This window comes from Salvia splendens, chromosome 13 (assembly GCF_004379255.2).
Source record: "Salvia splendens isolate huo1 chromosome 13, SspV2, whole genome shotgun sequence".
Lineage (NCBI taxonomy): Eukaryota > Viridiplantae > Streptophyta > Magnoliopsida > Lamiales > Lamiaceae > Salvia > Salvia splendens.
Genome location: NC_056044.1, coordinates 20,210,607 through 20,354,785, shown reverse-complemented (window position 1 = coordinate 20,354,785; position 144,179 = coordinate 20,210,607). Strand labels below are relative to the sequence as shown.

The following is a 144,179-nucleotide window of genomic DNA, read 5'->3' as shown; positions in this document are numbered from 1 at the left end:
TTTGGATAAAAAATAAAAAAAAATTGAATAAAATGGTAAAAAAATGGCTATATTTTTGGGAACCCGATTTTTTTTTTCTTTTTTCCGGATTATTTTTTATTTTTTATGAATTTTAAAAAAAATTAAATTTAACGGAATAAAAACGAGCCAATCAGGAGGCGCCACGTAGGCGTGCTCTTCGGCACGGAGGTGCTCTTGCTATCGAGCAGGGCCATGCTGTCGGTAAGAGCACAGCAGCTCACAGTGGTAAGCACGGACGTGCTCTTGCCGTCGGCAAGAGCACCGATACACGTGCTCTTACCGACAATTAAATTATCCTCGCCTCCAGTATCTTCTAGTATTATATACCTATAACTATAAGATAGTATTTGATGTATTCTATTTTAGTTTTTTACACTGCAATTTTATCTTGTGACAATATCTATGTTTGGCTAGTGATCCTTTTATTTATTCAATGATAAAGAGTAAATATATAAATGTAGAAGTGCTCCTAATAGCTACATGGCTTGCACCCATTGCCAAATAAACTAATAATAATAATAATAATAATAATAATAATAATAATAATAATAATAATAATAATAATAATAATGTTAACTATTGAATGATAGAGTGAATAAAATTTATAAGTTCTCCTAATTGCTACGTGGCTTACACCAATTGCCAAATAAAATAATAATAATAATAATAATAATAATAATAATAATAATAATAATAATAATAATAATAATAATAATAATAATAATAATAATAAAAATGTATTATTGTAAATACTAGTACTATTTATTTTCTACTGTTAATATTAAATAATGAGAGGGGATGTCAATCAGTCAATATCCTTGCACCAAAAGCAAGTGAAACGGGAAAAAAGAAGTTTGAACAACTTTTCTAAACCTTTTTGCACCTTCGTCATTTGATTGTATTGGTCAAATTAAGGAAAGAATGAGTCAAATGAGACGAAAAGTGTTATCTCGAATAGTAATATGAAATGAATGATGCAAGGGCTAACAATGATGGGATTTAATATGGGATATTTGCTTTTACAAGCTACAAATATAAATTGTTTATTGTTATTCTGACGGTCGGTTTTGAACTTTAAGAGCATTAGGCCATCCACGTCCATGTCTCAATACTGTCTCATCCCTTAACTATTCGTGGGTCTTACTGCACTTTTTAGTTTTACCTCATCTCTTAACTAAGAGACAGCACCTGCAACCCTCCATCTCTTAATCATCTCATCCCTTAACTATTCATTCAATTTCATTTTTTATTTTTATTTCCAACAAATTCAATTAATATTTCATTGAAATATTAAATTAATACTAATAATTCATAAAATGATTAAAAACCACGAAAATTACAACATCCGAAAATACGAAAAATACATAATGGAAATCCTAATATTACAATTTATTGAAATCAACATAATCAAGGAAAGTGATGCGGTGATTGTCTAACGGTTGCCAAATTTTGCCCAAATGTGCTCCATTAGATCCTCCTGGAGTTGGGCGTAGGCGATAGATACTAGAATTTTTGGGGGAAATTTTTTTTTTTCGATTTTTTTCGGAATTAAAAAAAAAAAATTTTCAACGGATGTAAACGACGCCCACTCGCGGGCCGGCGAGTGGGCGTCACGCCGCACGGGAGCTCGCCAGCCTCCTCTCGGCACCGGGCTACGCGACGCGACAGATGTTTGCGGCGCTGGCTCGATGTTGGCTCATCTCGGCGAGACGAGATCGAGCTGGCAACGAGCCAGCGCTGCAGATGCTCTTAGCAACGGGCGATCGGTCCTCCATTGGCTCTCATTGTGGAGAGGGAGCGGATGGCCACTCCCTTCCGCCTCCACCCCAAGGCCGATAAATCGGCCCAGCCGATCTCCCGTCTTTATTTTTTTAAAATCTAATTCATCTTTTATCCACTATATATATCTAATTCTCCATCAATTCACTTTCATCCCTATCCCTCAATCTCAAATTTACTTCTCTCCTGTTTTTTTTGTTTTTTTAATGTAGGGTGTTTTATTTTGTCTTTTTAATTTTATTGAAATTTGCTGCTCGTTGTATTCTTTTTCCCAATATTGTAATACGATGAAGAATTAATTTATTATGTATATTTCAATTTAAAATATTTAGACATTGATATTAAAATTAAAATAAAATAGTGATGATGTGGAAAATGAGATGGACTATGAGATAGGCTCTGAGAGATGAGTTCTCATTGCAGGGAGATAGGCTCTTAGATGAGCCTGTTGATGTGGCAAGAGAAAATGGAGATAGATCCTGAGATGGACTCCGGAGATAGGCCACCATTGTTAATGTCCTAATAGTAGGAATTACGGTATTTAAATGTCTTTTTGGATAATTAATAATCTATATAGACTTTATGCAATTATTTATTAATTTTATAAACAAAAATTTATCATGTTAATTGAATAATTTCTCTTAGACCATCCACAATGCCGCCCAGCCGAGCGCCGGCGCTGGGCGGTTCGCTGGCGCTGGGCGGTCCGCTCGGCACTATTGCAGCGCCCGGATCGCCCAGCGCACCGCCTAGCGCGAAATTTAATTTTTTTTTTCCGAAACACTATATATACGCGCTTTGCTAATCATTTTCATTCGCACCACTTGTTTTAACGAGTACTCTCTCTATCTTAATTTATGTACAAGATCAACAAGGGAAATGGATCTCAACAACGAGCCTAGTTCCGGGAGTAGCGGGTCACAAACTCCGTCGATCCCCATGGGAAGTGAATGGGGTCAGATGTCCGGGTACTACAACATGTACCCGTGGCAGCAGATGTATTCCGGGATGCCAACGGGGGGGAGTCCGCCGGGGGGGGTTTCCGGCGGTACCGGGGTGGGCACCACCGGGATGGGCACCCGGGATGCAGATGATGCCCGGGGGGGTACCGCCGACACAGGGGACTCCGGGGGTAGTACCGGCTACACAGTGGACTTATGGGGGGTCCCCAGCGACGGCGGGGGATGTCTATCGCCCCAGTTTAGATTTTTCGACTGGTTCATCGCACACATCGACCCAAACGCCCTTGAGATTTGATAGTTTCTCCTTAGATGACTTGGTGTTTGATACTCCCGGAGCTCCGAAAACTCTCGTTGAAGGGGGGGCAGAGCGGGTGCGTGGCGCCCCCGCGAAGAAGGGCAAGAAGAAGGTCGGCGAGTCGTCGCAGCCGGGTGAGGAGGAGGTACGGAGGAGGTGGACGGACGAGGAGAACGTCGCGCTCTGCAAGGCGTGAGTGAGTGTTTGCGACAATCCTCTCGTTTCGAACGAGCAGAGGATCGTCAACATGTGGGGCAAGATAGCAGCAGCCTACATGAGATTTTGCCCGGAGGGGAGGCCACGCAAAGGGGAGGATTGCCGGAAGGCCTGGAACCGAATCAGGGGTGCGGTCTCCCGATTTTCGGGTTCCGAGTAGGTGTCGACTCTGGCTGGCCGAAGAAGCAACGACTGAACTACACCGGCGATTTCAGCGGCAGCATCGGTGGTTCCCACGACCTCCCCGAGACGACGCAGGAGTTCCCCATGCTGCGTTCGTTCGGTGGCCGACCTCGCCCGATGGGGTGCAAGCGCGCTTAGCGGGAGGCGAGGGGGAACACCGGGGCTTCCCAGGAGGTCCAGTCGGCATCCCCCCTTGGCCAATCCACCAAGGATCTCAAATTCTTCGCTCGCGCCCAAACGCGCGCTCAGTTGATCAAGACGATGGCCGAATGGCGGGTGGCGACGGATCCCGTGGAGAAGAGCGTGCTTCAAACCTTGCTCATGAGCCAGCAGGACGAGTTGGAGGCGGCACGGAGGGAGACTGGCGGCGGCGGCGGCGGTGGTGGCGACAGCGACGGAGGCGGCGACGACGGAGACGAGGAGTGAATTGGATATTATTGTACTTTTTTTAAATTTTAATATTATTATTAAACTTTTCCCGTATATGTCTCGTAAATTAAATTTCGTATATTGTGTGATTGTTAATTATTTCATTTTGTATATATTTGTTAATAGTGATGTGGATATTATGTGGCTAGGCTATGGCTGGGCTATTGCTGGGCTATTTGCTTGTTTTGATGATGTGACAGGAGGATTTTTAGTGCTGATGATGTGGCAGTGGCTAGGCTATGGCTGGGCTATTGCTTGGCTATTCCTATTGTGGATGGTCTTAAGGCATTTTACAGATATAAAAACACGCCTGAATTTTATACTGTACTATAAAATAGTACTCCTATTAACAATACTTCCTCATCCGTATAAATATTTAATTTAACATGAGTTTTAATATATAATTAGTAAAATAAGAGAAATTGAGATAAAATGTAGTGTAAATAGTATTAATGAAGAGTGAGCACCACCTCATTAAGAGTGTAGTGTAATGGTATAATTTGTAAATAAAATTATGTGTATGAGTAATGTGTTTTTTACTATTTCAAAATTAAAAAGTTCATACTTTTCGAGGACGGACTAATAAGGTAGTTCATACTTTTCAAGGACGGAGGAAGTACTTTCGAGCATGAGAACCATCGGGCACTAGCCAATCCTCCCCACACCCGGTGTCAACTTCTCTGCCCCACCCGACACGCAACCTCCAGCAATGCAAGGTTGCCTTGCACGTCACCGGAACTCGTGGTGCAACACCTCCTCATCCAATCACACACCCGTTACCGATGATCTTATGACCTGAGTTTTGCTTAATCATAAAATTGTTCCTATATTTATAACTTGCAAAATAATAATTCTTCTGTCCCACTATAAGCGACTCGTATTACTTTTTGGGACTCTCACCTAAAACGAGTTATTTCTTTTTTTACCAAAATATAACACAATTAATATATTCCCTCCGTCCCAACTAAGTTGATACAAAACTTTTGGGCACGGAGATTAAGAAATTGTGTTGAATAGAAAGTAAAATAAATAGGAGAGGGAAAAAAATGAGAGATGAAAAGAGAATAAAATAGATGATATAAACTAAAAGTGATTAAATGTTTTGTTTTTTGTCAAAAAAAAAAGAAATTACTCAACTTTGATTGGAACAGGGGGAGTATTTTACTTTTTTTTAACACCATTGTTGTGGAGGGTTCGTGGGTCCCTCATCCCTTCATATCATAAAAGACCATTTACACGCTTTATGCCCAAAAGTGACATAGAGCCCACGTAGGGAGTAATTTGTTGTCCCCTCCGCACACATGTGAGTGACACCAAATTACTCACCTCAAAAATTACAGTAAGATCAGCCTATGTTCACCCAACTTCACCATCCTACTAGTGCCTTAGGAATTGGAAATTCAGCATGTTGAGTTCATCCATTCTTGCCAACGCTTTGATCATCGTCGGGGCTGTGTCACGGTCAAATTCCTGCTGGCCATTCTCGGGACTCCCTAGCTTCGCTGCATATTCCGCTGCTTTGTTTCCGACGTTATAGCAGTGGGAATACTTGGCAACAACCTCCTTCAATTTGTTTCGGATGAATGTCGTTTGATGTCGTAGATGTGCCGGCCCGGGTTTGTTGTGTTGAATTAAGGAGATCACTTCTTTAGAGTCCGATTCAATCCACACTTTTCTACCCCTACCTGTAACCATCTCAAGGCCGAAGGAAAGTGCTTGCAGCTCCGCATCAAGAGCCGACGCTGCTGTCACTTTCCGAAAAAAGCCTCGGACAATGTTGCTGCTAGCGTCTCGAAAAATTCCTCCCGCCCCTGCGCCTGACCGGTTCCACACTCCCTTGACTTTACCACTCATTAACTTTATTTTCTCTACTTAATTATTTAAGCATCATTTCCTTCAATCTCATTTAAAAAAAAAACTTTTTATTTATAGCGAAACGGAGATTGAAATTTTGTAGTATTTTACTTTCTCCTACTTTACCACTCATTAACTTTATTTTCTCTACTTAGTTATTTAAGCATCATTTCCTTCAATCTCATTTTCAAAAAAAAAGTTTTATTTATAGTGGAACGGAGATTGAAATTTTGTCATATGCCATATCCATATATCTCACATTCTCAACCAGAAATCAATCTATGAAACTAATCCACTATGAAATATAAGTAATCCTTGAAAAGGGAGTAAAAAATAAAGGTTTCCTTTTCTGAAACCAATATTGGCGAAATAATAGGTTGATTATAATTTAAGACATGAAATGAAATAGATGTATCGATGAGAAAATCTACAAAGGTCAAAGCAAGATTCTTTAGCAGTGGTACCACACACTCCGTTGGTGCAGTAGTATGGCAGCGTTATCTTGTGGAAAATAGAAAGCGCGTTGCGTTTTCTACATTTAAAACAGACTTGCGTTTAATGCGGGATGGGATCCCCTGCTGTGGAGAGGTGCAATAGGGGTGTTGTCCCTCATATTCAATATTTTATTCATTTAATAAAATTTATAAAAAAAAAATTAATAAAATAATGATTGTGAGGGACATCACCCCTGTTGTGCACCCCTCCACAGCAGGGGATCCCGGCCCCTTTAATGCACGCTCGTGCTCTCCAGCTGTCGGTTTCCCACTCCACTTATTCTCTTATATTGAAATAGTCAAATAACAAAAATGAAAAGAGAATAAAGTAAGAGACAAGTTATTTTTTGCCTAAAAACAAAAATAACTCAATTAGCTTGAAACTTCCTAAAATAGTAAAAAAAAAACTCTTTTGACATAGAAAATGACTCAATTAACTATGTGTCATATTCCACTCCCTTCCTAGATCACAAACATTAAATTACACTATTCACTACTATATCATTCCTATTCCTATAAGAATAAGGACACTTTTCTTTTTCGTCAATCCCATAAAAATATCTCATTTTCATTTAAGGAAAATTCTCCCAAACTCATTAGTCATATACATTAATTTATTTACAACTTATACTACTAGGGCTCACTATTAAACACTAATAATAATGTGGGTCCAATATCCACTAATACTATTTTAATTCTCGTGTCGTCTCAAATGTCTTTACTTTTTTTTGGGTACAAAGGAGTACTCCCTCTGTCCCCTTGTAGTAGGGGCATAAGTTTTCGGCACGGAGATTAAGAAATGAGTGTTTAGTGATTAAGTGAGATTTGTAATAAAGTAGATAAAGTGATGTGATGTTTTTCTTTCTTTTTCTTTTTCTTTTTCTTTTATTGTAATAATTTGATTCCAATTAACTGTCATTTATTTAACTTGATTTCTTTAGGACTTAATTAAATTATTAATGCATTCTAATTCATATTTTTTTATATATTCTGGTAAAGTCTATGTAATAAAGGAATAATTACAATCTGATTTTACACAACAAAATTAGAAAATCCGAAAAGAGTAACTTAAATTAAATGCAATAAATTTAATGGACAATATATAAAATTTAACACGTTGTATTCAACTAAAATTAATTGAAATAAATACAGTGGAGAACTCTTGTTTAGTTACATTACCATCTACAACTAGAAATTTAAAATGATGCCTGCCGCTAAAAATTTAAAGTGGCGACAAATGAAATTCTGCCAAAAGATACATCTGCCGCCAATACAAAATGCATTAACTAAGTCTATAAATATCGATTCATACTCCCATTTCTTCAACTCCAGTCCAACATTCAAAATATGAGAAAACATATTGAATATTCACTAGAGAAGAAAAACTTGATAGTTAAATTCATCCTCCAAAAGTGCGTGAATGGGAAACCTCCTCGTGGCACTCTCAAAGAAGCTCAATAGAAATTCGGCGTGTCGAGACAGACAACCACAAGATATTGGAATGCTGGAAAACAAGAACAACAAAAAGGTGAATCCATAAGGTTAGTAAATTCTAAAAAGTCTAGATACCACAGAAAATTTATTCAGCTAGATATGACTGTTCTGCAAGGTTTGCATTTATCTCAAAGATGTAATATTAGAAGTTCAGCTGTTGCATTAGGATGTGGTAAAACCACAGTTTGGAGATGGGTGAATGCTGGGCTAATTAGGTCACATACTTCATCAATACGGCCTGCCTTAACAGCCCCGAATAAGCTTCTACGCTTGATATTCACTCTACAAGCCATAGAACTAGACAGAATCTTAAACAAGATTGTGTTTAAGAACACGCGTAATACCATCCACATAGATGAGAAGTGGCTCTACATCACTCAAAGTTCCCAACGTGTATATTTGGCACCAGGAGAAAGTGAGCCACATCGAACATGTAAAAACAAAAAATACATCTCCAAGATCATGTTTATGTGTGCAGTTACAAGGCCAATATTTGGGGACAATGGACATGTTTTGTTTGATGGAAAAATGGAATTTTCCCCTTCACAAAACTGGCCCCAGCTCAAAGGAACAACAAAAATACACCAGCAGGTACAATGGAGACTAAGTGATGCGAATCAAATTGTACATTTTTATTCCCCTAACTTTACATGATTTATATAGTTTGATACTTGCAAAAGTATGTTTTATGGTGTAGGAAAAAGAATGAATGGTGAAACAATGAATGAAGCTGGGATGGTGAAAAAGTTGTACAAAAATTCCAGCAAGTCCTAGAAATTGGTCACCCGGCCGGGTGATATTTTCAGTCGCAAAAATCCACCCGGCCGGGTCTCTCATTGTTAACTGCAAGAGCAGTTTCTTCGTCAGTTGAGGCGGTGGAAAAGAAAAAGGGGAACAAATATGAGGATGAAATTGGACAATGGAGGGAGCCAATCACGTGGCAGTTTAAAAAGTAGTACAGGAAAGTTTAATTGGATATTTTAATGCCCAAATATTGGGCATTCCGAGACAGACGACTGGGACGAGAGAGAGAGAGAAGGAATGAGAGAAAGAGAGGAGGAAAAAGAGAAGGAAGAAATTCCGACCAACATTCCGACAATCCGTCTCCATATCTCCATTCCACTCAACAAGAGCATGCTTCCTACGGTTTTAATTGTTATTATTACCATGTGTTTAGGCTAAGCTCTTACGTTGCTCCTAATTTGTGAAAGATGTGAATTACTTTTGGATTCTATGAATTAATATTAATATATGATCTTTTCTACGGTGCTTTTTACATTGAATTATAATTCCGGCCTGATTTATGATTCAATCTTGTCTTTTAGCCAATGTCTCTTTAACTTGGTTAAAAGGTGGAAACGTAGATAAAGAGTTTAAGATTCGTACCGTGTTCAACGTATGAATCTTAGATAAGTTAATTTACATGTCGTTACAATAATTGTTGGATATTTACTATGCTTCTGTAGGAATGTTTAATTGATTTTGTAAATGAATCATGTACGTTGGAACGTAGAAGTTGGATTAGAGCTTACTATGCGTCTGTAGGAGTGATAGCCCGACGAATACGAATTTGATCTTAGTGTTCAGCAAGGTTAAATTCAAGCATTTATGAACATGTTCGGTGTGAGTAGAATGAACGAGATTATTACAACTTTCATTAGATTAATCTTTAATCCATAGATTATCTCTTGAGTTTCTCTATTTTCATTCTTTAGTGTTCAATTTGTTTTTTTTAATCTTATCAATCTCGAATTAAATAGCCTACGCCTCCCTGTGGATCGACACTCGAAGTACTACAATCGGCTCTGTATTCTTGCAGATTCGTTGTAATATTAGAGTCAATTTATTAAACTTGTGTGAACTGTACCATTAATATTTGAACTCGAAAATTACACATCAAGCTTTGGCGTCGTTGCCGGGGAGGCAACTGGTTATTTAATTTAGGATTCTTTTTGTTTTTTATTTTTGTATAGTTTTCTAACATTTTATTTTTTGTTTCAGAGTTGTAGCTAGAAGACTAAGTCGAGCCAACGACTTTAAACAAAAGGCGCTAGTTGGGAGGCAACCCAATGAGTTTTTAGTTTTCTTTATTTTCTCTTAATAAATCGAGGGTTTTGTTCGCTCAATTCTTTCCTTCGATGTATTTTTATGAATTGAGTATTTTGTTTTCTTTTTGTGGTTTTAATTTTTCTTTTTGTAGGAGCAACGTGGAGATAGGATTCACATTCGAGCTTATGAGGAAGCACACCTACAAAGGAAAATACACCCACCCACACACCCGAATGCACTTTGGATATCAGACCAAGTTTGGGGGAGTCTTCTTTCCCTTTACTTTATATGTTCTTCTTTGCATACATTGAGGACAATGTAGCATTCAAGTGTGGGGGGGATTGTGAATGATTTTTATGCTTTATGCATGTTTCTTGGGTGTATTGTATGATAAAGATGTGTTGAATCATGTAATTGACGAGTGCTTGCTTTATCTTCGGCTTTCTAGTTAGGAAATCTTGCTTGATTTTACTTGATCTTTGAAGCTTAGGATGGATGGAATTTGTGCATGAATTTATTTGAAAGAGTATTTTGTGATTACAACCGATTTCTTGAGTTGAGGAGAGTATGAATGTCACATGTCTTGTGGAAATTATCTTGGATCGATTTGCTTTATCGAGTTGTGTGCTTGCATTCATTTGTGTTAATGATATGGGAGGATAAGGCACTAGGATGAACTTCATGGCCAAATGATCACATGCCTAGTCCAACATATGATCCCCTAGAAGCCACTTTGAGCTTTTCCCTATTGTTTGTGTAAACACTTAGCCAATCACTTAGCTACTTAAATAAGCCTCATTTTAGCCTCATCAATAAACCTTGCTACTATTTGGGTGTTAAAAACAAGTTTGAGCTTTGTTGGTTGAGTTTTGAGTGTTGGGTGGTGTATTACAAAAGTGTAAACATTTTTAGACTTGATGTAATGCATAGGTGAAAAGAATGAAGTTCTTAGAAAAAAAAAAGAAGAAAAAGACGACCTCCAAATTTGCAAAAGTCGAGGTCTTATCTAAAAAAACAGAAAATGAAAATGAAAAATAAAGTTTGATGAAATAAATAGAGCTTCTATTTTTTTGATGTTTTCTTGTCTAGGATGATCTTAAGTTTGGGGGAGTGAGAGTTGGTTGTAAAATCTTGTTGTTTGATCTTTGGAAGGAAGTTGTAGGAGGAAAGAATTTGGCACTCAAATGTGTAGCATTTGAGCTCACTATCCATATTTATCCTACCTCATCCCTAGCCACATTACAACCTTGAATTAAGACCTTGGACCTTATTGTTGATGCTTGTGGATGTTTGGTAAATAGCTTGGTAGAGTTAAAGAAATTTGATTTGAAATCCGTGAGTCTATGCGATTAGTAATGCTTGACGAGTCAATGATGACGGTTTGAGTTGTATGATCTTATGCTTGGACTTACTTTAACATGCACCTTGACTTGAAGTTCTAGGTTGATGAGTGATTGTTCTCGAGAGTGGGAGATTTTGATTGGAAATGTTGGGGGTTTAGATTTTGTCATTCACCTCCTTACGTGATTCGCTCTTATGAAAACGTTTGAAAAACTTTTGTGAGTTGAGCTTTAAAGTTTTGTGTTTTATGTGATCTTGCTCGAGGACGAGCAAGCAAATAAGTTTGGGGGTATTTGATGCGAATCAAATTGTACATTTTTATTCCCCTAACTTTACATGATTTATATAGTTTGATGCTTGCAAAAGTATGTTTTATGGTGTAGGAAAAAGAATGAATGGTGAAACAAGGAATGAAGCTGGGATGGTGAAAAAGTTGTACGAAAATTCCAGCAAGTCCTAGAAATTGGTCACCCGGCCGGGAGATATTTTCAGTTGCAAAAATCCACCCGGCCGGGTCTCTCATTGTTAACTGCAAGAGCAGTTTCTTCATCAGTTGAGGCGGTGGAAAAGAAAAAGGGGAACAAATATGAGGATGAAATTGGACAATGGAGAGAGCCAATCACGTGGCAGTTTAAAAAGTAGTAGAGGAAAGTTTAATTGGATATTTTAAGGCCCAAATATTGGGCATTCTGAGACAGACGACTGGTACGAGAGAGAGAGAAGGAAGGAGAGAAAGAGAGGAGGAAGAAGAGAAGGAAGAAATTCCAACCAACATTCCGACAATCCGTCTCCATATCTCCATTCCACTCAACAAGAGCATGCTTCCTACGGTTTTAATTGTTATTATTACCATGTGTTTAGGCTAAGCTCTTACGTTGCTCCTAATTTGTGAAAGATGTGAATTACTTTTGGATTCTATGGATTAATATTAATATATGATCTTTTCTACGGTGCTTTTTACATTGAATTATAATTCCGGCCTGATTTATGATTCAATCTTGTCTTTTAGCCAATGTCTCTTTAACTTGGTTAAAAGGTGGAAACGTAGATAAAGAGTTTAAGATTCGTACCGTGTTCAACGTATGAATCTTGGATAAGTTAATTTACATGTCGTTACAATAATTGTTGGATATTTACTGTGCTTCTGTAGGAATGTTTAATTGATTTTGTAAATGAATCATGTACGTTGGAACGTAGAAGTTGGATTAGAGCTTACTATGCGTCTGTAGGAGTGATAACCCGACGAATACGAATTTGATCTTAATGTTCAGCAAGGTTAAATTCAAGTATTTATGAACATGTTCAGTGTGAGTAGAATGAACGAGATTATTACAACTTTCATTAGATTAATCTTTAATCCATAGGTTAATTGGTCTGTTAAGTTAATTCACATCTGGAGCATATTAGGAACGATGTTCTTTATCTCTTGAGTTTCTCTATTTTCATTCTTTAGTGTTCAATTTGTTTTTTTAATCTTATCAATCTCGAATTAAATAGCCTACGCCTCCCTGTGGATCGACACTCGAAGTACTACAATCGGCTCTGTATTCTTGCAGATTCGTTGTAATATTAGAGTCAATTTATTAAACTTGTGTGAACTGTACCATTAATATTTGAACTCGAAAATTACACATCAAGTTTTGGCACCGTTGCCGGGGAGGCAACTGGTTATTTAATTTAGGATTCTTTTTGTTTTTTATTTTTGTATAGTTTTCTAACATTTTATTTTTTGTTTCAGAGTTGTAGCTAGAAGACTAAGTCGAGCCAACGACTTTAAACAAAGGCGCTAGTTGGGAGGCAACCCAATGAGTTTTTAGTTTTCTTTATTTTCTCTTAATAAATCGAGGGTTTTGTTCGCTCAATTCTTTCCTTCGATGTATTTTTATGAATTGAGTATTTTGTTTCTTTTTGTGGTTTTAATTTTTCTTTTTGTAGGAGCAACGTGGAGATAGGATTCACATTCGAGCTTATGAGGAAGCACACCTACAAAGGAAAATACACCCACCCTTCCACCCGAATGCACTTTGGATATCAGACCAAGTTTGGGGGAGTCTTCTTTCCCTTTACTTTATATGTTCTTCTTTGCATACATTGAGGACAATGTAGCATTCAAGTGTGGGGGGGATTGTGAATGCATTTCTTATCTGGTGGAAGAAGGTTGTGGTGAAGGAATGGATAGGATTGTCCGTGGTATAGGTATGTGAAGACAGGAGTTGATGCATGCATTGTGTTTTTGGAAATGGTTTTTGTAAAGCATAAGTTAGCTACGATATAAGTTTTTGTACTACATACGTAGATGCAAAAGCAGCATATGCAAATGGTTTTTGTAATGCAAAGGTAAATGCTATAACAACTTCTGTACTAATGCATAAGTAGATGCAATCAACCTTTTGTAATGCATAAATATATTCAATATCAGCCTTTTTAATGCATAAGTAGATGCAAAATCATTTTTTGTTAATGATTTTTGTAATGCACAAAATTAGTCTAAACAATGAACAAAATTAGCAACAAACATAGAACAAAATCAGCCATAAACATATGCTAGATCTATACAACAAATCAAGTCATCCATATATGCAAAATCATTTTTTAAAAAGGTTTTTGTAACTCACAATCTCAGTCACAAATAATGCACAAAACCATCAACAAACATTGCACAAAATCAGACATAAACATATGCTAGATCCACACAATAGATAAAGTCACTCACATATGCAAAATCATTTTTTAAATGAACAAAATCAACCTCAAACAATGCACAAATTCAACCAACAACATCTGCTAGGTCCACACAACAACAGATCAAGTCACACATGTATTATCCACACAACCCATCTGTCAGACGACTTGTCGCCTTCCTCTCCAAGCTTTACAGCACGATGCCTCCAATCGACCCACCGCTCCTCTTTGTCATCACGGTGGGGGTGAAATCGCCGGAAGTGTGAGATCGGGGTGGGGGGTGGTGTTGCGGTAAGCTCCGGGTTGGGTTGGCGTAGTGGTATTTTTAGCGACATTTGATGGGTCAGATCGCGGTGAGGGCGGCGTCGGTGTGAGGGGGCGGCCTCAACCCGACTTTCCTCATTAAGGTCGTTCTCGAGCCAATTATAAACAGAGTGTTGCGTTGTGAGAATCAATACATAAGATGAACCAAAGTGGAAGGAGAGAAGGGGTAAACGTTGGGGGCAGAGGAGAAGGAGAGGCGGCGGAAGATTGAAAGTGAGAACTAGGGTTTTTCAATTCTCCTTCAATGCCGAGAAAAAAAGGATAGAAAGAGATGGTAAAGATGAGAGAGAAAGACGTTTAGTTGAAATGATTTGTTTTTGGATGGGGTAGGTGGGCAGCTGACTCATTTAATTAAAATGGGATTAATTAGATTTAAATGGTAATAAGGGGATCATTAATTAAGTAGTTAAAATCCCTAATTTTTACCCTAAATGGAAATGACTCAGCTACAGTGGGACAACCAAAAAAGGAATACGACTCAGCTACAAAGGGACGGAGGGAGTACTATTTAACTACTAGTCCCTCCGTCCCATAGAAATAGGTTATTTGGAATTGACACGGGTTTTAATGTGTAATTGTTAAGGTATGAAAGAAGGAGAAAAATTAGTTGAAATATAGTAGTGGCTGGTGGGGTCCATAAATAATAAAGTAAAAGAGAAGGAGAAAATTGTTGTCGTAAATGGATATGGACTATTTCTATGAGACGAACGAAAACGAAAATAAGACCTATTTCTATGGGACAAAGGAAGTATTTTAGCTGTGAAATTGAGCTGTGAAATTGAAAACGATGAACAATTATAACACATTAAATTCATTCATTCATCACAGAAATCAAAAATTACAAATTCTAAAAAATTTAAAACCAAAAAAGGAAACTTCTTCTTTTGGTTTCTGATATAATAGTAAATGACGTCAACCATCTCCGACATTGCCGCCTTATCAACGCTTGAAACTCCCTCAGTTGGTTGTTTAACATGAAATACTCTCATTGAGTCAGACATCTTATCCAGCTAAGGGTTTGGTGGCGGCACTGGCATACTAAACTCACTAAAGCGGCCTTTCCCTTTGCTTTTCGCTTTACACCCCATTGAACGGCTATGAGTGTCGGGAGATGGCAGGTTTGTCGTCAGGCAAGTTGAGGTCGATAGTAGGACTGCCTGCATTGCTCGTGGAGAAGTTTTCGCTAGCAGAGTTTGGTACTCTTCGGTGCACCACTTCCCACCCCAGTAGAACTGATGAATTTGGTACTCTTCGAACACCTTACCCTCCAGCTTGCAAGTTAAGGTTGACAACCAACTTTGCTAAATCATGTGTATATAGTATTTTGTTCTATTAATAGTACATAATAAAAATGAAATTTTTTTGTAGGCTCCAAGGACCCCTATGACTCCACATAGGTCTGCCCCTGTCCTCGGGGCTATACTTCTTAGGCCTGTTACCATCAGTCGCTTTCTTCTTGCCCTTGCCCTTGCCCTTTTATCCGTCGATGGCCTAAATTTCACTGTTGTCGTAATCATCAATGCTAACCAGTGACTGGTCATTCTCCTCGCCCTTGTTGTTAATGGATCCCGTGTTAGAGTTTGTATACTAGAAATCACCTTCGAGTGATTGAATACTGTAAAAACTCCTATTTTATTTTCTAAAGAATAAAACAGATTATTTTTTGTCGTAATGTTGTATGTTTTACATTTAATGGATGTTTATTGCATATTTAAATGTCTAAGCAACTTAACAAAGTCCAAGTCTCTGTTTTAGTAGACCAGTTGTGGGCGACGTCTACTTTAAGGTAACACGGTCAGTTCTGAACAAAGAAAAAAAAAGAATTTCACGACCCAGATAGGCCTAGACTACCTATAGTGAAAGGTTGCAATGTCAGTCCGCATATTTCTAAGCCTTACTGAAATAAGATGACATTGGTGTGGTAGAGTACTGAACGGATCTAACAGCGAGATGAGTCTTTATGCTATCTACTGAAAGACGAGGTCTTGATAAATGTTTATTTCTTAATCAATGTACGTTAGCATTGAGCATGCGGTATTGATTATGCACTACTTTGACTTATAAAATGGTGCGCGGGTTTTTCGTAACCCAATAATCTTGATATATTGGGTAGTGATGATTAATATCTAGCGGTGCTAGGATTACTATTTAATTGAATCGCGCGCGAGGTGGGTCTCGTTTGATAATGTCCTCAAGAGGAGCGCGAAACAAGGTTTTATTGTTCGGAACCTAGCTAGTTGGAGTTTGATTACTCTATGAATAATAAATAAGTGTTTCATGCTAAGTCCACTCTTGGAATTAATAAGATGTTAATTGATTAAGTCTATAACAAGCATTAATTAATTAATGGACATTTATATCTTAAGCGCGGGAAATGAACAATAAACAACGGAAACTCGGATTACTTGTTATTTCAGATTTGGATAGGCAGTGCAATATTATTTCCGTAGTGGCTGCTAATAATATTCTAATATAAGCTCGTATTAAATTGTATAAGCTCGTATTAAATTGTGGATTCAATTTAATTAGTAAAAACCTAATTGGAGGAGGCCATACCCAAAACCTTTCATAGATCCATGACTGGGCCTAATATGAACTTAATATATATAGGAGAATAAATGAGACATAATATAATTTTTTTCTATCAAAATTTTCGTCCCCCTCTCTAATTAGTAGAGGACGATTTTTCAGCTCTCCCCCGTGAGAAATTTCTGTCTAATTTATTCAAGTCCTAGTATCTCGATGAGATCATCCCACACTGATATCAGAATACAGTTCGGGAACCAGTCAGAAGATCCATGGTCTAGTACTCGACGACTTCACGTGGAAAAGTAGCGAGCTATCATCGATTCTTTAGAGAATCAAGAAGGTATAATTCCTACTCCGTAGAAAAGCATGTTTTAGGTTTCAATTATACTTAAAGCATGTTTTAATTCAAGTTATGAGCATGATACATGTGATAATTGCGTGAATAGATGTAGTCTAAATAATCTTCTAAACAGATCAAAATTATTATATGATTTATTTGTACGCGCTTCCGCTGCCAACCCCTTTACCCCATAGCCGGACTAGGAGCTACATAGGTCACCGATACGATCCAATTTCGAGTCCGCATGAATTCATCTATCTCCTCTCTTGGATCCATATTGAAGAAATTCAATTTAGACGAAGGAAAGTTTAGGAGTGATAAGAATGTGTAGAATAAAAATAGAGTGAAAGGGATATAAAATAAAAAAAATGTGTTGCGGTACCAAAGCTCACAACGCGTGCGGCCTGCCCCGCTGTGCCGCAACCAAGCCCGTCGCCCTCCCCCATTTGCATTAACGCACCCGTCCCCCACCCGACTAACAACCCTCCATCCATGTCCCCCCAGCCGCACCCCATTTTTGGCACGATATCCACAACCCAACCATGGTTGTGGTCTTGTGGAGACCTAACTACTAGTTAGATGTATCTAAACTCTCACTACTTCAATTTTCATAAACGGAGTACGGTAGTACTATCAATGTACATTTAAAACACATAAATTATTGCAAATATGTACATACTCCCTCCGTTCCGCGGTAGTTGAGTCATTTTGTCATTTTGGTATGTTCAATAATAGTAGAGTCATTTCCTTTTATAGTAAAGTCAACACATTTCTTCTCTCTTACTTCACTTTATTTTCTTTTCATCTCTCTGCCTTTTTCATTTCCTACCTCATTCTTCATTTACTTAACTCACTTAACATAATTTTTTTAAAATCACGTGCCCAAAAAGCCCGTCTCCTCTACTAAAACGGAGGGGGTATGTAGGTTCCTCATGTGGAAATATTATGTAAAAATTACACATAGGCTACTATTTCTATTCTTTTTTTTTCCTTAAAAAATATGTAGTCCATCTTTTTAATTATGAATTTCTGTTTAGAAATTTTTTCCTCCATAATAACTGAGAGCTCTGAAGTATCTCTGTGTTGTATTTGTTTTCTGAGTTCTCCTGTCGTTGTGAACTGATTAAGTCGGAGTATCAAACTGATCCAGCTGACCAATGTGTGCCCTTTACTGGCGAATGCCTGCGAACGGACCCAATGAAAATTCAAACTGATCAACTTGACTAAATCCAACTCACTCTTGTTAAATGCGCAAGCGGAGGAACTCGGGGCTTTCAAAACCTTAACCCACAATACTATTAACTAGTAAATGGAAGTAAGGATCGATCCCACAGAGACGATGTATTCTACATTTATTGAGGACAAAATGGGATGGTTGTTGCCACGCTTCATAGGGTGAGTTAAGTTAAACTACTTGAATAAATGAGCTGAGAGACTAAACTAACTAACTGGTCCATTCACTAAAAATAGCTAAATTCTAATTGATCTACTCATACTGTAATTTTCGGAAGTGGCCAAACAAAGTAACAGTGACCGAGTGTCAGTCTCCTGCAAAATGTACGATAAAGTAAACTTTTTCTAACAACTTCATATTCTTCACAGAATCAAAAGGAAAACAGAGTATAATCAGATCTCGAACATTTCCTTCATAATGAACAACTTGCGACCAAACAAACTTAACATAATAAACTTGTAATTTAAAATCTGCCCTAAGAAATCAACTGCATCTACGTAAATAGCTAACTAAGCCATAATCATGCAAAAATCACAAAGCGACTATCAGATCTACAACTTCCGAAGCTAATTCAGACATGATCACACCTTCAATCAACATAAACATACTTAGATCTACTCTACCATACTACAAACGACCAGATCTAAACATCCTAGAACACTTCATCCAAGATTTCTTCGCAACCAAGCAAAATTCGTAAGTTAGCAGCTCAAATTCAACAGATTAAACATTATCAAAATCACTTAGCTAAGAGATGCTCACAAATCAGGAACCAAAGGTTAATCAGAGAACTCATGCATGGGAAACAGAACAATCCAAGGTAAGCTGAAATCATATCATCAAATTCACTTTGCAAAAACATTCAGATTTGATAACAGCAAGGAAACGTAAAACCCAAACGTAGCCAAACTAAAAAAAATAACCGATTGTGTCTTCGCCCCTTCTCGGAGCGGTGTTACACAGCTTCAAAATTTGAAATAAACTACCACCAAACAAAAACTAGAACCCAAGTGTGTGCGACATAAATCAGGAATATGAAGTGTAGTGAGCTACCATTTCAGCCCTATAAGGGAGCTGAATTTCTAAGTGTGCCTCTATGTGTGTATATATCTGTATATCCCCCTATTCGCACTTGGCTTCCTATTTATAGAGAGGCGTAGGGCTCTGATCCCTAGGGTACCGTCCTCTCGAAATGTCGTTCCTGCCCTGGGCTTTTGGGGGTCTTTAGCTCCATCTTCTATGTGGGTACTCCTGCTGGCTCCATTTAATTCTGACTTGGTCCGTTTGTGCAGCAAAATGGCTCTTTCTCCTTGATCCATTCGTCCGCCCAACTGATCCGTTCATTCTCTGAATACAACGGACTTCACACACACCTGGCTCACATTTGCACGTTAGATTACAGAATTGGGTGTAGTTTTATCACAGAACCAATGCATGAAACGAGTCTCATTAATGAGATGTGATTTATTCTTTTTAATAATACTTTAATCGTTTTATTTTTTTATCTCTTTGTTACTTTATTAATTATGTATTAAAACTCACACTTATTATTTATAGGGGACGGAGGGTGTATGTTTTATGTACACTAAATTAGAATGTGTGTAGGATATAATTAGTTAAAGTGAATAGTTTAAATTGGATTAAAGATATTTAACCGATTCAATAAAATATGTAAAGGCGTGCATGTATGAATATGATGAATCTCCAAAGTCCACGCGAGTAATGCAAGATAGAGTTGTCTAAGCATGGAGAATGTGGTAATGAAACTTGGAGATCTATTAGTGGCTGAAGAAACCTGTACGGCGTGTCGTACGCCCCATTGGAGATCGAGATCAAATCGGACACAGTTGTACGTGACAATGTGTTCATACAAACACAATAATTCTCGCCATAAATTAAAATTTGTAAACTGTTTATGGGCATAGTATTAATAAAATACTCTCATGGATCAAGTTACATGTGATTGTTCATTTGTTTGTGGATTTCAATTAATTACTGCATGTGATTTGTGTATTTTAATTATAGATTTTGCATCAGTGATATTTTATTGCTTTTGGATTCTTGTTTTTCGAAAAGATTATAAAACAAATTTACATCTGATTCTTTTAGATTATTATTGTTGGGTTGTGATCAATGTCGAACCAATTTTAAAGACCGAACTAGAGACCAAATCTGGGCCATTAGATCTAGTTTTTTTGATAAGATGTGCTGCTGTGTAAATTTTTCGGTCTTCATTACAAGCCCATTTTACTTCATTGTATAGGTTTATTACTTCATTCCGTACGTAATACCTTGAAACTACAACATGTTTTTACTTTCTTCCAGTAGGTTTTGAAATGATTCAACATATGTTTCATTTGAATTCATTGACCTGAGTTTTTACTTTATTTACATTAAAAAATGCAATTTATTCAAGTGCGTTTATTACTTCATTCAGAAACGTTATTACTTCATTGGATAAGGTTTTTACTTCATTCCAGTAGGACTTCACATACTTCATTCCAATAATTTATTGCATCATTTCATGTGTTTATTACATCATATCAGCGTTGTGGCGGTGGTGATAGATATTGTAGAGAGAAAGAACGGCACGCGACGGCGAAACCGCATTTACGTACTGGAATGAAGTAATAATCCTACTGGAATGAAGTAAAAACCTACTGGAATGAAGTAAAAACCTACTGAAATGAAGTTAAATCTTTGTAACATGTTTGTATGACTTATTTACCTTCGGATGAATTAAAATAGGCTCGTGATGAAGGCGAAAATAAATGATAAATTTGTGCCTCTCATCCATAAAAAACTAGATCAAAAAACCCTAATTTGGTATGGTTCGGTGGTTCGGTCTTTAAGAGTGGATTTGTGAATAATGGGACTCTATTATCGTTTTAGTTTCTTTTTTATATAATTCACAATTTAAAATGTGGCAAAAAAGTTGTGTTGGAATTGCAACTTAATTTTATTCCGATCCGGTGCCCTAAATATTCATTATATTAAAGTTGTTTGATAAATGTAGGTGACAAAATAATTCCCTTGAAATAATTAATAATGATTGTGACACAAATTCAGTAGAATTTGTAATTTTAAAGAAAATAACTTTATCCTGGAAAAAGTAAAAGGAAGTGTTTTTATTGAATAATAAAATCCCAGCGTCGGAGCAAAAAGATCACTATCCAATAAAATATAATTTTATAAATTTTTAAAAATCAAGTAAGATCGTGTATGTCAAAAATATGCTAAGATAGTATTTAGTACTCCCTCTGTTTCACTCAAGTACGAGATTTTAAGAGGAATTGTTATGTGAAATAAATAGAGATAGTACAATATTTTAATGAGGAAAAATGAAAGAGTAGTGATTTATTTCAATGGACATTAAGTGAGACAAATAAAAAAAGAAAGATTGACATTGAATCAGACGGAGGGAGTAGGGATGTCAATATAGTCAGTAACCCGTTGGCTGATCCGAATAGCCTGCCAAATTTATAGTGTTAGGGCTGGAAATTTCTAGCCCGATAAAATCAAAATCCGATTAGCCCGCAACCCGTTAGGGCCAGACCTGAAAACCCGATGGGCTGGCCCGAAAACCTGATAAAATTTCTATTATTTTATTTTTTTTACTCTTAATTCGACACTTCATTAATTAATTTTAACTAAAAAAATAGTAACTTTCAATTTTATAATTAAATATATAAATTATATATTGAATTTTTATTAATACAATAATTAATAAATTAATTAAAAACTTCAAATTCACTAAAAAAATATTTAAATTTCTAAAACATGCATTAAAATTCCATGAAATATCTCAAATATTAGTATTTGATCATGTTTATGATTGAGTTTAAACATATATCTCAAATATATCATAACTGAATGTTTTACACTGTATCAATATTAGTAATTTTAATAATTATTTATTGGATTGATCGCATGTTAATAGTATTGGCAGCAACCCGATTAACCAGTTGGGCTAGCCCGAAACCCGAGCTTTTAGGGTTAGGGTTGAACTTTTATAACCCGAAAGAAATCACAACTCGATTATCTCGTACCCGATTGGCCCGCAACCCGAGTAGGATTGGCCCGAAACCCGACGGGCCGACCCGATTGACATCCCTAGGAGGGAGTACTTAGCTAATGCTAGAAAATATTTCTCCATTTCATTAATAGCGTTCCGTATGAAATTATTTAAGTTGAACAAAAATATTATCTACGGGTAAGGTATATTTTATAAATTTAATCTATCCAAAATAAACTCATAAATAATTATGCCGCAAATATTTTTAAAAATGGGGAAATTGATTGGAAATACAACAACCCTGGCTGGGAAAGTGGGAATTTCAAATTTCCACCATTTAATTAAATTTTTGGTTCTTAGTATCTGTTAGGAACATAGTAGTGTCATCCACAGTTTTAAAAAATACTTATAATTAATAAAATATTTCTAATGTAGTTTGTTAAGGGTTTTATAAAGCTGGCAGCCACAAAAAATCGTTATGTCATATTTTAATAAGGTTTGCTGATTTAATCAGTGGGTGACATATGTGCATATAAATGCCACCGCAAAAAAAAACCCTTTTAAATTAAATAACAAATGTATGAGAGGGACAACCCGCCACGCGTCACGAGGGTGGCACGTATTCCGTCACGAAGGGACGAGACGGCAGCGTGACGCATTGCAGCGCCCCATCTTGTCCCCAGCCCGTTTCGCGTCCCGTCCCGCCGTGACGAATGGCGAGACGTCTCGCCACGAGCCGAGGCGACGTGGCGCTCTCCGGCGCCATGCGTGACGCCCACTCGCCAACCCGCGAGTGGGCATCGTCACGCTGACGCAATAATTCATTTTTTTAAAAAAATTCGAATTAAATAAAAAAAATTAAAAAATGAAAAAAGGTAATATTACCATTATATTACCGTTTTTTCAAATTTTTTATTTTTTATATTTTTTTACTCTATAAATACTCCTAATTCATCCTCATTTCACACACAAATACAAATCTATTCTTCCCAAATCATCTCCAATTTTCATCTAACCTCTCATCACAAAATGTCCGGCGACTGAAACTCTGGCGGTGGCAGCTCCGGCGGGTTCAACATCAACGCGTTCGGCGACTGGGGGGGCATGTACAATGTCCTCGGTGGTGGTTCCGGTTCGTGGACGCCGGGCATCCAGGGTTCGTCGACGCTGGGGGGTACCAACCACCCCATTTTGATGTGGATGCATATGTCCGTCCTTCCGCCCCGTGGTATTCGCAGGGATTATCCCAGATTCGGGAGGATTATTCCGTTGATCCCACTCCGGAAGAAGGCCGAGGCGGTGGAAGCTCCAAGGCGGAGGCGAAGGCGGACGAGGAAGAGGAGGAGGATCTAGGCCGACATCCGTACGGCCCCAAAGAAACGCTTGCGGTGTACAACGCCTGGATCAGCGTCCCGTACGATCCCATCGTCGGGAATCAACAACCCCGGAAGTGCTTCTGGGAAAAGGTCACCGAGGCCTACCACGAGATTAAGCCGAAGGGGTCCCGCCGCCGCACATATAAGATGCTTCGCGCTCACTTTGACCGAGTCGACAAAGAGGTCAAAAGATTCTGCGCCATCCACAAGAATGAAGCGGCTCATTACCAAAGCGGAGCCACGGGGGCCGACATTCTGAGGTCGGCTTTGCGAGTCTACTTCGACGACACCGGCAAGCAATTCAAATAAGTCGATGTTTGGGAGGTCGTCAAAGACGAGGAAAGGTGGGCCGGCGGTGTCCGGTCCAGCTCGGGCTCGACCTCGAAGTGCACGAAGCACACGGCTGGTGGCCAGTACTCGTCTAGTGAGTGCGGTTCGGGCAGCGCCCCACAAGAGTTTGCCTCGCAGGAGGTTGAGGCCATGGAAGACGATGCCGGGGGGTCCTCTCGTGGGTGCCGTCAGCCGCAAGGGAGAAATGCGGCGAAGGCGGCTAGAGGGAGGGGCCGAGCCGAATCAAGCCAGGCAGGCTACGGCTCGGGGGAACCTCGAACTCCCTTATGTCCGCCACAATGGCGGACACTTCCCGCATGACGCCTCCCCAATACCAAGCCTATCTTAACGGAATTGCGTTTATAGCAGCACAACTTGGCATTCCGCCTCCTCACGACTTCAGTGCACCTCCACCGCCTTCGGGGGATGATTCGCCAGCGGAGTAGTTTTTTTATATTCTTTAAAATTGTATTTTAAATTATGTCATTTTTATTTTTTAAGATTTTAATTAAGTATTTTTTTATTATTTTAAATTTTAAGTTGTATTTTTATTTTATGTTGTAATTTTATTTTATTTATAATGAAGTGTGTTTTTTTTAATTGAATTTGGTTGGAAATAAAAATAAAAAATGAAATTGAATGAATAGTAATTTAAAGGACGGTTAAGGGACGGAGGGTTGTAGGTTCCGTCCCTTTGTTAAGAGATGAAGTAAAAAAGTACAGTGATGCCTATGAATAATAAGTTAAGAGACGATTATGGGACAAATAAGTGATAGCATTGCGGATGCTCTTATGATACCTTTGTTTTGCATTGATTCGTGGGTAATTTAATAATACATTTATGTGACACTTACAATTAAAAAATATTAAGCGACACCTAGGACTTGTATAAAAATATAGGTACACTTTGTTTTTATTACCTCAGCAAACCCCTTTATATAATAGATTATCTGATTTCAGTCAACTTGTGGGCCATTCTTCACAAATGCACCGAAGTTTCAATTGGTCTCATCATATACATACATAATTAAATGTATAAAATCACTTGTATTATTATTTTGAAAATCACATTTTTGAAGAATTTGAGAGCATTGCATGCATAATTAAATGTATAAAATCACTCTATTTACAGTGAAATTAAATGTGTTATGAAAACTAGATTTTTTGCACCTTAAATTATGGGGTTTAATTTCCATAATCCATTTATTCAAAAATAAAATTATTCCACCTAACATTTTCGCGATCTACACCGATAAATATAATTTCCCTCACAATATTTTAAAAAAACTAATTTGAACCCTCCCTTCAAGTCATATATGAGTCTTGATAATCTGCAGGTAGAGAATTTGGTTATTTTTAAAGTATAATTTAGAAGTAATTTATATTGCTCGATTTGTCAAGGTCAAATGATGTATTATGTATTATCAATACTATATGGAGTAGAAATTAAACATCTTGTTCATAAGCCTACACGTAAATATGTGTCATATGTGCCGACGCAATCGTATAATATGAAATTAAACTTTATTAATTACACCTAACAAAAAAATTTTGTATAATTATTGGAATAAATGTTGATCAACGTACAAACATCCACACCAAACCTATTATATACAAGTACATCACTATCAGACTACTAAGTCAATGCTATAGGTGCACAAAATTCACTTTGAAAAATATTAATTATGTTTGTTTGAGAGATTCGTGCAAGTTGAGCTATGCTATTGTTTTTATTTGAAGACTAGGAAAAGTAATGAAGAGTATTCTACACGGTCTACTAAAAAATTTTAAATCAATTAGGAAGAAAAAAAAACTAGTAAGGGTACTCCATTAGTCGCTTAAAAATAGTTTGTTTTTATTTTTATAACTTATGTTTTATTTTTAATAAAGTAGATCTCTTTTTTCATTAACAATATTACTTCAATTACTTTTTCTTTTTGTCTCTCCTATTTTACCAAATTGTGTATTAAAACTCGTGTTATTAAAAAAATTTCTATTTTAATGAGATGGAGGGAGTACTTCCTCTGTCTGCAAATAGGAGTCATGTTTTTCCATTTTAATCCGTCCGCGAATAGGAGTCCCAGTTCACTTTTACCATAACTAGTAATAGGGTCTCACATTCCACTAACTCATTCCACTCAAATTTCATTTAAAACCCGTGCCGCCAAGGAATTAGACTCCTAATGGTGAACGAGGGAGTATATAATACACAATTTTCAAATGGTGAAACACAATATTTAGTTACAAAAGAATTTTATACTCCATATGTCCTATAAAGATAGTCTTCTTTTTCCATTTTGATCAATTTCACACAAATAGTCCACTCTTATGTGTGCCCTATTTTCCAATAATAATATTGCAATCACTTTTTTCTTTTTATGTTTTATTACCTCCGTTCCACATTAAGTGTCACAATTAGTGTGGGCACGAGTTTTAAGAAATGTAAAGAAAAGTGTGTTGAATAAGTTAGTGAATTATGAGTCCCACTTATATATTAGTTTTGTAATAAAATGTGAGCAGAATTGATTGGTGAAATGTGGGCCTACTTACTATTTATGGTAAAAGTGAAATGTGACTCTTATTGTGGGACGAACCGAAATGGCAAAACGTGACACTTATTGTAGGACGGAGGTAGTATATTTTATTAATTTAATATTAAAACCTAGACTTGTCAAAAATTTCTATTTTTATTTTTACGAGATAGATAGAAATAAAATACATTGTATAGTTAAAAAGGAAAAGTCTTGGGTAACTTTTTTCAGGTCGGATACACTTGGAAAATGACACGGAATTTTAGAAAGTGTTGTTTTGTATATTGAGTGAGAGAGAAAATAATATATTTATATTGATATGAGAGAAAACTTTTTTCAAAAAAATGAAATGTGACATCTTTTGTAAGACAAACTAAAAAGGAAAGTGTGAAATCTATTATGAGACGGGGAGGGAGTACTTACTATACTACCATTTCTCACAGCCACAAATTGTTTGTTGGTAAATTTTATTTTGTTTCCTTGGAATAGAACCCCGTGTATTTTGAAATATTTGAAAAACGAGAAAAAATAATAAGACTTGGTCGGAAACCATAAAAACAAAATATATTGAAGAAGAATACCGCTACTTTCGTTTGTTGAAAATAATCTTTAGTTCTTTATTGTGGTCTGTGGATAATGCAAAATAATAAAATGATAGAAATAGTGAAAGAATGTAATTGAACTTTATTTAAGGAAAATAAGACCCTTCTTATAAAAGTGATAAATTTGCCGTAAAGACTCATTTTAAATATTTAATAAATGACAAAAATTTGGAAAATACTCCTTCCGTCCGCGAATAGAAGTCCCGTTTTTTCATTTTAGTCCATCTGCGAATAGGTTCACTTTTACCATAAATGTAATAGACTCCCGCCTTCCACTAACTCATTCTACTCACATTTCATTTAAAGCTAATATATACAAGTGAGATCCCTATTCCACTAACTTTTTTTCTACTCATTCCTTAACATTTTTTAAAACTCGTGCCGCCAAAAAATGGGACTTTAACGAGGACGGAGTAAGAGTGAGGATAGTGAAAAAATAAAAAAAATATGGTCCAAGGAAAACTACACTACACAGTATTTGAAGGTGTATGCCACGTGCTCCTCTACACGGCTACACCCACCACTGTACAGCTCTGCTTCGTCGATATATATATACACTCGCATTCGCCGAAGCCCAAGAAGGCAAGAACACAACTACATTTAGCGTGTAACAAATCAGATACCAATAAAAACCCGCTGAATTAGAGACCCTTTTTACTGTTTCTTGATTGAATCTATTTCTAGATCCACATCTACCTTCACAGTCATTCAGGTACAAAGATTTCTCATTTCTCTTCAAAACTTGAAATTTTGGATTTTCTTCTTTGCACTTTTTGTTCTTACATCTGTTAAGCTGATTCAATGGGTTGACATGGAGTTTAGTTTTGCATTTGGCTCTCTTTTTTGCGAATGGGCTTTGTGTTAATCATTTTAACTTGATTGAATATATCTCTTTCAATTCAAAGTGTGTTTGGCAATTGGAATAATGAATATGGTGGAGTCCCATTGTGTGTATCCTGGTTTGTATATGCAAATTTGCACCATATCATTTTCTCAAGGGACTGCTGGTTGTGTGTGTGTGTGTATCTGATTCACCAGCCAAATCCAAGACAATATATTGCTCCTGATTCTGTTTTTGTGTTTTGATGTTATAACTATGCAATGATAAATCTTGATATGGACCATATGGTTTTGTTTTGTTTCAAAAATTTTGAATTGTTATTTAACTGAAGAGATTGTTGGTTTTATTTTGATTTTGAACTGAAAGAATTGCTCCTCAACAGGTCACATAAAGCTATCTTTTTTCCATTCATCCAAATTGCATGGGGGTAGCTTGTTCATGTCCACTTAGTTTCTTCTTTGATTTGGAGAATGGATATGAGTCATTGGTTGCAAATTCATTCAAACTAGAATGTGATGAGAGGAACGTCCCGGTTCGGTCTTCAAGCTTTAAAGGGAAGCTTATTGAGCCTGCAAAACTGCAGTCATTAGGCTCAGGGAAGCTCTTGAGAGAAGGATCTCTTAGGTTTAGAGCCAAGAAAGCTCAAACCATTGAGGCTCAAGCTGATGATAGTTCCACGGGCCTAGAATCGGTTGGTTTCTTGTCTAGATCGGGTAGCTTGGTGAGGAGTACCACTCCACATTCCCCGATCTTGGACCCAAGCAGCCCCAAACACGAGGCTGCTATAAAGTTGCAGAAGGTTTACAAGAGCTTCCGCACTAGGCGAAAGCTTGCTGATTGTGCTGTCCTGATTGAGCAGAGCTGGTGGAAGGTGTTGGATTTTGCAGAGCTCAAGAGGAGCTCCATTTCCTTTTTCGATATTGAGAAGCACGAGACAGCAATCTCTCGTTGGTCAAGAGCAAGAACAAGGGCTGCCAAGGTATATTTTGCTTGCTTCTCTGTCACATGTTCTACACCAAGGATTTTGGTAATCACATTTGATTTGATTTTGTTTCTTGTTCATTTCAGGTGGGAAAAGGCTTATCGCAGAACAGCAAAGCTCAGAAACTCGCGTTGCAACACTGGCTTGAAGCTGTAAGTATGCTTGCTAGTTGTTGCTATGGTTTTATATGCATTAGCAATGAGGAGTAGATGCTGATTTCTATTTTTTGCTGTTTACTAGATTGATCCACGACACCGTTATGGCCACAATCTGCATTTCTATTATACAAAATGGTTGAATTCTCAAAGCAAAGAGCCCTTCTTCTACTGGTAAATAATCTCTAGAATCTGAAATGCTCGATGACCTTTTCGCAATGTGGTGAAGCTAATGAAATGGCTGCAATCGTGCAGGCTAGATATAGGAGAGGGGAAGGAAGTTAATATTATGGAGAAGTGCGCTCGCTCTAAGCTTCAACAACAGTGCATCAAGTACCTTGGACCGGTGCGTTTAAACATATTTGAAGCTTGATTTTTATTAACATGTTCGTTGAGGATTGTGTAGTGACCTGTCATTTGTTGTTTGCAGAGGGAGAGAGAGGATTATGAAGTTTCAGTGGAGGATGGGAAGCTCCTCTACAATAAAACCGGGGAGCTTGTCGACACCATTGACGAACCAAAAGGTTGCAAGTGGATCTTTGTCCTTAGCACATCCAGGACCTTATACGTGGGGAAGAAAAAGAAAGGCTCGTTTCAGCACTCTAGCTTCTTGGCCGGAGGAGCCACGCTGGCTGCTGGAAGGATAGTAGCTGATAAGGGTGTCTTAAAGGTATATCTTTGTATCTGCTAGCACTGCATTCTTCTTTCGCATTGATTATTGAACAATGCTAATTTTCGGATATCAACAGGCAGTCTGGCCTCACAGTGGACATTACCGGCCTACAGCTGAAAATTTTCAAAATTTGTTGTCATTTCTCACGGATAACGATGTGGATCTCGATAAAGTTGAGGTAAAGACATGACAACCAAGCCTGATTGTTCGTTAAGTTGCAGATTTGGTTACATGAGTTTTGTGCTGAATAGTATTGATTTCACTGTTTACAGTTTGATTCTGTGGATGATGAAGATAAAGATAGAGTAGGGAAGCATATGAGAAACATCTCCTCCGGAGACGACTTGACTGAACGAGAGCAACTGGATATGGAAGAACACATTGTGGAGCACTCCAGCTTCCTGAAGGTTAGCTCAGGAGGGGGAGAAGAAGGCGTTAACTTGACTAAGTTAGATGCACGAAATAGCTCCAGTAACCTTACTCTCGAGATACCAAGTAGAGACAAAAGGCTAAAGGTTGAAGTAAAAAGCTTCATCCTAGCTGAAGAGGAGATGGACATCTGCGAGGAAGAAGATGAGACGATCCCGGAGGAATCCATTCTGAAACGAATCAACTCACACAAGGGAATGAAGTCGTACCAATTGGGAAAGCAACTGTCTTGCAAGTGGAGCACGGGAGCTGGACCTCGGATTGGGTGCCTTAGAGACTATCCGGCGGGGCTCCAGACTCATGTGTTGGAACAACTGAACCTATCTCCAAGAAGCAGACGACGCCTCAGATTTGACTTCCCTTCCCGCGCAACGACACCAACCGGGAGCAATCTTTCTCGGGCAGGCAGTTCTAGCCTCTGAAGCCAGTTTTTTGAGCACTAGTTCGATTCTTTTATTCTTTTTCAGTGAATGCAAAGGAAAGAAATAGGTGGTATAATATTCAATTATTCATTCATAATCTTGCATACAGGAACGTAATTATTTTCTTCTTTCCATCCCAAGGGGTGAATAATTCCATATGAAAAGATCCGATTTTTATTCCCTTTTCAATTTTCTTCTTCAAGATTGCAAATCATCAGAGCTTAATGCATTGGCCAGAGTTAGATAATTTGAAAAGTAGCCGATTCCCACCAAAAACCGATAATAGATTAAAAAAAATGAATATCCCCTTACAGCCTTTGACTGCTACAACTAATCTGTGCTGTGCTGTGCTGTGCTGGTGCAAGTTTACGCGTTTCTTGAGAAACCACAGCAACTAATGGTTTTAAAAAATGAATCTTCTTTATGAGTTTTGGACATTTCCCAATCTCATTGACTTAAATATTTGTGATGGAATACTTAAATATATATACCACGCTTAACAAGACTTAAAATTAAAATACTGATACTTTTTTAATTAGCACAATCCGCAAATTTCTACTCCCCCGTCTCCTAAAGTTTGTCCCAATTTGATCCCGCACAGGTTTTAAGAAATTGTTTAACTTTATATTAAATGAAGGTGTCTAGTGAAATAAGGGTCCCACATTAAGGAGATTGAGAGTGTACTTAACGTCTATTTTTGATAAGATTTCAAATGGGACGAACGAAAATGATAAAATGAGATAAACTTTGAGGGGCGGCAGAGTAGTTGTTTAAAATACTGACATCTTACATGGGACAGATAAAGTATTCACTTTTTTATTAATATGCCATTCTAGACATTCCAAGAGATTCAGTTTTAATAATATTATAACATTTGTTTCAAATAAATTGCGTAAATTTTGAGATCTCCACATAATAATGTATTTCTTTAATTTTCTTTTATGGAAATAATGTACCTCATTTTGCATACCTATTTATTATATTATTCATCATTATCTACGTTAACAGAGTACAAAAATTAATAAATAGAGCTATTTTTCTCAACTAACAAAACACATTACCCTTTTTTTCATTTAAGCATATCTCACACTGAGGAGTGCACTATTTTTAGGACATGAGCATTTTTTTATTATAAAAACAAACTTTATTAGTGCTTTGAATTTCTAATAAATTATACTCCCTCTGTTCCATAGTAGTTTCCATTTTGGGCGTTCTATAATAGTAGAGTCTTTTCATTTTTTAAGTAAACATTTTCTCACTCTTACTTTTCACTCTCTCATACTTTACTAGAGTCTTTTCATTTAATATATTACACACTTCTTAATATCCGTGCTGGAAAAAAATGTCACAACTGCTATGAAACGGGGAGAGTAGTAGTAATTAATATATCATCCTTTTTAATTAATCTTATAATTAATATTTTTTTTGGAACGATTAAATTTTTTAAATATTTTATATTGTGCTTTTGAATTTATCAACCTTTCAAATTACTACTTTTTATCTTATAAAGAGCCATTAAATTTTAAAAAATAATTATATAAAATGAACCTTTGAGACAGTAAGAACAAATTAAATCAAAACATGCATAACTGAAACTAATACTCTAGTAGTATATCGAATGTAAATGATAAGAAGTCTAAAATAAAACGAGACACAAAAATGAACTTAGAATCAGAGGTCCACATGCAGCTTCTACATCATAAATTTTGAAACCAAAGATTACGGGCCAAACTCCAATGTCTGGGCCACATTTGCTTGGGCCAATGATGTAGCTACAAATGTATCAGCAATATAAACGGATTAACTATTTAAATTAGTTAAGAATTAATATAAATTATTGACTACACATTTAAGTACAGAAGAATAATAGTAATTGAATTAGTGAATTTATTGGTTGAACATTATTTAGTTTTATGTAATAAGTATACTAGTTTAATTACTTGGTTTTAAAACAATAATATTTATTGACCACTTTATGTTTGTATAGACGACACACAATAAATGTAGTTCTATCTAAGTGATATTATTATGGTCATCAACCAATGCGGATGTTATAATAAAATATAATTAAATATCGGACCAGTAATTTGATATAATTTCATATTTTATGGTTGGGAGTCTTGGGACATAATTGATGCGAGAATTACATTTGCATGGTGTTTTTTTCCTTGGTTTTATGCACTTTTAATTGTTTTATAGACTCATGCAGTGGCGGATCCAGGATCCGAAAATGGAGGGGGCGGAATATATAGTATTAGCTTGGTTTAGTGCGGACATGACTATTTTTTTTGTTATTCGGGGCGACGCCGGAGGCAAACGGAGGGGGCGGACATGGTAAAATTACATCCCGATAAGGGAAAAATAGTCGCACGGAGGGGGCGACCGCCCCCTCCTGCCCCCCCTAGATCCGCCACTGGACTCATGGTGTTGTAAGTTTGCCAGTATAGAAAGTAACTCAAGACAAAGTGGACAAAAGAAGGTCATGATGTAAACAGTAATGGCCTATTTAGATAATCTCCAATAGCTCTTATAAGACCACAGTGTTTTCATTTTCGAAAGAGCTTCGCGTGGATATCTTGCACGCCTCAATCGGAGATCAATAGCGAAAGTTATGGTCGTTTCACATATGTTGCATATTGTAGCGAAAAATTTGGAATTTAGAGATACTCAAATTCTTTCCTACTTCAGATAGACTTCAAGTCTTCAACCATTCAAATTCTATTAGATATCAGTCCTCTCCACATTTATAAAAAAAGGTCTAGTGGGTTCATAATTCACATATTTTACTCTATCTTTTAGTTTATCTTTCATTTCATCTTTTCTTTCATCTTTTCCCTCTTCTTTTATTCTTCCATCTTTTATGCCGCCAGCGGAGAACCCTAGGGATCCACACAAGAAAGGTTTAAAAGAGTCTTTATCTTCTTTTATTCTTCCATCTTTTATGCCGCCAGCGGAGAACCCTAGGGATCCACACAAGAAAGGTTTAAAAGAGTCTTTATCTTATCCATTGGGATACTTTTCCACCGTGGCTTATGTATTTAATTTTCTATATCAAGTCATGTGTGAATAATTTTTTGGACTACTCCTAGCTTAAGTAATATTCTCTCCGTCCCATAAAGTTTGTCTCACTTTGACTCAGTGCAAGTTTTAAAAAATTATTTGACTTTGTATTAAATGAAGGTGTGTAGTGGAATAGGGGTCTCACATTGAAAAGATTGAGAGGTGTATTTAATGTCTATTTTTGGAAAGATTCCAATTGTGACAAACTTTGTGGGACGAACAAAAATGGTAAAATGAGACAAACTTTGTGCGACAGAGGGAGTAATTGTTTTAAACTCTATTTCTTCAAACGATGAATTTCCTATTTCTAATAGTTTAATTCTTTTATGTGGTGTTTGTTTTTATTTGTATGATTTAGCACGCGACTTTTGAATATAATAGTTGTCTTACTTCCGATGTCTCTTCAACTCGGAGTAAGGAGTACACATAGTTAAAAAAAACTTTAGGGCCAAAACTGTTTAGGGGATAGATTAAGGTTTAAGGGTGTTTACCTGTTTTAGAAATTAATCCGGCCTACTGCCCTAACTAGCTGGGGCGAAATGTTAGTGAGTAGAGACTTTAAGACGTGTTCTTATCTTAGTCCTACAATTCTCTTACAAGGGTTTAGCTAAGGGTAAGTGCATAAACACAATCCTTATCTGGCTAGAATGCCGTAGGAAAGAATTTGGTTAGATTAAATCCAAATCAAGTTAGAAGTAGCTCTTGTCACATTTGGTGATCTATTTATTTATCTTAGTTTTAATGCTTTTATTTTGATTTAGTTTCTATCCTCAACTTATCACAATTTTTTTTTTCGTTTTTAGTGTATTTTCTAAAGCTTTTCATCCAAATCACCTATTTCTTATACTGTTCTCTTACAGTTTAGAAGTTTTAGGATATGAGAGTGATCAATTGCTAACTCATCATTTAATTGCTAACTACAATTAAATTTTTTTTTAATCAAAAACACCCGTTGTGGGCGGGGGGTTTATGCAGACCCCCAACCTGTGAAAATAATCGAAATATAATGTTCCAAAAACATGATCTTAGCCCAAAGTGACTAAGATCCAAAAAAGGAGCATGAAGAAGTAAATCGGAGTTCCCACAAGTCGGGATCCTCCATCCTATCATCAAAAAGTTATGAACTAAATAATCAAACAGGAAGATCGAAAAAAAAACATAAGGTAACCCAACATGTGAACCGAATCAATCCACATCTCTGCGGCGGAAGAGGAAGTTAGGATATCCCAGCTGGTCCATCCTAACCAGCGCCTTCAGATACCGAGGCGCAGAGGTTGGATCGTAGTAAGTAAGGGCTGGGGTCTGAACCCCCCTACCTGCAAGAAAATCAGCTGCCCGGTTCCCTTCTCTGTAGATGTGTGAGAACCGGACATGCCGTTGAGAAGTCATACTCCGGATCAAAGCCATGTGATGTCTAAGATCCGCAGCGCCAAGCTGTCCAGATGACAGCAAGGAAACCAGGGCCGCTGAGTCCAGCTCAATCCATATGTGTGTAGAAAGTTCCATAGCCATCTCGAGACCCCGAATCAGAGCCAACAACTCCGCCTCAAAGCTCGATGATGCGGCTATCGGAGTGCAGAAGGCGGGCAGAAGTCCTCCATCCGAACCTCGAACCAATCCTCCCTCCCCTGCCTCTAGAGTCGATGAAGAGAAGGCACCGTCAGTGTTTAGATTCACCCAAGGGGCATCAGGTGGATGCCATAGGACCATGAGTGACCGCAGAACCCGCTGTCTGGGGGAGAAAGGCATGAAATCAACTGACGGCGAACATCCCATCCAGTGGGTCTGGGTGATCTTGCTGGCCAAAACAAGCACATGCAGATGGTGAGTGACCTGCCAAATAACATGAGATTGACAAAAAGGACGACCGCCATGCTTGCAGCCATTCCTCTCCGTCTAAAGAAACCAATCAATCAAACAGGGTATAAGAAAACTAATATGCAAGGAGGGAGCCCTATGGAAAGAGGACCTTCGCCAGTGACCTAGTCTAAGTGCAATATCAGTGATCGTGTGAATCGGAGTGTGCAAAGAAGGAAACCAGGCATCGAAATACTCCCATGCAGAAATCGCCGATTGACTCGAAAAAAAGACATGACTAAGAGATTCAACTGAAGGAGACCAACAACACTGACACCCAGGCGCTAACTCAATCCCCCTCCTCTGCAACTTTTCATCCACCGGCAACCTACCAAACAACAGTCTCCAAATGAACACCGAGATGGTGGGGGTCAACCCTTGATTCCAGATAAGCCCAAAAATCTCCCTCTTCGGGAGTCTAGTCCGGATGCTCTCCCAGGCCGAGGTCACAGAGAACTCGCCATGGCTAGTCAGACTCCATCGCCTCACATCCTTCGCCCCCAACTTGATCGGCGTGGCGCTGATCTGGTCTATCACATCTGGAGGTACGCCAAACCTGAAAGATAAACTATGCAACATATCCTCATCCCATGTATGATCATGCCAATATGATGCAACGGCCTGAGATTGAGGGTGATCATATGATTTAAGACCATATAATTTTAGAAAACTTGTGGTCTACAATTTGCCACGTGTAATTTTTGTTTTTATTAATGTCAATATAGTGTTTCGAAAATATCAAATTAGGGTTTTGGATAAAAATGTCAATATAGTGTTTCGAAAATATCAACACAATGCTTTGAGAATGTCAACACAATGCTTTGAGAATGTTAACACCTTGCTTATATTGACATTCTACATGTATTATATTGACACATTTTATATATCATGTTAACATTTATTGCTGTACGAAAAAATTGAAAATTTTTGAAATTTTTTCAAATTTTGACATTGGAACATATGCAAGTGATATCTCGTTAGAATCCTTATGAAATTATCTTTAATTTGATATATGTTGTGACAAAAAATAATTTAAATCGAGAAAGTTATATGCGTTTTAAAATTATGGGATATTTTTAAAAGTTAGTTACAACTAATTTGTTGTAAATTGACGTTAATACCCTTATTGACGTTTTTTGTTGATCGTATTGACATTTCGGGGGCTAATGATCTAGACTCTTAATTTGAATATCCAATTATTATTATTTAGTTGTAGTTAGCAATTAAATATTAAGTTAGCAATATAACACTCCCCTGTTTATTATTTGTTTGTGATTATTTGTGTTATATCCTAAAATTCACAACAATGAGATATGTTAACATTATTGTGAGTTAATCAATAAAAGTAACTTTTATTTGAGATACAAATGTGATCTTTGCGTCATTTTTTAAAAAAAGTTTAATATTTAATTTTATACTATGTTCAGATAAAATGTTGAATTTAAGTAATAAATATTTGATGGAACCAATGTTAGGGTTTGTATACTAGAAATCACCTTTCGAGTGATTGAATACTGTAAAACTCTAATAATTATTTTCCAATGAATGCAATAGATTAATTTTGTCACAATGTTGTTATGTTTTACATTTAATGGATGTTTATTGCATATTTAAATGTATACGCGAACATAACATAAGTCTAAGTCTTTGTTCTAGTAGACCGGTTGTGGGCTGCACTCAATTTAAGGTACACGGTCAGTTCTGAACAAAGAAAAATAAGAATTTCACAACCCAGATAGACCTAGACTACCTATCGTGAAAGGTTGCAATGTCAGTCCGATTATTTCTAAACCTTATTGAAATATGATGACGTTGGTGTGGTATAGCACTGAATGGATCTAACAGAAAGACGAGTCTTTATGCTATCTACTGAAAGACGAGGTCTTGATAATTAATCTCTTAATCAATGTACATTAGCATTGAGCATACGATATTGAGTACCTACTACTTTGACTTACCAAAGGTGCGGGTTTTTCGTCACCCAACGATCCAGGTATATTGGGTAGTGGTGATCATTGTCTAGCGGTGCTAGGATTGCTATTATGTTGAATCGTGCGCGAGGAGAGTCTCGTTTGATAACATCCACAAGAGGAGCTCGAAATGAGGTTTTATTATTCGAAACCTAGCTAGTTGGAGTTTAATTACTCTATGAATAATAAATAAGAGTTTCTTGCTAAGTCCACTTTTGGAGAATAAAATATGTTAATTAATTAAGTCCATTGCAGACATTAATTAATTAATGGATGTTTCTATCTTAAGCGCGGAAAATGAATTAAACAAATAAAAGGAAACCCGGAATACTTGTAATTTCGGATTTGGAAAGGCAGTGCAATATTACTTCTGTAGTGGCTGGGCCCAATATGTGATTTTATAAATAGGAGAATAAAGGAGACAGAAAACATAATTATTATTGCTCAGAATTTTCGTCCCCCTCAGAGAAAGAGAGAGTTCGAAATTTTGCCTCATCCGTGAGCTGAGTTCTGTCTTCGTTATTCAAGTCCTAGTATTCTGGTGAGATTTGCCCACACAAATATCAGTATACAGTCCGGGACACCAATCAGAAGATCAAAGGTCGAGTACTAAAGATCATCACGTGGAGATGGAGCAAGCCATCATCGATTCTTGATTGAATCAACGAGGTAAATTGGCTAATTCCGTAGTGAGCATGTTTTAGGGCTTTTATATGCTAAAGCATGTTTTAAATCAAGTTATGAGCATGATACATGTGATAATTACGCGAATAGATTTTGTCTAGATAATCTGCTAAATAGATCAAATTATGTGATCGAATCTCATGCACGCTTCCGCTGCCAACCCCTTCAATTGGTATCAGAGCCAGTCTTTGGTTCTGATTATTTGGATTTAAATTTCACGAAATTCATGTATGCATGTATTATTTGATTGCGAAGCATGTTCTTGGTGTTTTGTTTAATTTATTATGCATGATGAACTCAAGAACTATCGAATCAAAGAACTTGAATTGCTCGATCGTACGAGACGTGCAATCCGTCGGCGCTCGCGCCGAGACTGATCGCACCACGCGCGATCGAGGTAGGGTAGTCGAGACAGTTGGAGCCAGGGAACCACGATCACGGGGCGACGTGCAGACGAGTATGGGCTCGTGCACGCCGCTGGCCAAGACCGCACGCCCCAGACGGAGCTCGCGTCGAGATCGACACGGCGGAAGGCGTGGAACGGTAGTTCGACCGAGAACATGCCGATGTGCTGAGCCACCAGGCCGAGAACCCTAGGCGGAAGGGTCGAGACGGATGGCGGCGCTGGCCGAGAGCAGCTGCACTGTCGCGCGAGCCGCTGGCCGAGAGCAGGCGCGCCACCGTGCACTCTGCTGGCCGAGAGCTCGAGCCGCCCGATGGAACGCTGGGCCGAGACGCATCGGCACCTGACGGTCGACACGACCGAAACGGGTGCTCGCCGCTGGCCGAGACAGAGGCGACACCCGATTGCTCGACGGGCCGAGACGCAGGCGCGCCACCTGCGCGCCGGTGGCCGAGACGCTGCGTGCGTCGTGGTCCGACGAAGAACTCGTCGGATTTTCATCGTTCATCGTTCGTGCGAACCTCGTATGATGAGATAACGAAGAAGGATTATTTTAATGATTATTTAATTATTTTATTAAAAGATATCATTAAAATATTATTATTTAATGGAAATAAAATCTTTTTGGAAGATTTATCTAGATTTAAGGAATATTTTTATTATTTTCTATATCTATGGAAATAAATAATACTCCCTCCGTCCCGCTATAGCAGTCCCGGTCGATCAATTTTGGGTGTCCCACTTTAGGAGTCCCGGTTGAACTCGGTCCATAAAAAATGATGTCATTAAATTAAAAATCAGGAAGCAAATTCTCTCCCCTCATTTCTCTCTCTCATTTCATTCACGTTTCAACAAGACTCCTCATTTCTCTCTCTCTGAAAGTAGATGTTGTACAATGTTGTTCTTCATGTTGGTGGTCAAGTATTGATTCACCCGCTGCTCCGCCATTCCCGATGATGAAATTTTTCTGAGGGATTCCTATTTTGAAACTAATGCAGTGTGTGTTTTTATTGTTTTTGATAGTAGTGGATAGTAGTGGTAGATGGAAGGAGCAAATGTAGGTGATGGATGTATTTATAGTGTGTTTACTGTACTTAAGATTTCAATGTAGAACTTCAAAAATTTCCCTCCCAAAATTTAGGGTGGTTAATTTTGCAAATTGTATTCCCTCCATTTTGGTAATGAAAAATTAATTGTGGATTTCACGTAAATCTTCTTTTCCCACTGTTTTGGCAGATTGTATTCCCTCCATTTTGGTACCAACTAAAGTAATAAATGTGTTGCATGGAATTAAAAAATTAATGCAAGTGAACATTCACTTTGGGTGACGAAAATTAAAGCAAAAAAGTTGTTTAAAAGTGGGATAGATGTGTATGAATACATTAAATAATAAAATATCTCTTCCTAATCTTGAACAAGGAAATAATCTGAATTTATTTTTCATGTCTTATTAAGGATTAAATAATTTGTTTATTTTATATATACCTTATAGTAGACATGAATAAGAACTAAATTCTAGAATAATAGTTTCCTAAAGGAAGATAACAACATAAAACTAAAGATTTAATTATCCAGTAAATTAAATACCAACAGAATTTAATTAAGCTTTTATCTGGCTAAAGGCTAAGGATAATTAAAGAAAAATCATAACCCAAATATCTAAGCTATAATTACAAACTCAACGTTTGTATATGGTCTCCATCAATTGGTCTGCAATTTATGAAGCCTTTTTCTAATATTATCGCCACCTGCTCTGTGGGGACGATAATCCTAAGAAAATAGCAAGTTCATGAGGGCAGACTTATCAAATATAAATAGTATGAATTAGAATGTGGTTTCCAATATTATCGCCACCTGCTCTGTGGGGACAATAATCCTAAGAAACTGCGAGATTCAGAAGTTCACACAGGATTTATGGAATAGCTTGATCTTGTTAGCAGCACATAAGCATTGTTATGGAGTGTGTTGTAGAAATGAGACTCTGTAACCGTCTTTTTTTTTCACACACACACACAACAGAGTTCGAGATACATTGGCAAGCGAACCAGCTAACGCTGCGGCAGGAGTCAGAGATGCACACAGACGGTGGCATAAGGCGAATGAGATGGCTAAGTGCTATATGTTGGCATCTATATCATCAGTACTCAAGCATCAGCATTCAACCATGGAAACTGCCGCCGAGATCATGCAGAATCTCAAGAATCTTTTTGGTACTCAAAATCGAACGGCTAAGTCTCAAGCCTTTCGGAGTATCATGTCGAAGACTATGAAGGAAGGCTCGTCTGTGAGGGACCATGTCCTCGAGATGATGGGCCACCTCAACCAAATTGAGGTCTTGGGAGGGACGATCGATCCCGAGTCCCAGGTGACTATTAACCTTCAAAGTCTTCCCCCTAGCTTCCAGCAGTTCAAGCTCAACTTCGAGATGAACAAAAGGAACTACACCTTGGCAGAGCTGTTGACTGAACTTCAGTCGGCAGAGGACCTTATGGTCCAGGCTAAGGCGGCCATGATGACTTCGGCGCCTCGTTCCTCTGGCTTCAACCCTAGCGCGGGAAAAATGAAGGCACCGAACTCAGGACCGGCCAAGATAGCTAAGGGAAAGAAGAAGAAGAGGGCAAACAATAAGTCCACGAGGAAGTGTTTCAAGTGCGGAGAGAAGGGGCATTGGAAGCTAGATTGTCCTAAAAAGGGCAAGGCTACAGGTATGCACCAAGCTTTAGTAGTCGAGTCATGTTTGGCTTCGAAGTCTACTTGCACTTGGGTTATTGACACTGGAGCCGCTGATCATATTTGTTTTGATCCTGACTTAATGCAGGTGACAAGATGGCTACGTGATCGTGAGATCGAGGTCCAGTTGGGCGACGCTACAAAAGTGGCGGCCGTAGCAGTGGGAGACATTTATTTACGTTTTAGTAGTAATAGATTTTTGATTTTGAAGAATGTTTTGCTGATACCTTCTTTTAGAAGAAATTTTATTTCATTTTCTAAATTAGTTTTTTATGGATATTCGATTTATTTTAATGACAATTGCGTTATTAAGAAAGATGGTTCTTATATCTGTCGTGGTATCATGGAAAACAATCTGTACACAATCACATCTATACAGTTTAATAATCGCAAATCAGAACTCATTACAACATCGAAAATTTCAAAGAAACGAAAGGAACCTTCAAGTTCAATGAACGAAACGTACTTATGGCACCTTAGACTTGGTCATGCCAATGAAAGGAGGATCCATTCTCTTGTCCAACAGGATCTTATTAAAGATCTAGAGGAGGAACCTTTTCATAAGTGTGAGTCATGCTTAGAAGGTAAGATGACCAAGAGGCCTTTTCAGGCTAAGGGCAATAGGTCCAAGGAAATACTTGAACTCCTTCATTCCGATGTATGTGGACCAATGTCTACTGAGGCAAGAGGTGGTTTTCGATACTTCATCACATATATTGATGACTTCTCGAAAATTGGATATGTCTATTTGATGCGCCACAAGTTAGAGTCTTTTGATAAGTTCAAGGACTTTAAGACTCTTGTGGAGAAGTATCATGGTAAGAGTATCAAAAGCCTACGATCTGATCGTGGAGGCGAGTACCTTAGTGCTGAGTTTTTGGACTACTTGTCGGAGTCGGAAATTGAATCCCAACTGACTGCGCCGGGTACGCCCCAACAGAACGGCGTGGCTGAAAGAAGGAACATGACCTTATTGAACATGGTCCGATCGATGATGAGTTATGCACGACTACCTACTTATTGAACATGAGTTATTGAACAGGGATATAGTGCAGAGAGGAGACATACAAGTGGTCAAGATTGCGTCAGAGAATAACCTGGAAGATCCTTATACAAAAGCACTGGCGGTAAAACCGTTCGAGGGCCACGTTAAAGGGATGGGAGTTCGACTCATTCAAGACCTCAACTCGCTTTCAGTATAAGTGGGAGCAATTTGACGTGTGCACACTATTTTGTATACTCGAAAGTTGTTTTGAGTATAAGTGGGAGATTGTTAGGGTTTGTATTGTTAGGGTTTTGTATACTAGAAATCACCTTTTGAGTGATTGCATACTGTAAAACTCTAATGGTAATTTTCCAATAAATGCAACAGATTATTTTTATCATAATGTTGTTATATTTTACATTTAATGGTTGTTTATTGCATATTTAAATGTATAAGCAAACGTAACAAAGTCTAAGTCTTTCTTTTAGTAGACCGGTTGTGGGCGTCGTCCAATTTAAGGTAACACGGTCCGTTCTAAACAAAGAAAAATAAGAATTTCACAATCTAGATAGGCCTAGACTACCTATCGCGAAAGGTTGCAATGTCAGTCTGATTATTTCTAAGCCTTATTGAAATAAGATGACGTTGGTGTGGTATAGCACTGATTGGATCTAACAGCAAGACGAGTCTTTATGCTATCTACTGAAAGACGAGGTCTTGATAATTAATTTCTTAATCAATGTACGTTAGCATTGAGCATATGATATTGAGTATCCACTACTTTGACTTACCAAAGGTGCGGGTTTTTCGTAACCCAACGATCCAGGTATATTGGGTAGTGGTGATCATTATCTAGAGGTGCTAGGATTGCTATTATGTTGAAACGTGCGCGAGGAGAGTCTCGTTTGATAACATCCACAAGAGGAGCTCGAAACAAGGTTTTATTATTCGGAACCTAGCTAGTTGGAGTTTAATTACTCTATGAATAATAAATAAGAGTTTCTTGCTAAGTCCACTCTTGGAGAATAAAATATGTTAATTAATTAAGTCCATAGCAGACAATAATTAATTAATGGATGTTTCTATCTTAAGCACTGGGAAATAAATTGAACGCGAATAAAGGAAACCAGGAATACTTGTAATTTCGGATTTGGAAAGACAGTGCAATATTACTTCTGTAGTGACTGCTTGTAATATTCCAATATAAGCTTATATTAAATTGTGGGTTCAATTTAATTAGTAAAAAGCTAATTGGGTGAGGCCTGATCCAAATTCTTCCTTATATCCCTGACTGGACCCAATATGTGACTTATATAAATAGGAGAATAAAGGAGACAGAAAACACACCTTTTTCCACTCACAAATTTTCGTCCACTCCTTTGAGAGAGAGAAATCGAAAATTACCTTCCTCCGTGAGCTGAGTTCTGTCTTCGTTATTCAAGTCCTAATACGTTGGTGAGATTTGCCCACACAAATATCAGCGTATAGTATGAGACACCAGTCATAAGATATGAGGTCTTGTATTGAAGATCTTCACATCGAGACGGAGCGAGCCATCATCGATTCTTGATTGAAACAACGAGCTATATTGGTTAATTCCGTAGTAAGCACGTTTTAGGGATTTTATATGCTAAAGCATGTTTTAATTCAAGTTATGAGCATGATACATGTGAAAATTGCGCGAATAGAATTTGTCTAAATAATCTGCTAAATAGATCAAATTCATGTGATCGGATATTGAACGCACGCTTCCGCTGCCAACCCCTTCAATTGGTATCAGAGCCAGTCTTTGGCTCTGATTATTTGGATTTAAATATCGCGAAATTCATGTATGCATGTGTTATTTGATTGCGAAGCATGTTCTTGGTGTTTTTGTTTAATTTTATGCAAGATGAACTCAAGAACTATCGAATCAAAGAACTTGAATTGCTCGAACGCACCACGTGCAATCGAGGTAGGGATGTCGAGACAGTGGGAGCCGGGAGCCGTGATCACGGGGCGACGCGTAGACGAGTGGGGGCTCGTGCGCGCCGCCGGCCGAGACCACACGCAACAGATGGTACTCGGGTCGAGGTCGACGTGGCGGTGACTGGCGCGGAGTGGTGGTTCGTCCGTGAACTACCGAGACACCGCGAGACACCAGGCCAACCCTAGGCTGAAGGCTTCCCGAGACGAAGCTCCAGTCGTGGCTGAGACGTGTGTGCCATAAGGCGCGATGTGTGCCGAGACGAGAGGAGAATCCAGGCTCGGGAGGGACGAGACGGGCGATAGCAACTGGCCGAGAGCAGCGCCGCAGTCGTGCGCGCTGCTGGCCGAGAGTCGCGGGACTCGACGAGCCAGGACACCGAGACAGACTTAGCGGCTGACCGAGAGCTGAGGCGCCTGTGCGCATCTCGCTGGCTGAGAGCTGCCGAGACAGCGACGAGCCGGTGGTCTAGCCAGGCGGCCGAGAGCATGTGAGCACTCGTGCGCTGCTGGCCGAGATGCTTCATGCGTCGTGATCCGACGACGAACTCGTCGGATTTTCGTCGTTCATCGTTCGTGCGAACCTCGTGCGATGAGATAACGATGAGGATTATTTTAATGATTATTTTATTATTTTATTAAAAGATATCATTAAAATATTATTATTTAATGAAAATAAAATCTTTTTGGAAGATTTGTCTAGATTTTAGAAATATTTTTATTATTATCTATATCTATGGAAATAAATAATATTATTTTATTCCTAGATGATATAGATGATAATAATTTAATAGTTTCCTAATATTTATCTAGATTTAAGGAATATTATCGCCACCTGCTAAGTGGGGACAATAATCCTAAGAAACTGCGAGATTCAGAAGTTCACACAGGATTTATGAGATAACTTGATCTTGTTAGCAGCACATGAGCATTGTTATGGGAGTGTGTTGTAGAAATGAGACTCTGTAATGCTAAAGAGATGGTCTTGCTTACGCAACATTAGGCGGCCATGCCACTCTGTGGTCTCTGGACTATTCGTCGGTGTTGTGACCGGTAAAATTATAAGATTTTAATGCGTATTGACTTCCTCTAGAGGGTACAAAATTTTAATTTTACAGTTGTAAGATTTTGAAAAGTTTTATGGTTAATCTAATCAAACTTCTTACATAAGTTTATGACAATAGTAAAAAACTCTGTTTTGCAGTGCAAATCAAATCATCAATATGTCGTTTAATCCTCTTTCCACAATTCTCAAAGAAAATAAACTCGAAGGCCAAAATTACATAGAAAGGAAACAAAATTTGGACATCGTTCTCACAGCAGATGAGTACATCTTTGTGCTCACCACCCCGCGACCTCCAGTGCCGCCGGCTAACGCTGTGGCAGGAGTCAGAGATACACACAGACGGTGGCATAAGGCGAATGAGATGGCTAAGTGCTACATGTTGGCTTCTATGTCTTCGGTACTCAAGCATCAGCATTCAGCCATGGAAACAGCCGCCGAGATTATGCAGAATCTCAAAAATCTTTTTGGTACTCTTAATCAAACGGCTAAATCTCAAGCCTTTCGGAGTATCATGTCGAAGACAATGAAGGAAGGCTCATCTGTGAGGGATCACGTCCTCGAGATGATGGGCTACCTCAACCAAATTGAGGTCTTGGGAGGGACCATCAATCCCGAGTCCCAGGTGACTATCATCCTTCAAAGTCTTCCCCCTAGCTTCTAACAGTTCAAGCTCAACTTCGAGATGAACAAAAGGAATTACACCTTGGCAGAGCTGTTGACTGAACTTCAGTCGGCAGAGGACCTTATGGTCCAGGCTAAGGCGGCCATGATGATTTCGGCGCCTCGTTCCTCTGGCTTAAAGCCTTGCAAAGGAAAAAGGCAGGCACCGAACTCAGGACCGGCCAAGATAGCTAAGGGAAAGAAGAAGAAGAGGGCTAACAAGAAGCCCACGGGGAAGTGTTTCAAGTGTGGAGAGAAGGGGCATTGGAAGCCAGACTGTCCTAAACAGGGCAAGGCTACAGGTATGCACCAAGCTCTAGTAGTCTAGTCTTGTTTGACTTCGGCATCAATCTGCACTTGGGTTATGACACAGGAGCCACTGATCATATTTGTTTTGATCCTGATTTAATGTAGGTGACAAGACGGCTACATGATCGCGAGATCGAAGTCCAGCTTGGCGACACTACCAAAGTGGGAGCCCTTGCAGTGGGAGACATTTATTTGCGTTTTAGTAGTGATAGATTTTTGATTTTGAAGAATGTTTTGTTGATACATTCTTTTAGAAGAAATTTAATTTCAGTTTCTAAATTGGTTTATGATGGATATTCGATTTCTTTTAATGACCACTGCGTTATTAAGAAAGATGGTTCTTATATCTGTCGTGGTATCATGGAAAATAATCTGTACACAATCACTTCTATACAGTTTAATAATCGCAAATCAGAACTCAATACAACATCGAAAATTTCAAAGAAACGAAAGGAACATTCAAGTTCAATGAACGAAACGTACTTGTGGCACCTTATACTTGATCATGCCAATGAAAGGAGGATCCATTCTCTTGTTCAACAAGATCTTATCAAAAGTCTAGAGGAGGAACCTTTTCATAAGTGTGAGTCATGCTTAGAAGGCAAGATGACCAAGAGGCCTTTTAAGGCTAAGGGCAATAGGTCCAAGGAAATACTTGAGCTCGTTCATTCCGATGTATGTGGACCAATGTCTACTGAGGCAAGAGGTGGTTTTCTATACTTCATCACATATATTAATGACTTCTCGAAAATTGGATATGTCTATTTGATGCGTCACAAGTCAGAGCCTTTTGACAAGTTTAAAGACTTTAAGACTCTTGTGGAGAAGTATCATGGAAAGAATATCAAATGCCTACGATCTGATCGTGGAGGTGAATACCCCAGTGCCAAATTTTTGGACTACTTATCGGAGTCGGGAATTGAATCCCAACTGACTGCGCCGGGAACGCCCCAGCAGAACGGCGTGGCTGAAAGAAGGAATATGACCTTGTTAAACATGGTCCGTTCGATGATGAGTTTTGCACGGTTACCTATTTCATTTTGGGGACATGCCTTGCTTTTTGCAAGTCACATTTTAGACAATTTACCATCAAAATCCGTACCTAAAACTCCATATGAGTTGTGGACTGGGCGTAAGCCCTATCTAGCACATCTCAAGGTTTGGGGTTGCCCGGCTCATGTATTGGAAAATGATCCAACTAAGCTAGGATCAAGGACGGAGGTATGTTTGTTTATTGGGTACCCTAGAGGGACGAAAGGCTATGAATTCTTTAGCCTCCGAGACAAGAAAGTCATTGTGAGTACACACGCGGCATTCTTAGAGGAATACTATCTAATGAATCATAAACCCAGTAGTGAAGTGGCTCTTGATGAGCTAACTTCTGTCACAAGTTCCATTAACCAAGAACGAGTACCAAGTGTACAAACAATTCCTGAAACTTCAACTTCTACTCAAAATATTGTAGTGCCGCGCCGCAGTGGGAGGGTCTCGCAAGAGCCCGACAGATACATTGGTTTGGGAGAATCTATGGATCACTCCTCGGACAGCAATGTATTAGATCCCTGGAACTTTGGGGAGGCGCAGGGAGATGTCGATCATTGCGAATGGGTGAAAGCAATGGATTCGGAACTACAATCTATGATAGAGAAAGACGTCTACGATTTGTCCGTCCTACCCGAAGGCTGTACTGCCATTGGGAGCACGTGGATATATAAACGTAAACGTGGACCCGATGGACAAGTTAAATTCTTCAAAGCAAGACTAGTGGCCAAGGGGTATACCCAAAAGGAAGGCATCGATTATGATGAGACCTTCTCCCCAGTGGCCATGCTCAAATCCATCCGGATACTGTTGTCTATTGTAGCTTATATGGATTGGGATGTATGGCAGATGGACGTTAAGACTGCGTTTCTAAACGGCAGTCTTGAGGAGACCATCTACATGGAACAACCCGAAGGATATGCCATAAAGGGCAAAGAACACATGGTTTGGAAGCTTAAGAAGACCATTTATGGCCTCAAGCAAGCATCTAGATCGTGGAACCAATGTTTCGATCAAACTGTTTGCAAGTTTGGATTCGAAAAGTGTCCAAGTGAAAGCTGCGTGTATAAGAAAGTTGATAAGAGGAATGTAGTGTTCTTAGTTTTATATATAGATGACATTCTTCTAATTGGAAACAATAAAAAGATGTTGTCATCAGTTCGAACATGGTTATCAAACCAGTTCGAGATAAAGGATATGGGAGACGCGGGACACATCCTCGGGATCAAGGTTCTTCGGAATCGAGAGAAGAAGATGTTGTGCTTATCTCAAGAATCTTACATCGAAACAGTACTTAGTCGTTTTAGCATGCAGGATGTCAAGAAAGGTTTCTTACCTTTTAGACATGGCATCCATTTATCTCAAGAGATGTGCCCTAAAACGCCGTCTGAGATACAGGAAATGAGAAGGATTCCATATGCTTCGGCAGTTGGAAGTCTCATGTATGCTATGCTTTGTACTAGACCTGATATTTGCTTTGCTGTTGGCATGGTGGCAAGATATCAGTCGAATCCGGGCCAAGGACATTGGACTGCCGTAAAGAACTTACTCAAGTACCTTAAACGGACTAAGGACTATGCTCTAGTTTACAATGCAGTCGAGCTCTGTCCTTTGGGATATACTGACTCAGACTTTCAAGCTGATCAGGACTCGAGAAAATCTACTTCAGGATATGTGTTCACCTTAGGAGGTGGAGCCGTAATTTGGAAGAGTGAGAAGCAGAAATGCATTGCGGACTCAACCATGGAAGCCGAGTATGTGGCCGCTTCGGAGGATGCAAAAGAGGATGTATGGTTCAAGAACTTCCTTATGGATTTAGGTGTGGTTTCGAATCTGCCCAAGAGCATCACCATTTATTGTGACAATTCTGGTGCTGTGGCAAACTCGAAAGAACCAAGAGCTCACAAAGCGAGAAAACACATAGAGCGGAAGTATCATATCATTAGAGATATAGTGCAGAGAGGAGACATAAAAGTGGTTAAGATTGCCTCAGAGAACAACCATGCAGATCCTTTTACAAAGGCTTTGGCGGTGAAACCGTTCGACTGCCACGTTGAAGGGATGAGAGTTCGACTCATTCAAGACCTCAACTCGCTTTCAGTATAAGTGGGAGATTGTTAGGGTTTTGTATACTAGAAATCACCTTTCTATTGATTGCATACTGTAAAACTCTAATGGTTATTTTCCAATAAATGCAACAGATTATTTTTGTCATAATGTTGTTATGTTTTACATTTAATGGTTGTTTATTGCATATTTAAATATATAAGCAAACGTAACAAACTCTAAGTCTTTGTTTTAGTAGACCGGGTGTGGGCGTCGTCCAATTTAAGGTAACACTGTCCGTTCTAAACAAAGAAAAATAAGAATTTCACAATCTAGATAGGCCTAGACTACCTATCGCGAAAGGTTGCAATGTCAGTCCGATTATTTCTAAGCCTTATTGAAATAAGATGACGTTGGTGTGGTATAGCACTAAATGGATCTAACAGCAAGACGAGGTCTTGATAATTAATTTCTTAATCAATGTACGTTAGCATTGAGCATACGATATTGAGTATCCACTACTTTGACTTACCAAAGGTGCGGGTTTTTCGTAACCCAACGATCCAGGTATATTGGGTAGTGGTGATCATTATCTAGAGGTGCTAGGATTGCTATTATGTTGAAACGTGCGCGAGGAGAGTCTCGTTTGATAACATCCACAAGAGGAGCTCGAAACAAGGTTTTATTATTCGGAACCTAGCTAGTTGGAGTTTAATTACTCTATGAATAATAAATAAGAGTTTCTTGCCAAGTCCACTCTTGGAGAATAAAATATGTTAATTAATTAAGTCCATAGCAGACAATAATTAATTAATGGATGTTTCTATCTTAAGCACGGGAAATAAATTGAACGCGAATAAAGGAAACCCGGAATACTTGTAATTTCGGATTTGGAAAGGCAGTGCAATATTACATCTGTAGTGGCTGCTTGTAATATTCCAATATAAGCTTATATTATGTTGTGGGTTCAATTTAATTAGTAAAAAGCTAATTGGGTGAGGCCTGATCCAAATTCTTCCTTAGATCCCTGACTGGACCCAATATGTGACTTATATAAATAGGAGAATAAAGGAGACAGAAAACACACCTTTTTCCACTAACAAATTTTCGTCCACTCCTTTGAGAGAGAGAAATCGAAAATTGCCTTCCTCCGTAAGCTGAGTTCTGTCTTCGTTATTCAAGTCCTAATACGTTGGTGAGATTTGCCCACACAAATATCGGCGTATAGTCCGGGATACCAGTCAGAAGATCTGACGTCTTGTATTGAAGATCTTCACTTGGAGACGGAGCGAGCCATCATCGATTCTTGATTGAATCAACGAGGTAAATTGGTTAATTCCGTAGTAAACATGTTTTAGGGATTTTATATGGTAAAGCATGTTTTAATTCAAGTTATGAGCAAGATACATGTGAAAATTGCGCGAATAGAATTTGTCTAAATAATCTGCTAAATAGATCAAATTTATGTGATCGGATATTGAACGCACGCTTCCGCTGCCAACCCCTTCATGTATACTAGAAATCACCTTTCGAGTGATTGAATACTGTAAAACTCTAATAATTATTTTCCAATGAATGCAACAGATTAATTTTATCATAATGTTGTTATGTTTTACCTTTAATGGATGTTTATTACATATTTAAATGTATAAGCGAACATAACATGAGTCTAAGTCTTGGTTCTAGTAGAACGGTTGTGGACTGCGCTCAATTTAAGGTACACGGTCGGTTCTGAACAAAGAAAAATAAGAATTTCACAACCCAGATAGACCTAGACTACCTATCGTGAAAGGTTGCAATGTCAGTCCGATTATTTCTAAGCCTTATTGAAATATGATGACGTTGGTGTGGTATAGCACTGAATGGATCTAACAGCAAGACGAGTCTTTATGCTATCTACTGAAAGACGAGGTCTTGATAATTAATTTCTTAATCAATGTACATTAGCATTGAGCATACGATATTGAGTACCTACTACTTTGACTTACTAAAGGTGCGGGTTTTTCGTCACCCAACGATCCAGGTATATTGGGTAGTGGTGATCATTGTCTAGCGGTGCTAGGATTGCTATTATGTTGAATTGTGCGCGAGGAGAGTCTCGTTTGATAACATCCACAAGAGGAGCTCGAAATGAGGTTTTATTATTCGAAACCTAGCTAGTTGGAGTTTAATTACTCTATGAATAATAAATAAGAGTTTCTTGCTAAGTCCACTATTGGAGAATAAAATATGTTAATTAATTAAGTCCATAACAGACATTAAGTAATTAATGGCTGTTTCTATCTTAAGCGCGGGAAATGAATTAAACAAATAAAAGGAAACCCGGAATACTTGTAATTTCGAATTTGGAAAGGCAGTGCAATATTACTTCTGTAGTGGCTGCTTGTAATATTCCAATATAAGCTTATATTAAATTGTGGGTTCAATTTAATTAGTAAAAAGCTAATTGGGTGAGGCCATGTCCAAATTCTTCCTTAGATCCCTGACTGGGCCCAATATATGATTTTATAAATAGGAGAATAAAGGAGACAGAAAACATAATTATTATTGCTCAAAATTTTCGTCCCCCTCAAAGAAAGAGAGAGTTCGAAATTTTGCCTCCTCCGTGAGCTGAGTTCTGTCTTCGTTATTCAAGTCCTAGTATTCTGGTGAGATTTGCTCACACAAATATCAGTATACAGTTCGGGACACCAATAAGAAGATCAGAGGTCGAGTACTGAAGATCTTCACGTGGAGACGGAGCAAGCCATCATCGATTCTTGATTGAATCAACGAGGTAAATTGGCTAATTCCGTAGTGAGCATGTTTTAGGGCTTTTATATGCTAAAGCATGTTTTAAACAAGTTATGAGCATGATACATGTGATAATTACGCGAATAGATTTTGTCTAGATAATCTGCTAAATAGATCAAATTATGTGATCGAATCTCATGCACGCTTCCGTTGCCAACCCCTTCAATTGGTATCAGAGCTAGTCTGTAGCTCTGATTATTTGGATTTAAATTTCGCAAAATTCATGTATGCATGTATTATTTGATTGCGAAGCATGTTCTTGGTGTTTTGTTTTTATTATGTATGATGAACTCAAGAACTATCGAATCAAAGAACTTGAATTGCTCGATCGTACGAGACGTGCAATCCGTCGGCGTTCGCGCTGAGACGGAAAGCACCACGCGCGATCGAGGTAGGGTAGTCGAGACAGTGGGAGCTAGGGAACCGTGATCACGGGGCGACGTGCAGACGAGTATGGGCTCGTGCACGCCGCTGGCCGAGACCGCACGCCCCAGACGGAGCTCGCGTCGAGATCGACATGGCGGAAGGCGTGGCACAGCAGTTCGACCGAGAACATGCCGAGGTGCTGAGCCACCAGGCCGAGAACCCTAGGCGGAAGGGTCGAGACGGATGGCGGCACTGGCCGAGAGCAGCTGCGCTGTCGCGCGAGCCGCTGGCCGGGAGCGCGCGCCACCCGGCACATCAAAGATGCCGAGACAGGCGGTCGGAGCTGGCCGAGAGCAGGCGCGCCACCGTGCGCTCTGCTGGCCGAGAGCTCGAGCTGCCCGATGGAACGCTGGGCCGAGACGCGTCGGCACCTGATGGTCGACACGACCGAAACGGGTGCTCGCCGCTGGCCGAGACAGTGGCGACACCCGATTGCTCGACGGGCCGAGACGCAGGCGCGCCACCTGCGCGCCGGTGGCCGAGACGCTGCGTGCGTCGTGGTCCGACGAAGAACTTGTCGAATTTTCGTCGTTCATCGTTCGTGCAAACCTCGTACGATGAGATTACGATGATGGATTATTTTAATGATTATTTAATTATTTTATTAATAGATATCATTAAAATATTATTATTTAATGGAAATAAAATCTTTTTGGAAGATTTATCTAGATTTAAGGAATATTTTTATTATTTTCTATATCTATGGAAATAAATAATATTATTTTGATTCCTAGATGATATGGATGAGAATAATTTAATAGTTTCCTATTATTTATCTAGATTTAAGAATATTTTTATTATTTTCTATATCTATGGAAATAAATAATATTATTTTGATTCCTAGATGATGTGGATGAGAATAATTTAATAGTTTCCTAATATTTATGTATATCTAAGATCCTAATAAGGATAGATATGTATGAATACATTAAATAATAAAATATCTCTTCCTAATCTTGAACAAGGAAATAATCTGAATTTATTTTTCATGTCTTATTAAGGATTAAATAATTTGTTTATTTTAGATATACCTTATAGTAGACATGAATAAGAACTAAATTCTAGAATAATAGTTTCCTAAAGGAAGATAACAACATAAAACTAAAGATTTAATTATCCAGTAAATTAAATACCAACAGAATTTAATTAAGCTTTTATCCGCCTAAAGGCTAAGGATAATTAAAGAAAAATCATAATCCAAATATCTAAGCTATAATTACAAACTCAACGTTTGTATATGGTCTCCATCAATTGGTCTGCAATTTATGAAGCCTTTTTCTAATATTATCGCCACCTGCTCTGTGGGGACGATAATCCTAAGAAAATAGCAAGTTCATGAGGGCGGACTTCTCAAATATAAATAGTATGAACTAGAATGTGGTTTCCAATATTATCGCCACCTGCTCTGTGGGGACAATAATCCTAAGAAACTGCGAGATTCAGAAGTTCACACAGGATTTATGGGATAGCTTGATCTTGTTAGCAGCACATAAGCATTGTTATGGGAGTGTGTTGTAGATATGAGACTCCGTAATACTAAAGAGGTGGTCTTGCTTAGGCAACATTTGGCGGCCATGCCACTCTGTGGTCTCTGGACTATTCGTCGGTGTTGTGACCAGTAAAAATTGTAGGATTTTAACGCGTATTAACTTCCTCTGGAGGATACAAAATTTTAATTTTACTATTGTAAGATTTTGAAAAGTTTTATGGTTAATCTAATCAAACTTCGTACATAAGTTTATGAGAAATGGTAAATATTCTGTGTTGCAGTGCAAATCAAATTGTCAATATGTCGTTCAATCCGCTTTCTGCAATACTTAAAGAAAACAAACTCGAGGGCCAAAATTACATAGAATGGAAACAAAATTTGGACATCGTTCTCACAGCAGATGAGTACATCTTTGTACTCACAACCCCGCGACCTCCAGTGCCACCAGCTAACGCTGCGGCAGGAGTCAGAGATGCACACAGACGGTGGCATAAGGCGAATGAGATGGCTAAGTGCTATATGTTGGCATCTATGTCATCAGTACTCAAGCATCAGCATTCAGCCATGGAAACTGCCGCCGAGATCATGCAGAATCTCAAGAATCTTTTTGGTACTCAAAATCGAACGGCTAAGTCTCAAGCCTTTCGGCGTATCATGTCGAAGACTATGAAGGAAGGCTCGTCTGTGAGGGACCATGTCCTCGAGATGATGGGCCACCTCAACCAAATTGAGGTCTTGGGAGGGACGATCGATCCCGAGTCCCAGGTGACTATTAACCTTCAAAGTCTTCCCCCTAGCTTCCAGCAGTTCAAGCTCAACTTCGAGATGAACAAAAGGAACTACACCTTGGCAGAGCTGTTGACTGAACTTCAGTCGGCAGAGGACCTTATGGTCCAGGCTAAGGCGGCCATGATGACTTCGGCGCCTCGTTCCTCTGGCTTCAACCCTAGCGCGGGAAAAATGAAGGCACCGAACTCAGGACCGGCCAAGATAGCTAAGGGAAAGAAGAAGAAGAAGAGGGCAAACAAGAAGCCCACGGGGAAGTGTTTCAAGTGTGGAGAGAAGGGGCATTGGAAGCCAGATTGTCCTAAAAAGGGAAAGGCTACAGGTATGCACCAAGCTTTAGTAGTCGAGTCATGTTTGGCTTCGAAGTCTACTTGCACTTGGGTTATTGACACTGGAGCCGCTGATCAAATTTGTTTTGATCCTGACTTAATGCAAGTGACAAGACGACTACATGATCGTGAGATCGAGGTCCAGCTGGGCGACGCTACAAAAGTGGCCACCGTAGCAGTGGGAGACATTTATTTGCGTTTTAGTAGTGATAGATTTTTTATTTTGAAGAATGTTTTGTTGATACCTTCTTTTAGAAGAAATTTTATTTTAGTTTCTAAATTAGTTTTTGATGGATATTCGATTTCTTTTAATGACAATTGCATTTTTAAGAAAGATGGTTCTTATATCTGTCGTGGTATCATGGAAAACAATCTGTACACAATCACATCTACACAGTTTAATAATCGCAAATCAGAACTCAATACAACATCGAAAATTTCAAAGAAACGAAAAGAACCTTCAAGTTCAACGAACGAAACGTACTTATGGCACCTTAGACTTGGTCATGCCAATGAAAGGAGGATCCATTCTCTTGTCCAACAAGATCTTATTAAAGATCTAGAGGAGGAACCTTTTCATAAGTGTGAGTCATGCTTAGAAGATAAGATGACCAAGAGGCCTTTTCAGGCTAAGGGCAATAGAGCCAAGGAAGTACTTGAGCTCTTTCATTCCGATGTATGTGGCCCAATGTATACTGACGCAAGAGGTGGTTTTCGATACTTCATCACATTTATTGATGACTTCTCGAAAATTGGATATGTCTATTTGATGCGCCACAAGTTAGAGTCTTTTGATAAGTTCAAGGACTTTAAGACTCTTGTGGAGAAGTATCATGGTAAGAATATCAAAAGCCTACGATCTGATCATGGAGGCGAGTACCTCAGTGCTGAGTTTTTGGACTACTTGTCGGAGTCGGGAATTGAATCCCAACTGACTGCGCCGGGCACGCCCCAGCAGAACGGCATGGCTGATAGAAGGAACATGACCTTATTGAACATGGTCCGATCGATGATGAGTTATGCACGGCTACCTACTTCATTTTGGGGACATGCCTTGCTTTCAGCAAGCCATATTTTAGACAATTTACCGTCAAAATCCGTACCTACTACTCCTTATGAGTTGTGGACTAGGCGCAAGCCCAATCTAGCACATCTCAAGATTTGGGGTTGTCCGGCTCATGTATTGGAAAAGGATCCAACTAAACTAGGATCAAGGACGGAGGTATGTTTGTTTATAGGGTACCCCAGAGGAACGAAGCCTTATGAATTCTTTAGTCTCCGAGATAAGAAAGTTATTGTGAGCACTCACGCCACATTCTTAGAGGAAGACTATGTAATGAATCATAAACCCAGCAGTGAAGTGGCTCTTGATGAGCTAACTTCTGTCACAAATTCCATTAACCAAGAAAGAGTACCAAGTGTACAAACAATTCCAGAAACTTCAACTTCTATTCCAAGAATTGTAGTGCTGCGCCGCAGTGGGATGGTCTCATATGAGCCCAAAAGATACATTGGTTTGGGGGAATCTATGGATCACTTCTCAGACAGCAATGTATTAGATCCCTGGAACTTTGCGGAAGCACAGGCAGATGTCGATCATTGCGAATGGGTGAAAGCAATGGATTCTGAACTACAATCTATGATAGACAAAGACGTCTACGATTTTTCCGTCCTACCCGAAGGATGTACTGCCATTGGGAGCAAGTGGATATATAAACGTAAACGTGGACCCGATGAACGAGTTAAAGTCTTCAAGGCAAGATAGTGGCTAAGGGGTATACCCAAAATGAAGGTGTTGATTACGACGTGACTTTCTCCCCAGTAGCCATGCTCAAATCGATCCGGATACTATTGTCTGTAGCAGCTTATATGGATTGGGATGTATGGCAGGTGGACGTTAAGACTGCGTTTCTAAATGGCGGTCTTTAGGAAACCATCTATATGGAACAACCCGAAGGTTATGCCATAAAGGGCAAGGAACACATGGTTTGGAAGCTTAAGAATGCCATTTATGGCCTTAAGCAAGCATCTAGATCTTGGAACTAGTGTTTTGATCAAACTGTTTGCAAGTTTGGATTCGAAAAATGCCCAAGTGAAAGTTGTGGGTATAAGAAGGTTGAAAAGGGGAATGTAGTGTTCTTAGTTTTATATGTAGAAGGCATTCTTCTAATTGGAAACAATAAAAAGACGTTGTCATCAGTAGGAACATGGTTGTCAAATGCTAAAGCATGTTTTAATTCAAGTTATGAGCATGATACATGTGAAAATTGCGCGAATAGAATTTGTCTAAATAATCTGCTAAATAGATCAAATTCATATGATCGGATATTGAACGCACGCTTCCGCTGCCAACCCCTTCATGTATACTAGAAATCACCTTTCGAGTGATTGAATACTGTAAAACTCTAATAATTATTTTCCAATGAATGCAAAAGATTAATTTTGTCATAATGTTGTTATGTTTTACATTTAATGGATGTTTATTGCATATTTAAATGTATAAGCGAACATAACATAAGTCTAACTCTTTGTTCTAGTAGACCGGTTGTGGGCTGCGCTCAATTTAAGGTACACGGTCAGTTCTGAACAAAGAAAAATAAGAATTTCACAACCCAGATAGACCTAGACTACCTATCCTGAAAGGTTGCAATGTCAGTCCGATTATTTCTAAGCCTTATTGAAATATGATGACGTTGGTGTGGTATAGCACTGAATGGATCTAACAGCAAGACGAGTCTGTATGCTATCTACTGAAATACGAGGTCTTGATAATTAATTTCTTAATCAATGTACATTAGCATTGAGCATACGATATTGAGTACCTACTACTTTGACTTACTAAAGGTGCGGGTTTTTCGTCACCCAACGATCCAGGTATATTGGGTAGTGGTGATCATTGTCTAGCGGTGCTAGGATTGCTATTATGTTGAATCGTGCGCGAGGAGAGTCTCGTTTGATAACATCCACAAGAGGAGCTCGAAACGAGGTTTTATTATTCGTAACCTAGCAAGTTGGAGTTTAATTACTCTATGAATAATAAATAAGAGTTTCTTGCTAAGTCCACTCTTGGAGAATAAAATATGTTAATTAATTAAGTCCATAGTAGGCATTAATTAATTAATGGATGTTTCTATCTTAAGCGCGGGAAATGAATTAAACAAATAAAAGGAAACCCGGAATACTTGTAATTTCAGATTTGGAAAGGCAGTGCAATATTACTTCTGTAGTGGCTGCTTGTAATATTCCAATATAAGCTTATATTAAATTGTGGGTTCAATTTAATTAGTAAAAAGCTAATTGGGTGAGGCCATCTCCAAATTCTTCCTTAGATCCCTGCATGGGCCCAATATGTGACTTTATAAATAGGAGAATAAAGGAGACAGAAAACATTATTATTATTGCTCAGAATTTTCGTCCCCCTCAGAGAAAGAGAGAGTTCGAAATTTTGCCTCCTCCGTGAGCTGAGTTCTGTCTTCGTTATTCAAGTCCTAGTATTCTGGTGAGATTTGCCCACACAAATATCAGTATACAGTTCGGGACACCAGTCAGAAGATCAGAGGTCGAGTACTGAAGATCTTCACGTGGAGACGGAGCAAGCCATCATCGATTCTTGATTGAATCAACGAGGTAAATTGGCTAATTCCGTAGTGAGCATGTTTTAGGGCTTTTATATGCTAAAGCATGTTTTAATTCAAGTTATGAGCATTATACATGTGATAATTACGCGAATAGATTTTGTCTAGATAATCTGCTAAGTAGATCAAATTATGTGATCGGATCTCAAGCACGCTTCCGCTGCCAACCCCTTCAACCAACATGTTGGTTAGGTCAAATTTCAATGATTGACTATGTTGCATATGTTTGGTGTTAAGGCTGGATTGGGTTGAGTACGTTTTAGACACACATCTTCTTAATACAAAAATATAATTTATTAATTATTAATTGTTAATTGTTAAGGAAGATGAAGTTAGAAGAGTAAGAATTTTATTTATATAAAGTACACAAACGTCAAGTGAGAAAGAGCAAAAATGCCTTCAAAAATTCAAAAATCCTTCTAACTATATTATATCAAAGTTTGGAGACGTATGTAGATATTTTATGTAGATATTTTTAAAGAATAGACACCTCATTTGATATCATGGCAAATTTTAGGGACTAAAAATATAGTTCACGCTTTATATTTATGAATAGGGAAAATAACAAAAATCACCAAGTTTGATCCAATTACGATCAACTCGTAAAAAATGACCAATCAAATACTTTGACAATTTCTTAATTGTCCCATGAAGTTGAATTTCGAAAGAATTGAGCATGATAAAGACGCGGGAATTGGGCATACCTTTTGAGCTTTTGGAATATTGATGTATTACGTTCACGTCATACTCAATTCATGTGTCCCCGTCATACATTCCTAGCGTCCGTGTTATATTCAATTCCCCCAAATTTAATTCCATGTGACAATTTAAAACTAGTCAAAATTATAATTTAATTCAACATTTAAAAAATTTACGCGATAGATCAGATTTTTTTGACCAAACTTTATAATTTTTTTTAGCTATTTGCCCTTATGAATATAATCATAGTTGTATTTGCCAACTAATAAAATTAACAAAAATATAATATATTAAGTACTAAAAGTACTCCCCCGTCTCATTCTAAATGACACATTTTCATTTTTGGGACGTCCCACTCTAAATGACACATTTCTAAATATGGTAACGTCATTCGCTCTACTTTTTCCATCTCTTTTACTTTATTCTCTCCACTTAACTCACAAAATAACACTACATAAAATCCCGTACCGAAAAGTAAATGTTCCACTTAGAATGGGACAGGGGGAGTATTAAACTACTTCTTCTATATCACTCAAGATGTCCACGTTTTCTTCTTAGTTTGTCCAATTCAAGATGTCTATTTTTATACTCCCTCTGTCCCCATAATTATAGGGACTTTGTAGACAGAACATGTTTTAATGCAAAACTGAAAATATAAGAGAGAGAAAAAAAAACTGATTGGAGTATTGTTAGTGGAAATGAGATTCTTTTTATAAGAAAGAAAAAACATGCCAAAAGTAGAAAGTAACTAAATTTGTGGTTGTGGGACACCCCAAAATGGAAAATGAAGACTATTTTCATGAAGAGCGTATAAAAAAATAATTTTCTCCCTTTTGTGTCTTCATTAAAATTTTTAATACTAATATTTTTTATTCTACTTTATCATATTTTACTATTCCACCTATATAACGAGAGAATAAAGCAGAAAAGTGAAAAAAAATTAAAGAAGGGAAATAATAAAATTCTTCCAAAAATGAAAATAGAGCAAATAGCTTGTGGCAATAGTACGAAATACATATAGCAAGTAACATAGGACAGATGAAATATATGAGAAGTTTAAGTCACTCTAATTCTAGGATGTTATCAATTGCTAACTATTTACTAATTGCTAACTATGTTAGGTTTAGTATACTGAAAAGCATGTTTCGAGCAAATTCGCACGAATAGGACTCTTGCTTGTATACGGAAAAACTCTACAATCCACTTTTAACCCGATTCAGTATTATTCGAGCAGTTTGCACGAATAGAATCGGTATATTATTATATTGTATTTACTTGTGCGTTTATAAGATGTTTTATAAACATTTAAACGCATAAGAAGTAAACAAAGTCTAAGTCTTTTGCTTAGTAGACTGGTCGTGGGCTGCGCTCACTTTAAGGTACTACAGTCGGTTCTAAGCAATGCTTTGCAAAAGAAAAAGAAGAATTTCACAACCTAGATAGGCTTTGACTACCTATCGTAAAAGGTTGCAATGTCAGTCCGATTATTTCTAAGCCTTATTGAAATAAGATGACGTTGGTGTGGTATAGCACTGAATGAATCTAACAGCAAGACGTGTCTTTATGCTATCTACTGAAAGACTAGGGCTTGATAAATATCTATTTCTTAATCTACATACGTTAGCATTGAGCATACGATATTGAGTATCTACTACTTTGACTTACCAAAGGTGCGGGTTTTTCGTCACCCAATGATCCAGGTATATTGGGTAGTGGTGATCATTATCTAGCGGTGCTAGGATTGCTATTATGTTGAATCGTGCGCGAGGTGAGTCTCGTTTGATAATGTCCTCAAGAGGAGCTTGAACAAGATTTTATTATTCGAAAACTGGCCAGTTGGAATTTAATTATTCCATGAATAATAAATAAGTGTTTCTTGCTAAGTCCACTCTTGGAATTAATAAGATGTTAATTAATTAAGTCCAAGCAGACTTTAATTAATTAATGGACATTTATATCTTAAGCGCGGGAAATAAATAATAATAAACAAAATGGAAACCAGGATTACTTGTAATTTCGGATTTGGATGGGGAGTTCAATATTACGTCTGTAGTGGCTGCTCGTAATATTCCAATATAAGCTTGTATTATATTGTGGGTTCAATTTAATTAGTAAAAAGCTAATTGGGGGAGCCCATATCCAAAACCTTCCATAGATCCCTGACTGTGCCCAATATGTAACTATTATAAATAGGAGAATAAAAGAGACAGAAAAAAAAAACAATTAATTAGATGAAAATTTCGCCCACTCTAAATTATGAGAGAGGGACGATTTTTTCAAGAATTTCCCCTCCGTGTGATCTTCAGCTCCTCCTCCGTGAGAAAATTCTGTCTTCTTTATTCGAGTCCTAGTGTTTCGATAAGATCAGCCCACCCTGATGTCGGAATACAGTTCGGGACACCAGTCAGAAGATCCGTGGTCTAGTATTGAAGATCATCGTGGAGAAGGCGCGAGCAATCGACGATTCTTTGGAGAATCAAATCGGTAACTCTAAACCGTAGAATTCATGTTTAGGATTTATATTCTATGAGCATGAATTATTTGCGTTCTAGCATGCAATTCTGTGTTAACATGTGAATTGATTATTCCCATAATCACTCAAATAGATTCTATGTCTGATTTATTTGTTTTGTACAAGTCTTCCGCTGTGCAAGTGGCTTTAAACCCCAACAATTGGTACCCGAGCCAATTTTTGGCTCTGATTATGTGGATTAATTTCATGTTATGTGAATTGCTTGAATGCATGTTTTTCTTTATTGCGTGGTTGTTAATTTTCGAATGAATGACCATTACATGTGAACAAAGAATTTAAAAATCGTGACGTGTCAGCGGCAAAAACTATGAATGAATTAGTGCGCCGCACTTTTTGGGAATTGAATTCCTTGTTCAAATTGATCCAGCGTATATATATAATGATTGCTGTAATAATCGGTTTGAATTGCATGAAGCATTGCCTTACGTGAATTAACATTCCAAGTCGGCGATTCATGAGTTGCGCTGCGAAAACGGTGCCGGCAGCGTTGGAGTTTTTGCGTTGGGCAGCAGCTGCTACAAAGTCGACGTCACAGTTTTGACGACGACGCAGCGGCAGCGCTGGGAACAACGCAGCAGCGTCACTAACGTGCGAGCGGTCTTGCCCAGCTGCAGAGACGACGTTGCAGTCACAGCAACGACGCAGCAGCAGGAGCGGCGGACTGACAGCAACGACGCAGAACAGCGGCGTCAACTCGAGTGGGAGCCCGTGGGGATTCCCGGACTCGTGACGCGGCAGCAGCGGCTGCGGTAAAGCAGCTGCGAGGGCACGCCGGCGGTTACACGGACAGCGCAGCAGCGATGGTTTGGGACGAGCAGCAGCGGCTGCAGGCTCAGTGGGAGTGCAGCGGCGCTGAATTTGGGGTTTCCCTATGTGCGACCCCACCAGCGCGACGTCGCATCGCCTCGTTTCTTGATTTCGCTTTCCAAATTGATTAGGGTTTCCAAATCCTTGGATTCAATTTTGAAAATAATTTAAGATAAACATGGAAATAAGATTTGAATATATCTTGTGGATTTTATATATTAAATAAAATTTGATTTGATATCAAATCATGGATTAATTAGATTCTTTCCTTATTTAATGGATTTATATGGATTTTATTCCTAGATTAATCCTAGTTATATTTGGAAAATAATAATCTAATATTTATCTATATCCTATGGATTTATATGGATTTATTCCTAGATATATCCTAGTTGGATTTAGATAATGATAATATTATTTTATTCTTATCCTATGAATTTATATGAATTTATTCATAGATAAATTCTAGTTGGATTTGGATAGTGATAATATAATATTTTATTCTTATCTTATGGATTTATTCCTAGATAAATCTTAGATAGATTTGAATAAATATAATATAATATAATATAATATAATTCTTTGGATTTATATGGATTTACTCCAAGAATAAATCCTAGATGGATTATGATGAATATTTATATTAATTTAATTTTATCCTATGGATTTGAATAGATTTAATTCTATTAAGACAAATCCTAGATGGATTAAAATAAACATTAATCCATGTTATCCTTATCTTTTGGATTTATATCCTAGATAGATTAGGATAAAGATAATATATAAGAAAATCCTTATTTGATTGGATTTAGATAATTTAATTTATCGAAGAAATCCTAAGTAATAAATGATATATTCTAGATGTCTATTCTAAATAGAATTAAGATTTGTATAAATCTTGGTTGGTTGGATTTTATTTATCGTATGGATTATGATGGAATCGTTTCTATCTAGTAATATCCTAGAACGATTTAAATAATGATAATCCTAGATCAACGTTATCTTGAATTGAAGGATTTGATTTTATCGAAATAAAATCTAGAATGATCCTAAATGGATTTAGATAGCAAACACTATCTTGATAAATCCTAAATGAATTTGGATAATCATTATCCAAGATAAAATTAATTATTTAATTTTAAATAATTGTTGTTAATTATCCAGTGTGTTTAAATGCCATGCATTAAATGGATTTATCTGTTTATTTGGTGTTTATCTTTGTAAGTGGATTATCTGCTTTATCTGCTTATGTGATAATTATGCAAAAACCATATAAAATATCTAAATGATAATTACAACAAGTGCGTTGTATATGGTCTCCATCAATTGGTCAGCAATTTACGAAGCTTTTTTCTAATATTATCGCCACCTGCACTGTGGGGACAATAATCCTAAGAAATAGCGAGTTCATAAGGCGGACTTCTCAAATATAAATAGTATGAACTAGAAGGTGGTTTCCAATATTATCGCCGCCTGCTCTGTGGGGACAATAATCCTAAGAAACTGAGAGATTCAGAAGTTCACACAGAATTTATGAGATAGCTTGATCTTGTTAGCAGCACATGAGCATTGTTATGGGAGTGTGTTGTAGAAATGAGACTCTGTAATGCTAAATTCGGTGGTCTTGCTTAGGCAACATTAGGCAGCCATGCCACACTTGTGGTCTCTGGACTATTCGTCGATGATTGTGACAAGTAAAATTGTAAGATTTTAATGCGTATTGACTTCCTCTGGAGGGTACAAAATTTTAATTTTACAGATGCAAGATACATAATTATTTTGTGGTTATTTGCGATTATGTATTGAGCATAAGTATGTGATAATAAGTTTATTTGCCAAATTTTCATTATGTCATTCATATTTTGTCTGCGATCTTAAAGAAATAAACTCGAATGCCAAAATTATGTAGACTGGAAATGAAAATGGATAAGGTTCTCATCGCTAAAACTTGGAGTTTATACTCAATGATTCATGTCCTCCATTTCCTCGACATAATTCCACGAAGATTGTTCGAGAATACATTTTGCATGTACTTGACAAGTTCTTTGAGGAATAAGGTCAAGCTATTTTCTTTTAAATAGTAGGACAAGTCTTGGTTAGTGACGATGAAAGATGGATATCAATAGAATCTGTCAAGATGATTCGATTAGAATATCCTAGAGAGACAGAATGTTTTGAGGAATCTTTTGATCACTCAAATAGTTTTCTGACTCAAGTCATCGCCCAAAGTAATTAGAAATGACTACAAGAAGGTTTAACTGAAAAGTAGAAAAAACCTTCAGAATATTAGTCGTTATATTACTGTTAGAGGAAAGTAACATGATGGATGACGAATTCATGAAGGCTGCATTTTTCCTAAGTCCTAGTTCATTTGAACAAAAGACTAGATATGGAAATGGAAGAGCCTGAATTGTCATCAAAGTTTGTCTAAAGCGAGTGAAGATGTTTTGTAAGTTGGATTGACCTCTTTTAAAGAAGGACAATGACTTACATGACAATGCAACTTCTAAGTAAGAGATCTTGATCCAGTTAGGTTTTTGTTGTAGTGGGAGCTATTAATGCTCAATTATTGTTTTATGGTTGATGTTTAAGGCATCATAATATTGAAACAATATAGATGCAACTAGATTGAGTATTAAACAACACATCAACTTCTTAAATAATGAATGATAAAGTATTTAGGCTCTTAGTCTTAAGGCCAAGAAAATACTTAGTTATTGTTCAAACTGATCTAGACTATCAAGATTTTAACAATATGTTAAATAGCTTGAAAGTCGAGAATGTCTATTCGATGCACTATGAGTTAGAATCATTTGATTCAGAATAATTATAGAAGTGCAACGTAGAAAGACTAGCAAGTCTCAATGGTTTACACCAATAAGGAGACGAGCAAAGCTTTATGATCAGTAGTGGGAGTCTAATCTCCATTAACGAATCAAAGCATTCTTTCAAAGAATGAGATAGTTATGTAAGAAGGAATCGAAGTCTTTCTAAGACAAGTTTGATCAAGTGATTAGTTGTACTCATGAAAATCTTATCATTGATGGGATAAGCGTTAGATATAACGAGATACACCTTAAAGAAACTACCATCATCAGTACCTTCTACAAAACACGAGTTGTGGACTAGAGTGACTCTAGTCTAGCACATCTCAAGGTGTAATATTGTTCCAACGCATGTTGGAAAGGTATCCAAGTGGAGTTGAGTACTGAGGTATGTTTTAAGGTCGTCCCAAATGATGTAAGATTATAAGTTCTATAATCTTCAAAGATATAATTCTTGTATGAAGATCAAGAATGGAACTAAAAGCCTAACAGCGTGATAACTCTCTGGACAAAGAGATATCAGATTTTCCATATTACCAAAGAGTCATACCATTAGAAACTTTTGCACTAATAAAATCAACTTCAACACCTAAGATTGTTAGAACCATGTAGTAGTGGGAGCGTTCCCAGGAACATGACAAGTTCATGGGTCTAAGAGTGTCGAAAGACTCGGTCTTAGATTAACTTGAACATAATCCCTTTTAACTACAATGTAGAATTGGTTCATTTGGATATTCATCCTTGAAAAGGTGATAGATTCCAAACTACAATCTTAGATAGACAACATGTTTTACAAGACTTGCAATACTACCTATAGGCTGTGTCAGTCAGTGGGAGCTAGTACATTTGCAAGTGTAAATGTGGATCTCAAATGGCTAGACAATGACAATGGGCTATGCCCAAAGAGAAATATCATCTTCTCGCTGTCGTTGTGCCAAGATTTGTTCGATCCTATTGTCTATCAGCACTTACATAATTAGAATGTATGTATCATGATTGTCAAGACAACTTTCTATTAATAGAAGTCTTGAAGAAATCATCTACATGGAACATCCTAATAGGTATCTAATAGAGGGCAAGAAACACATGATTGGAAGCTTATGAAGACCTTTGTGGTCTTAGGCAAGCATCTAAATCAAAGATAAGTGTTTTGTCGAGATTGTCAAATGTTTGGAATTTGACATGTGCTCTTTAAGTGTGTAGTAAGCACAAGGAAGTTGAAAGTGCATTAAATATGGTATTGTTGGTACTCTGCGATGATGAAATCTACAAAAGTTGCAAACAACTAAGATTGGCATCTAGCGTAGGAAACTGGTTGTCTACCCAGTTTAAGATAAAGGATTATAGAGAAACTAATTACATTCTAAGCATCTAAAGTCTTTAAGATTGCTAGAAAGAATGTTGAGATTCTCTTAGGAATCCTATATCTATACATAGCTTGGAACATATTAGCATTAGAAATTCCATGAAAAGGTTGTTACCATTCAAGATGGAATTGTCTTGTCTCAAGTCAAGTGTCGTTTGACACTTAGTGAGAACAAGAATTATGAGACTAGTTCTGCAGATAGATGTCTAATGTACGCTATGATGTGTACTAAGTTTGATATTAGTTGTGCTTTTGCATAGCAAGTATATATCATTTTAACCATGGCAAAGGACTTTGATTGAGGTAATGGATATACCATAGTACTTGAGAAAGACTAATCGCTATATTCTAGTTTACCAGTCATTCATGTAATGTCCTTGGGGTTACACTGACTAAGTCTCATGACTAATCAGTGATCGAGTAAGTCATCCTCATTATATGTGTTTACATTAGGAGTATACTCCTAGTAGCTTTGATCGTAAGTTTTGAGTATGCCTATGAGTAATTTTACTCTAGCAAAGGCTAACTCAAGGGACAAACAAGATCATAAGCTAAGAATTCACATAGAGAGATGAAATTATTAAAGATCTAGTACGCAGCAAAGACATAGTAGTGGAAAAGATATTATCAGAGAACAACCAAGCAGATTTTTCACAGAAAATGCCTTTGTGGCAACATGTTTCAAACATGATGTGAAATGAATGGTAGTTCGATATATCTAGCTCCAATACCTGCTTTGTGTATAAGTAGGAGAGTTTTTGGCAGTGGATATACTCGAAAGCATGTTTTGAGTATAAGTGAGAGATTGTTAGGTTTAGTATACTGAAAAGCATGTTTCGAGCAAATTCGCACGAATAGGAATCTTGCTTGTATACGGAAAAACTCTACAATCCACTTTTAACCCGATTCAGTATTATTCGAGCAGTTTGCACGAATAGAATCAGTATATTATTACATTGTGTTTACTTGTGCGTTTATAAGATGTTTTATAAACATTTAAATGCATAAGAAGTAAACAAAGCCTAAGTCTTTTGCTTAGTAGACTGGTCGTGGGCTGCACTCACTTTAAGGTACTACAGTCGGTTCTAAGCAATGCTTTGCAAAAGAAAAAGAAGAATTTCACAAACTAGATAGGCTTTGGCTACCTATCGTGAAAGGTTGCAATGTCAGTCCGATTATTTCTAAGCCTTATTGAAATAAGATGACGTTGGTGTGGTATAACACTGAATGGATCTAACAGCAAGACGTGTCTTTATGCTATCTACTGAAAGACTAGAGCTTGATAAATATCTATTTCTTAATCTACATACGTTAGCATTGAGCATACGATATTGAGTATCTACTACTTTGACTTACCAAAGGTGCGGGTTTTTTGTCACCCAACGATCCAGGTATATTGGGTAGTGGTGATCATTATCTAGCGGTGCTAGGATTGCTATTATGTTGAATCGTGCGCGAGGTGAGTCTCGTTTGATAATGTCCTCAAGAGGAGCTTGAATAAGGTTTTATTATTCGGAAACTGACCAGTTGGAATTTAATTATTCCATGAATAATAAATAAGTGTTTCTTTCTAAGTCCACTCTTGGAATTAATAAGATGTTAATTAATTAAGTCCATAGCAGACTTTAATTAATTAATGAACATTTATATCTTAAGCGCGGGAAATAAATAATAAACAAAATGGAAACCCGGATTACTTGTAATTTCGGATTTGGATGGGGAGTTCAATATTACGTCTGTAGTGGCTGCTCGTAATATTCCAATATAAGCTTGTATTATATTGTGGGTTCAATTTAATTAGTAAAAAGCTAATTGGGGGAGCTCATACCCAAAACCTTCCATAGATCCCTGACTGTGCCCAATATGTAACTATTATAAATAGGAGAATAAAAGAGAAAAAAAAACAATTAATTGGATGAAAATTTCGCCTACTCTAAATTATGAGAGAGGGACGATTTTTTCAAGAATTTCTCCTCCGTGAGATCTTCAGCTCCTCCTCCGTGAGAAAGTTCTGTCTTCTTTATTCGAGTCTTAGTGTTTCGATAAGATCAGCCCACCCTGATGTCAGAATACAGTTCGGGACACCAGTCAGAAGATCCGCGATCTAGTATTGAAGATCATCGTGGAGAAGGCGCGAGCAATCGAAGATTCTTTGGAGAATCAAATTGGTAACTCTAAACCGTAGAATTCATGTTTAGGATTTATATTCTGTGAGCATGAATTATTTGCGTTCTATCATGCAATTCTGTGTTAACATGTGAATTGATTAATCCCATAATCGCTCAAATAGATCCTATGTCTGATTTATTTGTTTTGTACAAGTCTTCCGCTGTGCAAGGGGCTCTAAACCCCAACAAACTACTACTGCTTATTCCTAGCCATTATATCTAGTGGTGTCATGTGTAAATTCATTTTGTATTAATTAATTCGAAAAGGCATTTATGTCATTCCTTATGCATGACGGTTTTTATCATTCTAGCAATGTTAACACGTAACAATAATAATGCCAACTAAATTTGATTGACATTGAACATGCATATGATTGATATTATATGTACTATGTGTTGACATGAGTTTGAAAGTCGAAAACATTGAAATTCAAATAAAATCATCAAATTTTATCATCGAAACATATACAATTAGGATCTTGTTTGAATCCTTATAAAATTACATTTAATTTGATTCTACATGTTTTATAAAAAAAATAGTTTAAATTGAAATAATTATATGAGTTTGAATCTTTGAGATATTTTCTAAAAATTAATTATAACTAACAAAATTCATTTTTTTTAATACCCCTAATTGACATTGTTAAGCAGTTAATTGACATCTAGTATATACTTAAGACGTGTTTGATACTCATATCAAGAAACTCATCTGGAGTTTGACCGAGAAAATAATAGGTGAAACATATTTTTACCTGTGTTTGATACATGTTGGAAATTGAAGGCAGTTTGTAGTTTGATGTTTGATGTTTGATAGAGAGGTTAGTGGCACAACCTTAAACACTCATTGACACTTTTAACCCCAAGGGCATTAGCAATGGAAGGACCCTTCTATTCCACGTGAGCATTTTACCCAAGACCTATCTCTCTGTAATGGAAGGGTCTATCTCACGGCCTATCCTACTTCCTATTTCATTTTCACATCGTTACTATTTTATTTTAATATGTTTACACTTTATATTTAATATTTTATCAAATTAAATAAATTAAAATGCAAAATATTAATACACAAATCTTCGTTGTATTACAATATTGGAGTAAAAAGAGTACACAAAGATGTTGGTGTGAGAAATGGAATAATGAGATGTGGGTTTTATAGTAGAAAATAATGAGAAAAAAAAATGTAAGGGCTGATGATCAGCTATATCCCCACAATGGGTTGTCGATGATCGACCAATGTGAATCGGCCATATGGGAGGTGCCTTTGATTGGCTCATTCTGTGCAATGGAGGGGGAATCTCAAGGCATCTCGATCGGCCCTTTTATTGCTAATGCTCTAATGTAATTGTTGATATCCGAACTGTCCCCGAGAAACCTCAACCCTCATTTCTTCTTAATCTTTTATTTTACGATCGGATGAACTAGATTTATTATTAGTTATCAATTTAAGGTGTACTGACCTCTCTAACTCCATACATAAATAAAAAATAATTCTAACTTCCCGTTATATTTGTCTAAAACCATGTAGTATTTCACATTTGAGTACACTCAAAGACAAAGACGAAAGGATTAAAAATAGAAAAATAAATGGCAAATACTCCTATTTGTGCATTCAATAATCATTGTGGAGTTTTTCATATTTGGGATGCCACCAGCGAAGCATAATTCAAACATACCTTGCCGTAATTAGCCCCACCGTTATCATCATCAGACCGCTTTATTTTCCCTCCAGTTCGATACCTTGTACTCCGCGCATTGACTAGTTGTACATTCCCTTCCTCGTTTGGCATAAAAAACGGATAGCAGACTTATCCTCCCTCACAGATACACCTCCACTGCGTGGTCTCTGTGTGTGAGATTCCTCGATCCACTTGCCGGCCTCCGTTAGAGAGATAGAGAGAGACACATATCGCGAATAAATTGAAAAAAAAAACCCTAATTACTGAATCGCCGGGACTCAGTGCGATGGATGCCGAGTCGACTCAGCTCCAGCAAGCGCAGCTGATGGCGGTTCTCGGTCCCGACCCGGCCCCCTTCGAGACCTTGATCTTCCATTTGATGTCCTCCGCCAACGAGCAGCGCTCCCAAGCTGAGTCGATCTTCAATTTGCTGAAGCAGAACGATCCTAACTCGCTCGCGCTCAAGCTCGCTCACCTGCTCTCCTCCTCCGCCCACCTCGAGTCGCGCGCCATGGCGACAATCCTCCTCCGTAAGCAGTTGACTCGGGATGAATCCTTCATCTGGCCGCACCTCACCGAGTCGACTCGCTCCGCCGTGAAGAACATCCTCCTCTCTGCTATCCAGAGGGAGGAATCGAAATCGATTATTAAGAAGCTCTGCGATACCATTTCCGAGCTTGCCTCCTCGCTTATACCCGATAACCAGTGGCCGGAGATTCTGCCCTTCATGTTCCAATGCGTGACTGCTACTTCCCCCAAATTGCAGGAATCGTCGTTCCTGATGTTCTCGCAATTGGCTCAATTAATCGGAGAAACGCTCATTCCGTACATCACTGATTTGCACACGGTGTTCCTGAATGTGCTGAATAACTCCCCCAATCCGGATGTGAAGATTGCTGCTCTGAGCGCTGTTATCAATTTCATCCAGTGCTTATCGAGCTCCAATGATCGAGATAGGTTCCAGGATTTGCTTCCGGCCATGATGAGGACGTTGACTGAGGCTCTGAACTCGGGGCAGGAAGCCACAGCGCAGGAGGCTTTGGAGCTGCTAATAGAATTGGCAGGAACGGAGCCGCGGTTCTTACGCCGGCAGATTGTCGACGTGGTGGGGTCGATGCTGCAGATAGCGGAGGCCGAGAGCTTGGAAGAAGGGACGCAGCATTTGGCTATTGAATTCGTGATCACGCTTGCTGAAGCGCGGGAGAGAGCGCCTGGAATGATGCGGAAGATGCCGCAATTCATTAGCAGGTTGTTTGCTATCTTGATGAAGATGCTTACGGATGTGGAGGATGATCCAGCGTGGCACAGTGCAGAGACTAAGGATGAGGATGCAGGCGAGACGAGTAACTACAGTGTTGGGCAGGAGTGTTTGGATAGGCTGGCAATCTCACTTGGTGGGAACACTATTGTTCCTGTGGCGTCTGATCAGTTGCAGGCTTATCTATCTGCTCCTGAGTGGCAGAAGCATCATGCCGCTCTCATTGCGCTTGCACAGATTGCTGAGGGTTGTTCCAAGGTATAAATATGATGAGCATTTCATATTTGTGGCCAAATTTTGCTGTGGCATTTGAACTCAGTGGTGTTTGACTTATGTTCATATCTGTACAACACTTGTTACGTGGTAGGGTGCTATAGTTAATGTAGTATTTGACATAGCAGTTTAGGGTATTAGTTTTTACTTCATGTTTTATCTTCCATCACAAATTTTGGTGGGAAAGAAGAGCATGTTTAGACTGTCTTGTTCATTGATGGTCATGGTGATAATTGCTTGTCTTCGTTTTTTCATTCGTCAATTAGGAAAAGAGTTACTGTATTTGTTATAAACTGATTTCATTAAGGCTGTGATTTTGTTGGCCTAGCTTTGTAACTTTTTTTGTTGACTGATTTCCATTTGTAATCTATTTATGTAGGTAATGATTAAGAATTTGGAGCAAGTCGTGAACATGGTCTTGAATTCTTTTCAACATCCTCATCCTCGTGTGAGATGGGCTGCCATTAATGCAATTGGCCAGCTGTCAACTGATTTGGGTCCAGACTTGCAAGTTCAGTACCATCAACGGGTGCTGCCAGCACTGGCTGCATCTATGGACGATTTCCAAAATCCTCGAGTGCAGGCACATGCAGCCTCAGCTGTTCTCAACTTCAGCGAAAATTGTACTCCAGAAATTTTGACACCTTACTTGGACGGGATAGTTCACAAGTTACTTATATTGCTGCAGGTCCAAACAGTTGACAAATTATATATAATAAACAAGTTACATGAATTTTAGCTATTGGAGTGCATATGTGATAATAATCTAAAGTAGATATGTGCTCTAAATTGCAGAATTCCCAACAAATGGTACAGGAGGGTGCCTTAACTGCATTGGCATCAGTTGCAGATTCATCTCAGGTACGCCAATGAATATTGGTTCTGTGACTTAGTAATAATTGCTCTACTTAGTTGCTTAATCGCTGGATGTTCTGGCAGGAACTCTTCAAGAAATACTATGATGCAGTTATGCCTTACCTGAAAACTATATTGGTGAATGCAACAGACAAGTCTAACCGCATGCTTCGTGCGAAAGCAATGGAGTGCATCAGCTTGGTAGGGATGGCTGTTGGAAAGGATATATTTAAGGAGGATGCTAAGAAGGTGAAGAACCAGTGACATAGTTCTCACATTTTGTTTTTGCATGATGCTTTACTTCTTGTCTTTTTACTTATGTAATATAATCTATACAATTTATCATGTCGTGCTTCCTTTTAACACCTCTCCCTCTTCCAATTGAAGGTCATGGATGTGCTTTGTTCATTGCAAGGATCACAAATGGAGACGGATGATCCCACTACTAGTTACATGTTACAAGTATGCTATGTTTCCGTGAATGCTGAGGAGCTTGAATATCTTTATATTGCTTATTTATATTTGCTGTAACTATTACCTTATTTTCTGCTTTAGGCATGGGCCAGACTTTGCAAGTGCTTGGGGCAGGATTTCTTACCTTACATGAGCATAGTCATGCCTCCTTTGATTCAATCTGCCCAGCTAAAGCCTGACGTGACCATCACATCTGCTGATTCTGACAATGAAATTGATGAATCGGATGATGAAAGGTCTCCTTCATTCATTTTACTTGATATGGATGCTTAGTGACACTTTAAGTGCAATGGGGAACTCCCAAATCCAACCACTTTAATATATTTGATCATATTTGTGTTATTGTTTCTTGCTATTACTCTACACTCGTGAATTGACTGTCTAAACTTATCCTGCTTAATTTTGTCTTTTTTGCCTAGCTCCAATTTCTAATTCAATTTTTTACTATATTCCAGCATGGAAACCATCACACTCGGTGATAAAAGAATAGGAATTAAAACCAGTGTCCTCGAAGAGAAGGCCACTGCTTGTAATATGCTGTGTTGCTATGCTGATGAGTTAAAAGATGGTTTCTACCCATGGATTGATCAGGTTGGTGAATGTACATTGGTGTTTACTTTGTATATGATAGTTGGAACTGTTTTAGATTGTCACTCTCTGTCATAATTGGTATAGATTGTGCCAATTTTGGTTCCCCTTTTGAAATTTTATTTCCATGAAGAAGTCAGGAAAGCTGCTGTTTCAGGTATTATAGACTTGCTAAATTTTGTGCTTCTTGCTGTATAACATTGCCATACGTGTTAAAGATTATTTGCTGTTGATTTCTAGCAATGCCGGAGCTATTACGATCTGCAAAATTGGCTGTGGAGAAAGGTATCGCTCAGGGCCGCAATGAGCAATATGTTAAGCAGTTGTCTGACTACATTATTCCTGCCTTAATAGAAGCTCTACATAAGGTGCTGGCTAACCTTCTTTTGTGAAGAAGCTTATTTTGGTTGCAATCCTTGATATGTGCACTGTTACATAAGCTATTTTATTTTGTCATGCAGGAGCCTGATACAGAGATATGTGCAAATATGCTGGGTGCACTGAATGAATGTGTCCAGGTGGGTACTTATAACCAATATGGGCCACCTTAACTAGTTGGTTCATATTTGATGTTTATTGTTTCTGCCCCTTCATCTTGTATGCTTGCTAAAAGCTCTAATAGATGCAAGACAAAGACTAATCCATCTTCTCGGAAATTCTATGTTTGTTTCACAATTACAAAGGAGACTGTGAGTGCGAGAGTTAATTGTAGCTAGGTTTTACATCTTCAGTTGATTTTGTTTATGCTGCAGACTTCTTGTTTTTGTGTTATAGCTGATGCCTGGGTTTATCAAAGTGATTAGTTTCCAGAGAGATGTTCTTCAATAATTAATGACAGCCAATGTTATGGATGGCGTATGGCGGCTTACGGCGGTGAGCCCAAAAACCGCCACAGGGATATGGCGTATCAGTATGGCGGGATATGGCGGTCGATAAATAAATTAATAAAATATTAGTAATATATGTAAATATAAATTCAAAAAATTAGAAAATAATAAAAATTGTAATATATCAAGTTATCAACTATTAAAACAATAAATAAAGCATAAAGTCATAAGCAATTATATAATATGCCTACCATAATAAGTCTTAGTTCAACAATCAAAATATAAAGTCATCATCACAAATTCATAATACATATCAAATCTAAATTAAAACCATCCTCAATCATCACCATCCCCAACATAGTCATCCTCCACAAGATAGTTATCCTCATCCTCATCGATATCATCGTCCTCCAACGAAGTAGATCCTTCTTCTTCATCCCCAACTTCTTCATCTTCCAATTAAAAGGGCATGCAAATTAGAAAATCTGGTACAATTTCGGTTACCTTCAAAATCTGGGCAGTGGGCTGCTCTAGACGGACCGGCAGGCGGCGGCGACGTGACTAGGGCAGTGGGACTGGGGGCGCAGCAGGTTGGGTTTGTTTGAGAGGGAAAGAGATATTATGAAAAAAAACCCTAGATTTTGACTTAATTGGCATTTTATTTCATTATTTGGGCCGGGTTTGGGCCGGGTTAAGGGTTAAAAATCATTTGGGCCGTGTTATTTGGTAATTGGGCTGAGGTTTGGGGCAGCCCAACCAAAAGTGACGCCATAACTGCCATGGCACCGCCATGGCGCCTCACTCATGGCGGCAAATGGCGGTCGCCATAAAAAAGTTTTGTGGCAGCTCGTGGCGATGGCGTTTTTTCCGAAACCCGCCACGCAATGGCGCCACGGCGGCGCCATGGCCGCTTTTTAATAACATTGATGACAGCTAGATTTTACATCTTGAACAACTCTAGTTTAGCTGAGGCCTGGGCTCCTCAAAATATTTAGTTTTACGTCTCAATCATTTAGATATCATCAGCTGTAGCAGTAGATTTTCCACTTAAGCAACTCGAATTTATATTTATATTGACTGCTAGATTTCTGCTTTGGCACATATAGCGATAATCCTCAGTGCAGTTCGGGGCTTTGATTTAGATGAGATATTTAGAAATCTTTTCACTCCTTATCTATGAGAGCTATTTGCTTATTTTATTTTTCCTCATTGATTTGATATGATATGGGCTTCATGCACGAAGGGCTATCCTTATTTTTATAACCATTCACTCTGCCTTCTTCCTCTCAGATTTCTGGACTGCTTTTAGACGAGGGTCAGGTTAGAAGCATTGTTGAAGAGATAAAACATGTGCTTACTGCTAGCTCAAGTAGAAAAGGAGAGAGATCTGAGAGAGCCAAAGCTGAAGATTTTGATGCAGAGGAAGGAGAATTGCTAAAAGAGGAAAACGAGCAAGAAGAAGAAGTGTTTGACCAAGTTAGTCATCATTTCTGTGCTCCTCATAGCTGTTTTCTTTTTTTAAAATTATGTTAAAATTTTTAACTGAGATTACAATTCTGTATGCTTGTTCAGGTTGGAGAAATTTTGGGAACCTTGATTAAAACATTTAAGGCCTCCTTCTTGCCTTTCTTCGAAGAATTGTCATCATATCTGATGCCGATGTGGGTACGTCTCATTTGTGACTTGTGTCACTATGGCCTCCATTTTTATGGCTATGGCTTACTTCTGTTGAAGATGATCCCTAAGGAATTGCGGAAGATGATTTAACAGTACCAGAAGTTCATATATATATATTTTTTGTTTGTGTTTCTTTTTGTCTAAGAGTGTATTCCCCCCATTCTTGGCAGGGTAATGATAAGACTGCTGAAGAGAGAAGAATTGCTATTTGCATTTTTGATGACGTGGCTGAACAGTGCCGTGAAGCAGCTCTCAAGTATACATGGATGCCATAGATTTTGATTTGGTTGAAGTTTTGTAATTTCTTATGCCTTTCTTTTTATGTAAATCAGGTATTACGACACATACCTTCCTTTCCTCTTTGAAGCATGCAATGATGAAAATGCAGATGTTCGGCAGGTTTGCTTACATCTTAAATAGTCAGTTCGATTATCACCCGATGCCAATTATGTTATGTGTGCATCTGAGTTGCCTCAATTTTGTTCTCAGGCTGCTGTATATGGACTTGGCGTGTGTGCCGAGTTTGGTGGTTCTGCATTTAAACCACTTGTTGGAGGTAAGATGTGATTGCACACATGCATGGAGAATACACTTTTTCTTCTTGATATCTTATGCTGCATTTGGCTATTACTTTGTACAGAGGCTCTTTCAAGGCTAAATGTTGTTATCAGGCATCCCAATGCTTCACAGCCGGAAAATGTGATGGCATATGATAATGCTGTCTCCGCTCTGGGAAAGATATGCCAATTCCATCGTGACAGCATTGATTCAGCTCAGGTATTCAGTTTGTTATCAGTTTCATAAATTTAGAATGAAACTTTTGTATAACTGTAAAGAGTAATTATATAGAGATCCTATCTTGACTATGAAGTGCTTGTGCGTCTGCTCAGTTGGTTCAGCTCTGTGTAGTGTTATCACTTATCAGGATATTCGATTAATGCCTCGCATATAATGGTTGGTTATGTCATAGGTAATTCCTGCCTGGCTGAATTGCTTGCCAATTAAAAATGATATTATTGAAGCAAAAGTTGTTCACGACCAGCTTTGCTCAATGGTTGAGAGGTGAGCGCCTTACATTACTCCGCCTCCAAATATTTTTAATCATAACTTTTAACTTCACTTTAAACATTTGACAATCTTGTCTGCTGCGACAGGTCTGATACAGACGTTTTGGGACCCAACAACCAGTATCTCCCTAAAATTGTTTCTGTATTTGCTGAGGTTAGTTTTGTATCCCCTTTTTCTCGCTTTCTGTGTCGCCAAAACTTTTCTGTACGCATAACTCAGCTACTGGACTTCGTTATTTCAGTATTGTGACATCTCCATTGCAGGTTATCTGTGCAGGAAAAGATCTTGCGACAGAGCAAACAGCTAATCGAATGATTAATTTGTTGAGACAGTTACAACATACACTGCCTCCATCAACCCTTGCCTCGACATGGTCGTCCTTACAGCCTCAACAACAGCTTGCATTGCAGTCGATTCTGCCATCGTAGAGTCATGGCTGAGAAAGGGCAGCAGTCTTCTCCTCCGTATTTATCTCATTCGTATATTGTTTGTTAATTCTTTCAGATGAGAGATGATGCAGTGTTCACCTGCAAATGGTTTGTGCATCAACCTGTTTGGTTGTTTGGCTGAGCTTGGATGCATATGTAGAGTCTCTTGTATAAAGCAGTTTTCAATCACCAAAAGGAAAATGAGTTTTGTTGTCTTTCCTCTTTCTGCAGTGAGATCGGGGATGATGGAGATTCCCCAACCAAAGAGGTCTGTTGTGGTTCGTGAGATATTTTTGTTTGGTTCATTTGTGCAGTCGGGGTTTTGTCTGAGAGGCAAAATCTGTCGCAGTTTTGGTCTCATCATGTTGTTTATAACACAGATTTTTTAATACACGGATTCAGATATACATGCGTTTTTGGCTTTGTTATTTTGGTTCAAAATGTATTTATGTTGTCTTTTGAGTTTCAAATTTCTGTGTATTTCCTCGAGCCGACATATGAGTTGTGTTAATCTAGAATTGTGTATTTTGTTTGTCATAACTACTCCTGTCTAAATTATAAACCTTAATCTTATCAAATCTCAATTATTTTCCCTCAAACAAAACGGAAATAAGCAGGATTGTGCATTAAGGATAAACTCTATCATGCCTTAAGGACTAATGTGGTTGGGCACATTCGACGCAGCTGAAGTGGCTGCTCGCGAGGCAGCATGCCTCCTTCGCGCCTCAAATGCTAGGACTACTTAGCATCACTTGCAACCCGGTGCTCTTTTTGAAGATACGAAACATTGTCAACCAGAAGAGAGGTCTGAACAGACCCTCTCCAATAAAAAACGCACTCTGTTTCTCATAGTCTTTCCCAGACAAGTACCAATCTCACTTCTAATATACTCCACAACATACTTTGAGGACAATAACAAGCCACTTTCGAGCTTCTTCGTGAGAGGATTGCAGCTACTTAGATAAGGTTTCTGCATATGTAATGGCTCACGGGGTAATTCTTTTGTAGTTCTAAGGTATAATTAACATTCCATAAGTGTACTGGACTTTTTTTTTTTGTTCTGGTTTTGGGAGAGTCTCCCGTTAATGAAACGCATGACGGAGATGCGTTTTACATAAAGACGCATGACTCTCATGCGTCTTTCAATTTTTCATTTTTTTAAAGACGCATTAGAGACGCATCTCCATCATGCGTCTTAGAAGGAGACGCATCTCCATCATGCGTCGCTTGTTTTTTTTTTATTTTAGACGACGCATGACCCTCATGCGTCTTAGGGACTCTAATTTGCACAATTCAGACGCGAGAGAGGCAGAAAGGGCAGACGCGAGAGAGGAAGATAGCAGACGCGAGAGAGAAAGATAGCAGACGCGATTTTAGCGATTTCTTGGCGATTTCCCGTCATATTCCGGTCAGTTTCCTTCAATCTTTTAACATTCCTCCCTTATTTGTAGCTTATTTGCATATTTTGTGTATGTTTCTCTCAATTTTGTAAATTAGGGTTTATAACAAATTGTTCAAATTTGACCGATGTTTTGTTGTTTTGTTAATTGTAATGGATTTTATTGGTGAAATTCATTCTATTGTATAGATTTTGATATGTTTGAGATGCTTGGTGTTGTGATTTTTGTTGTTATTGGAGAAGAGAGTGGGGGTTGAAATGTATCTTGTAATTTAACCTTCTAATTTAGTAGTTATATGTAAATTAGGCCTTATAAATAATGAATTGTGATGAATTGGAGTTTCTAATATATAGTATTCAATGGATTAGGAGTGAATCATTTGGTTTATAATGTTTTATTGTTTGATGATGAATTTGAATTTATATGTTATTTGTATTTTAAATGTGAGTTTGTAATTGTTGTTTTGTGAATATGTTATTAGATTAGATGGAAACTTCAAGTTCTAGCGGACAATTATTATATGGACATGAAGATCCGTCAGTGCTATATCTTCAGAAAAAGCACATTTCAAATAAACTACTGAAAGATGGCACAACACAAGTTTTCAAAGTTCATGAACATTCCTATGAGTCCGGGGTATATGGCGTGGTATAACAAGATAACAGTGACGTACCTGACTCAACCTGGGGTACGGTCAACTGCTGGGATGAACGAGTCGGCTTCTTCGATGAGATTACTTGTAAGTTTGTTATATTAAACTATATGCTTTCATGTGTTATAGATTGTTTCGTATTTATATTTGTATGATTTTTTTATCTAGGTTGAGGGTGTTGGCAATTGAAACTAAAAATATAACATATAACTGTCCCACATCGGTGTCAAGAGAAAATTGAAACTAGTATATAAGTCTCATGGGCCCCTCCTCCTATAACCAATTGGTTTTAGGATGGAACCCATGGATTTCTATCATGGTATCAGAGCGGGTCGCCGACTGTGGGTCATATTTAACTGACCTTGCAGTATATCTGGGCCGAAACTGAAAAAATGACTGACCCAGCAGTATATCTGGACTTAAAAATTTGGGCCAAGTGGTTCAACCGATCGAAGAAAAATTGGGCCGATTGTCCAATCGATTAGAAAAAAGTCCAACCCCTCAAAGGTTCACCTTGAAGGGTTTGAGGGAGGGTGTTGGCAATTGAAACTAAAAATATAACATATAACTGTCCCACATCGGTGTCAAGAGAAAACTGAAACTAGTATATAAGCCTCATGGGCCCCTCCTCCTATAACCAATTGGTTTTAGGATGAAACCCATGGATTTCTATCAGAGGGTTTTCAGCAGGTTTGACATTTAACTACTGAAGAAGAAATAGACCCAAGAATGCGACAGATTCGAGAAATTGCTAGGCATGTCCTTCAGTCTACAAACCACGCTGATGTCATGGAGTACTCGGCTTCCCAACACCAAGATGTGGTCATGCCTTATGAACCACAAGTAATTCCACCACGTCGTGGAGTGACTGGTGTTAGGACTGGTGGACATGGTTTCACAAAACAGTTTAGGATGTCGCAGCCGCATCCCGATTATGTAGTACCAGAGCCGATGAATCCAGAGCATGACCCACCTCAGTGGTCTTTATATCCGACGCATGAGTCTCAATCACACTGGGACCGTCCCCTGTATTCTCCAAGCCAGCCTGAGCTTGATTGGAATCGTCGCCCCTATTCACAAAGCCAAGATGTGCCGCAATGGAGTGGAGCCTGAGCATCAGTCGATTCATTCTTCCAAAATTATCAGTTTGTGCCTCCTGTACAAGTTGAAGAAGAAGATGATGATGAAGGAGAAGAAGAAAATGATGAAAGAGAAGAGGAAAATGAGGAAGAAGATGTTGTTCATAACATCCATGTCCAACCTCGACCAGTTGCGGAGGGTTCATCACGCGGCGGGGTTGAGAAGATCATGAGCAAAGTGTACAAGAGATTGTCAACCAGTAAAAATAAGGGGATTGAATTATCGAAATACACTTCATTGTCGTATAAGTAGCAACTGTCATCTTTTGTTGCTATTCTGCGTTATCCTGGTTTCATAAAATTTGGAGATAAAAGTGATAGGTTATAGACATGGCAAGGGTGATGCACTTTTGTTGAAAATGCAAATTTTTTTGGCAGTGAATGTATTTTGCTAAGTACAATTAATGAGGACACCTGAACTTTTTTTCATCTTGAAGCGGAATCTTCTATTTGTTCACTTTGTCGTATTAGTTAGTTGGAATTTTTGTATGGTTTGACGAATTTTGAAATGGCCCAAAAAATTGCACTTGTTAACTGAAATCAATCATATAACTATGGAAAGATATGTACATAACAGAATCCTGCAAATACACTACAAGTGTCCAAAGCAAACTTGAATCATGGCAACATTCACCATTTTATTTAAGTTCCAAATAAGTTTGTAATTACTTAAATTACTATAATATACACTATTGTAAACGAATATATAAAATTGGCATAACATATCACAACCGAATATCTTCCCCCTAATTAATTAGTTTTATGATTCATTTTTTTATGAACTGAGCAATCATATTTAATAAATCAAAAATAAAAAAATAAACGTAATAATTATTGATGCATGGATTAAAGCTCCTGATCCATCCTATCTAATGTGATAATCTAGTATTAGACAAAATAATAGTGTACTTCAATTAAGATTAAGAAAATGTAGGTACGCCCAATTAGACAAAATAATAGTGTACTCAAAGCTCAATTATTCAATCAATCCATCCACAAAATGAGAAAACCATTACATAAAAAAGGTGCAGCAAGACCACAACTTGCTTTTTATCCTACCGCAGTAAAAACACTGTCTTCACCAACAAGTCCTGTTACAACAGAAAGAGTATGATTTCTCATAACACGAACCAACAAATAAAGGTAAATTAAATATATGAAAATCAAAAATTGAGAAGAAAAAAATACCTGCACTGCAAATGTCAACAACTCCTACATAACACGACCGACTGAGCAATTTCTTCGGTCATGCCCCTCTACGCCGCAATTCTTGTACTTGCGGGGAGCTCTCGGTTCATCTTCCTCGCGGGCATCCATTTGATTAGGAATCCTCCTTGTTCTGCCTCGTCCGCGCTTTCGAGGAAGTAACTGCTCAGGGGTGATACGCAATTTCCATCCAGGTTTAGCACAATAGTCTTCGTGTCTTGGTGCGTGAAATGGGCCACCAGAGTACTCTGCTTCTCATGTAGCTTTGTGGTTGTGTTTATCAATGAGTTCAAACATAGCGTTACCTCTATATCTAGCAACGGCGTACGCATGTGAACAAGGAACTCTCCACATCTTCCACTTCCCACAAGTGCACTTTGAATCCAAAAACTCGACCTCTTGTCTGTTATTGCCCTTTGCCTGTCCATTTTCTAAACGTGGACGACTTAGAATTTGGTAATGACCTAGTTCTCGGTCAAGTACTGAACAGGAATGTAGTTGCCCCTTCGCATCATTCGCAGCAAGTTTGTCCCTCGCCCACGGGGTTAATCGACCTTCGATATGTTGTATTTCTGTTTTTCTATCTGCCCACCATTGCACTGTTCTCCAAAATGTCAGATCAACCAAAGATCTAATTGGCAACTCTCTTATACCTTTCAACACTTTGTTGTAGTTCTCTGGCATGTTTGTTGAGGTCACTCCCATCTCAGTTCATCATCGTAACAAAGAGACCAATTTTCTTTTTTGACTTTGTTGAGCAGTTGAGCTCGTGTATCGCAACAAGACTTTCCTCCCATAGTGCACGCCGCCTTCGCATGTATTTACGTACTTGAGTTGTGACACCCAATGCCCATACCATGCCTTTCACATTAGAGCCCTTACCCTTAAGTTTCGTCAAGATATTTTTCCTCAAATGGATCAAACAAAATTTGTGGTGACATATCAGCGGCTTTTTCCATTCATCAGAACGCATTATGCCTATCCGAAATGATGCACACCTCCCTTTAGTATTTCACCACATGAATTCTTACATGATCCAAAAACCACTCCCAACTGTCGCCAGTTTCTTCATCAACAACAGCATATGCAATCGGCAGACATTTCTTGTTAGCATCAACACCACAAGCAACTTAACTTAAATCTTCCTCGAAGGTGAGTCCCGTCTATTATTAAAACTGGTTGGCACTCTTGGAAAGCATGTATAGTAGTCCCAAGTGCCCAGAAAACGTAATAGAAGACTTTATTACGTCCCTGGCTCAACAACTCATTGTGCCTCCACTCAACAATTGTGCCTGGATTCCTTGACTGCAGTTCAAGCATGTAGCTTGGCAAATCCCTAAATGACTCCTCCCATCCACCAAATACAATCTCTATAGCCCTTCTCCGTGCATACCATGCCTTCTTATAACTGACTACCACATGAAATCTGTCATGAACAAAATTTCTTACGGCTGCGGCTTTGTACTCTGCATTTTTTTAGCAATTGATGGAGAATACACAAAGCAATCATTGATGATGAAAAGTTAGCATGTCCTCTATCATTATGATGACCTTCACAACTATGGCGTCCCACCCACTTCCTAATTTCCCACATCATCATGGGCCCTTTGTGTAAAAGAAACTTCCTAATTTCCCACATCATCATGGGCCTCTATTCATTCGCTTTTTCAGCGTCGGTCTTGCTGATAATAGCTACCCCATCTTCTGTCCTCCCTGCTGGATATTTGCATACGGCATGCCACCTTCTTAATTTACTCTCAACCACCCTAAATTGTCGGTGTTGCCTCAGACTCTACATAGTAATAGCAGTCTTCACATGCAGCTTGCTATCAAATTTTATTCCCGCATTAATCCGATACGGGTGTGCTTCATCCCAGTACATAGTACTGTGTTCATTACCAACATCAGGTACCTCAGAAGGACCACTCGGTAGTCTGCGAAAATATTTCAATCTACTGTGAACGTATTCTGGATGTGGTTGTTCCCCTTGCACGACAGGTTTATACACTATCTCCTCATCACTAGAAACATCACCTGGAGAATCATCACTTAAAATGACATCAGATGATGATGAGGACAATGGTGGATCAAGGTCTCTTCGTACAACATGAACATCAACATTATCTTGAACATCCACTTGAGTATTCAATCCAACATCTGCAACATCTGCTTGCTCATTCATACCACAATCAAAGCTCATATGTTCAACCCTCGTAGATGATCCAACACCATAATTAACAACTGGTGGGATTTCTAAATTTCCAACAGACAAATACTCAACAAATAATTCAATATGACGAGTAGAATTTAGAGCCACATTGAACATAAACATCACACTTTCATCACTGTCAACCCCAGTACATATATAACTCGTACCGGTACCAAAGAGACAATGCCTCCATGATATTTCGATGGAGTGTTGATATGAATCTATTCTTTTCTTAGCACATATCATTGCAACTAATTCAGAGAATGAAACACACGAATTCAATACGATGGAGGCTCTCGCATGAGGAGGATCATAACAAATACCCACTTGAGGAAGTTGAACTATTCTACCACCCCAATATAAATTCACAAATACTTGCATGATTTATGCAAAAATATCTATACAAACCAACAACAATTAGAGATAATTTTTTTCTATAAACCCTAATTTAGTAAATTTAAGATAAATTTATTAGAAACCCTAATATTATGCAAATAAACAATAAATAAGGGAGAAATGTTGAAAGATTGAAGAAAACTTACCGGAATATGACGGGATATCGCCAATTTCACCAAGAAATCGCTTCAGTTTCGCATCCCTCTATTTCTCTCGCGCAGAAATAGGAGCTACTGCCTCTAGTCCGTCTGTTTTATGCAAATTAGAGACGCATGAGCCTTATGCGTCTCTCCCTAAGACGCATGACGGTCATGCGTCGTCTAAAAAAATAAAAAAAATAGTGACGCATGACGCTCATGCGTTTTACTGAAAGATGCATGACGCTCATGCGTCTTCTAAAATAAATAAAAAAATTGACGACGCATGTCTCTCATGCATATTTATGTTAAACGCATCTCCGTCATGCGTTTCATTAACGGGAGACGCATGACCCTCATGCGTCTCTCCCAAAGCTGGAATAAAAAAGAGTCCAGTACACTTATGGAATGTTAAATATAGCCTAGAAAAACAAAAGAATTACCCCAACGGCTCACCTATGTCCAAAAGGGGAAAAAGGAGGCACAGTTTTCTGTTTTCGAGCTCATGAATCGACACAATGACACCCTTCCTGGATTTTCCTACAATGTGCCAAATGTTGTGTTAAATTTAAATCTTTCAAGAATTCCATTTTAGGTCCATAGCTTGGAAGTTCTTGTTTGAATCCTACTAGTACTCATTAGCAAACACAAAAGCTTAATGTTCCTATTTTTAAGTACTTGCATTAACTTATTGATTTGGCCTCTTCTTGGCAATCATTCATTACAGAATCACACGTTAGATTTGATTGGTTATGTATGATTAAGAAACATTTGCAACATAAAAACAAGAGTATTTGCAATAACAAAATAAGACTGCTAAGCAAGATCAACACATATCCTTCTTCTTGAAGTCATTCATTTTGTGTCATGTGAAGTTTCCATGTGAACTAGGAAGCACAAACTATACTACTAGTAAAAAGGAAAACAAGGTGGCAAGTGTCTTGTTTCACTAATTGTGGACAATAAATATCTTTAGCCTTTTGTAATCGTGGATTTTCATTTAGATCTTTTGGTATGTTTCGTGTTTCAGTATTCCATTTGCGCACTTCCTACGTGTTGAATGATATCATAGTACATTATATGATATGAAAACATATATGAGAGATAATTCAATTCTAGCTGGTCGAGTGCAAACTCTAATCTCAATTTAGAAAGCCCTAATTTCCATGTATGTAACATATTACCTCTTTCTCTTAAAAATATAAACTATTTCTATTTAGGTTCATCCCTTAAATATAAAAACTATATAAACTTTCTAATTTAGGAAATGGATCCCACAATCCACTAACACTACTCCCCTATTTTTTTCTCTCATTCTCTTACTATGCTCATTTGTACTATGAGTTATGACCCTCGGAAACAAAAAGGAAAACTATATGATAAATGTAGAGTAACATCAATAAACAATTTATATTAAAAGTTGATTATCACTAATTATTGATCAACAAAACCTCATTTGAGCTGTTAAACACATTTTCAATTTTTTTTTCAATTAATTTAGTTTTGCTCAAATTTAATTACCCCTTTTTTTCAATAAGTTTAGTTTTGCTCAAATTTAATTACCCCGAAAAGCCTAGTGTAAATTCGCATATCAAGAAATCACATTAATGAAGAGAGTGGAATTACACGAAGGAAGAGCACAAAGAAGGGATGTAATGGGTGTGTAGCCACGTCATCTCCATAGCTTTCCCTTTCTACAATAAAATGACCAAATATTTGAATCAAAATACGCTTAATACAAACAACTATCCTCACACAATCCTTCCTGTTCTTGTACAAATTATTCACTTCTTTTCTACAAAAAACAAGAGTGTTTATTTTTACTCATATCTGCTTTTCTTTTCCCTTTTCCTTCTTTCACTTCAGGTATAATTAATTTATTGCTTACTTAATTTCGGAAAGATGTAGCCCAGTTCATTTATTACCAAGATTTTACTCAATTTCACTCTTTTATTATGAATTTGTGCTTAATTGATACCTGCTGTGCTGCTTACATTAAATAGGGTTTGTGGTTCGTGTCTTTCCTTGCTTTTTCTAAGTCATCTTCTCTCTGAATCATCGTCAAATTAGCTGCCTTTTTCTGTTAGATTCTTTCATTTTCTGTGTTTTGTGTTGGAGTTTGGATAGTTCTTTGTTTAAATGATACTCTCTCTAGGAACCCTTTTCTTGTAAGAATGTAAAAATTATTGATAGGTGATAAAAATCAAGTCTTGTATGAATGGGATTTTCTGATTTGGTTAAATGTTGAGTTGCTTCTGTTGTTTCCAAATTTGTATCTTTCTGGTCGAATTCTGGAACTGACAAACCAAAAATAGTAAAGGAAAGGGAGAAGTAGAGAGGCAGAATAAAGAACTTTTTTTGATTTATATTGTTTTCTGAACCCTAGAATAGTAGTAGGAATGTTCGAGGTTTCCTTTTTCATTCTTCTTTTGTGATGAATGTACTGTATTTTAAGTGATGATTACTATTCTACCTTGTCTGATGCTTAAAAGCAGTTCTGTTTGAGTTTTATGACTTATAGCTGATTCCGTTTCTTTGTGCCATGTACTCTGCTTCTTTTGCCAAATATGGCCACTCTGACGCCTAAAGATTCGGGAGTGTAGGTGTCGCGGAAAGACTATCTTTTTATTCATACTCTGATTGCATTGAAGGCCACTATCTGCAATAATGTCTGGCGGGGAGGGGAGAAAACTATCGAATCAAGATATACAACTGGTGAGATTTGAAATTGAATTAGTTTGAACGGTTGGTTTAAATATTCTATAAGATAGAAAGTAATAAGGAAGCATATTCATCAATGCTGTGCAACTGTATTTATGTAGCTTCAATTCGATTCAGTTTTGACTTCAATGAAGACTCCTGCGGATAGAATAATGAACACTAGTGGATTTATCTGATGGATTGTACTTTCTCATTTATTTCCGTCTCAGGTGAAAAATCGTATTGAACAGTGTCTTCAGCAATACATGAATAAAAAGGAAGTCATTAACGACCTCATCGTTCAGGGCAACGTTGAGCCGTGTATTACTGAATTGGGTATAGTTATCTGGCTCCATCTCATCTATGCTTACGTGTATCTTGTAGCACCTAACTGTGTATTTTATAATTCTGTATAGAGTTGTTAGTTATAATGTTGATTTCTAATTTATGAATATTTGAGAGAGCAAGAACTTACTTCTATATGTGTAAACATCCACCTGAATGAATTTGGGCATGCATCCATCATTTACTTTCTACCTAGCTAGTAGCTTGTGTCCATGCTCGTGCTTAATTTGGAGGCGGACAGAAGGAAATGCATATCTCCTTTATCTGGTTTTTATAGTGGACTTTAAAGGTTTAGAGAATAAAATTGTAGGGAGATGATTTCGGAACATTCTACAATTAAGTGATTTTTTATGATGTTTAGTTTTCAGTTTTCGAAGTACTTTTGGCTTTTTATGATGTGTTAATGCAAACGAATGAGTCAGCTCATTATTAGAGGGAGAAATAGAACATTATCCTGATCGAATATCATGCACCTGTTAAACCATGGCTTCAGAGATGTGGCCTTCATTGGTGCTTTTGATTTTTGTTCCTGTTGCAGTTTAACCTAAAAAAGAGATCGATGATAGCTTTTAAATCCTTGGAACATGGAGATATGGAAGTTATCTTTTAGATTACCACGGCCGTTATTAATGGTTGGAATATGAAGAGATGGAAATTTCCGACAACCCTTGTCTCATCTATATTATGATCTTATTTTTTAAACCTTATTGGACTCTCGACTGGAAAGAAGCATCAATTAGTGTATCCGTGGATAAGATATAATGTGCCATAATCCCTCTCCATTGCAGAAGTGACTAGTTGGGGCTACAAAACTTATATTTGGTACGCCTAGATATCGCATCATATTAGCGATGATGCGGAGAAGATTACAAGATATGAAAGATACCTTTGTTGATTTATTATTCTAATGATTAATTTAGTTTTGTTATTTTATTAAGTTAAGATTTGATTTCCTATTTGATTTGTTTAGGTTTAATATTCGTAGGGACGATCAAGAGGTAGAAGTATTCTAGGGATCAATTAGTTTGTTCCGGCAAGTGCCGTGAGGGTTAGGGTTTTGTTCCTTTCTTTGTTAGGGTTCGTCCCTTTCTTTTCTATATCAATTCCAGTTTCAGTATTTATTTTCATAATTCTGTATCCATGGTTTAATATGTTTCTTATGCATACATATTATTGTGCGCATTCGGTGGTTCCGCATTTCACTCTGTATCAAATGGTGTGGTGAATGTACTTTGCGCAATGGAGAACGTTCCTCGCACAAGGGATCGAAGAAGGCGGTTGAGGATCCGCATGCAAGCGTGCGGGCACTCCTCCAAATGGCGCTCACTATATGCAGCCGTCGCCTTGCGACATGGTCCCACTGATCTGGCCCCACCAGTTACTCCGTCTTTGCCCTCACCCGTTGAGATTTCAACTGATCAGACAGCAAGCGCCCCAGTACCCGCGTTGCATCCATGCCCTCCACCATCGCCACCACCTCATCGTCGGGACTTTCCGTACTTGTGGGTCCACCTTCTGCTGTTGCGCCAGCACCCCTGCTGCACTCCACCATCTCCGCCACGGCCACAACCACAGTTTGCTACAACTCCTAAGTTGACATCCGCCCCTATACCAACGCCCCTGCCTCAGCAACAGTTATTTCCAGCACAATAGAGCTTCGATGTTCCGCATCCACCACCACCACAAGAAATGCTTCCTTTGCTGCCACGACCACTCTCCTCCAGCCAACAGCCCAGGCTCACTGCGTTTTGGCTCCTCGTAGATCTTTGGGAATATGAGATTCCTGTTCCGTGTTGTTTGCCCAAGTTTTCGCTCCTTGCACCTTTCCCTTTTCAATGGTTCTACAAATTTTGTCGTGTTTACAAGCTTTGAGTTTGAGCCCCACCCGATCTTTAATGCACAAATTCGATTGCAGCCTTGAGGGCAAGGCTGTTTCGACAGTGGGGCAATTGATACGTCGAGATATCGCAATATGCATCATATCAGTGAAAGATATCTTTGTTCATTATTGTTCTAATGATTACCTTTAGTTTTGTTATTTTTATTTCAGTTGGATTTGGTTTCCTATTTAAATTGTTTAGATTTAATATTCATAGCAGGTGGATTTGATTTAGTTATGTAGTGATTATTTTATTGCTTTTAGAATTGTATTGAAATAGAACTCTTGATATATTCATCTATAGATTGAGGGGCGATCACGGGGTAGAAGTATTTAAGGGATCAATTAGTTTGTTCTGGCAAGTGCCGCGAGGGTTAGGATTTTGTTCCTTTCTTGGTTAGGGTTCACCCCTTTCTTTTCTATATCAGTTTCAGTTTCAATATTTTGGTTTCAGGATTATCTATCCATGGTTCAATATGTTTCATATGCATCCATATTATCAAACGCATTCGGTGGTTCCACCTTTCACTTTTTTATCAATATAGTTCTGTCATTGTTGTATCGGGCATCTTGAATTGAATGTACTCAAATGCATATACATGTCCCTCCAGTTAATCCTGCTTGCTGCTTGTTTCCAGTTTGGCAGAGACTTGAAGATGAAAATCAAGATTTTTTCAAGGCTTATTATCTCAAGTTGTTGGTGAAGGAGCAAATAATGGAATTCAACCGGTTGCTTTCTGAACAGGTGGATCTGATGCGTAGAACTGGTTTAAATGGGATTGCTCCTTACCTTCCATCTAATGGATCACATGTTTCACCAAGTAAGACACCTTTTCCACGTAATACCTTATTCCGTGCTAGTACTTCTACTTTCGTTTATCTCTAAAATTTACTGGACTTTGGTGCTGCTGCCATCACCTTTTTGGAAGAAGTTTAACATTTTTTTCTTGCAGCACAGCATATCTCGACTACCTGCCCTACACAAAATGTCCGACCCGTGAAAACAGAGAACATGCAGCAGGAAAATGTGTTTAACAACTGTGTATCAGCAATTCAACCATGTCTGCAAGGAGCTATTAACGGGCCTGGTCAGAGTAGAAAGATTGATGTTTCTCCAAACTTACTACTGTCTCAAAACTTAGATATGGGGCTGTCTCAGATGCTAAACGGGAAAAGTGTGAAGACAGGAGCCGGTTATGCTGGTAGCTCGCCTTTTGCTTTTAGTCCACCTAGCAATTTTCTGGAATCACGTCCTCTGATGGGTGATGCATCTGTGTCATCTTTCAGTAGTGTAGATTCTAACGCACAGCATCTTAATGAGACTCTCATGGATGGTGACACTTCCTCCTTCGAATTTTTGGCACAAATCCCGCAAAGTTTCTCTGAGTTGCCAGCTGATTTCACCACCAACTCGGGTCTGATATCTCTCTCTCTCTCCACACACAGAGACACACTCACACTAACATCAAAATCTTGAGTTCTTAGAGCTAAAACTGAGTTGGTATTGAAGCTTTTCTTGTGACATAATGAGATTTTATTCTCTTATTTGGTGTATATAATCGAATAGTTATAGTTCAAACATCTGTATCAGATTTACTGGAGAGTTACTGTGGTCCTCCCTTCCTACCATCAGATGCCAACAACTTTGCGAATCCCCACGGTAGGTGCATCACTGAACTTAAGAGTCATGCATCGGTTTATCACTGATATACATGCGTAACTGATCTACTCTCTTCTTCAGGGGATGCTGAGAATTTGGACCCTGAATCCGATAGTCTGAGATTTCACTGCTTTGGTAGTGAGTGACTGGATATTCCAATGGTAATTTTGCTTCGTGATCTTGTATCTTTTCGCTGCCTCCGAATTGTGTGATAGTTTGTGCTGAATTTCGTTTCCATGGCACTGCAGGTTGGATTGATAAGAACAAATTGCTGCACTTTGAATCATCCCAACACAACTTCTTTGATTTTGGAGTCAGATTTAATTACTTATTCTCCATTTTGGGTGTTTTAGTTGTATGCTTTTTGTTAGGTTTCACCTATATTTATGCAAATGTTTCTGTATAATGTTGCCAAAGTTGTATAAATAGGGGCAGTGTTTGTTTGTGTACATTGTACATTTGTATTTTTGGGCTTAGAAGTGCATGTTTTTATTGTGTTAAGAAACTCTTCATTTTGTACATTCAAGTGTGTTGGGATGCAAATGCTATAAATTCAAATCTCTTCTGCATATTGAACATATTTTTCTTACATCATGATTCAATAAATCCTGAAATGATTGTAAAACATTCCGATATTACAACTGAACACATTAATAGTCTTCAGTTTCATCTTCTTCATCCACACCTTCCGCACCAACCTCTTCATAGTCTCTCTCGAGCGCAGCCAGATCTTCACGGGCCTCGCTGAACTCGCCTTCCTCCATTCCCTCGCCCACGTACCAGTGAACAAATGCCCTCTTTGCATACATGAGATCAAACTTGAGGTCAATGCGTGAAAACACTTCGCCAACCGCAGTGCTGTTGCTGATCATGCACACAGCTCGTTGCACTTTAGCAAGATCGGCCCCAGGAACCACAGATGGTGGTTGGTAGTTGATTCCGCACTTGAAGCCAGTTGGGCACCTGTTATGTACAACAATGTATGACGGGTCTTGACCTATCAGATGATGGCGACAAGGTATACGAGTAAGTTTATATACCAGTCAACGAATTGAACAGTTCGTTTTGTCTTGATGGCAGCCACAGCAGCGTTTACATCCTTAGGAACAACATCTCCACGGTACATCAAGCAACAAGCCATGTATTTGCCATGCCTAGGATCACATTTAGCCATCATGCTCGCAGGCTCAAAGACCGAGTTTGTGATTTCAAGGACTGATAGTCGCTCGTGGTATGCCTTTGCAGCAGAGATCACAGGGGCGTATGATGAGAGCATAAAATGAATACGAGGATATGGTACGAGGTTGGTCTGGAACTCATTGATATCTACATTCATGGCTCCATCAAACCGTAGAGAAGTAGTTAGGGATGAGATGATCTGAGAAATCAGTCTGTTCAGATTGGTGTATGTAGGCCTCTCAATGTCTAAAGACCTTCGGCAAATATCATAAATGGCCTCATTATCCAAGAGCACACAGACATCCGTGTGCTCGAGAAGTGAATGAGTCGAGAGGACACTGTTGTAAGGCTCAACAACTGCAGTCGACACCTGCAATTCAAATTCTATAAGGCATGCCACTATAGAAACTGGAAAATACATCAATAAGCCAAATTTTAAGTTTAAGCACTTGGGGCGAAGGATATATGGTAAATCCAAGCTTAGACTTTTTTCCATAATCCACGGACAAACGCTCTAGAAGCAATGAACCCAATCCAGAACCCGTCCCACCGCCTACAGCACTGAAGACCAAAAATCCTTGCAAACCAGTGCAGTTATCAGCCAACTTCCGCACCCTATCTAAGCATACATCAACAATCTCCTTTCCCACTGCAAAGAAATCAGAAAATATAATTCAAATTGCAACTGGCTTCGCAATATCCTAAGATATAGCAAGGAAAACACACTGCAAATGTAAGGTTTCACAACATAACCAAGAAAAACATAAGTAGCGTAAAATGAAGAATTCTTAACACAAGACTGAGCAAAAGAGACAAACTGCCGGACCTGTGTAACGCCCTCGAGCGAAGTTATTCGCAGCATCTTCCTTTCCAGATATGAGCTGATTGGGATGGAAAAGCTGGCGATAACCCCCGGTCCTAACTTCATCAATGACAGTAGGTTCGAGATCAACAAATACAGCCCTTGGGACATGCTTTCCTGAACCAGTCTCACTAAAGAAGGTGTTGAAGGCATCATTTCCCACAGCAAAAGTGGCATCACTGCAAGTTCAAGAACAAACTAATGCATCACAATTTGCAATTCAGTAGACCTATATTTACAGGAAGAGGTAATTGCAAAGCCATAATAGCTTCAAACTATCATCTTCTTCACCAATTTACTTGCATCTTCTCGACAAAAGCTTATTGCAAAGCCATCCTAAAGTAGTTACCTTCAATAGAAACAATCAAAATCGACTTTTCCCACAAAAGACCCCAAATTCCAAAAAGATAATAACAGAAACCGCCAATAAACATTAGATTACTACACAAATTCAAGAAATTAGGGTGAATGAAATACCTAGGCATCATGCCATCAGGCTGAATGCCATGCTCGAGGCAATAAAGCTCCCAACATGAATTTCCCACCTGAATCCCAGCTTGACCTATGTGAATGCTTATTATTTCTCTCATTTTCTTTCAAAATTTTCTTCGCACCAAAATGCCAAACCCTCTCTCGTCCTTTCTAAATCTAGGCCATTGGACCAAGGAAAGAATGAGATTTTTTCTCGGCACCTTCTCTCTCCTCCAATAATATCTAAGGCTGACTGGAAAGGGGAAAATAGTGGGAGTGGCTTCAAGTAAAGTGGGATTCGATGGAATTCGCAATTGGGACTACCGCCCTAAAATATCGTCGTCGTCGTCTTCCCCAACTCGCCATGACCACCTCTCTCATGGAAATATGATCATAATAAATTTATACATTCTACTTAACATTCTTTTTCTATTCGGTATTAAATTTACAAATTTTATAATCAGAACTTATTAATTTCTAGTAAGAGCATCTTCAGTGGGCGGACATCCCACTAGACATCCCAAAAATACCTCCTGCCACGTCACTAGGACTTTCCATCCCACTGCCACGTCACTAGGACATCCCCTGCACAATCCGCCCTTCCCACCGCCCTTCCCACTAGGACATCCGGCAATAAAAAAAATCACAATAATTTAATTACGTAAAAACGGAAATATAATTTTGACACGGAATACGGGAAAATAAAATACGGGCAAAAATACATATTCATAAAACATAAAAAAACATAGTTAGAAAAAAGCAAAATACATAGTCATTCGAAAAAAGAAAAATACATAATCTGTTGGATATTTTAGTGTAATTGGATCAACTTGATTGATCAATATAATTATAACGAGACATCAAATAAGTTGGAAGTGCGGAGTGCACACTTATTTGAATTCGTTATGATTAGACGAGGGTTCGGGGGCAGCGCCCCCGAGAGCGGGGTCCAAGGGGCAGTGCCCCTGGCTGGGGTCGATAATGGAATTTCCATTAAAGTTACTGTGCAGAAATCTTCATCCGGAAATGGAATTTTCGATAATTGAATGACCAAATTGCAATTTTATAACCCGCCAACAATCAGTTATTTTCGGTTGTGAAATGAAGGGATGCAACGCTTCATCCTAAACCTCTACATAATCCAACATCCCCGGCCCACTCCGCGCTGAAATGAAGTTCAACGAGCCGTATATATAGAGTTTTTTTTTTTTTTAAATAATAATTTCCGGACGTCCGACCGGGACGTCCGACCCTTGCCATAGTGGCGGACGTCCGCCCGCCCGTCGCCGGGACGTCCGAGGACACCCGACGTCCTCACGGGACGTCCGTATCCGACCTAAACGCCACAATGGCGGACGTCCCGGTCGCCCGTCGCGACGTCCGACCGGATGTCCGACCGGACGTCCACCATTGGAGATGCTCTAAGGATCAGCTGATGTTCTGGTAACTACTTTTATGTTATTATTATCGAAAGTTAAATAAAAATAACAGAATAATGTCGTTCCGTACTAAAATTAAACTCTATATGTCCCTTCGTCTGGCACTAGTGGAGATATTTCTTTATTGCACGTGATTTATAAAAAAGAAAAATTGTGTTAACTGAGTTAAGTAAATGAAGAATAAAATAGAAAATGAAAAAAGTTAGAGAGATGAAAAGATAATAAAGTGAGAGAGTAAAGTAAGTGAGAAGAAATATATTGACATTTACTAAAAAGAAAAATAACTCCATAACTATGGAACGTATCATAATGACAAAATGACTTCACTACTAATGACAAAATGACTCAACTATTATGGAACGAAAGTAGTACTAGACAATGCCAATGTCATGCAGAAGCCCAATACCAAGGACGAATCTATAATAATAAACCGCTCACGTACACAATGCCAATGTCATGCAGAAGCCCAATACCAAGGATGAATCTATGATAATAAACCGCTCACGTGTTAGACACGATTATCCATATACGGAAAACGAGCATCTGGATGGGTTATGATTATTCTGATGATAGTACTCTGTTTCTCTCTCCTATATGGGAAACGGGCATCTGGATGGGTTTGAAATTGTTGTTGAGACATATCAATTCAGAGCAAATACCTTAACCCGTTCATCTCATTTTGTGTTTATTTTATTGTTACATTGAGTTTGCATCCTTTCAGTAGTGTTGTCGTTGGTCTTTGTTAGGGCATCCACTATAGAGGCGGCGCGCCGGCCGACCCCATTCCGCCAACGCCCCGCTGGCCTATAGTGCAGGCAGCGTCCGCCCCGAGGCGGACGCCATTTTTGGGGCGGAAGGCCCTCAGGCGAGAAGAGTGCGAGGACGCGCCGGGCACGCCTCGCCGCGCCGCGCCTATAGGCGCGCCGTCCTATAGGGCGCAAGTCATCGGCGCGCCGACCGTCCCCCGAAAGTTTTTTTTTTATTTTCAAAAATTGTATTATAAATACCACTCCTCCACTACCCATTTTACACTCATTTCAAACTCCATTAATTCACTCTCTACGTTTCAGTATTACCTCGGTTTCTAATTATTTACATTCCGATAATTGATTTAAAATAAACAAAAAATGAATTAAAATGAAAAGTGGCTAAAAAAGTGGCAGGGCTATTGGAAGTGTCCGGCTTATAGCTGCGAACACTTTTTTTTTGTGGGCGCGGACAAATAAACAGTGGTTGTGGACAAAAAAAGTGGCGGGGCTATGGGAAGTGTCCGGCTTATAGTGGACACCCTTAAGATGACAAAGCACAAATACTTGCATATCAGATTTATATGACAATATAAAATCCATGATGGCATCTAAAATCAGGTTAAGTCGGGGCGTTGATAATCTCACCTCAGCCTTTGAAAACTAGGAATGTTTGTTGCAGTAGGTTATCAGACGACTTTTGTCACTTCAGGGTGAGAAACATGTCAAAAGGAGGATTGGTTATGTGGAAGGAGAGGGTTCCATGCCACTAGGGAGGCACTAGTTCAGATTGCACAATTTTCTGGTACTATAAATCTAGACCGATGGGTTATACATATTGAGGATCCCCATGAATTTGCATAAAGAAAGTATGATCAAAGAAGCCATGAATAATACAACACAGAATGTATTTTTGATAGAAGATAAAGCTGTGAAACTCAAAGCATTACAAGGCAGCCTCTAACCTTTTATACTAGCTAGAGGAAGGTTCCAGAATGTAGGGCAAAAGCTATTGTTTTAATTACACTATTAACTAACTAAACAAGATTACGAAATTGAACAATCAAAGTAATTGCACCCCTCACGTGCTTGTAGGAATATCTAAAATCATCCTCCACATGCTACGAGATTGCTCCAGCTAGAATATGGTCCATGAAGTACACCACCTTTATTCTCAATATTATCTTTGCATATCAAGTGCACAGCTCCACCATTTAAAGTCGGCTCACACACACTTATTTCACTACATGAAGATCTATATCTCTAAAGATCACCAGTGGATTGAGGGAGCAAGCTAACACTTTCACTCAATTCAAGCGAGGATAATAGACAAATGTTCAACTTGTTCCTTAGCCTCGAGAAGAATTGGTAGCTAAGAGGTTTGGTGAATATGTCCGCAATCTGATCACTGGTAGGAACGTGTCTGAGATCAATTTGCTTTGGTGATACTTTATCTCAGACGAAGTGGATATCCAACTCTACGTGCTTAGTTCAGGCGTGACGAACGGGGTTGCTTGCTAGAGTAATGGTGCTGAGATTGTCGACCGAAACAACTGGAGTGACTTTCGGCCTGATTTTCAATTCAGTAAGAAGTGAGTCCATCCAGCTGACTTAAGAAGTAGCTAGTGTCAAACTATGGTACTCTGCCACAGTGCTCGATTGAGACACAACAACTTGCTTCTTTGAACACCAAGATATTAGGTTGCTTCCAAAGTAAGTGCAATATCCAGATATAGGTTGCTACCGTTTTGCGGATATTGAGACCATAATTGGCTAACCTTGTTCACGCAGAATGCGATTTCTAGTCGAGTGATGGTTGCATATTTCAATGCTCCCACAACACTTCGATAAAGAGTACCATCAACAACACAGTGACCTTCATTTTTTGATAACCTCAAGTTAGAAACCATCAGAGTAGCATATCCCTTAGCCTCTTCCATATTCAGCTTGGCTAGAAGATCCTTGATGTAGACCATTTGATTGAGATGAATGCCTTCAGTGGTGTGAGTTATTTCAATGCCAAGAAAGCTCTTCACTTCCCCTAAATCCTTTAGAGAAAAGCGCTGACTAAGTAGCTTAATAACTTTTTGAACATCAGAGGTGGAAGGCCTACAAATCAACATGTGATCTACATATATAAGTAAATAGATAACCTCATATTCCTTGATCCTATAGAAGAGTGAAGTATAAGCCTTAGACTGATTGAAGCCGAGAGAAAACAATACTACCTGCACCAAAAGAAACCAAGACCTTGATGCTTGCTTCAAGCCATAGATGGCTTTATTGAGTTTGCATATTAGCTGGGGAAGATCCTTGCTCAAAACCCGGTGGCTACCTCATATAGATATCTTCACATGATCTCCATGCAGAAAAACATTATTCACATCCAGATGAGTAATGCACCAGCCAACAGAAATAACATCAATCAGATTATATTGGACTTCACAACAGGGCAATATGTTTCATTATAGTCAAAGCTGGGCTGTTGAGAAAATCCCTGAGCCACGAGTCTGCTTTATGTCTAGCAATCAGACCAGAAAAATTTCTTTTCAACTTGAAAACCCATGTTAGAGTTAAGGCCACCGGAATATACGAGCACGAGGAGTGCTCAAGATTATCAGTTTGGGAGATTCACTATATGCTGAAAACAGAAAGGAACCAATGAATATGGGAAAGGAGAACTCGACTTTATTGATTTAATGACTGGAATTGAAATGAATTTGAAAGAACAATCCTCACCAAGGAGGCCTGCAAATAATTCGCCCAAAATACTGATTTCCCAAAGATGATTTCTCCTCTCTCGGTTCCTCAATATATATAGGCTTACAATAACAACTAAAGCTAAAGAGATGCAACAATAAATCAGGAAATAACAACTAACTACTGCCGAGATTTTCTAGCCTTGACTCCTTCTGTTACTCAGCCGTTTGGTTGGGCCAAACTACCTTCCTGCTTCCGTGCTTATACACTCTCCAGCGCATATCAATTGCCCCGGCCGTCGAAGAAGCCTTGTCCTCAAGGCGGAAATGAGGGAATTGACCCTGCATATCCGCCACATCCACCCAAGTGACGTCGTCCACCTTCTGACCGAGCCACTGAATCAAGACCTGATCATGCGACTCCCCATCCCGAGTTACAGAACGCCGATCCAGCACTTGCTCTGGAAGCACAGGGGGATCTGTGTCCCACAGCGAAGCAGGTAAATTGTGTTCGGGCACCTCTGAACCTATCGCTCGTTGAAGCAAGTAGACGTGGAAAACCTCGAGAGTTTGCTGGTAGCTCCAAACGATAGGCAGTACTGCCAATCCGCGCTCCCACCCGAAAAGGCCCAAAAAATCGAGGGGCCAGCTTCCTATTCGGCGCTGAGAACAGAGTGGTCTGCCTGTGAGGGTGGAACGGCGAACTCCACATCTCTTCGGTGCTTGTTGGCGGAGGCGACCATCCGCTGCTGGGCACGTTCCAAATGAGACCTCAATTGGACCAACATCTCGTCTCTGGAGCGAAGGCTGTCCAGAACTGCTTGTGAGCGGACTTCACCTGGTAGAAAGTCATGGATTGTGGGAGGAGGGCGACCATACACTACCTCGAAAGGGGACATGCCGGAGGCGGAATGGGTGCTGGTGTTGTAACAGTATTCAGCCCATGCCAACCACTTATTCCATTGTTTTGGCTGGTCGGAAGAGAAATACCGCAAGTAAGTTTGAAGGGAGCGATTCAACACCTCAGTTTGCCCATCCGTCTCTGGATGGTAAGCTGAGCTCATTTTGAGTTTAGTGCCTGTTGCCCGAAATAGTTCATGCCAAAACGAGCTGAGAAAAATAGGATCACGGTCAGAGACTATGGACCGGGGCATCCCATGTAGGCGAACCACCTCCTTAGTAAACACCTCGGCCACTTGTTTGGCGGAGAATGGGTGGCGAAGGGCCATAAAGTGGGCATACTTAGATAAACGGTCGACCACCACAAACACACAGTCCATGCCTCCAGCCTTCGGCAGGCCCGATAAGAAATCCATACTCACATCCTCCCATACGCGCTCTGGAATGGGTAAGGGCGTCAAGAGACCTACTGGGGCCTAGGTCTCGGTTTTGCTCCGCTAACAGGTTGCGCAAGCTGCAACGAAATTTGTCACATGCTTGATCATGCCGGGCCAGTAGACTTTTGAAGCAAGGCGCCTATATGTCCGGTAGGCTCCTGCGTGACCCCCACTTGGGGTGACGTGAAACTCTGCCAGCTGCTTTGGGATCCAAGAAGAGTTGGAAGGGACCACGAATCGGCCCTTGTAGAAAAGGATGCCGTGAACCAGCTCATAATGTGGTGCTGCAGGTCGGCCGGCCTCCAGCTCCGATTTGATCCTCTGGAGCGGTTCGTCTACTGCCAATGAGGACTGCATGGCAGACCAGTCTGCCCAAACTGGTAGAGAGAGAGCCGCCAGCTACATCTGCTCGGTGTCCCGGTGTGAGAGAGCGTCAGCAGCCCGGTTGAGCCGTCCTTCCTTGTACACAATTGAGAAATCTTACCCCAATAATTTGGCTGCCCAGTTCTGTTGTGCTGGAGTAGACAGGGGGTGCGCCAATAATTGCCGTAGGCTTCGTTGGTCTGTGTAGATGACAAAACGTCTGCCTAAGAGATAGGGTCGCCAATGCTGGATGGCGAGTACCAATGCCATAAGTTCCTTTTCGTAGGCTGATTTAGCGAGCCAACGAGATGACAACGTCTTGCTGAAATATGCGACGGGCTGGCGGTCTTGCATTAGGACTGCGCCGAGGCCACGACCAGAAGCATCGCACTCGACGACAAATTCCTTAGAGAAATCTGGGGTGCGGAGAAGGGGGGCTGTCGTGAGAGCGCGTTTCAAGTCATGAAATGCTTGGTCAGCCTCGGCTGGCCAACTCCAAGCGCGTCGAGATGGGGCCGGTTCTGCTTTCTTCAACAAGGCAGTGAGAGGAACTGCAATTTTTCCATAATCTTTGATAAATCGGCGGTAGTACCCGGTGAGAGGAATCCGCGAATCCCCTTGAGGGTGGAGGGGGTCGGCCAGCGCATAACAGCGGAGACTTTTGAGGGATCCATTCTAACCCCAGCGAAGGAGACAATATGGCCGAGGTACTCCACCTCCGTTCGGCCTAACATACACTTTTTCGGGTTGACCACCAACGAATGGGTTTGGAGAAGCTGGAAAACCTGTTTAAGATGTCGAAGATGTGCTTCCCATGATCTGCTGTATATTAAGATATCGTCAAAAAAGACCAGGACGTGTCACCGCAAAAAGGGGCAGAAAATGTCGTTCATGAGTCCTTGGAAAGTGGCAGGGGCATTGGTGAGGCCAAATGGTATAACCAAGAACTCATAGTGTCCCGAGTATGTACGAAACGCAGTTTTGGGAACATCCGAGGCGGCGACGCGGATCTGATGATAACCGGCCCGGAGATCGAGCTTACTAAACCACCGTGCGTCGTGTAACTCATCAAGCAATTCTTGGATAATGGGAATCGGGTACTTATCTGGCACGATCCGCTTATTTAATTCGCGATAGTCAACACAAAACCTCTACGATCCATCTCTCTTTCGAACGAGGAGAACATGGCTCGAGTAAGGACTTGTGCTAGGCTGAATAACACCCGACGCCAGCATTTCAGCCACCAATTTCTCCATTTCATCTTTTTGAAAGTGGTTGTACCTGTAAGGCCTGACTAACACGGGTGATGAGCCCGGCTGTAGGGTGATGCGATGATCAGCTTTCCGAGCCGGAGGGAGTGACACAGGAGTGTTGACGACAGCTGGAAAACATTCAGTCAACATACGTAGCTATTGTTGTTCTCTCTCTGATAAGGCGTCACTAAGCCCAAACTGGTCGGAGGAAAAGACACTGACCATCGAGCGCAGAACCCAGCAAGAATCGCCCACGTCGAGGGCCTGGATGTCGCGGGCCGAGCACGCCTGCCGAGCCAGGGAGGGGTCGCCCCGAAGTGCCACCAGTCGACCCTGGTCTGAGAACTTCATAGATAGATCATTTCAGTTTGATGTGACATCCCCCAGAGAAGCCAACCATGATACACTGAGGATGACATTGATGTTTCGCAGAGGAAACACGTAGCACGAAACAGTAAACACCTCAGATTCCAATGTTAGAGCGGCATCGCGGCATATTCTGGTCGCCCGGACCTTAGATCCATCTCCCAATGTGACAGAGTAAGGAATTGTTGGAGTCACCCATAAAGCCAGCGAAGTTGCGAGTTGGTCAGAAATAAAGCAATGGCTAGCACCACTATCTACCATAATCAGCACCTTATAGCAACCAATATGTCCACATAGCTTCATGGTTTGAGATGAATCCAATCCGTTTGAGGACATTTCTGATAGTTGCAACTCTCCCGAAACATCTTCCTCTTCTGTCTCTCTGACCAGCCCTTCGGATGGGTCGTCCTCCTCCTCGTCAAACACCAACACGTTGAGTGTTTTAGGGGGACAACGATGCGTACGGCCGAACTTCAGGCCACATCGAAAGCGCGTGCCTGCTGCGAGATGCTTCTGGTATTCCTCCGTTGTCATGTTTTGAAACCGGCGCGATGGGTTCCGGTTGGGTCCCAGACCGATTGAGAAGAAAAAGATTGGGAGTAACCTTTGGAGACCGGCCCGCCAGGGGCAGATACCGAACTGACAGTCTGGTTGGAGTTTAGTGAGAGACCGGAGTCCAACGGTTGGGACCCAGGAGTTTGGTCAATGTCAAGAGCAAACTGGACCTCATCTGAATAGTTAGTGATTTGGGCTACCTTCATTTGCAATCGAACTTCAGGATGAAGGCCAGCCAAGAAGAAACCCAGATATTGGTGGTAGGCCAAATCTGGTACCAAGGTGAGTCGCGATTCAAAAACCGCTACATAGTCAGCAAGGGTTCCGGTATGGCGGACAACAGCGAACGCCTCATATTCATCCAGAGCACCATTGTTTCCGAAGCGTTTCATTAGTTCTTGCACAAAATGATCCCAAGAGAGAGTAGGGATTCGTTTGATCAAGAGTTGATACCAAGGTAGGGCCCGTCCTGCTAACGCGACCATCGCTACCTTTACCCGATTGGCAGCTGGAGTATTCTAAACCAAGAAATATTGTTCGGCCCTGGCTTGCTATCCAACATCCTCGGAATCGTCGAAAGGAGGCATACCCGATTGGCAGCTGGAGTATTCTAAACCAAGAAATATTGTTCGGCCCTGGCTTGCTATCCAACATCCTCGGAATCGTCGAAAGGAGGCATAGTCAGTGACGCAGCGCTGGTATTGTCCGTGGAATTGGAATCCAAGTTGTAAGAAGATTCCTCATCATTTGACCCCGTTTTGCCACTGGATTTCCGCATCTCAGCGATACGCAGCCTGAGTTGAGAAGCCACTACAGAGATCCGTTTGTCCGTTTTTTGGGACCGGGAGTTCAACACGCCCACTGACGCTTGCAGCGAATCAACACCTTTCTCCAATTCATCGGTCGCTGATAAGTCGTATTCTAGGCCTAGGTTACTGGTCTGTATGATGTGCGTAATTGAATTATATCTGCAAAAACTAGTTGCTTAAGCGTGCAGGGTAAGCATTCTAGCCAGTAGGCAGAGTTTCAGACACTTCAAGTGAAAAGGGCGTCAGGAAGCCATCTCACCGCAAGGTCTTACCCTAAAAATCAAGGGTAAGCCTCCCTATAAAAGGAAGCCACTTGGAGAGAGAAAGGGGAATCGAATCATCATCATCACTCTTAGGTAGAATTCTCTCGGAGTTCAGTCCTTCAGCCCAGTCCAGAATCTCATTTCTCGCCACTGCCATGGTCACTTGAAGATCTAGATGTTCCCGGAGTTCCAAATCGTCCGTTCCAGCCAGCAAGACCGTAGCTTAGAGATTTCATCGCCCGGAGTGGCGAAACACTTTTATTCGCTTTCGTAGTTTAATTTACTTGCTTTCTTTACGTTGGATCTTTGTTGCTTTTGGATATTTTCTGCTTTTGAAGTACGTGTTGAAGATCTGAACGTGTTTATGCTATGAAGTTGATTTCCGTTTCGGTTATCGTGTTGATTTATTTTCCTTCCTATTTCGCCTAGTTAGCTTAGATCTAAGGTTCCTTGGTGTTTTAAGTGCTGAAACTTTCCTTTCTTTGTTTCCATCAAAATTCCTTTAGTTAAGTGTGGAACTGTTGATCGTGAGTGAATCGCTGCATGTGAAGTCTTGTTTGAGTTTGTTTTCGTTTTCCTGCTGATCAGTATGCGGAGTTGCATTTTCTGTGCTTGATTTAAGATTTGGTGTTCGTATTTGTGGATCTGTGTTCGCGAATTGATAAACTGTGTTTCCGTGTTGAATCTGGAATTGTTTTCTGATTTCAGTTTGTGTTGCTGAAGAAGATGATGTCCTGTCAAATGTTGGGGACCATTTGCTTTTTAGATGCTTTTTGCTTTTTTTTACTTTTTGTCCTTTGCTTTTCGTTATAACCTGCAGATCTGTCAGCCCAGTCACCTTGACTACCACTACCCTCTGAATATTCTGTCTAGCCCAAAATAGAATCCCGTACCTTCCAAATAAATGTCTCCCTATTTCCACGTACACAGCTGCACCCCTACACTCCTTTCTCCATTCTAGTCAGTAGGAAATTACCTTTAAGTTCTTGCCTAGGTAGAGACTCAACCCGAGCGTGGTAGCTAACCAAACCATCCAGAATATCACCACAATAGTTTTAACGCACCATCTCTGTGGGATTCGACCCTTACCATCACTATACTGATCAGTAGAAGTGGGTTGAGGAATTTTTGAAACCAGGGTCTAGGCTTAGTTAGGATCTCTATCCTGACCAGGAGGATATATCCTTGCTTGAACGACACCTAAGCACCCTGAGAAATTCATCGTTTCAAATGGCGCCGTTGCCGGATTGTCTTTGGAAAGATGTGCCATTTACCAGTTGGAATCGAGCATCGAGCATACTGGGCAGTACAGAAAGTGAATATGGATGCTACAGCCTGTGAAGAGGAAAGGAAGCTGCAACTGCAGGAGCTTGAGGAACTTAGATTGGAGTCATTCGATTCCGCCATGTGGTACAAAGAACGAACTAAATTATGGCATGATCGAAATCTGAGGACTAAGGAGCTCCATGTTGGCCAGAAAGTACTACTCTTCCAGTCAAGATTGAAGCTTATGCCAGGGAAACTCAAGTCCAAATGGACAGGACCTTACATCATAACTGCACTCCGGTCCAACGGGGCAGTAGAAATTTCAGGGAGTTTTTCTAACTCTGAACCTTTCATAGTAAATGGGCATAGGTTGAAAATATTCAGGGATAATAGCGAGGTGGGTGTAGTGGATGAAATTCCACTACAGCCACTTACATCGGTTTCATACTGATCAGTAAGATAGGAATTTGGAATTCCGCGCGGCCAGTTTCCCTTTGAGAATAGTATGCATATACTGGCCAAGTTGAATTCCAAATTACCTAATTATTTTTTGCACGCTAGATAATTCCTAAAAATCCAAAAAAAAAAAATATTTTCGGGCCTTAATTTTAATTTGAAGTGCGCATTGACCAAAGGATTGCTTATCTGGTGCTATTTCAAAATGTTATTTAAGTGCCCATTTAAATTAGTCTCCTTTTTTTAGGCAAATAGAGGAGGAATTATGGAAAGGATGAAAATTTGAATTAAAGCTTGTGCAGCTTTTGCAGGGTGACAGCAAGAGAAATAGCGCGTGAGCAGCGGGAAAAGACGCGCGGACCAATCAGAGGCCAGCAACCTCAACCGCCCTTCCCGTCTGAAACGTCGCGACCGGCTACCCCTGATAACCGGTTACAACCACCTGCAACTGCTCTCTCTCACCCGAATTAAACTTACCGTCCCAACACTTTTCCCTCACAAACCCTCATTTTCAATTCGCTTTCAAGAAATCCTTGTTCATCTCTCTCGCGGAAACATCATTCTCAACCCTCAACCCTACCTTTTCACCACTAAATCGCAGATTTCCACTCATGGGGAAGAAAGCTTTCGCCCGGAAAATCAAACCGCGCCGCCAAGAAACCCAGGAGGCACAACCACAGCAAAATCCACCGCCACCAGCACCGACCGCTCAGCCACCACCTATGATTTCCATGGATGCCATGATGGCATTTCTTCGTCAACAGGACCCTACTCGGGACTGGACGGCGGCATTGACTGGTTTTGATCAAATGGGGGGCGTAAGAACCACACCCAGTGAACTCCCGCCTGCGCCGGACAGTCATGCAGCAGATTCAGTGCCGAATTCGGCAGAGCTCGACGCTATCACCGCACATTACGACTCCGACTCTGAGGAGCGTACGAAAAAGTTGAGTCAAGGCAAGACAACTCCGGAGGGGAGCGAAGGAACAGAGAAAACGCCCGAAGCGGAGCCGGTAGTTCAAGAAGTGAGAAGGCCGGAAATAGATTTGAATGAATCGGCCAGAAAACAAGGCCTAATGACAGACGAAGAATTTGACTCGATTCTGAACAGGGTCAACCAAGGTGAAGAGGCTGACGGGATGGCTGAGGGTCTGGACCTCGCATCCAGGTCAGTAGGCCACAGGGAGACCGGTCCTACTACCCAGTACCCATTTTCAACACAAGCTGAGAAAGAACCCGAAGTAGAGAACGACAAAGTTGAGGAGGAAGCCAGGTACCAGATAGAAAGAAAAAGGAAAGGAAAAGCCGTTGTGAAGAACAAGCCGAGTACCAAAAAACTGCGTACCGTGAACACAGGCATCGTGATCACTAAGGCTGACCAGAGGACCCCATAAAACCGGCAAACACAGAGTGACAGTGAATATGAGATCAGTGAAGAATCTGAATCCGATAGCGATACGACCATGGAAGATGAGGAGTACAAGGAGCAGCAACTCCCTAACGATCATCGGGAGCTATTGCATCCACCTGCAGAACCACTCCGATATAAGCGTTGGACGGTGGAGCTCACAGATGACGTGGTGGAGGGGATGCAATTTTTTGACTCCAAGGAGCTCCAATCCATCTATCGCACCAAGAACGCAAAAGGCAAGAAGGTTAAGTGTGGAAAGGTAATTCATCTCCCCTCGTTAGATGAATTGAAGGTTCGGGAATCGTTTCTCGCCCTTTTCCACGAATTGGGTTTTGAATGGCTGTTAAGGAATGAGAATTTGAATGTTCCGGTCGATTTGGCCAAAGAATTTTTCGCGACCTTTCGATTCAAGGTCACAACGGATTTGGATGTAGAGTGCATCAGTTTCAGAGTATTTGGAGGAGAGATTAGGATGAATTTGATTGAATGGACTGTTCGGCTAGGGATATGCAGTTTGGAGGAGGCCATAGGGCCCGAGTGGAGAGATAGGGAGCGGGGGATTCCCCGCAGGCATGTGGACTTTGAGCCCCAGGTAGCTTGGGAAGAGCTTACTCACCCCGGGGCAGGACAGTTTCAGTCCACTATCTCCCGATCTATCCATCTCAACGATCCTAATCTACGCCTGGTTCAACTCTTCTTGGGTTACAACCTTTTAGGACAGTCGAATTCGGCAGTCCGGACATCGATGACGGAATTGTATCTTATGTGGTGTGCCAAGAGAGGCAAGAAGTTGCACTTAGGGTTCTGGACTACATACACATGTCACCTCATCGCTACCCACCCAGCACGGAATATTTCCCTCTGCCATATATTGGGAATCTTTGTGAGAAACAACGTCACCGTTTCAGAGGACAAAGACTTAACCCCCTTGACGATGGTGGACGCCCCAGGATTGTTTGATACCCCCTATTCGTCCGGACGAATGCAGTATACATGAGGCAAGGCGTGCCACACTTCTACGCGATGGGAGAGGAAGCTACACCCACTGCTCGGTTGGCAGCAGCTCATGAAGCACCGGCACACGACCAGAGACAAGAGGGGATGGAAAAAGCTGTGGAGAAGATAGCGGAGGGAAGCAGACAGATAAGGGCAGAAATGATCGGATTGGCATCGGACCAGGAACAACGTCAAGCCAGAATGGAGAAGGAAATGGATGAAGTTAGAGATGAGAATAAGCAATTGAAAGCAGAGATGGTCAAGCTAGCGGCAGTGATGGAAAGGATGTTGGAGAGATCTGCAGAGCAGAAGACATTGGCTCAAAAGCAAGACGCTATGGAGACGTTAGTGACTACTTTGGGAGAGGAAAACCATCGATTGATCACGGAGATGGGCCGGATGGCATCCGTGATAGATGTGTTGTTGGAAGAAGTGACCAGCCGGAAGAAAGAACAAGCTACAGGAACAAGCGGCCATGGAGGCCAGGACGATGAGACCCACCCACCAGAGACAATGATAGACGAGCCCGAGGAAGAGAACGCCGAGGTGCCGGCAGCAGCCGAGGAACCGGCGAAGGAGAGTGAGGATCACACTGGAACGGAAGAGGAACCCCTGGAAAAGCAGCCTACACCACCTGCCCCACGGAGGAGCAGGAGACTTCGCTAAGACCACCCCCATCTGACCAGTTAGTTTTTTTTTTTTTTTTCTCGTTTTTAGCTCTTCGTTTGTTTTAATTGTGTTTTTTGTGTCTAGGTAGTATAATTTCTGTTTGTGCGCAAACCCCGTTCATAACACTTAGCCTATTCTATAGTCTAAGTGTGAGAAGTTAAGGGTTTGTCTTTTGACGCATGTGTTGTGTTTTCTGTTTTTCGTAAGCATGATTGACGCACACTTAGTCCGTTGCACGGCCTAAGTGTGAGGAGTTTTGTATATATATATGTGTTTTGTTGGTTGCTGTTTAGGTTTTCAAAATCTCACACTTAGCCTATTCCATAGTCTAAGTGTGAGAAGTTTTAGTTTTAATTTGTTGTTTTTGTCTGTTTGTCTATGTGTCCATCATACTGGCCATTACCTTTTCCACTTCACAGCCCTATCTGAGGGCAGACACTTGTGACGTGGGAGGGGGGACGCAATGACCAGTATGATGAGTATGTGTATATGTGTAGTTTTTGTGTTCGTGCTTGTGTTAGTGTCCTGTTAGGTTTAGTTTTTTTATTTTGTGTGTTGATTGGGCTTAAAACTCAACCGTCTTGAGCTGACGGTGAAGGGAACTGAGGGAGATAAGACGTGCTGGAAAACCGAAACCACCCTCCCTAGTACCTCCTAGTCAGGATAGATGATGTGAGTATGAGAGAAACGCCCATACTTAGAGCCAAGCGCGAAAGCCCTCTTAAAATGTGAGTTATAAGCTTTAAGTTGAACCACTTTCCACATATATGGAAAAGAAAGAGAGGCTGCCACAAATTGCCTAGGATGAAGTGACCACGGGTAGCAAAGACTGAAGGCAGTAGGAAACCCCCCATCTGAAAAAAAAAAAAAAAAAAAAAAACCACCCTTAGAACCTTTTTTCCTAACTCTTTTACCCAGATAAATACCCCTAGCCACTGGGACTGTGTGTGTGCAAAGCGTGAGGCGAATGAAGCCTACTGGTCAGAAAGATGTACAAGAAAGCAGACTCCAGCTGGGCAAGAAGGTTCGGAAGAAAATCGACCAGGGAGTTATCCCGGGTCCACAAAAAGAAAAAAAAGGGAGAAGAAGAAGGAATAAGGGTGGCAAAGCCAAAAAAAAAAAAAAAGATTGTGGAGAAAAATGGTCAGAAACTTGACCACAAAAAAAGAGAAGGAATAAGGGTGGCAAAACCACAAGATGATACTGAACAGTTGGAGACCCAAGCCAGAAGCGCCAGCTAAAAAGCAACTGATCAAAAGCCTACAGCACACACTTCTCCCGCATTAATAAAATAGAAATGTTGAAAACTTAGAGCCTTAGGAACATCTACCCCAAAACGCTGCAACCCAATAGCCCCATTACAAGCCTTTAAGTCCTTCAGTAGCTGCACGTGAGATCTAAGTCCGAAGCAAGTGTGGTTGAGCATATTGAGAGAATGCGGTCCTAACATTCCTGGTGAGGTATGAGAGTTTGGGCGATCTTGACAAACGGATGTACTGACCAGGAAGGAATGGGGGGTGGCAGGAGTTCAAGGCTGTCTAAGGCCGGATTGCACCAGATCCCGAGGTAAGGGATGGTTGAAAATATAGCCCAAATCTTTGTGTTTTTGTGTTTGTGTGTTTGTGTGTTTTTTTTTTTCTGTGTTTGACCAAGTGTTTTTCTTTGCGTCGAGTCTAGTTTAGGTAGAGTCGGTCAGGGGAGTAACCAGGCTAGAATTTGACTTATTCGTTTTTGTTTGTTCTTCACGCTTGAGGACAAGCATGTGGTAAGTGTGAGCAGTTTGATAAGTCGTATTCTAGGCCTAGGTTACTGGTCAGTATGATGTGCGTAATTGAATTATATCTGCAAAAACTAGTTGCTTAAGCGTGCAGGGTAAGCATTCTAGCCAGTAGGCAGAGTTTCAGACACTTCAAGTGAAAAGGGCGTCAGGACGATTACGTACTGACCAGTATACATGCAAATATGGCTCGAGATGGAGAATGAGGATAGCTGGGACTGCTCAATCACAATTAAGGGCAAAGAAGTCATCTCACCGCAAGGTCTTACCCTAAAAATCAAGGGTAAGCCTCCCTATAAAAGGAAGCCACTTGGAGAGAGAAAGGGGAATCGAATCATCATCATCACTCTTAGGTAGAATTCTCTCGGAGTTCAGTCCTTCAGCCCAGTCCAGAATCTCATTTCTCGCCACTGCCATGGTCACTTGAAGATCTAGATGTTCCCGGAGTTCCAAATCGTCCGTTCCAGCCAGCAAGACCGTAGCTTAGAGATTTCATCGCCCGGAGTGGCGAAACACTTTTATTCGCTTTCGTAGTTTAATTTACTTGCTTTCTTTACGTTGGATCTTTGTTGCTTTTGGATATTTTCTGCTTTTGAAGTACTTGTTGAAGATTTGAACGTGTTTATGCTATGAAGTTGATTTCCGTTTCGGTTATCGTGTTGATTTATTTTCCTTCCTATTTCGCCTAGTTAGCTTAGATCTAAGGTTCCTTGGTGTTTTAAGTGCTGAAACTTTCCTTTCTTTGTTTCCATCAAAATTCCTTTAGTTAAGTGTGGAACTGTTGATCGTGAGTGAATCGCTGCATGTGAAGTCTTGTTTGAGTTCGTTTTCGTTTTCCTGCTGATCAGTATGCGGAGTTGCATTTTCTGTGCTTGATTTAAGATTTGGTGTTCGTATTTGTGGATCTGTGTTCGCGAATAGAATAAACTGTGTTTCCGTGTTGAATCTGGAATTGTTTTCTGATTTCAGTTTGTGTTGCTGAAGAAGATGATGTCCTGTCAAATGTTGGGGACCACTTGCTTTTTAGATGCTTTTTGCTTTTTTTTACTTTTTGTCCTTTGCTTTTCGTTATAACCTGCAGATCTGTCAGCCCAGTCACCTTGACTACCACTACCCTCTGAATATTCTGTCTAGCCCAAAATAGAATCCCGTACCTTCCAAATATTTCCTGTTACAAAAATGTCTCCCTATTTCCACGTACACAGCTGCACCCCTACACTCCTTTCTCCATTCTAGTCAGTAGGAAATTACCTTTAAGTTCTTGCCTAGGTAGAGACTCAACCCGAGCGTGGTAGCTAACCAAACCATCCAGAATATCACCACAATAGTTTTAACGCACCATCTCTGTGGGATTCGACCCTTACCACCACTATACTGATTAGTAGAAGTGGGTTGAGGAATTTTTGAAACCAGGGTCTAGGCTTAGTTAGGATCTCTATCCTGACCAGTATGATATATCCTTGCTTGAACGACACCTAAGCACCCTGAGAAATTCATCGTTTCAGTCGCCTTCTCTAAGCCATCCAACTAAGCCATCCAACCGGGAGTCCGTACTACGAGTACCAACCACCATGTTCACCGCACCAATTTGTTAGAGTTAAGGCCACCGGAATATAGGAGCACGAGGAGTGCTCAAGATTATCAGTTTGGGAGATTCACTATATGCCGTAAACACAAAGGAACCAATGAATATGGGAAAGGAGAACTCGGCTTTATTGATTTAATGAATGGAATTGAAATGAATTTGAAAGAACAATCCTCACCAAGGAGGCCTGCGAATAATTCGCCCAAAATACTGATTTCTCAAAGATGATTTCTCCTCTCTCGGTTCCTCAATATATATAGGCTTACAATAACAACTAAAGCTAAAGAGATGCAACAATAAATCAGGAAATAACAACTAACTACTGCCGAGATTTTCTAGCATTAACTCCTTCTGTTACTCGGGCGTTTGGTTGGGCCAAACTACCTTCATGCTTCCGCGCTTGTACACTCTCCAGCGCGTATCAACCCAAATGCAACCAACTAAATTTTTGTCGAGGGCAATGTAGTTAAGATCCATGTTTTATTTCTTACCAAGGCCAGAAACTCCTCTAGCATAGCCTTCTTGCACACAGCAACAAGAAGGACAACAATATAGTTTTTGGGAATAACACAAGAAGGGTCTTCAGTGGAAGTGGTGTTCAGTAGACCTTGGGTTTTTGAATCCTAGCTTTACCTCGGGTGACCATAGGGTGAGCATTAGCAGGAGGAGGATTGGGAGAGTTGAGAGTAGTTGAAGTGATGATGGGAGATGAGACAAAAGTGTGGGTTTCATTAGAGGATACAAGAGAGGTAGAAGCATTATGATATTAAGGAGTAGAAGGCTGTGGTGAGTCTAAGGAGGGAGTGATGGTGTTAGGTGTGGGCAAAAGAACTGAATTAGTAGGCTCAGAAGAAGCTAAAGTGAAGGGAAAAGGAAAGTTGGGGGAGGTATTTTCAGTGGCTGAAGTGGAAAATGTATAAGATGCTGCTGAAGCAAGGAAAGGAGGAAAATAAGTTTCATCAAAAAGAATATCTCTTGTAACAACAGTTTTGCCACTAGGGAGTAAGGCCTTGTATCCTTTATGATGTGAACTATATCCAAGGAATATGGCTACATCATAAATATATTGGAGTTTGTGTGTATTATAGAGTCTAAGATGGGGATAACATAGGCAACCAAAGACCTGAAGATGATGATAGTCAGGTTTTATATTGAAAAGTTTCTCAAAAGGAGAAGTAAAAGAGAGAGACTTAGCAGGCAGATGTGAATGCATATTCCCAAAAGACAGAAGGTAAATTAGCTTGGGCTAGTAAAACAAGAGCCATTTCAATGATGTGAAGATATTTTCTTTTGGTCAAACCATTTTGCTGAGGGGTGCACGGGCAAGAAATCTTGTGATATATTCCATGTTCATTCATAAAAGAAGTGAGTCCCTTAAACTCTCTCCCCCTGATGCACTGTTTATTAGCACTAAATAAACCTGCAAGTATACAGAGTATATATAGTATAGCTAAGGGACAGTACCGGATATCGAACACAGGGAAAACAATAACAGATTGGCTATCTTCTACTAAGCTTCGTTCACTATTTGAAAAACCGAAAGTTTTGGAGATTTTGAAAACTAAAAACAGTTTGAAAGCAATAAAATAACTAATTGCAAATAATTAAAGAGGTAAAATATGAGTGATAAGAGAATTCCAGGGATGTGCGTTCACAGTTATGGTTATACAAATTCCAACTACAATACCCTAGCACAGTTTATACTTCGATAGAACGAGTCACATAAGTTTTGCCCATGCGGTACAAGCATAGATTACTAACACTAGGGTTGTCAATCCTAGATTCGTAACTCCTAAAAGCTCCTAAGACTCTTGAAAAGTCCTCACTCTCAATTAACAGTGTCGTTTTAAGGGAAACTAATTGTAGTGTCTACTAAGTGGATCTAACTCGTCAACCTCCTCTCACGATTATGTAGCAAGTTATATTAAATCATCACCGAATGTGTCACTCAAACGTGAAGTATTATGGAACAACTTAGGGAAGAAATGAAGTAAAAACAAAATGGATATTAAATAGAAAACGAAATTGTATAACCAAAGTCGTTACTAACACATCCCTAGAATCCTATGAATTTAGTTACACATAATTGAATAATCTAAAAATATAGAATGAAGGGAAAACAAAAAGAACATAAGAACTAAAGCAATAAAACCCAAAGGTTGAATCCTTGTAGCATTGATATCCTCTTGATTTCTTCTTCAACCTCTTGCACAACTCTCTCAAATTTATGCTCTAGAATTATAAGGCAAAAAGAAGATGATTTGTTGAAGAGGTTTGAGGGGGTATATATAGGTTTGAAAAATGTTTAATCATGGTAAAAGGTGTCCTCCAAGTAATAGGAAAGATGAAATTTTCGTGCCCCATAGGTTAAGGAAAAGATTTGGCTTCACAAGTGATGTAAATCAAATAATACTAATTCTACTCAAAGATTTCTACTGATTTTTATATGAAAATCATCTATCAATTAATTATTGAAATTTAATTATTATATATTAATTGGTATATTTTGTGATTCACGTGTGGGTACAAAGCTTAAATTTTGGATAAATAAATTGAATTTTATTTGTTTTGACAGCAAATTAGCAAGGGGCCCATCAATTACTTGAAAGATGAAAGAAGCCCAATATTTTAAATATGTGGCGTGACCTATTTGGAGGAGAAGAAAAAAACGTACATATAAAAAGGGGGAGCAGAGGACTTTGGAGGAGAGACACCACTTTTGAGAGAAAAACAAAGAGAAATACATATATACTTCCATTGAGCAATTGAGGAAAGGAGGGACGGTTCTGGGAGAATTTAGCGTGAGAAAGAGAGAAGAGAAAGGACAAAATTCCAGCCATCATCTACTCCAAATTTACTCCATGGTTTCTAGGGTTTTATCTTCATTTATCATTGTTCTTGGTTTAATTATGTTAGGCTAAAAATCTTGTGCTACTCCAAACACGTAGCATGACATTTTGATTTCGTGATTTATTCTATGCTCGTTTTTATCTCATGTTCGTTATTACTACTTATTTAATTGAATGAATTTATTACTTTAGGTGTATCTTCAGTGATAATTCTATAGTCTTGATTTAATGCCTCTTTAGCTTGAATTGAGATGGATTGTGGTGGTAATGAATTATTAATTGGAATTGTTTAGATGACAACTTGATAATGGATTTTGATCTTAATTGCAATTGTACTTTGAATCTCGCGCTTCCGTAGGGTTCTTAGGATTATTGAATTTGGTTTAAAGTGTAAGTGTTTAGATATTCTTTGACTAGTTGATGTTTAGCATGTTTGGTGCTTGCATGTTGATTTATTTTAAATTGTCCCGAACGTATGAGATAGAATTGAATGCATAGGATTAATCTGTGTCTTGTCAGCAAGTGTTTGGAATAACAATTGTCTCACTTGTGTTAATTTGAATTCAACTTTATTTTTCATTATTTTCAGAAAATAAACTTCAAACAAAAACCTTCATCTTTATTGTTATTTTATTTATTTGGAGTTAAACGAACTTACCTTCCCTGTGGATCGACACCTTAAATTACTACACACGAAGTTGTACTCTTACAGTGAAGTGGTAATATTAGGGATAATTTTGTGAACTTGAGTGCATATCTATTCTGATTTAAAAAGTCCTAAAATTACACATCAACAAGGTAATGTCTTCTTTCATTCTTTAAATTTCTGCCTAAATTCTGCATTTGACAGCTTTGCGCGACCTTCGTAAAATGGCTATAACTTTCTCCACAGAACTCCGATTGAGATGATCTTGGTACCAACGCGAAGCTATTTCGAAGACGAAGTGAATGACATGTAGAACGCCCTGATTGAACTTCAGATAGTCAGAAAAATGAGTTTGAACACAAGCTGTCATGCGCCACATTTTCCCAGCAGGCCGATGCACCTTGGCCAGCGGTCGTTGTGGTTTGATCCGTAGCCTCTGCCTCTCAAACAGCATTCGCTACACTTTATTCCAGCGGTCGCTGGCAATCGTCCTGTAGCTTCTGGATCTCTTGGAGCGGTAGCTGCGCACTCCCCAACGGTCGCTGGGCGTGTTCTTCGTTTCAGCACAACTTTATCCGGAGCGGACTGCTACTGGCTCAGTGGTCGTTGGGCCCCAACGGCCGCTGTATGGGTTGCAGCGGACCGCTGGGCGTCTCAAAGGCTCCAGATTTCCAACTTCGACTTTTTGTTGTCTTTTTAGGCTCATATGCATATTTCTCACAAAACACGTCAAAATATCAAAATAGACAAAATATGCAAAATATAGACATAAATTGTGATTTTGATAATAAAAAGGGACCAAATAAAGGCCTTAAAACAGTGCAAAATCCGAGCGTATCATCCCCCCAATCACTTTGAAGACATTTGATAGAACAATTTAGTTGATTCTCAACCAAGGATTTGAAGTGCTTAAATGCAGTAAACACATCTCTCTTAATTTTCAACCGGTAAAGCCAAGTATATCTAGTGTATTGGTCAATGAAACTAACATAATAGGAAATACCATTTCTGGAAAGAACAAGAATGGTCCCCAAACATCACTTTGAAGTAATTGGTGAGTAGCAGAATGTTGAGACTGAGATAAAACATATGGCAGCATGAGACTTTTAGCAATGCAGCAAGGGTGACACAAAATACTTGATTTCATTGAATGTAAAAGGAGTATTACATGATTGTGGAGCCTTTTCAACGGAATCAAAATTACAATGGCCAAGTCTTTTGTCCCAAATGTCTATTCCTATTTTAACAGAAGTTGAGGTACTAAAAACAGAAGGCGAAGATCCTAGAATGGTAGTGCAGGCTGTAGGTAAGCTAGAGCCTTGGCCTTTTTGGAAGACAGGAAATCTGGAAACATGACATTTCTTCAGTTTGTGGATGAGAAATCGGTAGAGACCTTGATTAGGAGTGCCTTTGAGGATGATATCCTTGGATGATAAATCCTTCACAAGATAAAAATGAGGGTGAAATTCAAAAAGACATTGTTGTCAAGAGCAAATTGAGAGACACAGAGTATAATTTTTGGTGATTTGAGGGACATGTAAACGGTTTTGTCATAATTGCAGCTCTAGAGTTAACATCAGTAGAAGAATGGAAAAGAGATTGACCAATATTAGAGATAGAAATACTTTGATCATTACTAAGTTGAAGAGAGGTACCTCCACTGTACTCAGCACTTGTGTACATGTTAGAGAGATCATTGGAGGTATGGTTTGTGGCACCTGAATCAGGGTACCAGGAGGAGGTAGTGCTACCTTCAAAACTGTATTCAGATGGAGCAGGTCCAGGATTGTGATGGTGAGGAGTGAGAGTTATTCTCTATTGCACAATATTTGCAGAAGGAGTGGGTGGCTGATGTGGAATGGAATATGTTTGATGTGGTTGGTATTGTTGTCTTCAAGGTCCTATCGAGGAAGAAGAAGTAAAATTATGCTCAAACCTGTACCAATATCGATCTGCAGAGTGTCCAGGTTTTTGACAGACTTGATAGACAAGTCTTTGGCCTGAGAATCTGCCTCCTCTACCTCCCCTTCCCCCTCTAAAGCTATTGAATCTGCCACCAAAACCTCTTCTAGAATGTTGCTGGTTGTCTTTGTTATGTTGGATGTGACCATCATATCTGTTCCTAGAAGCTTGAATCATGTTAGCTGAAGGCTGTGTACTGTTAGTGTTGATGTTGGTTCCTTTGGAGAACTCCAATCTAAACTCAAAACTCAGGAGCAAGCTTGTAACATCTGGAACTGACCAAGCTTCACCTCTTGAGGTGATAGTCACCATGACTGGATCATACTCAAACCCTAGTCCAGCCAGGATATAAAGGATTTTATCTTCTTCCATAATCCTACAGCCAACTGACCCCAACAAATCACAACACAATTTCACTTTGTTGAGGTACTCTCTCATGGAGAGAGAGTCTTTCTTCATAGTCTACAGTTACAATTTGTACTGCATTACTTTGGCCTTCGATTGGCTAGAGTAGTTAGTCTCCAAGGAACGCCATATATCTTTGTTGGTGTTGAGCCACACTATCATCATCATGGTGTTTTCTGAAAAGGAGGATTGGATTCATGCCAAGAGAAGCTGATCTTGACGATGCCATGATATGAAAGTTGGATTCAACTGCATCTCATCCAAATTTTCAACAAAGACAAACTATGGGGGAACATCTTACTCACCAGTGAGGAAATGCTCAAGGCCGTAGCCCCTCACAGTAGCCAAGATTTGCTGTTTCCATATGAGAAAGTTGTTTTCTGTTAATTTAAAAGAGAGAAAATGATTTTATGCTGAGAAGGGAACAAAAGTATTCTTGGAAACCGAGCTTGACCTCATGGACTTCCTGTGCTCAGATTAGACATTTTAAAATAACAAATAGAAAGAAGACAACAAAATAGAGGAAAGGAAAGGGAGACGGATCCTCAATATGGCTCTGATACCATATTGAAGATCCCCATGAATTTACATAAAGAAAGTATGATCAAAGAAGCCATGAATAAGACAACACAGAATGTATTTTTGATTGAAGATAAAGCTGTGAAACTTAAAGCATTACAAGGTAGCCTCTAACCTTTTATACTAGCTAGAGGAAGGACCAAAATGTAGGGCATAAGCCATAGTTTTAATTAGACTATTAACTAGCTAAACAAGATTATGAAATTGAACAATCAAACTAATTGCACCTCTCACATGCTTGTAGGAATATTCGAAATCATCCTCCACATACTACGAGTGTAACGGCCACCTATTTTATTTCCTAAGCCTTTTGGAAAAAAAAACGACTTATTAGTACATTAGTTTCGCACCTAGTTTGTTTTACCACACGTGGTGATCGAGCGTTATGTATGAAGTATGTTTCAAGTGGTGAATGAAAATAGTTCTATTACAATATTTAATATTCTTATAGTCCGCTTGTAAAGTCCGAGTTACAAATGAAAATTCATAAACGTTTTTACATCGAGTTCGAGTTCAATATTAGAATAAAAATAGCAGCACAACTTCTAACATCATGAGGGTCGTGCCATGAGGCGCATGCTTGTCCCGGACAGCCCCGTTTCACGCCCTCTGGATCTTGCTCGATAATCACGTCTTTCGCTTCCACTACCTACACGAAAGAATAGAACACGTGTTAAATACACTTTTTGACATCAAATTGAGATGAGACGTTTGACGAAATTGCATCATATCAAGCACGTTTACCGAACGACGACACACATTTCCAAACGACAGTCGTACTTGCTTGCCGTCATTTTGAGTGACAAGATGTATGATTCTTGCCATTTATGATATAGTGAACGAAAGAGGTGACAACATGCCTCATTTTGCAAAATGTCCATAACCTTGGTAATGCATCCCCTTTATAAATCAAGCTTTTTGACCATATAAATACTATACCACTTCATCCTCTACTTCTTTTGTTCCTCCCACAAAATCTCCAAACAAAATTATCTCATAGTGAGGATCAAGTAAGTGCTTGAAGAAGGAAGTCAAGTTTCTACACACTACCTTCCTTTCCTCTTTTTCTCAAGGTATCTATCTTTAAACAATTTTGATTTCCTAGTTTTACATCACATTTTGCTTAATTCAATCACACCATGATAGTAAACTTCTTTCCAATTATTCTCATCCTTATCAACATCAATAGACCAAACATTACTCACAATTTCATGCTCAACTTAGGCTTTGAACATAGGGCTCCTAGTCAATACTCTTGCAATACACTTTTCATTCGTTGTCAATACTCCTCTTCAGGAACCAACTTTTGAAAATAAAATTTCATGTTGTGATTTACTCTAGTAATTAAAGCCATTTTATATTCTTCTCTTCCGAAGATAATAAGACATAACACATAATATAATAGCCAAGAAGATTGTATTAAGCTTGTTACCTTAAGACGAGAGAGCGTAGCATAGACTTGTTAAAGCCGATGCCACTGCCCTCGGGGTGCAGCCACTGCCCGAAATGCACCACTGCTGCCTCTACCGGACAACCACCGTTGCTGCTGCTGTCACTCGGCGGCAGCAACCGCTTCCTCCTCCTGAGCAGCCCAATGCTGCCCCGCTGCCCCGAGCGAACCCCGCTGCACTCTTCTCCATTCACTCAGTGAACCCGATGCCTAAAAAACACCAAACCGAGAAAGAAAAGTGTGTGTGGTATGTTCAAACGTGGGTATGAGCATGGTGTGCGAAATGAGAAGATGAAGGAAAGGAGAGAAAATGACGAACCTGACGGCGGAGGTCGGGGCAGCGAACGGACGCTGAGGAGTCAGCCACGACCGGCGGCGCCAAGGCGGCCGAGAGACGACGACTGCACGACTACAGGTGAGCAGTGATGAAATGGTGGTTGAGTGGAGTTGGTGGTCCGTCGCATCACTTTCGTAGGCTTTTCGTGGCATATGTCTTCGTACATATGACCATGTGTTTACAACTCCTTCCGTTGTGCACTATTGTAGTATTATGTACTAGATGGGTCATAAGAACAATGATTAGTAACGAGTGACATATGTTAAAACACTCTTTGAAATTTCATGATCTTTCGTTGTATTGTGAACCTCAATTTTGTTAATAAGAAGTAGTTGTTTGTCTTATCGATATTTCTTTCATCCCCTTTCTACCCCCTCTTCTTATTCCCTTCCCCTAGTTACGATTTACCGAACAATGTTATCCTTAGCAAGGCGCGGTCGTGACTACGAGATTGCTCCAGCTAGAATGTGGTCTATGAAGTACACCACCTTTATTCCCAATATTATCTTACATATCATGTGCACAGCTCCACCATTCAAAGTCGACTCACACCCACTTATTTCACTGCATGAAGATTTATCTCTCTGAAGCTCACCTGTGGATTGAGGGAGCAAGCTAACAATACAAGCTGAGAGGTAATTTTATAATATTATGCGTGAGGATTGAATCACTATTGCCTCTTTATAATTGGAAGAAGATGTTGCAGATTGGATTGATTGGATGTATAAGAACAAACAACTCACAAACTGGTTTGCCTTTACTATTCCAACGTTTTTGGCAGCATGATTTGAGGAGCCAGGGGGGCTCTTAGCTAAGGTGCAGCAATCCATTGTTGTTAGGGGCGGAATGGCTCTTGAGAGAGTATACCTCTTGTGGTGGAGCTTGAAAGAAAGTGTTGGGGTTTAGGTGCCCCTTGTACAGCGGAAGACTTGTACAAAACAAATAAATCAGACGTAGGATCTATTTGACCGATTACGGGATTAATCTATTCACATGTTAACATAGAATTGCATGCTAGAACGCAAATAATTCATGCTTAAAGAATATAAATCCTAAACATGAATTCTACGGTTTAGAGTTACCGATTTGATTCTCCAAAGAATCGTCGATTGCTCGCGCCTTCTCCACGATGATCTTCAATACTAGACCACAGATCTTCTGACTGGTGTCCCGAACTGTATTCCGACATCAGGGTGGGCTGATCTTATCGAAACACTACGACTCGAATAAAGAAGACAGAACTTTCTCACGGATGAGAGCTGAAAAACTCACGGAGGAAGTTAATGAAATTTTCGTCCCCTACTCTAGAGAAGAGATGGACGAAATTTTCTCTTCATTTTTATTGTGATTTATGTCTCTTTTATTCTCCTATTTATAATAGTTCATATTGGGCCCAGTCAGGGATCTATGGAAGGTTTTGGATATGGGCTCCCCCAATTAGCTTTTTACTAATTAAATTGAACCCACAATTTAAGACAAGCTTATATTGGAATATTACGAGCAGCCACTACAGACGCAATATTGACCTCCCCATCCAAATCCGAAATTACAAGTAATTCGGGTCTCCATTTTATTTATTATTTATTTCCCGCGCTTAAGATATAAATGCCCATTAATTAATTAAAGTCTGCTATGGACTTAATTAATTAACATCTTATTAATTCCAAGAGTAGACTTAGCAAGAAACACTTATTTATTATTAGGGATGTCAATGTAGCCCGTAACCCGTGGGCTGGCCCGAATAGCCCGCCAAATTTATAGGGTTAGGGTTGGAAATTTCTAGCCCGATAAAATCAAAATCCGATTAGCCCGCACCCGATTAACCCGCAACCCATTAGGGCCGGACCCGAAAACCCGATGGGCTGGCCCCAAAACCCGATAAAGTTTCTATTATTCTATTTTTTTTACTCCTAATTCAACATTTTATTGATTAATTTTAACTAAAAAATAACTTTCAATTTTATATTATATATACAAATTATATATTGAATTTTTATTAATATAATAATTGATAAATAAATTAAAAACTTCAAATTCACAAGAAAAATATTTAAATTTCTAAAACATGCATTAAAACTCTACGAAATATCTGAAATATTAGTATTTGATCATGTTTATGATTGAGTTTAAGCATATATCTCAAATATATCATAATTAAATGTTTTACATTGCATGAATATTAGTAATTTTAATAATTATTTATTGGGTTGATCACATGTTAATATTATCGGTAGCAACCCGATTAACCCGCTGGGCTAGCCCGAAACCCGAGTAGGGTTTGGCCCGAAACCCGACGGGCCAGCCCGATTGACATCCCTATTTATTATTCATAGAGTAATAAAACTCCAACTGGCCAGTTTCTGAATAATAAAAGCTTGTTCAAGCTCCTCTTGAGGACATTATCAAACGAGACTCACCTCGCGCACGATTCAACATAATAGCAATCCTAGCACCGCTAGATAATGATCACCACTACCCAATATACCTGGATCGTTGGGTGACGAAAAACCCGCACCTTTGGTAAGTCAAAGTAGTAGATACTCAATATCGTATGCTCAATGCTAACGTACATTGATTAAGAAATAGATATTTATCAAGACCTCGTCTTTCAGTAGATAGCATAAAGACACGTCTTGCTGTTAGATCCATTCAGTGCTATACCACACCAACGTCATCTTATTTCAATAAGGCTTAGAAATAATCGGACTGACATTGCAACCTTTCACGATAGGTAGCCAAAGCCTATCTAGGTTGTGAAACTCTTCTTTTTCTTTTGCAAAGCATTGCATAGAACCGACTGTAGTTACCTTAAAGTGGACGACGCCCACAACCAGGCCACTAAGCAAAAGACTTAGGCTTTGTTTACTTCTTATGCATTTAAATGTTTATAAAACATCTTATAAACGGACAAGCAAACACAATGTAATAATATACTGATTCTATTCGTGCGAAATGCTCGAATAATACTGAATCAGGTCAAAAGTGAATTGTAGAGTTTTTCCGTACACAAGCAAGATTCTATTCATGCGAACTCGCTCGAAACAATGCTGTTCGGTATACTAAACCTAACAATCTCCCACTTTTACTCAAAACATGCTTTCGAGTATACCCACTACCAAAAACTCTCCCACTTATACACAAAGCAGGTCTTGGAGCTAGATATATCGAACTACCATTCATTTCACATCATGTTTTAAACATGTTGCCACAAAGGCATTTTCTGTGAAAAATCTGCTTGGTTGTTCTCTGATAATATCTTTTCCACTACTATGTTTTTGTTGCGTACTTTATCTTTAATTAATTTCATCTCTCTATGTAAATTATTAGCTTGTGATCTCGTGTGTCCCTTGAGTTAGCCTTTGCTAGAGTAAAATTGCTCATAGGCACACTCAAACTTACAATCAAAGCTACTAGGAGTATACTCATAATGTAAACACATATAATGAGGATGACTTACTCGATCACTGATTAGTCATGAGACTTAGTCAGTGTAACCCCAAGGACATTACATGAATGACTAGTAAACTAGAATATAACGATTAGTCTTTCTCAAGTACTATGGCTTATCCATTACCTCAATCAAAGTCATTTGTCATGGTTAAAATGATATATACTTGCTATGCAAAAGCACAACTAATATCAAACTTAGTACACACCATAGCATACATGAGACATCTATCTGCAGAACTAGTCTCACAATTCTTGTTCTCACTAAGTGTCAAATGACACTTGACTAGAGACAAGACAATTCCATCTTGAATGGTAACAACCTTTTCATGGAATTTCCAATGCTAAAATGTTCCAAGCTATGTATAGATATAAGATTCCTAAGAGAATCTCAACATTATTTCTAACAATCTTAAAGAATTAGATGCTTAGAATGTAATTAGTTTCTCTTAAATCCTTTAACTTAAACTGGGTAGACAACCAGTTTCCTACGCTAGATGACAATCTTAGTTGTTTGCAACTTTTATAGATTTCATCATCGTAGAGTACCAATAATACCATATTCAATGCACTTTCAACTTCCTTGTGCTTACAACACGCTTAAGGGCATATGTCAAATTCCAAACATTTGACAATCTCGCTAAAACACATACTCTGATTTAGATGCATGCCTAAGACCTTAAAGGTCTTCATTAGCTTCCAATCATGTGTTTCTTGCCCTTTATTACATACCCATTAGGATGTTCCATGTAGATGATTTCCTCAAGACTTCTATTAATAGAGAGTTATCTTGACAATCATAATACATACATTCTAATTTATGTAAGTTCTGATAGACAGTAGGATCGAACAAATCTTGGCACAACGACAGCGAGAAGATGATATTTCTCTTTGGGCATAGCCCATTGTCACTGTCTAGCCATTTGAGATCCATATTTACACTTGCAATTATACTAGCTCCCACTTACTGACACAGCCTGTAGGTAGTATTGCAAGTCTTGTAAAACATGTTGTCTATCTAAGATTGTAGTTTGGAATCTATCACCTTTTCAAGGACGAATATCCAAATGAACCAATTCTACATTGTAGTTAAAGGGATTATGTTCAAGTTAATCTAAGACCGAGTCTTGCGACACTCTTAGACCCATGAACTTGTTATGTTCCTAGGAACGCTCCCACTATGACATGGTTCATACAATCTTAGGTGTTGAAGTTGATTTTATTAGCGCAAAATTTTCTAATGGTATGACTCTTTGGTAATGTGGAAAATTCGATATATCTCTTTGTCCTGAGAGTTATCACGCTATTAGGCTTTTAGTTCCTCTCTTGATCTTCAAACAAGAGTTATATCTTTGAAGATTACAGAACTTATAATCTTATATCATTTGGGACAACCTTAAAACATGCCTGATCAGTACTCAACTCCAATTACTTGGATACCTTTCCAACATGCATTGGAACAACATTACACCTTGAGATGTGCTAGACTAGGGTCGCTCTAGTCCACAACTCGTGTTTTGTAGAAGGTACTGATGGTGGTAGTTTCTTTAAGGTGTATCTCGTTATATCTAACGCTTATCCCATCAATGATAAGATTTTCATGAGTACAACTCATTACTTAATCAAACTTGTCTTAGAAAGACTTCGATTCCTTCTTACATAACTATCTCATTCTTCAGAAGAACGCTTGGATTCGTCAATGGAGGTTAGGCTCCCACTACTGATCATAACCCATTGCTTGTCTCCTTATGTTGTAAACCATTGAGACTTGCTAGTCTTTCTATGTTGCACTTCTATAAGCGATCTGAATCGAATGATTCTCACTTATAGTGTATCAAACAGACATTCTCGACTTTCAAGCTATTTAACAAACAAATCGTTAAAATCTTAATGGTCTGGATCAGTCTGAACAATAGCTAAGTATTTTCTTGGCCTTAAGACTAAGACCCATAAATACTTTATCATTCATTGTTTAAGAAGTTGATGTGTTGTTTCATACTCAATCTTGTTGCATTTGTATCGTTTCAATACTATGATGCCTTAAACATCAACCATAAAACAATAATTGAGCAAAATTAGCTTCCACTGCAACAAAAACCTAACTGGATCAAGATCTCTTACTTGGAAGTTGCATTGTCATGTAAGTCATTGTCCTGCTATAAAAGAGGTCAATCCAACTTTACAAAGCATCTTCACTCGCTTTAAACAAACTTTGATGACAATTCAGGCTCTCCCATTTCCATATCTAGTCTTTTGTTCAAATGAACTAGGACTTAGGAAAAATGCAGCCTTTATGAATTCGTCATCTATCATGTTACTTTCCTCTAACAGTAATATAACGACTAATGTTCTGAATGTTTTCTACTTTTCGGTTAAACCTTCTTTTAGTCATTTCTTATTACTCCAGGCGATGACTTGAGTCAGAAACTATTTGAGTGATCAAAAGATTCCTCAAAATAGTCTGTCCTTTTAGGATATTCCAATCGAATAATCTTGACAGATTCTATTGATATCCATCTTTCATCGTCACTAACCAAGACTTGTCGTGCTACTTAAAAGAAAATACCTTGACCTTATTTCTCAAAGAACTTGTCAAGTACATGCAAAATGCATTCTCGAACAATCTTCGTGTAATTATGCCGAGGAAATGGAGGACATGAATCAGTGAGTATTAACTCCAAGTTTTAGCGATGAGAATCTTATCCATTTACTTTTCCAGTCTACATAATTTTGGCATTCGAGTTTATTTCTTTAAGGATCGCAGACAAGATATTGAATGACATAATGAAGATTTGGCAAATAAACTTATTATCACATACTTATGCTCAATACATAATCGCAAATAACCACAAAACAATTATGTATCTTGCAACTGTAAAATTAAAATTGTGTACCCTCCAGAGGAAGTCAATACGCATTAAAATCTTACAATTTTACTGGTCACAACACCGACGAATATTCCAGAGACCACAGAGTGGCATGGCCGCCTAATGTTGCCTAAGCAAGACCACCGAATTTAGCATTACAGAGTCTCATTCCTACAACACACTCCTATAACAATGCTCATGTGCTGCTAACAAGATCAAGCTATCCCATAAATTCTGTGTGAACTTCTGAATCTTGCAGTTTCTCGTGATTATTATCCCCACAGAGCAGGTGGCGATAATATTGGAAACCACATTCTAGTTCATACTATTTATTTTTTAGAAATCCGCCCTCTTGAACTCGCTATTTCTTAGGATTATTGTCCCCACAGAGCAGGTGGCGATAATATTAGAAAAAAGCTTCATAAATTGCAGACCAATTGATGGAGACCATACACAACACACTTGTTGTAATTATCGCTTAGATATTTTATATGGTTTTTGCATAATTATCACATAAGCAGATAAAGCAGATAATCCACTTACAAAGATAAACACCAAATAAACAGATAAATCTATTTATTGCATGGCATTTAAACACACTGGATAATTAATGATAATTATTTAATCTAGTCAGGGGAGAATCAATTAAATAATTATGTTTTATCTTGGATAATTATTATCCTTAATCATTTAGGATTTATCAATATAGTGTTAACTATCTAAATCCATTTAGGATCATTCTAGATTTTATTTCGATAAAATCAAATCCTTCAATTCAAGATAACGTTGATCTAGGATTATCATTATTTAAATCGTTCTAGGATATTACTAGACAGAAACGATTCCATCATAATCCATACGATAAATAAAATCCAACCAACCAAGATTTATACAAATCTTAATTCTATTTAGAATAGATATCTAGAATATATCATACATTACTTAGGATTTCTTAGATAAATAAGTTTATCTAAATCCAATTAAATAAGGATTTTCTTATATATTACCTTTATCCTAATCTATCTAGGATATAAATCCAAAATATAAGGATAACTTGGATTAATGCTTATTTTAATCCATCTAAGATTTGTCTTAATAGAATTAGATCTATTCAAATCCATAGGATAAAATAAATTGATATAAATCTTTATCATAATTCATCTAGGATTTATCTAGGAGTAAATCCAAATAAATCCATAGAATAAGATAACATTATATTATAATTATTCAAATCTATTTGAGATTTATCTAGGAACAAATCCATATAAATCTATAGGATAAGAATAAAATATTATATTTATAACTATCCAAATCCATCTAGAATTTATCTATGAATAAATTCATATAAACTCATAGGATAAGAATAAAATAATATTATCATTATCTAAATCCAACTAGGATTCATCTAGGAATAAATCCATATAAATCCATAAGATATAGATAAAAATTAGATTATTATTTTCCAAATATAACTAGGATTTATCTAGGAATAAAATCCATATAAATCCATTAAATAAGTAAAGAATCTAATTAATCCATGATTTGATTCATAATCAAATCTCACATAATATATAAAATCCACAAAAGATATATTCAAAATTAATTTCATATTTATCTTGAATTATTTCCAAAATTGAATCCAGGGGAAAACCCTAATCAATTTTTGGAAAGCGAAGTCACGGAACGAGGCGATAGAACGTCACGCATAGGGAAACCCTAATCTTGCGTCGTCGTACTCCCACTCGTCTCGCGAGCTCGACGAGCTTGACGTCTTCGATGCTGATGCGTCGACGTCGCTCGCTGGCGCTGCTTCAGAGTCGCCGTCGCAGCTGCGACGTCGACTTCATCGCCACCTTGCTGCTGCGTCACTGCCTGCGCAGCCTGCTGTGCTTTCGCGAAGACTCCCAGCCTGCTTCGACGCCGTTGCTCACGAAGGGACGCTGTCCTTCGAGCCTGGGAACTGCCCCGAAGGGCTCCCACTCGGACCGCCATCGCTGGCGGCGTCGTTTCTGCGGCTGCCGCTACTCCATTGCTGCAGCGGTCGCTGCTTCTGTTCAACGTCTCCGGCAACGCTCCAGGCTGTAAATATCACGCCAAGGCTGCTGGCCGATTGAACTCATGCGGTCATTCCCGCAAATCCATTTAAAATTCACGTGCATAATTATGTATCATAATATGGTTAATCTAATCATTAGTTAATGATTACAAAACTTAGATATTTGATTTTCACAATACATACACACGTAAGGACTTTACAAAGAATTTGAGAAATTAAACTCGTCAATATCCCATGACAATTCCGCATACTAAGGGCTCAAATTCTTTCCTTGACGTCGTGGTCTGCGCATTCGTCGACGTGCAGCCCTGGCTCGAGCGCCGGCTGCACGTCCTCATCGAATGTGCCCTCGTCGTCATGCATTCAAGCAATTCACATAACATGAAATTAATTCACATAATCAGAGCCAAAAATTGGCTCTGATACCAATTGTTGGGGTTTTGGTGCCCCTTGCACAGCGGAAGACTTGTACAAAACAAATAAATCAGACGTAGGATCTATTTGACCGATTACGGGATTAATCTATTCACATGTTAACATAGAATTGCATGCTAGAACGCAAATAATTCATGCTTAAAGAATATAAATCCTAAACATGAATTCTACGGTTTAGAGTTACCGATTTGATTCTCCAAAGAATCGTCGATTGCTCGCGCCTTCTCCACGATGATCTTCAATACTAGACCACAGATCTTCTGACTGGTGTCCCGAACTGTATTCCGACATCAGGGTGAGCTGATCTTATCGAAACACTAGGACTCGAATAAAGAAGACAGAACTTTCTCACGGATGAGAGCTGAAAAATTCACGGAGGAAGTTAATGAAATTTTCGTCCCCTACTCTAGAGAAGAGATGGACGAAATTTTCTCTTCATTTTTATTGTGATTTATGTCTCTTTTATTCTCCTATTTATAATAGTTCATATTTGGCCCAGTCAGGGATCTATGGAAGGTTTTGGATATGGGCTCCCCCAATTAGCTTTTTACTAATTAAATTGAACCCACAATTTAATACAAGCTTATATTGGAATATTACAAGCAGCCACTACAGATGCAATATTGACCTCCCCATCCAAATCCGAAATTACAAGTAATTCGGGTTTCCATTTTGTTTATTATTTATTTCCCGCGCTTAAGATATAAATGCCCATTAATTAATTAAAGTCTGCTATGGACTTAATTAATTAACATCTTATTAATTCCAAGAGTAGACTTAGCAAGAAACACTTATTTATTATTCATAGAGTAATAAAACTCCAACAGGCCAGTTTCCGAATAATAAAACCTTGTTCAAGCTCCTCTTGAGGACATTATCAAACGAGACTCACCTCGCGCACGATTCAACGTAATAGCAATCCTAGCACCGCTAGATAATGATCACCACTACGCAATATACCTGGATCGTTGGGTGACGAAAAACCCGCACCTTTGGTAAGTCAAAGTAGTAGATACTCAATATCGTATGCTCAATGCTAACGTACATTGATTAAGAAATAGATATTTATCAAGACCTCGTCTTTCAGTAGATAGCATAAAGACACGTCTTGCTGTTAGATCCATTTAGTGCTATACCACACCAACGTCATCTTATTTCAATAAGGCTTAGAAATAATCGGACTGACATTGCAACCTTTCACGATAGGTAGCCAAAGCCTATCTAGGTTGTGAAATTCTTCTTTTTCTATTGCAAAGCATTGCATAGAACCGACTGTAGTTATCTTAAAGTGGACGACGCCCACAACCAGTCTACTAAGCAAAAGACTTAGGCTTTGTTTACTTCTTATGCATTTAAATGTTTATAAAACATCTTATAAACGCACAAGCAAACACAATGTAATAATATACTGATTCTATTCGTGCGAAATGCTCGAATAATACTGAATCGGGTCAAAAGTGGATTGTAGTGTTTTTCCGTACACAAGCAAGATTCTATTCGTGCGAACTCGCTCGAAACATGCTCTTCAGTATACTAAACCTAACAGAAAGTATACCCTAGAGTCGTGTAGCTAGCCGGTGGAGTTTGATAATAATGGTTCCTTGTGACCATTTGTTCGCTCCCCAATTTCTTCCATTTTGATTTCCTCATCCATCCTATTTTGTTCTATCTTTTTGTGGGATGGAATCCCTATCCTTTTTAGTGTAATTTTGCTTTATGTTTTTATTCTAATGTTTAGTTTTTAATTGTATTGTATTTTGGTGTTTTGACAAGAGAGCTAATTTTGGAAATTTGTATTAGTTAGTGAATATTCAATATCGCTTCAAGGCTATCACAAATCAGTGAATCACACTATTTTCTTGTCATATCAATTTTTAACTCACTGCTTCATTTTAGGCTTGTGAACCGAAACTAAACATTATGTCCTAATCCATAAACCCAACAATCTTGATGAGGCCATGACATTAGCCTCTTTACATGAACAAGAAGTTGCACTTGAAAAAGCTTTCTAAAACCAACTTTGGGAACATAAAAACCCATTATTCCTAACCCAAAAATAACTAGCCCGTCGACCAATTTTCAAGTCCCAAATTCACCTGCCGACAATCATAGTTATAATATGACATGGCTTAGCATCAAGGTTCAAAAATGGTTGTCGACTGAAAGTTCTTAAGATATTTGACTCTAAGTGTGTATTTGTAGCTCACATGCAGATTAAAACAAATAGGGTTCACACACTTGATCAGGATAAAACCGTCAACAAATCAAGTAAGCTACTAACTAGTCGTTGGGTATGCAAACTGAGAGGCTTATGGCTTTCAAGACCTTAACCCACAATACTATAGACTAGTAAAGGCAAGTAGTCGAATCCCACAGAGACAGAGGCGTGTCGAGTTATGTTCGTGACATTTGGGAAATTTTGGCTGCTGCCACGCTTTTCAGTGAGTTAAGTTTTACTTCTAAGAAACTGAACTGCTCAAATCATGAAACTAAACGGATCAACTAAACTAGACATGCTTAAAAAAAACATAATAAACTGATCAACTAGACTATGGACGCAAAGGTACTTCTGCAAAAGGTAACTTGGGACCACTGACACAACCGAACGCACTACTATAAAGCAGAAAATAGTAAAAAGGTGGCAGGGACTACTATTCTAACGAACTACGACCTTCTTCTTCGCTAAGCAAATTAATTGAAAACAACTACGGCAGATCTAAGTAAAACACCTAACAATAAAACAGGAAACAAAACAAATCAAACAGAAATCCATGCAGATCGAACGGAAAGAAAGCAGATCTATAGCATCTATCCTAATTTCATGCAAGTTGATGAACTAAAACTCAGATCTACGTACATCTAACTACGAGAAATCTAAAACAGAACATGAAACGATCATCAAAGCATAGTCTAACTCAGAGAACACCAGATCCAAATCAACATGCATTGCAAACTCCATTTCAGTAACAAACTTCAGCTCAAAACCAAAATATCAACAACAAACTCAGAGATCAAACAATAAAAACTACTTGCATTCGAATTAACTCCGATCAAACTTCAAAAGCAACAGTAGAATTCAGAGTTAAACAGGAACTAAAGTTGAAAAACTAAGTAAAACAATGTATCAACCCCTCGGAAATTCTGGAAACACAAACGAACAAAAACTCCTTCTAAGATTAAGGCTCTCTTCTCCCTAGACGAGGAAGAAGAGAGGGATGTGGTGGCAAAATTCCTCCTCCAAATGCTGCTACCCTACTTGCTCCATGCTAGCAGCGGTGTGAGATGAAGTGTGCGAATATGGTGACTGCAGATCCTTCATTGTGTGCATTTTCTCCACTATTTATAGGACGGCCTTGGGCGCAAATCCCTAGGGTAATCTCCTCCTAATTTGACATTAATGCCCTTGCATGAGAAGGCATCTTCATTTCTCTCTCCTATGACTCATCCTTTCATTGCTTCCTAATTCGTCTTGTCTTGATCAACTCGTGCAGCTGTCAGGTCCAGTCTCTCCGTTTGCCTTCACTTGATCAATTTGCTTCAATTCTGGGCAATTTTTCGCTTCTTTCCCAAACTGATCAAGTTGCTCCACTGCTTAGCCATTCTAACACGTTTGAGCTCCTGCACACTTAATTTCACCACTTTTTTCACATACTAACAACCCGATTAGTGTAATAACCCCTATAAAACCATGCTTGGAACGAGCCCTATCATCGACGGTAGTCAAAGGACACAAGGTATGAGATTATGTGTGACACTCCATAACAAATTTATTATTCAATCGTAAAGTGGTCATTCTTGATTTACTCATACTGCATTGTTTCACGAGATTGGGTATAATATTTGAAATTGGGTATTGTGCCAAGTAAATGTAAGAGTTAGTGAGAGATACACAAGTTCATTCCAAGATGGAACGCTGTGCAATGTTATTCAATTTGATTGAAGTAGGTAGATCAACGAAAATAGTTAAGTGTTTGTTGTATTGTAATCTTCTTTTCATTGAGAATAAATGTTTCCAATCTTCGTGGATGTAGGTTCCGCAGGTGGTAGTGATATGGGGCGAAAGACAAGACGTGGTTGGACTTATCGTGAAGAAAAAGCCCTACTAGCTTCTTTGAAGGACAAAATAGGGCAAGAATGGAAGTAGGAAAATGGTTTCAGAAACGGATATCTCTTCAAACTTGAAGAGGCTATGAAATGGGAGTTCCCTAACACTGATTTAAGGGGTACCCCACACATTTCATCAAAAATTACTACGTGGAAGAGGTGTTACTCCTCGCTGCACGATATTCTTAGTCGTAGCGGGATTGGATTCAATCTCAATGGCGATCATAAGATCGAGTGTGGGGACGAACAATGGGAGCAAATCATCAAGGTATTGATAATAACCAAGGTGTTTATTTATTCATTTTCGGTTTTACTTTGTTCCACTAAATTGATCGTAATATATTTATTGGTCTGAGTTTTTAAGATTTATTTATAATATTATTGCATTTGAACTGAATAATTTAGTGAAACAGTGAAAATAGTCGAAGAGGTCGAACATTGGTTGTAAAATATTCCACATATTAATACATACATATCAGCATTCAGAACTTGCTTAAATATGAAGCAGTCGTAGTCCATAAGTAGTTAAAAACAAAGAAATTAACCAGATTTATTTACTATATTTGTTCTTTTATGACTTAGGTTGACGGAAATGCTAGATCTATGCATAACAAGTAGTGGCCGTATTGGGAGGATTGGAAAGAAATATTTGGTCATGACCGAGCGAATGGCAAGAACGCGGTAGATATTCTCGAAGCTATTAATGAACTAGATGAACATCACAACATAGGGAACATGGGAGTTGATGGTACCGATTACCATGTCAACCTAGAATCACGATGAAATTTGGGAAGAATATATCAAAATTAGGGCTCCACAATCACGAGCAATTGACCACGACTCCAATGACGAGCAATTGAGCGCAAGACCTAGTTCATACAACAGAATTGCCCCAAGGCGTTGTGTGATTTATGACGGAATTGATAAGGGAACATGATTTAGGAAAAAATTAATCAAAATTACTAGCGTAGGATGACGGAATTGGGAATTGCGATTGTTTTAGTTGAAGATTCATTCACTTTTTTTTGCCAATCTGCACATTCTTCGTCGTGGAGTTGAGATCAGTTTTTTTTTGTGAATGATGGAACGGTTGTAGAGAAATAAAAATAAACAATTTTTGTGTAAAAAAAAGTTTAATACTCCCTTCATCCCCAAAGAGTATGAACTATTTCCTTTTTCGTCTATCCCTAAAGAGTATGAACTTTCTAATTTTGAAAATTTCAAACAACATACTATCCCTACACATTATTTTATTACAACTTATACCATCACCATTAACACTTATACCATTATAAAAATGTGGACCTCACTCTCCACTAACATTATTTTCACTACCCTTTCTCTCTCCCTCTCTTACTTTTCCCCTTATTTATTAAAACACATGTCGAACTCAAAGTTCATACTCTTTGGGGATGGAGGGAGTATGAGGGTACTTGTGTAAAAGCATAGATTTGTTAGGTTTTCAAATTGATGCAGATTAATAATCAGACCATGGAGACCAGATAGTTTTGTCTATAATATGAGAGTTTATTATATCGGGCCCGTCCTTAATCACAAGCTTTAGACACAAATAATCTATGCAACCAAATAATCAATAATGTAGGTTAAATAATCTAATCTACTGTTATCATAGTTACCAAACTATATCAATATGTTTTACATTGTAATCTTATGTTGTACATAGATTACAAAAATTATTTGTTTATAGTCCAAATACTGTTTAGTCCAGGTTGTACCATGTGAAGAAACACAAGCAGATTTGAGGCATGAGTGAAGTGCAATGTAAGTTTGTATTGATATATGCTTATTTATTTATTCGAATGGCTTTAGGTGCAAAGGCTTTTCTCTAAACAATATTGCCACTTTTGTATATATAATAACTATACGTATATATTGGACGTTCGTTTAAATATTTTTCGGATAAAATATCATTTTTTAAAAAATGTTATGGGTCATGAAAATTAGAAAATATATTGTTGTTGGTGAGTGGAAGTGGAAAATAGTTGGGCCAATACCCAAAATAGTACTCTGATGGAAGATTAGTTTGTTATGACCTTATTCATTTGTTTTCACATGCATTTTTTATTTTATTTTTCACATACTACATTTTACTACAAATTATTTTTATATGCAAATTGTTTTATATTTTATTTATTATGAACATATGATGTAAGTACTTGTATTTAATGCCGGAAATGTACGTCAGTGATAACAAACATTTAAGAGTTATGGTGGCATTTTGTCACCCAACTTACGCCTTAATTCATCCTCGTTTCTTAATCAAGCACAAAGACTTCCTACTTAATTTCTTTTTTACGTTGCTCCAACTTTAAGTGAAACTAGTATCACGCTCGTGCGATGCACGGGTCATTTTAATTTCTTCATATTTATTTCATTATGCGAAATAAAATTTGTAAAAAGATAAACAAAAGAATATTCGACATCCTCTTACTTTGGATTATACTTTTTCAATAACATTAACTCCACATAGCCACAAGAGTGTCAATACGATCATATTAAAATTTCAACAAATATGTGTGTTGACATTTTAATAAATGTCTTGACATTTAAATATCAGACTTAAAATTTAAAAGCATTTTAATTCTGTGAAAATATGAATCAATCGTTGAGTTATAAATGCATGAGCAAGTTTACGTTGCAATAATTTAATATTACACTGGTGAGACACTTCCTAGTCGAGCTTCATTTCATTGCAACATAGTGACCCTATACACTAAAAACCCTAACCTTGAAACCTAAATCCTAAACCCTTAACTTTAAAATATACTAATCATCACCAACAAATGGCGAAATATCAATAAAATTCTCTCTCCGCCCCAGTTCAATGTACGATGCACATATATCATAATCTCAATATAGAGTAATGTATGTAAAATGTTAAAACCAATTAAGCAATTCAAGTTCAAAACGATTAGTACCATATTTAAAATTATATTAAAAAAAGCAAAAACACGTGAGTAAACATTTTGGATAAAAAGGACATTCATATTTTAAAAATGCATAAGTAGAATTTAATGCCTACATACCATCGATATGAAAAAATTGATATGCAATTTATATTGTTCAAAATATTGAAGCAAAGATCATAGAAAAATAAATAATAAGTTACCCAATAAATAAAAAATTAATATAATCTACCTTTATATTTTTATTAAATTTCAAAAATCTAATCTACTAAATTAAACATATAAAATTCATCTCATAAATCAACAAAAAATTTGTTATATCTCTCATTAAAAAAATATAATCATGTAAACTCTTATCATAAATAATTAGGGCAAGTAATTAGAAAGTGTATTACTAATAAACAATTTATTAGGTATAGTTTAGAATTTATTTAGGTTAAAACATCCGTGTGGCTTCTCTTCACATCCAATACACACCATCTTGTCTTTTCCCCAACCTCTTCAATTCGTCTCCATCTATCCCCTGTGCACTTCATCTTTACCGGTTATCATCGCTTGCACTTTTCTCACCCTGCGTCAGCGCTATCTTTTCCATCAACCAATTTGCTTCCATCTACATGTAACAATTTCAAACAAAAGTCAACTACATAGCCTATATTGCAATTTCCAAAAGTATTTATTATTGAAGGCTTGATTTCTAACAAAAATAAATTACATAACCTTGGAGATGCTTTTAGCCATCAGAAAAAATCACTCGTCGTGCCTTTTCTTATGAACTCGCCATCATATCTTATTCTCTCATTTCTCACTACTTGTATGCTCTCTCGATGTAGCTGCCACACACATACCAAACACAAACAAAAAATATACATTTCGATTAATGATGTATCAGTTAATATAATTCATCTTTTCAATTAATAAAATACTCCATCAATTACACATAAATCATCCCTAGGAAAAAAAAAGTACTTTGAATCCAAATTTGAGCAAGCCCAACTGTAAAAGATTTCAATCTTTACAACAAAATCAAGAAAATACCAAGAGCCACAAATTATTAAAAAACAGAAGTTTGGATCCAAAATTTAGCAATCCACCTAAAAAAGATTCAACTGAGCAGCCTCATCAGCAACACAGAAAAGCACAGCAGCAACGCTCTCACAAACGTGCATCTTTGGCGTCCTCATACTTCATTACTCCCACCAAACTACAACGATTAAAATCCATCAACACACACAAAAATCAAGAATGAAGATACATATATTTATAGAATATTTTGTAATTATACATACATTATAAATTAAGAGCGGTAATATGCAATTATTATTTGATCCATTTGTCGTTCCACTCTTCTTACTTTTTACTTGATTGTTTGAGCCGTTTCATTTAGAATTGAAACCGCCACATCAATTTTGACATGTAGAGCGTTTTTTACAAAAACCATATAGGCATTTAAAAAAATAAAATAATAAATGCCTCATTTATCTAGCTAATCAACAACAATTTTAATTTACGATTTAATTACTAACAATAAACCAGTCCATTGAAATTTCTGCATTATCGTCAGTAACTTAATAAGTCATTGAATACCATGTTGTAACGTTTCAATAATTATTAATATAATTACTCATATATGTATGAAGAGTTGCTACTAATTTGGTTGATGAAATAAATTTGGGAGTTACAAACCATATTAGTAAAAGTTAGAAGAGGTATTTTTCCTCAGTACTTTAGTCAAACCCAATTTAATAGTACAGAGCAAATAAAATGTGTTAATAGCACCAACAATAAAATGAAACGTTGTAATTATTAAAAATCAATTTTAAAATTGCATTTATATCCCTGACATAAAATGACTATTCAAAACGTCCCAAAACTCCCTTTTTATATTAGTATAGATAATTCTTATATTGTAGTATTTCATTAAACCAATCTTATAATAAATAATAGTAATATCATTATTTTTTGTTCCACATCCGACTGCATGAAATATATAAATAATAAATCTGCATATTACGCTTTCGAGCTTAAATCTTGTAGATATATGTAATAAATATTAAGATAGTGATTTTAAGATATAGTAGAGGTGGACTTATAAATTATTTTATAGTTCTTTTTATAATATTCTCTCTCTACCAGAAATGATGATGCATATCTCTCCCAAATACCAACTATCCCTAGGCATGCACAAGGGTCGGGAACCGCCGGTTCCGGGCCTGAACCGGCGGGTCAAGGGTCGAGAAATCCATGAACCTGAACCGGCCCGCCTAGCTCCCGGCGGTTCCGGTTCCGGTTCAAAAAACCGGCGGTTTACGCGGCGGTTCAAAACCGCCGGTTTTCAGCTTGAACCGCCGGTTCCGGGCCGGTTCGACGAATTTTTTTTTTTTTTTTTGCATTTTTCAACTTTTCAATTTTAATCAAATTACATTACACTTTTCAAGTTTGTTTTTGTATGAAATGTGAGTAAATAAAATTGAAAAGAATACGGCTAAAGTTGCAATTTTATTGAAATTGCATGTTTACAAATTACACGTTACAAGTTACAACAATTACAAATTGAAAACATATGGCGGTCTTGAAGTCTTAAACAAAATTTAAATACAAATGAGACTACTAGTGAAGAACTAATTACAAATGACAAGAAACGACGTTGAAGTTCTTAAACGTATAAGTGTATTATATATATACTCTTAACCGGCGAAGAAGATCTTTCTACATAACTAAATTAAGGACACCTTTAGCAATTCAACTTTAAATGTTGAGTTTCGTCTAACAATCAACAATTATAGTAGAATTGTCAAAAGTTTCCCTCATTTAGCCGTATAGAGAAATATACTTCATCGACTAGAGTATATACAAATACAATTATGTAATTGTATTTGCATATTTTTAAAGTAGGAATTAATGGGAAAAAAAAGAAATAAAAGAAAAAGGATTTGAGCTCAACTTAAATTAAAAATTTAATTTGAGGTGCCTACGTATCCCAATTGCTCATTTGCATTAGGGAATCAAAGTCCACGTAGTTCTCTTACCTTACTTACCTATTTGGCTTGGCCGGCGGCGGTTGACGGTTGGCCTAATCTTCATCCCCGGTGAATTCATCTTGTGATCCCTCTTGGCGGTCATTCCAATCATTTTCTTGTTCTCGGACGTCAGCTTTGGCCCAATCATCAAGTAACATCACGGCTTCCATATTTTTCGCCGAGAGCTTACTTCTTGATTCATCCAAAACGCGCGAGCCAACACTAAAAGCGGACTCGACGGCGACGGTGGAAGCCGGAACAGAAAAAATCTCCTTGGCCATTGAAGCAAGGATGGGAAAATCTTTCTCGTGGGTTCCCCACCAATCGAGGACGTCGATTTGGGCGGGAGGAGTAGGACCTTCATCACCAAAGGAAAAGAGTGATTCAAAATATAAATCTAATTCACTGACCACACCTGAGGACCTTCCGCCGGAACCGTCGGAAACCGGCTCCCGAACCGCCGGTTTACCCCTACAAACCGCCGGTTTACCCCTCAACCCGGCGGTTTACCCCGCAAACCGCCGGTTCCAACGGCTATCCTAAACCCCTACGCGAACCCTACGAACCCCTAACCTACGAAACACTGTTCGACCCTTTGAACCGGCGGTTCGAACCGCCGAACCGTCGGTTTTGAACCGCCGGTTCACGGTTCAATATATTGCCGAACCTGAACCGGCCCTTCCGACCCTTCAACCCGCCTACCGGTTCAAACCGCCGGTTCCGGGCACGGTTCCGGTTCATGAACCGGCGGGCCGGGCCGGTTTGTGCATGCCTAACTATCCCCATATTCTGAACAACACATGGGGCATACTCGCTGCATCACTAATTTTATCTTGCCTGAATTATTGTTCAATATTCAGCGAACAACTTTATTTTTCAGTTGCGCCGACCACTGCAAAGGGAGCTGTTGTACGGGGTAATATTTTCCGCAGCACTTTTATGTTTTTTTAGAAAGATATCTTAGATTATTAAAATTAATTTAGCTTGCAATTAATGGCTTAGGTTTGATTAGATTATTTAAAGTCTTAATTAGAATTTCATGGGGTGGGGGCGACAATATGATTTTTTTTTATTCTTTACACATTTAATATAAAATTTATTGATAAATTTAAATGTAGTAGTATATTTTATTTACAAGAAAGAGATCATATGATTTTTAAAATATAAAATTGAAAAGGATTGTTTTTACAAATAAAATTTATGGAGTACTATTTTATTAAAAATAGTTATGGTTTTTATAAATTAAGTTATTTTTTTATGAATAAAAATTATAATTTTTGTGAATAAAAGTCGGATATATTATTTTAATAAATAAAATTAATATTTTATGAATAAAAGTTATTCTTCTTGTTAATGAAAAAAAATTAGGCATACAACCTTAGAGTAGTGATCTAGGGCAAGTACATAACTAGAGAACAAATCACAGCTACAAGATCAAGAAAATCAATTGCTAGTATTAATACATGTGATTTTTGAATTTAAAGGAGAATCAGTTCATTCTTATCACAAATTTACTTCACTATAACAAGGCGGGAGTATAATGGTCACTTCACAGACAAAATTAAATGCTCTCATTTGAAAAAACCTTGTCGCGCGATTCAACCTCTCTTCTCTCTTTTGCAAAATTCGCGCGATTCAACCTTTTCATCGCCGTCGCCTCGAAACCAGCGACCTCTAACCATGGAATACATCACTCTTAGCATGTTTTTACTTCACTGATGTGAACAAAATAGATCACTATAAGAAAATATCACAGACACATCACTCTAACCATGGAATACATCACTCTAAGCATGTTTTTACTTCACTAATGTGAACATAATAGATCACTATAAGAAAATATCATAGAAACATCACTCTAACCGTGGAACACATCACTCTAAACATGTTTTTTCTTCACTGATGTGAACAAAATAGAACACTATAATCAAATATCACAGACACATCACTCTAACTGTGGAACACATCACTCTTACCATATTTTTACTTCACTGATGTGAACAAAACAGATCACTATAAGAAAATATAACAGAAACAACACTCTAACCATGGAACACATCACTCTTAGCATTTTTTTACTTCAATGATGTGAACAAAACAGATCACTATAAAAAAATATTACAGACACATCACTCTAACTAGGGAATACATCACTCTTAACATGTTTTTACATCACTCTAACCTTGGAATACATCACTCTAAGCATGTTTTTACTTCACTGATGTGAACAAAATAGATCACTATACACATATATCACAGAAACATCACTTAATCGTGGAACACATCACTCTAAGCATGTTTTTACCTCACTGATATGAAGAAAATAGATCACTATACGCATATATCACAGAAACATCACTTAACCGTGGAACACATCACTCTAAGCATGTTTTTACTTCACTGATGTGAACTAAATAGATCACTATAAGAAAATATCACAGAAACATCACTCTAAGCATGTTTTTACTTCACTGATATGAAGAAAATAGATCAATATACGCATATATCACAGAAACATCACTTAACCATGGAACACATCACTCTAAGCATGTTTTTACTTCACTTATGTGAACAAAATAGATCACTATAAGAAAATATCACAGAAACATCACTCTAACCGTGGAAAACATCACTCTAAGCATGTTTTTACTTCACCGATGTGAACAAAATAGATCACTATACGCATATATCACATAAACATCACTTAACCGTGGAACACATCACTCTAAGCATGTTTTTACTTCACTGATATGAAGAAAATAGATCAGTATATGCTTATATCACAGAAACATCACTTAACCGTAGAACACATCACTCTGAGCATGTTTTTACTTCACTGATATGAAGAAGATAGATCACTATACGCATATATCACAGACACATCATTCCATTAATATAACGAATTATTGTATATGTGGAGAAACAATCAATAAATGGTAGTAGTAATAAGTTGAGCAACAATCAAGAAATGACACTTGTAATAAGTTGTGCAAAAACTAAGAAATAGCAGTAGTAATATGTTGAGCAACAAATAATGAACTCATTGTGACATTTCATCAAACACATATTTTGCTCATATTAATATACATCTATTCTTCTTTATCTTACAATGAATCTAACCAAAAGATTTACAGAAAACAAAAAAACAATAACAAAATTTACAGATAATCAAAAATACCAACTCTCATTTCTTGATCAACGTGCATTTACAACATTCATTCCCTTCGTCTACTTTTACACGCCAAATTCAAAATTCTCTGACAAAACAGTTGAAAAAATCCCTATCGGAGGTCCTCTCCATATACTACCCCCTTGTCGGCCGCATCGTCGCCAACCTCTACGTCGACTTCAGCGACGCCGGCGTGCCCTTTTCCGAAGCCGAAGCAGATTGCGACATCTCGCAATTCATCACCAATATCATACAGTACCTACATATTAAAATCAATATATGCAGAATATACTTCACTATATGAACAATATACGTCACTGAAATGAAAAAAACAGTACACTACAATGCATGCTCAAAATACATCACTATAAGCATATACTAAGTTCACTAAATGCTCAATATACTTCACTAAATGAATAAAAATAGTACACTATAAGGCATGCTCAGTATACTTCACTGAATGTTCAATAAAAATAAAAAAACAATACACTATAAGCATGCAAAAATATACATCACTGTAATGCACAATATACATCACTATATGCTCAATATACTCCATGTCAAGGCATGCTCAATACACTTCACTGTAAGCATATTGTAGTTCACTAATTGCTCAATATACTTCCTTAAAATGAAAAACAATACACTATAAGCATGCAGAAATATGCATCACTGTAATGCACAATATACATCACTATATGCTCAATATACACAATGTCAAGGCATGCTCAATACACTTCACTGTATTGTAGTTCACTAATTGCTCAATATACTTCCCTAAAATGAAAAACAATACACTATAAGCATGCAGAAATATACATCACTGTAATGCACAGTATACATCACTATATGCTCAATATACTTCACTGAAGTGAAAAATAATAATTAGTGTGCACATACCTATTTGTTGAGTATGTCGTATCAAAAGAAACAATATCACCATACAAATGATAGTTTCTCTTAGCAGTAGGATCACACCTACACGAACAGAGCAAAATCGCCAGATTTTGAAACTAAATAGGCAATTTAGGAACTGGAAGCGAATGCTCAGCCGTTGGATTCACGAGGCGATCGCTGGGACCGCGGAAGCTTTCGTGGTTCATCCATGGCTTCCTCTGCCACTTCCGTCCGCCTGCCGCTGCTTCGCCAAAAGCGATGATCAAAAGAAATTGAATCAATTGATTACCTAGCTAGGTTGTAGGAGAAAGGCTGCCACCGGTACTTGAGGTAATTCCAATCTGGACGGCGGTATTTGAGGCAATTGAACTGGTCGTCGATGAAGGGGCAGGAGGAGAAGTCATAGAGCGGGTAGGAGGCGTCGTACACCCATTTACCGCGGAAAATGTTGCAATTATCGGCGCCG

At 38.6% G+C, this 144,179-nt stretch overlaps 5 protein-coding genes and 2 long non-coding RNA genes across 12 annotated transcripts; 3 read left to right on the top strand and 4 right to left on the bottom strand.

Annotated features, from left to right (window-relative positions):
* The first annotated feature begins 27,650 nt into the window (after window positions 1-27,650).
* Window positions 27,651-30,676, top strand: LOC121763005 (IQ domain-containing protein IQM2-like). Its single transcript, XM_042159048.1, has 8 exons — window positions 27,651-27,792; window positions 28,304-28,900; window positions 28,990-29,055; window positions 29,144-29,232; window positions 29,314-29,404; window positions 29,489-29,728; window positions 29,808-29,909; window positions 30,004-30,676. The coding sequence occupies exons 2-8, from the start codon at window positions 28,343-28,345 to the stop codon at window positions 30,580-30,582; spliced, it is 1,725 nt and encodes a 574-aa protein (XP_042014982.1). The 5' UTR covers window positions 27,651-27,792; window positions 28,304-28,342; the 3' UTR covers window positions 30,583-30,676.
* Window positions 30,677-34,827: 4,151 nt separating this feature from the next.
* LOC121760668 lies at window positions 34,828-35,352 on the bottom strand. Its single transcript, XM_042156305.1, has one exon. It carries the CDS (start codon window positions 35,350-35,352, stop codon window positions 34,828-34,830), a length of 525 nt encoding a protein of 174 aa, XP_042012239.1.
* A 35,532-nt stretch (window positions 35,353-70,884) lies between these two features.
* LOC121762996 (importin-5-like) lies at window positions 70,885-78,766 on the top strand. The gene is made up of 19 exons (XM_042159033.1): window positions 70,885-72,406; window positions 72,801-73,109; window positions 73,217-73,282; window positions 73,361-73,525; window positions 73,664-73,738; window positions 73,832-73,986; window positions 74,206-74,341; window positions 74,426-74,495; window positions 74,579-74,706; window positions 74,800-74,856; window positions 76,456-76,641; window positions 76,738-76,830; window positions 77,013-77,098; window positions 77,175-77,241; window positions 77,332-77,398; window positions 77,483-77,619; window positions 77,813-77,904; window positions 77,997-78,063; window positions 78,174-78,766. Exons 1-19 carry the CDS (start codon window positions 71,177-71,179, stop codon window positions 78,336-78,338), a joined length of 3,351 nt encoding a protein of 1,116 aa, XP_042014967.1. The 5' UTR covers window positions 70,885-71,176; the 3' UTR covers window positions 78,339-78,766.
* An 8,424-nt stretch (window positions 78,767-87,190) lies between these two features.
* LOC121763023 lies at window positions 87,191-92,562 on the top strand. Of its 6 annotated transcripts, none has more exons than XM_042159070.1 (8): window positions 87,191-87,343; window positions 88,067-88,192; window positions 88,408-88,513; window positions 91,040-91,222; window positions 91,355-91,816; window positions 91,993-92,061; window positions 92,143-92,222; window positions 92,310-92,562. In XM_042159070.1, the coding sequence occupies exons 2-7, from the start codon at window positions 88,145-88,147 to the stop codon at window positions 92,205-92,207; spliced, it is 933 nt and encodes a 310-aa protein (XP_042015004.1). In that variant the 5' UTR covers window positions 87,191-87,343; window positions 88,067-88,144; the 3' UTR covers window positions 92,208-92,222; window positions 92,310-92,562. The 6 variants fall into 6 exon arrangements, 5 of the variants coding, with proteins under 5 accessions (XP_042015004.1, XP_042015006.1, XP_042015005.1 ...); XM_042159072.1 differs by having other exon boundaries at window positions 87,208-87,343; window positions 88,081-88,192; XM_042159071.1 differs by lacking the exon at window positions 87,191-87,343 and adding an exon at window positions 87,369-87,488.
* A 47-nt stretch (window positions 92,563-92,609) lies between these two features.
* On the bottom strand, window positions 92,610-94,967 carry LOC121763011 (tubulin alpha-5 chain-like). Its single transcript, XM_042159053.1, has 5 exons — window positions 94,580-94,967; window positions 94,067-94,281; window positions 93,690-93,889; window positions 93,102-93,610; window positions 92,610-93,024 (listed from the first exon to the last, which is right to left on the bottom strand). Exons 1-5 carry the CDS (start codon window positions 94,690-94,692, stop codon window positions 92,712-92,714), a joined length of 1,350 nt encoding a protein of 449 aa, XP_042014987.1. The 5' UTR covers window positions 94,693-94,967; the 3' UTR covers window positions 92,610-92,711.
* Window positions 94,968-117,182: 22,215 nt separating this feature from the next.
* Window positions 117,183-118,781, bottom strand: LOC121763050. Its single transcript, XR_006042338.1, has 2 exons — window positions 117,714-118,781; window positions 117,183-117,497 (listed from the first exon to the last, which is right to left on the bottom strand). It is a non-coding gene; the product is annotated as an uncharacterized LOC121763050 (long non-coding RNA).
* Window positions 118,782-119,590: 809 nt separating this feature from the next.
* On the bottom strand, window positions 119,591-120,829 carry LOC121763053. Its single transcript, XR_006042341.1, has 3 exons — window positions 120,774-120,829; window positions 120,437-120,664; window positions 119,591-119,653 (listed from the first exon to the last, which is right to left on the bottom strand). It is a non-coding gene; the product is annotated as an uncharacterized LOC121763053 (long non-coding RNA).
* Between the last annotated feature and the right edge of the window lie 23,350 nt (window positions 120,830-144,179).

What these genes read in the sequence shown, in the direction of transcription:
- LOC121763005 (XM_042159048.1), top strand. Translation starts at nt 28,343, where the DNA reads ATGGGGGTAGCTTGTTCATGTCCACTTAGTTTCTTCTTTGATTTGGAG. An exon ending in TGCAACACTGGCTTGAAGCT is followed by an intron (nt 29,056 to 29,143) that starts GTAAGTATGCTT and finishes GCTGTTTACTAG; the next exon opens with ATTGATCCACGACACCGTTA. An exon ending in GCATCAAGTACCTTGGACCG is followed by an intron (nt 29,405 to 29,488) that starts GTGCGTTTAAAC and finishes TGTTGTTTGCAG; the next exon opens with AGGGAGAGAGAGGATTATGA.
- LOC121760668 (XM_042156305.1), bottom strand. Translation starts at nt 35,352, where the DNA reads ATGGTCCTATGGCATCCACCTGATGCCCCTTGGGTGAATCTAAACACT.
- LOC121762996 (XM_042159033.1), top strand. Translation starts at nt 71,177, where the DNA reads ATGGATGCCGAGTCGACTCAGCTCCAGCAAGCGCAGCTGATGGCGGTT. An exon ending in ACAGCATTGATTCAGCTCAG is followed by an intron (nt 77,620 to 77,812) that starts GTATTCAGTTTG and finishes GTTATGTCATAG; the next exon opens with GTAATTCCTGCCTGGCTGAA. An exon ending in TTGTTTCTGTATTTGCTGAG is followed by an intron (nt 78,064 to 78,173) that starts GTTAGTTTTGTA and finishes TCTCCATTGCAG; the next exon opens with GTTATCTGTGCAGGAAAAGA.
- LOC121763023 (XM_042159070.1), top strand. Translation starts at nt 88,145, where the DNA reads ATGTCTGGCGGGGAGGGGAGAAAACTATCGAATCAAGATATACAACTG. An exon ending in CGAATCAAGATATACAACTG is followed by an intron (nt 88,193 to 88,407) that starts GTGAGATTTGAA and finishes TTTCCGTCTCAG; the next exon opens with GTGAAAAATCGTATTGAACA. An exon ending in TGATTTCACCACCAACTCGG is followed by an intron (nt 91,817 to 91,992) that starts GTCTGATATCTC and finishes CATCTGTATCAG; the next exon opens with ATTTACTGGAGAGTTACTGT.
- LOC121763011 (XM_042159053.1), bottom strand. Translation starts at nt 94,692, where the DNA reads ATGAGAGAAATAATAAGCATTCACATAGGTCAAGCTGGGATTCAGGTG. An exon ending in CGCTCGAGGGCGTTACACAG is followed by an intron (nt 93,890 to 94,066) that starts GTCCGGCAGTTT and finishes ATTTCTTTGCAG; the next exon opens with TGGGAAAGGAGATTGTTGAT. An exon ending in CCATATATCCTTCGCCCCAA is followed by an intron (nt 93,611 to 93,689) that starts GTGCTTAAACTT and finishes TTTGAATTGCAG; the next exon opens with GTGTCGACTGCAGTTGTTGA.